This window comes from Anser cygnoides, chromosome 11, assembly GCF_040182565.1.
Source record: "Anser cygnoides isolate HZ-2024a breed goose chromosome 11, Taihu_goose_T2T_genome, whole genome shotgun sequence".
NCBI lineage: Eukaryota > Metazoa > Chordata > Aves > Anseriformes > Anatidae > Anser > Anser cygnoides.
In genome coordinates, this window is record NC_089883.1 from 5649041 (window position 1) to 5793219 (window position 144179).

General features: G+C 39.0%; 2 long non-coding RNA genes across 3 annotated transcripts; both read left to right on the forward strand.

Annotated features, from left to right (window-relative positions):
• Positions 1-45140: 45140 nt before the first annotated feature.
• Positions 45141-77095, forward strand: LOC136786301 (uncharacterized). Of its 2 annotated transcripts, none has more exons than XR_001207365.3 (4): positions 45141-45304; positions 46315-46425; positions 68042-68149; positions 73382-77095. It is a non-coding gene; the product is annotated as an uncharacterized lncRNA (long non-coding RNA). The 2 variants fall into 2 exon arrangements; XR_001207363.3 differs by lacking the exon at positions 73382-77095 and adding an exon at positions 68613-71163 and having other exon boundaries at positions 45144-45304.
• Positions 77096-107382: 30287 nt separating this feature from the next.
• On the forward strand, positions 107383-118112 carry LOC106036517 (uncharacterized). Its single transcript, XR_007168230.2, has 4 exons — positions 107383-108242; positions 111545-111859; positions 113464-113659; positions 114913-118112. It is a non-coding gene; the product is annotated as an uncharacterized lncRNA (long non-coding RNA).
• Positions 118113-144179: the final 26067 nt, after the last annotated feature.

Consider the following 144179-nt stretch of genomic DNA (forward strand, 5'->3'; position numbering starts at 1 on the left):
GCTTTCTCTACTTCCTTAAAAATTCCAAACTGTACAACCAGTTCCCATAAATGACTAATCTTATTTTAAATGAAGCTAATTTTTGGCTAGGTCTTGAGAAGAAAAAATATTGGATCCACAACAAAATCCATATTTTCCCCCTCTCTGTATCTTAAAAATGCATCCAGCTTGTTTCCAGATGATATTGGATGCTCCTTTTAGTTTCCAAAATAGTTTTTTTTTTGAACTTGGTTGCGTGGCTTAGAGATTGGTTATGGGGTTCTAGGTTTTGACCCTCTCTACTTTGCAAGGCTCAGGCTGAGGTGCCCACACAAGCGGCTGGAAAAAAAAAAAAAAAAAAGGAAAAAAAAAGAAGAAAAAAAAAAGAAAAAAAAATGGTTTGCAAAATCTGAACCAGGGATTTTAAAGGGAAGAGCACAGTCCTTCCCCCCTATGGCGGGTGGATTTATTGGGTGTCATGATGACACAATGTGTCTATTCGAAACCAAAGAAAGCCCCCTACTTAACCTTCATCTTTTTGTGTGTGCACGTACCAGAAGGCACCACACTGTTGCTGGAAAGCAAATAATTAGTGACATGTTCTGTAACACCATTGCTATTTAAAGCTAAATCAGTGGGTTAATGCTTCTCGAAATGTGACATCCATGAGAGATTCTCAATCCAGCACTGTTAGTCACTTGGTGGTCTCCAGAGTGACAGAATCAATGCCCAGAGTTTTAAAAGTCTTGGTTGCAACAGGAAACAAGTGATTATTGGTGAAATTAGACGGGGAGAGGGAGAGCATTCATAGAGCCAGATCCTGCAGGGCTCAACTTCTTCTCCCCAAGGAAGCCGGGGGGGGGGATGCAGGCTCCAATCTTTGTTATTGCAAAGGCGTGAGTGGGGGAAGCTTTCTGAAGAGGGATGCAAATACACTGGCAAGGGCACAGGAATGGGTCCCAACCTTCCTCAGCTATGGAGATTTCCCTCTGTGCAAGTCCCTGGGGACCTGCCTGTCCCCAGCCCAGTGCGTGGCTTGCTGCGACCCCCCTCCCTGCAGGCTGGTGAGGTGGGAGAGGCTCCTGAGACCAAATTCTGGGTTGTAAAATCCCAGAACACAGAGCCCAGGGCTCCCTGGGCATCTGTACAGCACTGAGCCCTCTGACAGTCTCTAAAGAATGAATCTTGGGAATTTATAATTACCCTCCCGTGATAGAGAGAGAGACTCTGGAGTTGATTTTTCTCAAAGAACTGAAGCAAGGCCATTCTTCATTAGGGCAAATGGACTGAACAAAACTCTTTGCAAGGGTGTGAATAAAATCCAAAAACATTAAGAAAAGGAAAAAAAAAAAGAAGAAATAAAACAGTCAAATCACATTTTATTTCTTCTTACCCAGGAGATTGACACAGTAGTTTTTTTTTTTTTTTTTTTTCTCTCTCCCATTTTCCATTAAGCTGGTTCCTTAAAACACATCTGAACTTTTCCCATCCTGACGATTCCCACGGACAATTGGCAGAGAATCTAGGACAACTTGCAATACTGGGATTTTTTCCAGGCATGAGTAACTTGTTAAAAAGCCACTATTTCCCTAATACTAACAGTAAACAGAGTTCACATCCACATGAAATCCTCTGTGACCCATCGGGGAAAGTTTTTTGTATATTTATATAGAGAGATATATGAAATCATTTAATTCCTTTATCCATCAAGCACTTGGAACTCAGCATGTCCGTTTATATTTCACTTAAAAAAATAAATATACACATGCATGCCAGGCTGGATTTAAAGGTATCCTTTTCCCCCAGTTGACAGCTCTATGCCTGTAGTTTTATAAGCAAAAGCTTTGGAAAGAACAGTATTTAAAAAAAAGTTACTGAGCCATGTTTTACGTCACTTTGATGAAATATAGGTCCGTCACACCTGCTGCTTCTGCTCCTTTGAGTGGAGGACAACTGTGTTGAGTAGTTACTTCCTGAATTTCTGAGTTTGTAGGAGTCTGTGACATTGGGCAAGCAGAAATTTCAGGCAAGCATCCACTGTGTAGATGTATTACATGTGCAATGATTTCAAAACATCCCCAAATGATCACTGCTTTTTTGGACCTATTGATGACAGCAGTTATCTAACTAAGCTACGTCTATTTCAGAGTAGGAAGGTCAAACAGTGGCAACTTTTAAAGTTGCATCCCACCATACACATGGGTTCTGCTCTAAAAAGTGGACTAGTTTAACAACGGCAGGAAGCCCTTGTAAAGGACAGGGTTGAAAATACACAACAGGGCCAGAAAATTGATGTTTGCCTATAACAGAAGTGTGGGCACAGCAGGAGATGGACCAGATCAATGCTATCAGCTTGAGTGCAGGTGCACAATGGGCCTGATTCCCTTTTCCAGTCAGGCTACCAAAGGCAGTGTAGATGTTTCCAGTAGGACCATGCCCACTGGGGTAACTGGCCCTGTATTTTGGGAGCTGGATAGAAATTGAGAGCCCAGAGCACCACCTGTAATCCTGCAGCTCTCCTGCTGAAATCTGTTCTCCTGCTCTGCCTTAGTTTCTCTACAGAAAAAATAGAGAGAGTAAAATATTTTGGAAAACATTTTGAAATTAATTTTATCCTAACTATAATCATGTGATCCTAAATCATACGGCTGGAGTTAGGTGATGCGCACAGTTTTCCATCTTCCTGACTTTACCCCATGCAAAAAGAGTGTGAAAAGACAAAGCTGTGATTTTTTATTTTTATTTATTTATTTATTTATTTTCAGAAAGGATTTCCAGGAAACATTGGCATTTGGAAGAATCAAAATAAAACACCCTGGCTTGGGACTGCCTCTCTCCTGCAAGGTGTTGTCAATCTCACGCTCCCTGTGAGTGAGATTAGATATGTGCACCCAGTATTTTACACACAGACCTGATCTTAGCTTTTGGGTCTCTCTATAAAACATTCTCATCAAGAAGAGCCACGAACAAGCCTCTTCCATTAGGACAGATTTCCTCAGTGGCTGTTTAGAACCAGCAAGTTGATTACTCCTTTCAAGTTGGAAAGTACCATTAAATTCCTAGCCAGGCTTCCACACAAGAGCAGTCATTAGTGCTCCTTTTGGCTTCGTGCCCCTACCTACTGTCTGGTGAGAAACCTTGAAAAACACATCCAGATTCTTCCTTGGAAAGATGCAAAAGTGTATGAAATCTTCCATGACAATAGTGATTCAGCTGAATAAACCAAATTTGAGAATTGGTTCCATCTCTGAAGGTTTAGGGTGATATATTTGTTAGTGTTTTATTAGTTCTGGCATAATGAAAAATAGTCTGCATTTAGGATAAAAGTATGGTTGTTACAGCAACAGGCTGCATTTTTGTGTTTGGATGAAACGTTTCAGTCTTGCTGGGAATAAGCAGATCGCTTTTCCCAGCTCCTCAAGAAGTCAGTGCCAACCTTGTAAACTCTTTCAAATCTTCTTGAAGTGCAGCTGATGCCAGAACCAGTATTTTTCTATGAAGTTACATTGTTATTCTTTTGTTTCAGAGGCCCGGTGTCGTGCTTTCTCCGTTTAATGGGTATTTCCTTTGACTCAAGAGTTCAGAACCAGGCCCAAAGAATAAAAGACATTTTCCCTAGGAAATCCACCCCCGTGACTGAATCCTGAGAGTGGATTTGAACCGATCCTGTAAGCATTACCAATCTCCTCAGCCCTCCATAATGTCACGTTTGAGCACATCTATGAGAAGGAACAGCAAGATGTTCTTTGGGAGTTCGTGGTATTTCATTCTCATGGAGCTTAAGTCATTTTAAAGGATGAGAAAGTTAGTGTAATGTTTTTCTCTTTATTTGCAGTGCCTTGAATTATTTTTTATGAAGTTATTTGTACACATTTCAGCACTTCCTGTTTGGGAGCAGACTTGAGGGCTGAAATACCATGAGAAAAACTTGTTATCCTGATGGCAATTTAGATCTGGCTAAAAGGAGGATGCACTTAAAATCCTGACATAACTCATATTTTTATCCAAGTTCTCCCCTGATTTACAGACAAAAGATTTGTTATGATTTGTGGGCCAGATATTTTCTGATCTTCAGACCACACAGATATTGAAAGTTTGAATCCTAACTGGACTTTGAGATTTGGAGTTTCACTAGATAATATCTAACACCTAGAATGTCAGAGTGAGATTAAGTGATTTTTGTACCAGGCAGATTTTAGGTTAGACTAATCTGAAAGTAAATCTTACTTTAATTTGTAAAAATAGTATATTCATTTCTATGTCCCACCAACATATTTACAATTTGTATTCTATATGCTGTAGATGCTTTCAAAACCACTTTTTTTTTTTTTTTTTTTTTTTTTTTTACAGCTCTTTCTTATGTCAGAGACCGAAATCAGGTATATATATATATATATATATATATATATTTATATATATATATTTAATTTGCTCTGGGCAAATGAAAGAAAGAAGCATTGCCATCAACAGATGTACCACCAAACAACCCAGTTCTGTCTAACTTGGTTCTTGGCATCTGTGTGCTATTTCTGTCAAACTCAATCAAACTAAGTGTTAATTTTTGAAGCAAAGCCCCTATGATCATTTCACTTGTGATGTAAGCCAGATCTAACCTCAGGACTGTCAAAGGCCAGAAGTCAATGACCCAATTTGGCATGCCATGCAACCCCTTATCAGCAGCAAGTGCTTTTCCCGTGTCTCATTCCTATTTGTGTAGATTATTCATTCTCTGTGAAATTTATTACAGATACCAAATAAAGTATTTATATAAAATCCATCCTGGCTACAACTTCAAGAAGCTTTGGCTATAGCACAGTGTGGCAAATAGATCCCAGAATATATGTCAGGTAAGAATAAAACCTTCCATCCAGATAGGAATCTGACTTTACAATGGCAAATAGTTGCTCTAAGCCTCAGTCCAGCTACTGTTGAGAGCTAAAAGTCCCATATGAAATGCTTTAGTAAAAAACCTGTGCTTGGCTAATGCAATTATGGAGCTTTCTCTAATTGCTCACTCACTTGGAATATAAGATGGAGTACTCTTAGTATGTTAGGACTTTTCTACTCTGATTATACTTGAGCGCTTAGTGGGACAAGATTTTGACCTAGATTTCTGCATTCACCTGAGATGAACTTGGGTTACGATGGTTCATCAGTGTTGGTCTTTGATTTCTTTTTCCCTTTTATGCTCCTGGAGCAAGGAAAGCAAAAGCCTACCAGAGCAAAATTAGCTTCAGTTTTGCCAAACTGGTAGGTAGTAAACCAGGTATATCAGAGAATTTGGACAAGCTGAGTAAGAGACGAGCTAAATTAAAAAAAAAAAAAAGGGGGGGGGTGGGTAGGGCAGAGTGACTTCATTCACTGATAATATTTTCCTACATTTCAACAGGAACGCTGTGTGATGAAGAAGGGGATTGTCTTCTCTCTGGGAATGTGTTTACTCTGGGTTGGTGACTGTCTGAAACCTCTGCATATTTGGTCTCCTGATCTGGCAACCTCTTCTGCTTTTGCGGACTTCATCTTCCCTCATGCATAGATTGTCTTTCTTTGGGGAATTTTTCTCAAGGTATCATCAGCATTTGCTCATGTTTCATCCTTTTTAGGATAGCAGGAGGTTCACAGCAATCTGTGAACACCACCTTGACTCAAAAAGGTGTACGGATGATGCAGTGAGAGAGAACAAAAATAATAGACTTAGTTGTGGGCAGAAGTAATAAAAATAATAATACAAAAATACAACGAGAGAGCTAAGCAAGCTCCCTCTGCTTCCTCTGTGAGACAGTCATTGGTTGAATTCAGTTCAAGTTGGTTAAAGAAAGGCTAGTTAAAAGAATTCCATATTGAAAATATCTCCAAGGTGCAGACCTCTTCCAAAGCACTAAAGGAACCCAAGTATCTTATTAGTGCAGAAACTCTTCAGTAAAGCTGGATGGAAAAATAAGACTAGGAAATAACTAATTTGTCCATGTTTCGGTTCTTTGCCTATACCCTTTTTCTGACATAATTTATTTAAGCAACGTATTTCTGACAGATTTAACTGCAGTTCTGATCCATACATTGTCAGTCCCCTTCACATTTTCCTTTTGTGGTTATTGTGTATCCCAAATCCATATAAATAGAAGATATTTGCCTCAACTGGCTTGCACACACAGCCTACAGTATGTAAAAAGTTAAGAGAAGTCAGGCTGTGCTGGTATCAGTGCTTTCTGGTCTCTGAACACAATTCCAAATGCACAAACCTATTTTTAGAATATGACATTCCTTTTTATTTATTTATTTATTTTTCTTTTTAAACTATCTATAACTTTCATTAAAAAGCCGTGATGTATATTACAGCCACACAGGGTTGAAAAAAAATAAAAATAGTGCATTAGCAGTGAAACAATAATCCTGCTGCCAAATGTACAAATATTCACTAATAACTGTTTCAGTCCTGCAGGCCCTGAGGAGTGCTTCATCTTATTCTTCTGGCCTGGTTTTTGACAGGGGGCTTCCCTTAAATCCATCCACCGCTCAGCTGTTCACAGCTCCCTGATTCATACCAGCCTGCTCTGCCTGCATGAGCACTGTGCTGGTTCCCGTGGCCAAGCTTTTGCAGCTGATGCTCTTCATCTCAGGAGGTCAACTGGGGCACCGGGAGGGAAAGTTATAGACAGATGGGCCCCCATGTCTGCTTTTCCTGAGGTGGTACCAGCTATGGTTTCTGATTACAGTCAAATAAATGCAGTGGATGCTCAGGTATACATGCAAATGCCGGGTGTTCCCCAGGTGAACCCAGCTGCAGCAGGAGACCACCATAAACTGCACTGCTGAGACCTAAAAAGAGCGTTTATGAAATTAATTGGGGCTTTCAAATAAAATGCATTTAATGTAAAACTGATAAATCCATTAAATGTATATTACGGCTGCAGTTGCTTTATTCAGGCAAAAGATTAATTTGTGGAACAGTTTGCTATTGCCTATGTAGTTATCAGTGAATAATGATCTGGTGGTTTCATGCCTGAATTCCAGGTAGATAATAAGAACAAAACAAAGGATTAATGCATTTTATCTACTTCTCTTCTATTTCTACTAGAGCGACCTCTTGGAAGGCTGCAGGAATGCAAATAAGGGCAAATAAACTGTTCTGATACTGCAACTCCTGCCTGGTTGTGTACGCGAAGGGCTGATGTTTGTAAAGCTGTGACTGCTGTGTTGCGTTAAGCACTGAGGAACTTTGCAAACACACCAAGTCCATCAATATGACCTCAAAGCACACATTTCCCAAGGTGCAACCTCCCAAAAAGGAGCCAGGAGTTCTAAAATCAAGTCTCCAGTTGAAACTCCACCATGCACCCCATTGCTCCCAACAGTGTTTTGCCTTTTTTGGGGGGGATCTGCAGTGTTCAGCTCCATTCAAAAGGATGTACTGTCCACGTCGGTGAACCCTCAACACATGCTCTTATTTTATCCATAAGTCAAGGGAGCAGCTGGGAGACATTGTGTTTTTTTTTTTCTTTTCTTTTCTTTTTTTCTTTTTTCTTTTCTTTGTTTGCTGCCCCATCTCTGACTTGGAGGGTCAAATCCATGGCAAGTTCATTTCTGGGCCAACTCTGCCAAATTATATGATGTGAATTAATGTCTACTAGAGCTTAGAACAGCAAACTCTGATTTAAGCTCTTAGGTTGAACTTGTCTACAATTGTTGAGGTGAAAGGCCAGTTCATAGCCATTAATTAACCTAATCCATCTCAATCTACTTTATTTTATACCTTTTAGGGTTTGTAACTCTAAGAAATATATTTAGATAAAGCAATGCAGTTAAAATCCAGGAACATTGCTAAAGAGACTCACCACCCGTCATTGGTTTATACTAGAGATCCCTTCAAGCATATTTTTAATGCAGCAAACTAATTTAATCATATATTTGTTACTTAGTCCCAACACACAGTTCAGTTTTCTATAAAATTGATTCACATAGGCATTCCATTAATGTCAGGGTTATTTTTGATTCTGACTTTTAGTCAGTTTGCAGTAATTTCATGAATAGGCACACATTATTGTCAGACTCCCCCTGTTTTTTCCTTCCACCTCCTCCCTTATTGTGGTTCTAGTGCTAAAGCACATGAAAATGAGGGAGTGAAATTACCTTGTGAAATATGAACCTAAACACGACCCCTAAGTACAGCTTTTGGGGACTGGTGTGTACAGAGCAGCAGGCAAAGAATATTCAGAAAGAGTAGCAAGGTTCAAGCTTTATCTAAAAGCATATGGGAATTTCTTAAGAGGATCTAATCTAAAAATAGGATTAAGACATATTACCAGATGTCTATCCCCCAAATATTCATTTTTAAACTGAAGATATTTAATGACTGAGTAATATTTAATAAGTTATTAGTTGACCGTAGAGGCTTCTGAAATTGAAATTCCTTGGAAATGTCTATCACGATAATAATTAATAAAGGTTTTAAACCAGCATCTTCATTGGAATGGTTTTCTGCCATATTATAGAAGACCATTTTTTAAAAGTATGGGCTGTTTTAGATTTTTTTTTTTAATAATACACAGAAAACAGAAAATCATATGTGCTGTAACACTGAAATGCCTAGGCGTAAGTGGAAATGACCAGAAAGTAATCAAAAATGGTTTGAAATTTTATTTGTAAGAGTGAGATAAGAATCTAGATATTTATCCATTTTTATCTGAATGTTTCTATCCTAGAAAACAGTCCAGAAGTGCAGAGCAACATGTGATGTTTAAGGAAGATGCTGTTAGTGTGTTTTGTATGGCTGTCTTGCAAGTGGCTCTTATGTTACAGGATACAGTCAGACAGCTCATTTAAGGTACAGCAGATCTTATTGATCTCAGCATCTATGAAAACCTGGAGCACATCTGAAAATAAACATTTCTCAAAGATTTAAGTTTTCTACAGACAGATAAATGAGGAGAAGCTGCAATAATGCTAGTAGAGGATTTCCAGTAGAGTCAGAAATGTGGGAGCATGCAGATAAACCCTGATCCACGTTTACTTTTGAATTTCTATCTCAAGTTTTCTTATGTATATCCACATTTGACCCTTGAGTTGTGGTTTATTTTTATTTTTATTTTTATTTTTATTTTTATTTTTATTTTTATTTTTCTGATAAAAGCCTGGATAAACCTGAAGGCTAGTCTCAGATGGAAGTTACCCACTTAGATTCACAATGTAGGCCAAAATCAGAGTTCTCCTGAGACACCTCTTAGCTAACTCTCATATAGACATGGTCTCTTAAGCTAAATCAAAAATACCATCCAAGTATGTTTCTTGTGGTATCTGGACATGTGTTTCACAGAGAAGAATATCTAAAAGATTTAATGACAGAGGTTTTTATTGGATTTCCTCCCCTCTTCCCCATCCTAATGAAAGTTTCTTTAAAAAGTCCCAGGTAGCTATAATTCAAATAAATAAATAAATAAATAAAATTAACCACTTTTAACCACTTTTATAATTCTTAGAATTCCTCCTGAAACAGAAGGCTTTGTGTACCCTCAATAAATTTGAGTTGCACCGTTTCCATCGCCTGGAGAAATTTGATCTCCTTTGGTGGGAAAAGAAATCTGTAGCCAGATAGAGAGGGAAGAGATTCTTGCCAGGGTGACAGAGACAAAAATGTTGGATTTGTGGAAAACCACAGAGCCCCTAATCATTTCCAGGGTGCCATCTATTGCCGTAGCTAAAGGGAAGCTCTGAGAAGAATGGTGATGGGAAGCTGAAGGAGCTGAGTTAGCCTTGTAGCAACACTTGGAAATTGTGCCCCCTCCTTCCTCCCCTTCAGACCTGTTGAAGGCTGGCACATAAAACATGAGGCACAGCAATGCCTAGGGGGGAAATTTAGCTGATTTGCTTTACGGTTGTTGTTTTGAGTCACTGATAAAGCCAAGCACTAGAGAATAGTTTGTTTGAAGTGTGTGCGTGCTCCATTCTGAGCAGGATGGCAATTATCAGCTTATACGCCAATCTGATAATCACAGCAGAGAATGACTGGCAAGTGTTATGTTGATATTTTGGCTGAGGGATAAAGAGGACCGTTTCTGCTTCCCCTTCATGTACCTGAAGTTTTGGCTTCAAGCGAACTTGGGAATCCAATACACATCCAGGTTTTTATTGTGCTTTATTGTGTTCTATTTTATTTTTTGTCCAGCCAGAATAATTAGTTATAGGGTAGAAAATACAGTGGAAACAAACATTCTTGGAGAGATCTTCCCATTCATTTTTTTTCCCTTCATCATCTGCCAGCTGCAGGCAGAATGCTCTCCACTTGGCTTCCCAGGCTGGAAGAGAAATTAAAAGATAAAGGGACAAAAAACTTTGCAGGGGGAAGAGGCAGCACCTCATGCCTGAAATATTGTTGTTTTCATTGGTGAAGGTAGAAGACATCAGCCTGGTACTGGACTGAATACAAACACTGCAAGTATGTTGTGAGGCTCGGTTCCCTAATAACCAGCAATACCATCTCCAAAACAGATTATCTAATAGGAAAAGTGAGCACTAGTCCAGCAATTAACGTGCTAGTCTGAACTTGATAGATGTAAATTTCAAATCCTCATTCTACAAAACCACTGTGCCATAAAGTTAGCTGCTTGAGACCAGATGAACAGTGATGCTTTTATGAACAGTAACAACAGATTCGTGTTGAAATTATAAATAGGAAATTTTGTAGGGATGGAAAATCATGCCTGATTTTCAATGTGGACCTGGCCTCTAGTCTCCTGTTACTTGTCTGAGTTCAAATAGCTGTTTTCCATATCAAAGCAGTGCTTTAGAGATAAATAAATTAAAGATTACACAAGTATTGCAGAGACAGAGACAGAAGTTCAGCATTTCAGAGTGCCAGGTCACATTAGAAAGACTGACTTATTCTCCCATGACCCAAACACTCATACCTATGTATATTTATGAAATATGTAGCAGATTATTTTTCTAGGCTACCTTAGACCACAATCAATGAGCTGAAATGTGGCCATTTGTACAGTATTTCAACTTTTATAGTTACCTGGAGAGTCAGAGAAGTTTTGCAAAGCGTATACTGCACAGTACATGGTTAAATGGCAGCTGCAACAACCACAGCGATATCACCTGCACACTGCAGAAGTTAGGGAAGGAAGAAATGTGATAATAACCTCTCATTCATTCTCAGCAAATTCTTTCTTGAGATGTTTCCCTCACCAGTCCTCATGAAGCTGCTCTGCTCCCCATTGAGCACTGCTCTGTGACAGAAATGGGTCCATTTGCTGTTCTGCAACCACCGATTCCTAATGAATTAGACTTCTTGCGTTACACATGAGTTGGATGGCCCACGCTGGGAAGGGGTGGTGAATTCTGACTGGGTTATTATTTTCTAAAGCAATCCCCTTCTCCAAGGTTAGCATGGGCGTGTACGTGTCTGCCTGTGTGCATGCTCAGAGGGTGATTCTGATCAAAGCTATCACTTCTTGGCCTGTGTCTTCACCCTGATGTAATTTTGTCATGACTAAGATAATGTTCTAGTATGGGTAATAAAAACACAGAATAAAAAAATCTTTATTTGTTCTCCAAATTCCATACGATTTTGCCTTACACATTCTTTACTCTGGCCCTCTTTTTTCCATGAGTTGCCAAACTAAAGTTTTGTACTGGGCCATTAAAGAAAAAGTGAAAACAAAACTTTTATTGACATGAACACTTTTTTTTTCCCCTCTCTGTCTTCACCATTGGGGCCTCAGCTAAAGTGACCTGAGGCTAAATAGGCTCTCAAAGAAAGCTTTCTTGCCAAAGAAATGTCATTGCTGTTAAACAGTACTAATGAATGCATAGATTTAGAACCTTATTTACATTGAAATTTGTTTAGTAAGCCAACTTAGGTCTGAAAATTGGGACAAACTGTTTCCTCAATAATTTAATAACTCCAAAGACCTCGTCCATTTGGTAAAAGCAGTCTCACCATCCACTTACAAATGCAAAGTCACGTTTCCCAAAATTGAATAAAATGCTAATAATACAGCAGATCCACAGATCAGCAAGTAAAGTGGCTTTTAGCTCTGAGTTCAGCTGGAGACAGAGTGAATAACAACAGTCAGCTTACTCTGTCCTAAGGAAAATGGTTTTATTCCATCAATTGCCTGTGTTTCAAGTGTTTTGAAGGGTTCACATTTATTTTCGTAACCTTGCTGGATTTGGCACCCTTGCCAGTAGTGCTGGAACTTTCAAATTGAGAGCTTTTCATTGAAACAGGCCAATTAACTCGCTCGGGTCACATTCCCTATATGAACTGCTTTTAATGGTGATCCGTACCACCCATTTTGTGGCAAACAGAAATCCATAAAGAAAAACAAATTCATTCCTTTCGGTGAGTGCTTCCCTGGGGAAGGCATATACCAGCTGGCTAACTAAATATGGGACACTTGAACAAATAAATAAAACATCCCTCCATTGCACACCTCCCCAAAAGATACTGTATATATTTTGTTGACACCATATACCTTGTATCTACATTTTAGGGATGAGCATTTCTGCAAAATCTGGTTTTGTTATTTTGACTGAGGTTGCCTTAATGCAGAGGCTTGAATCTTTGCCCAGATAGAAACTTGTCTACAGCTTAAAAAGTTTGGAGACTAGATTATAGCCTAGGTCCAAGGTAATTTACAATACAGTTTTCTGCTCTGTCCCATAGGGACAGAATTGATCTTTCTAAAATAAAGACAATAGTTGCCATCTAAGGCATAAGTTGGCAGGAGTACTGATTTGGGAATTTATTCTCAGTTGAAAGTTGAATACGCAACTCAATATATTATGAAATGTGCAGAGCCCTGTGAGACATAAAGCTACCTATGCATACTCTATATTCCACTGTGATAGAGCAGATATAAGAAACACTACCACAGAGAATTTGCGAGGCCAGACTTTGATGTCACAGCGAGCACAGTCCCCCATCATTCTGGAGCTTGTGCTTTTCCCATTGCACTATACTTATGCAGAATTTCAGTCCTGACATTTATTCACAGTCTTCTGCTACCATCACTTAAAATAGAGTTTTAAATGTAAATAAACAAATGCAGCCAGGCCATATGAACTCCTCTGCTGAATCTGGGGTAGTGAGGAAACAAGAGAAACACCAGTAATATCTAAACATTTTAGATATGTCTGAAAAATGATGTGATATTCCCATATAGCAAATATTGTGTTGAACATGGCAGGTCTCAGTCAAACTAAGAGCACCCAAACAAATCCACCTTTCTTCACTACAAACTATAAGGAAATAAATTTTTTTGAAGCTGAGCCTCTATCAGAATATGATATTACATGACACTGTAACCTTTTTCCCTCCAGAAAACCACCCTTTATGAATAAAACATAAGTGACCTTTAAAAACTTAGCAGTTGTACTAGGTGATTGCATATTAACAAGCTTTTTGAGGAACTAGGACAGGCACTGTACGTTTCAGTTAAGGACAGATAATAGAACTATTCAAATAATTTATTATTTTATACAATATAGGGAAATGTAAGAAAACTACCTCAACAAGAGTCTGCTTAAATTTTTGTAAGTATAATTTTATGTGACTCCCCCCATTCATCTAAATTATGCAGTCACTGCTAAATGAAAGACTTCCTTTTAAAGGACAAGCTCGATTCTCCTCTGCTTGAAGTTTCTGAACAGCTTTGGTTTGAGGCCACTTCATGGGATAAGTTGCAGTGATTACTAGGCATTTTTCAAAGGATGTCTAAGCCTTCTGTCCTTCCTTTGCCAAGATAAAGGGTTTGGAGACAAGACCTGAACTGATTTAAATCAGTGGAAATACTGGAACATCAAAGCATATAAAGCAATATATATGGGCAAAGAGGACTGAGTTTTGGCTGACTGTCTTGCTCTAAGAAAGGCTCTTGACTTTATTTGATCATGTCTACTGAAGCCAAGTGAAGAAGAGAGGGAGTAGGTTCACACCTAGGAGACCATTTCCATGAAAATGATCATGACATTTGTAAGTTTGCAAAATTACACTATATCACTTCTTGCATAGGTCTTCCTTCATTCCATCTGCTTTCAGTAATAGTTCTAGAGTCTAGTTATCCATGGTAGAAATGTAGGGTGCTATTCTGGTGTTCTCTACTGGTCCATCATATTGGATTATCTCCTTAATTATGCATTGAGTACATAGAGACCTGACAGACGAAAACAATAAATTGCTCAGCACTTTTTCTCAGCATATTTTTTCTACCTATCCTGTTGCATAGGATTCCTTCTTCTACTAAAGGGCATAATGGTCATATACCTCATACCATATAAGCTGTCAAGTCCCTGGTTTAATAATCATGAAATGATAGTAGTTATGAAGCATTTTAGCCATTGCAGAAATCCAAATGTTTATTTTAAAACACAATATCCATAGGGACACTCCCTCTAAATTTATCAGCAGGATTCCTGGAAAGCTAAATTCAAATGAAAAAGCTGATAAACCATGCCCCATTGTTTGTTTTCTTTGTATCATCTTAGCTATAATTGCCTTAGGGTGATTAGATGTTACTTCAACCTTTTGCTACATAAGCTTCTTCCTCTGAGTATTAAAACTATATCCAGGCACAGGAAAGAAAAAAATCACTGACATTCGTCATTTCAGTATTTAGGTTGTCTGAAAAGTTCCCAGGCAGGAGTCTTGGGTGTGTTGAGTGTGTCTTTCCCTAGTGCAGACAGAGCACATAGTGGTTTGTCCTTTGAGCCAGTAAGAGGAGTGAAAGGGAAAAAATATTCCACAAGGCCAACCTGATAGGTTTTCTCCAATGTGTCATTACTGTGTTTCAGAGCATCTGTGTTGCTGCCATATGAACTGGATAGGAACACAAAGTAATCAATTTCAGTTGAGAGCACTAATTTATCACCTTGCCATCTTTTATTGCAAGGTAGAGAATCTCTCTTTCTCTGTTTCTCTCCTACTTTCTAAATGCAAAATCAGGACAATAAAGAGCATCCCCACTCCCGCCCCCCTCCGGCCCCTCTTTTCTCCAGTTCTTCCCTCTGTCTATTTGTTTATAAGACCTTGCAATTAAAATAAGTATTCTAAGAAGCAGAAACGTACATAATCATACTCCATCTTTGCTTGTTGAAGGGCAAGAACCACACTGGTTCCCATTAGAAAATATACAGGAATACTCCAAACTTTAGCTACTTCTGTATTACTAAGAATCTCCTCTTAGCTGTTCACCTAACCATGCCAGCTAAAGACATCAAGTTCACTTTACTTCTTTCCTGTGAAAATGGAAAAACTTTTGTTTCATTGTCCTTGGCATAAATATGCTCTACTGAAACCAGAAAAAACAAATACCAGTACAACGGATGCGTACTTTGAGTGTCAGAAGCGGACTCCACTTTGCAACCTCCTACACAAGAAACTGAGAGAGGGCATGAAAGAAGGGCAGAACTTCCCCTAAGGGGATGTCTATATGGTCTCTTGCAGGTAGACATGAGCTGACTCTGTGTGACTCTGTATGACTGAAGATTACTTGAGCCATTGGACTGCAACACCACAAAGCCAAACCCGAGTGTGCTGTCAGCCACAGGTCCTTGTCTTCTTGCTTGCAGGTGCTCTAACTGTGGGTTTATCAAGCCCCTATCTGAATGCAAAAGACTCTGTAGGGTTCTGGTTAAGCCCTTGTTTTATGTATTCTTTGCAATCTCCAAAAGCACACAGTATAGTACAGAAAGAAGGAATTTCAAGTCCTTGAGTGTTTTGGGGGGATATGTCTCTCAAACCTGAGCTTCCCAACTCACCACCTATTTCTAATGCTGCTTTCCAATCATGTTTGCAGCACTCCCAAGAGTTTTTCTGGCCTTGAGTGAAGTGGGGTTGTCTCATCAAAACCAAGCAGATTTGGGGCACACAAATGTGCACAGATATTCTTTCATGACTCCTAGACGTATATAGACATATATCTACTATCTGCAGTTGCTGGGGGCAACCGGAAAATAGTGAAACACCTAATATCCCATCCTAGCTATCAAGCCTTTCCCTTACTTCATTTTTACAGTGCCTTTAAACACTATTTACCTAACACCCTATTAGCTAACAAGTTCTTTTTGCATTTACACACTTTTTACTTTCTTTGTTTGCTGTTGTTTCAGTCTTAGAACCTTTACAGTAAATGCTAAAGTCTTTCATCATCATTTTCCTCAGAAAAAAAAAAAAAAACCACCTTAGTTTATCCACACATGTGGTTATAAATGTATATATATATATATTCTAGGAACCTGACATTCCACTGCCATTCCCAATATATCTTTCTGGCCACCAATTTCCTAACCAAAAGCACATTACAGATCTGATGCTTTCCACGGCTTAGTAGCACATCAATAAACTAAAGATTATTGTGCTTTGTCAGGTTTTATTTTGTAACATTATGGGAAATTCTCTGCTGCTTTGGATGAGTGCATAAACTCTTATTGCTTGACAATTAACAGAACTAGTAATAGAAAATGCAATGTAATTTACCTTAGTACAAGGGATTTTGGTTAACAAGAATTAAACTATTGAACTCTCCTCTAGTAGGAGAAGGACATTGTCTCATTATGTGTGCAATTTTTTTGGTAGTTAAATAAATAAAAAAAGCCCATACACAACAGCAAGTGGGTGCTAGGCCTTGGCTGGATTTATTATGAAGGCTATGAGAAATTCTTCTTATGTGCTTGCTTTGGAACTGGACAAAATGATCTCTTTGCAAAATAAGCATGCCATAGCACTTTCTGTGATACAGATAGAGTTCACCCAAATAAATAATGTTGAAGGGGGAGTTCCTTTATATGCTGTGCAATTTCAATGTGCTGGAGAGTGGAGAGTTCTTCTTACTTCTGTTGCTGAATTAGGAAGGTCAGTATTCAATTCTCTCCCTCAGCAACTGCATACTATAAATGTCAAGGGGCTACCCCATTACTCTGAGGACCAGAGTCAATCTTTTCATGTTGATCTCCGAAAAAGTGGTTTGTGGTTTTTTGAGCATTCTGGTCTAGAAAGGTTTTTTTCTTTTTCCTTTTCCATTTTTTTTTTTCCTCCAGGAATAGGAAGGAAACTTTAAATCTAAGAACAATGATTTTAAGGTTGAATTTTTCCCTATCAGCTGGGAATATTCATAGAATCATATAGAATCATAGAATCATAGAATGGCTTGGGTTGAAAGGGACCTTAAGGATCATCTAGTTCCAAGCTCCCTGCCATGGTCAGGGATGCCACCCACTAGATCAGGTAGCCCAGGGCCTTGTCTAACCTGGAACATTTAGACCAGTTCAAAATGAAGAACATATAAATGAAGCCATAAGAGAAACGAGCTGAGGATTTGGATTTCAGGGCTGGCACTGAGGGTTCAAAGCACAGCCTCAGTTTCTGCATTGTTATTGTGAACCTGAACAAATCTATGGAGAATCTGCTTTGCGTAGACTCTGAGGATAGTGAGTTTTGCATTCACTGAGCATATCTAAAGAGGAGCCTCAGTAAGAAAATATACCACAGCACTGCAAGTTTTATCTGTCTCATGAACAAAATTTGATTTTTACATTTTAAAAGGTATACTTTGACCTGTTGTTACTTTCAGGCCAAAGAAATGATCTAATCAAATTTAAGGCCATAATAAGTAATTCTTTACAACCTCCTCATTTTGCATAGCTTCTTTATAGTAGGACTCATATCTGAGTCCTAAATGATTGAGGGGCAAAGGTTAGTGTCTCTCTGTGCCTCTCTGTCTGCCTATCCATCCCTTCGTGTTTCCAGCTTGGAATCGTGGATCATAGTGGATCATGGTACTTATAGTCAATTTTCCCTCATTAGCACTAAGTAAAAACTTGATTCAAATAAGAGGGTTAATTTTGTTCTGTAAGAAAATGAGGAGAAGGATATTTATTTAAGATATTGCATGCCTATTTCTTACCACATTTCAGTGGGTTTTGTATTCTCAATTTTGGAGGTAATTTAGATAATCCCAGACAAAGGTAAGAGTATTGGCCTTTCTTGTAGCCATAAGTGTGCCCATGGGTGAAAAAGTCAGAAAGGTTTCAACAACGGAGCAGCCCTGTTGAACACGTCCTTTTCTGGAGAGTTGGGTGTGTTTGAACAGCGGGCTTTGTAAGCAAAGCAATAATCACCTCACATAAACAGATAATGATGGATGTTATGGAATTGTGAATTGGGGTTTAAAATTGTGCCCTCTTGCCCTCAAACTTCCTTACACATACAAACAAAACAAAGCGGAGTTTGAGATGGAAGCATTAGACCGGGTTGGCTGAAAAGCTTTCCTCTTATTGGAGGGGTAAGCCTGTATCAGATAGTGTTGAAATCTCCTACTTGACCCTTGTCTAACCTTCAATCCAGAACGCACAAAGTAGGACAGAGCTAATCCCAGCAAGTAGGTTTAAGCAAACAGACCAACAATTTACTACCACTCCAAGAACGTCAGTTTCCAAACTTTCTATTCACTCACGGTTTTGAAAATAAGAGCCATATAAAGCAGAGATCTGTTGCAGGGAGTGTATGAAGCTCCACTTCAAACCCAGTGAAAGCCACCTTAGCCAGCACTGCACTAAACATCTGCGTTTCTCATGGTACACGTGGTAGAACATACATAACGCATGACTTCCAGAGTACAATACTGTAATTCTTCAAGTTTCCCTGCTCTTACCACTTACCTCAGGTCTCTGGTCAAGACATTTGCCATGACACATAGCATTTTATATGGCACAAATAAATAAAAAAAAATGCATAAAAACTGTGTGTTGGGGGGAGGGGTTATTGATATTAGTGTAGATTTTGTTTTTAAACAAGTGATTATGGAGTAATATTTTTAGGCTGGAAACCTCTCGGCCCTTCCTACATCACCTTGGAGTACCAAAGATGCAAGAGAAAAATTGAACAGTGACAATTCTTCAAACCTAGCTTGCCAATTGGGAAAGTTTGTTCATTTTCTCAAGGCCAGGCAGTACTGACTCTGGCTGGGTTGATCTGTTCCTGACTTTCCAGTTAGTTGTGACAATTTAAGTGGTCTCACCACATGGGAAAGGCACAAAGCAAATTGGGCAGGAAAGCATTATTCAAATTGGGTAGGAGTACAGGATCATACTCATTATGGAATAGACTCTGACCCTCAAATATTACTTTTGCACATCACACAGTTTCAGACCTTGAGGACTCCTCTTTTTTTTTTTTTTTCCCCCCTGTGGTTCTGAATATAAATTGTAACTTTGTGGCTGAGCTCAACGTTTAGGTTTATGGCTGCCAGACTCAATTCTTTGGGGAGTTTGGATCTGATTCCATTACAGGACATTGTGGCTTGGATTCACTTTTTATGCTTCTGATTTCCACTCAGACATTTTCATGATAGAGATTATGTACAATAAGCATTGACATGAACATGGAAAATTATGATGTCAGGGCTGTTTAAGAGGTGTTTATCTGTTATGAGGCAAACATGTCATTCCCTATATACTTTTTTCCTTGAGATTCTTCATTATAATTTTGCCCTACAAAAATCAACTAGAACTTTGTTAAATGGTTCATCAAGGCCAGAAACAATTCTGGCTAAGAGATTAACTACATTGAAAAGCAAAAGAAGTGCAAAACCAGCTGGCACTGCCATAAATTACTGGGGGAAAAAAATGTAGTTATGCAATTCTTTGTTTGCCTTTTTTTATAGTTTGTTCCAGCATGAGCATCTCTTTTTAAAGAGAGTGCTAGTGAAATACCACCAGCCTGAAGCAGAAACGAGGAGACTGTGAATGTTTCCCACTGAAATATACAGTGAGCTCATTAAAAATACAGTCAATTTTTTTAATAGTAAAATCATTTTAAGTTTGCTTATATGGTGCACATAAATCCGGAAGCCTGAATTATTGAGTGTTATTAAGCCTAATGCCTTGAAGCCTGCACTATTATTCCCTCTGCACTGTCAAAGGCAGTGCTGAGCTGCCCACAGTCACCAGAATGACACTTTCTCTGTCAAATGTGTGTGCTGAAGTCACTGTGCTCCTTTTTGAATCCCTCATCCTTTTCTCAGTCTTTCCCTGAGCTTTTCTGGGTAATGGAAATGAATGCCCAGCATTTGGAGGTGTGAGGTCAGATACTGAAGAAAAGAGGATCCCAGGAAAAAAAAAAAATAAAATAGGGAGTGAGGGTTGGGGATAAAAGCAAGTCTGTAAAAGAATGAGTGGAGTGTGGAGAGCCTGAGAGTTTGGATCTCCTCTTATCTGAATCCTTCTCCCACTCCACTTCATGTTGAATCTGCTCTCTTATCTGTTTCTCATTTTTGGTATGTGATTTTGTTGGCACTAGCAGGGATTTTTTTTCTCCTCTCATTCTGGAAGACATGCCAAAGAGTGCACAGAAAGCTCATATGATAATCTTTTAATGGTATATGTGAAAGCATGAGGAATTTAAAAGGAAGAAGGAACATACTTGCAATTAAAATCACATGCTCCATCCTGTAAATAGACTTTCACTGAAAGAGTCACATCTTGGGCACATGCTGCAGCAGTTCCTGCACATGGCTCTAACTGTCATGAAACTACTTGCTGGTAAAATATTTACACCTCCTCACGTTATATACAGAGGGCAAATCTCTGTGAAGCAATGGCAAGGGAGGGAACTCGGTGAACTAAAGTTCCCCTCTATCATTTAAACTCTTCATAGTACATGAAAGCCAAAATGTTCTTACCATTTGTCAGTTGCTAGATAAACTTAGTAGTGTCATGTCTGAATATGTGATGCAGTTTGTCAGCTCATGGTTGCATGGTGGTTGGTTAGACATTGGAATGGGTTGCCCAGGAAGACGGTGGAGTCACTGTCCCTGGGGGTGTTTAAGGAAAGGTCGGATGTGGTTTGGTTGGAAGTGGTTTAGTGGATAATATTGGTGGCAGGGAGATGGTTGAAACAGGTGATCTTGGAGGTCTTTTCCAACCTTAATGATTCTATTATTCAGTGATCTACCTACACATATGGATGCATCTCTGATTCCATTACCAGTCCTGCTGGTTCTGGCTTCAATCTGTAGCTGGGGACTGGAGCTGGAGTACATGCCCAGTATGCTTTAACAGCACAGCAGTTTTTAGCTGATGTAATAATTTGGAACCATTGTAATCACGTAGTTACAAGTGGTACCAGTACCATGGCCTCTTGTGGATCAGAACTTTCCATTCATTACTTCTATTCCAGACAAAAGACAAAGACATCAGCCCACTGGCATTTGTTGGTTTGAAAGCGATGTATTTATTTCTGTAAAAATGTGAGTTCTTCCTTCATGTAGCATTCACAGTAGTTTATTACCACTGTAGAAGATAGAGCAATAAGCACAAGTGCATTCCTGCAAGCTTCCCCATGTGCAAAAGCCCCCATGGGTTTGTTTCTCTAGGACTTCTCATAGTGACTGAATTGCTTTACAAATTGAGTTTCTTTTAAACATATTTCCATGAGTTTTGCTGTCAAAAGGCCTTCTCCTAGACCTAACACTCTGGAAATGCTTAATTTTGTTTGAAAATTAAAACAGTCATATGTAAACTTCTCATAACTGGGTTGAGTTTGTAAAGACATTATTTTTAAATGGTCATTGAGATTCATTACCAAATCATAGAATGTTATGGTTTATATTTGCCCCCAAACCTGAAGTATTTTGAAGCTTAACATTGTCCATATAACAGATGGTTAAAAGGATATTTTCTCACTCGTTTTATGAAGAATAGTAGGCTAGCTGAAGTAAGGTTTAGCATTATGGCTAAATAAGTTATTCTAACATGTTGTAGAGAGCATCAGGAATAACATCTCATACATCTTTCTTCACAATTAATTCATATCTTCTGTGTATTGGACACTTACGCCAAATTTTTGTGTCTCTGTCCTTCACTGAGATCTTTATCAATTGGAAACGTACACTGGTCTTGAAGCTTTAATGTTAAGCACATTTCCACAAGGAAGTATTGCTTTAACAAGGGTGGAAAATGCTCTCTTTAGAAGAGCAATTATCATTAAAGATTCATTATCAAAAGAATAGTTACCTAAAGCAGAAAAGTATGAACAGACCCACTGATTCATTCTCTTGACAAAGTGTGACAGCAATCCCAAGATGAATATATTTCAAAGACTAGTACAAATCTGGTCTGTCTGTCTATGCATATCTAATATGCCTATTGCTGTATTACCAGGCTGGGCACATCTTCAGCTGATGCCAACAGGCGAATACCTTTAATGATGAAATGACATGTTTTAAACTATGTCGAGACCTGCTTAAATATTTTGAACAACTGGTTGAATTTTCTCTTTGGATTCCTGTTCCAGGTCATCTTCTCAAAAGGGTTAATTATTTCACCAACTTCCTAGAACTGAAAGTGAGCCTGCAACTTCACACCATAAGCCCATGTGCTTTCAAACATTTTGAGATTCAGCCACTGTTAATCTGTAGGCACAAGTGGCACAAACTGTGATTTGCTTATCTCTTTGCCATGAATCATTTACATTCTCCTGCACAATTTAAAGCTCTCAGTCTAGAAATGACCCATGTTCACTTTGTTTATATTATTTTTTCATAGTTCATTCCAAAGCAGATTCAGAAGAGTCTATATATTCAGATTTATAGAGATCTTCAACTGAAGATGAAATGGAGATTCTGTTCTTTTGGAGTATATGTGTCTATACACACTAAACTGGTAATATGCAGACTCATGTGAATCATCTTTACATGATAAAACTGCCTAATTTTAGTAGAAATTGAATTCAGAAGACTGAATATTTATAAGTATTATTACATTAAGACACAATACACTTTTTAACATGAAAATAATAACAAAAAGAAAATCCACTTTGCCAGGAAAAACAATATAATGACAGTAACCAACTGTGTTGGCTTTTTCTCATGTCAGAGTTGGGTAGGAATGCCAGGACATATTATAAACTCCTTCACCAGTCATGAAACTCTCAACAAAATCATTTGTTGTTTGTTTAAATACAGATTTAATTAAATTTTCAGAATCTGGCCAGTTATCGGTAACTTTGGTCAGAATGAGAATCTTACGGAGATAGTTGTGTCTTTCCCATCTCTGCTGTTATATAAATGTTATTTTTGCTAGGATATCTTCCTTCACCCCCACCCCCCAAGCAGTTCAGAGACAATAAAACACCAGGAATCCCTGAAGAGTGGTAAAATGCTGACATGATTTAAGGAGGAAGACTCTGATAAGAAGATAAAAATCTAATAAACAGAGTCTGGAGGACCTTGGCAAGTCTCAGCTGCTTGCCAGTGTAAGCAAAGCCCCTCCCAAGGAAAACAAAGGGAACCTTAATCTCAAGGACATTCCACTCACAAGCCATCTGAAGGAGAAAGTCAAGGCCATGACCTCTGCAGTCTGAAGTTATGAGCATACTGACAAGAAAATATTTGACTTGGTTCAAGAAGCAAAATCAGTCATTGGATTTTTTAATATCTTTTTTCTTCAGTAAGAGACAAAATAATGCAGTGCCGTGTTATGTGTAAATGTGTAGATATACCCACCCCTTCTCACTGTTAAATGGAAGGGAAAATCACATGCACATGATACATGTTTATTTATTATTATTATTATTATTATTATTATTATTATTATTATTATGCAAGGTATATACATTGAATCAAATATCTACTCCCCAAGACTTCCCCAAAATAATTGTACATGACTGCTGTATTTTTGACCAGACAAGACACAATGTCAACAGATTAAAATGTTGCCTTTGTGTCTTATTGCATGTAACTTTAGGCCACTTAAAAGCTTCTAAAAGATAGCTAGGCTATAATTAGTTATAAGGAGTCTAAATTGGTTCAGATAAATCAAATGGAAACACAAAACGACATCTAAAAGCCAAAGTTTTCTCAGGCTGCAAAGATTCATTGTCTTCTTTGGTCACCATCTACTTACCCTTAACACTCACTCTTGTGCCCTTCCGTAGATGCTTCACTTGTTTTTAGCATCGGAAATGGAAACATCAGCAACATTCAGAAAGCAGGGTCCCCAGACTGCCCCACAACACTTTTCTGAAATTTCTGCTCTGATGCGAAAGGTTGGTAGGGTTTAGGCATTGAAGGCACATATAAGATGGTAGGAACTTCTCGGCTTTCTGGCAGGCATTGATTTTGTTCTTGGAAGTCATCATTTCTTGTTCAAGTGCAATTTTACAAAATACAAAATACAAAATATGATGTTTTCTGAAGCTGGCTCTCGAAATCAACATAGCTCCATCAAAACTCTCTTCTTTGCTATCTGTTGACATTTATTCCCAGGAATTTGTGTAAGCTTTCCTTATTTTGGAGGAAATTCTCCCCTAGCACAGAGGATTAGGACTTGGTATGTCACACTGCACTTGTTACAAGAAGATCTCCAGCTAAATATTTCATACAGATTTTTAATGCCCCATTTGTTTCCAGATGCTGGTAACTTTATTAAGGTTAATTGTACTGCCCTGAAACATGGCTATGAAGCATGTAATTCACACACATTGCTGTCACTCATTCACCCTTTTGGTTCCCTTACCAATGCCTAACAATGATTTCATCCCTGGATGGTGTAATCTACTGAGACCTGCTTTGCCAGTGTGGCCCAATGAAAGCATCTTGAAGTGTCAAATCACTAAGTTACTTATATCGTTAGATGTAAGTAACTCTTTGCCTCTTCAGAAAGGTTCCAGACTGACCCCTGCCCTTAGAAAAATAAATAATGCAATCTGTGAATAAGAAGAGTGGTTATTTTACCAGTGTTTCACTGGCAAAATAACAAATTAGGAATTTGAATTTCAAGCTACGGGGGAGTAAGTTGTACAACATAAAGAGAAGCAAGGATGATCTGTTGGAGAGATAAGCTTGACAAGCAGAATTTGGGTTCATTCTGGAACTAGGCTAGCATCCATCAGAAGTCTGAACTAATCTGAACTGAACCCTGCCCCTCCAATAACCTGCCTTGTTGTTGTGGCACCTGATGACATTTTCTGCCGTGTTGTGTAATGACTTAAGGGCTGTAATGGGTTGCATGCTGTTAAATGTCATCAAATGCCATGAATCATAAACAATCCTGGCTTCTAAACCAGAGATTAGGGATATTTATGAAGTTTAGTCTCAGTTTGGGTTTTCCAGACTCTTGAAGTTCAGAGAGTTCCTTTTATTCTCCCTCTCACTCTCTCCCTCTTTTATTTATTTATTTATTTTTATTTTATTGCGCAAACTGCATCCTTCTGCCGCGATTGACCCTGCTGCTAATATACCCAAACTGCAGAGCTTGATGTTAATCCAAAGGAGTTGAACGTCTGAGCTGATTGCCTGCTGAGAGCCACTGTAAAACTCCAAAGCATGACTGCAGATATTGAGATTAGATATTGGAAGATGAAAAAAAAAAAAAAAGAAAAGAAAAAAAAGGATTCAACTGTTTCTTCTCTGCAGAAGCATCAGGAAACAATCCCTATTATCCCACTTGTTAAGTGCAATTTCTGGTTTCCGAAACTTTGCAATGTTACAAAGCTTTTATTGATCCTAAAAGAATGAAATCAGATACAACAGCGAAGCCATAAAGCAGAAAGATAAAAGAGGAATAAAAGGGACAAGGCACTTACTGATGTTTGTTATAGTCTTAAATGGAATTAAGTACAAAAAAAAAGAAAAAAAAAAGAGAGAGAAAAAAAAAAGATAAGCACTAAAAAGTAGTGAGTGGGTGTAAAATCCAGATCAGGCTGTAACTGGCCATATGTATACTGATTCATATTGTCATGCTCATATAGGAAGATGTTCTATGGGACAGATCTCAAGATCATTTTTGTTTCACTTTACATTAATTTTCTGGAGAAAAGACTGAGGATTAAATTTATAATCAGTGCTGTATTGCTGTTCACCTATGGCTTTAGTGGAAGAGACAAGGGAATTACACACACAGACACAGACACAGACACACACACACGTTCTCCACTGCCACTAAATTGGTCATTCTATGTTGTAATATTTGATACTTGCACACGTGCCATAATGCTCCCATTTGGATTTGTTATCCCCATTCTTATTAGTAGTCCTTAGATAAAGATTGTCCATCTGTGAGTGACAGAGTTGTCATGTCTGTCTGGTCATCTGCTGCTGTTCAAGATAGATGCTCACAAGCTTTATCTGAAAGCTCTTTTTAACCAAATGATCAAAACTCTATGAAAACAAATAAACAAACAAAAACTGTTTAAACTGCTCTGTGCAAGATCTGATTTTGCCCAAACCTGATTCTTCACCCAGGGAACGAACCTTCTTATACATTTATTATGGCAAGCAGCACTGACACTGAACAAGTGTAAATATTCATTAATAATGACAAATCGTTCTGAATGCTGCACACAAGCAATAAAGGAAGGAGCTCCTACATAAATAAAAGAGCGGATGTGTCTGAATGTTTAAGACCTGGTATTTCCAAAGCACCTTAAGGAGGTGGATGTTCCAGTTTCAACTCCCTTGGACACTTTTGGAAATCCCATGTTTGGGCAAGTTATGAGCATCTGAAAGCATGTGCTTCATACCCCGGGTTAAAAGCAGACGGTTTGTGTTTATATGCTACTCTGCTGCTGAGCCGAGCTCTTAGAAACATAGGCAACCATCCATCCTTCTCCAACTCTCCCTCCCCAGCACTCCCCAAACTTGTATTAGGAGTTGAGGAAGAAGTCAGAGGTGGTTATTGTGCACAAATCATCTGCTGGCTGAAGTTTTTGGTGGCAGCCAAGAGAGAAGAAGGAAAAAAAATTAGAAAAATTTCAATTTCAGGACCATTATTATTTTCATTAATCATAAGAGGCGCTGTCACCCCTGTCCTTATTCTTTAGAGGGAGATCTATTATACGGTCCATTTAGTCCAAGCCATATTACCTCATATGTTTTCCTGGCTGACCAAATAAGACTTAAGAGATAAAACAATTTACTGTTCATTATGATCCGTGTCACTGGAATCAATCTATTAACCTACATTAACTGGATATGTGACGATAGCTCACATACACGCTTCTCCGATTTAAAAAAAAAAAAAAAAGGAAAGAGAATAAGGGAGGGGCTGCAAGGAGGGGGGTGGAAAGGGAGAGGGAGAGGAAAAGGGGAAAGGAAATCAAGGCCCATAAAGTGCAGCAGACGTATAATTTGCCAAGCGAATACAACTTCATTTTCAAGCGGCCACTGCTGCGCCCTCCACATCTTCACGCAGCCCCTGACCTGTGAAGAATTCTAACAAATTGGCTTCTATTGTGAAGCCAAAAGGTGCCATCAATGAAGGGACGGTTCGCTGGTCCTAAAGTATGATGGGAAATCGCAGGCTGGAATAAAGAGCTGCAGTTTTATGAAGTTAACCCGTTGAGGTTAAATCCAAGCAGGGAGGCTGGAGCCGACTCTTGCCCCTTCCGATGACTTAATCTGGAGAAGGATGATTTATTCTGACGTGTTGCCCATATGCAGGGGAACGTCCCTTGCCGAGCAAGGTAGAATTGTTTCTTTCCAGCATGCAGACGATGCAACTTCTGCTACGCTACAGAACATTCATTCCCTCCCTTTTGCTCTCTATGCTTGATAGATTGTAAGTGTCTAGCGGGAGGAAAGTGAATCAATAGGTGGTCTTCCTGATGCTCGTTTGCACAGCAAAATAACTTTTGAGTAAACAACCAGTGAGTTAAGGTAGTGCCAACTCTACAGAGCTCCATCAGCCTATTTACTCTGGATTTGCAAATGCTTATTAAGGGCCCACATAGGTACAGGTTCCTTCGACATGTGAGGTCCCGCTGGTGGCTGAGGACTAGGAGACTTTTCCTTCATGTTGACTGCCTCCATGCTTTTTGACCCAGCTGTGCCTGCACGCAGAAGCTGTGTGCACCTAGGACCTGGCAGGGACTCTGCCCTCCTGGGCTCCACACCTACAGGGGAGAGATGGGAATGGTGCTGGGACCATTTGCCAAGGGTTTTTAATCTGCTCTTTGCAATTATTAATATGGCAAGTACTAAAGTTCATATTGTTACTACAGCTGCTTTAATCGGGTACTGGAAGTAATTTGGTTGGAAACCAGCAGGTTGAGACATATCTCATTCACACTTGTGCTCTTCCCTTGAATTGGAGATACCTCACTCTTATGCAGGTATCAACCTTGTGTTACTCCACTTGTCCTTTACATATGGCCCTTATGACCTGAGCACTGGATTAGCAATGGAGCTGCTACTGTCCTGAGCTTTGCATGCTATCTCTGTCCTTGTGTAGGACACTAAAGTGTGGGCATGCACAACTGTGTAGATTCTCCAAAGACTTGGCCCAGTTCTAACTCTAGCAGGAATTATATCAAATTCGACTCTTTTTTTTTTTTTTTCCCCTAGAGATAAGGTGGGCTTTAATAGCAGTGACTAGCGGAGTACTATTCTCGTGTGTAACATCTGCCTTAACGATTTCTTCCAGCCCAGCAAATTGCAAATACATAGCTACAAGCCCAGTGCATAGTCCTGAACTTTTTTCCTCATTTTTCTGTAAAAATGGTAATGAAGGGCTGCAATGGCACTCACAGGGAGTGTAATGAATAGTAGAGAAAAATAATATTATGGTTGTGCCTCATAGTTTTTGTTCTATGCAGTAAGCCATCATGCTAGGAACTGGACTAACATTTTGCAGAGACTGTCACTGCCCCACTGTGCCTTCAGGCAAAAAAGAGACTGTAAATTAACAGTCTGAGGGAGAAGAAAGAGAAATAGACTTGCCAGAGGCCGCCCCAGGAACTAAGTGGTAGAGCCAGGGATAGAATCAAAGCCACCTGCTTTGCCCATTTGACCATATTTTCTTTAATCTTTTAAATGATCCATTCATTGCAAAATATATAAAACTAGATCATAACATCAGGGGTTCAGGGGAGGCTGTGAACATGGTCCTTATCCAGGTCTCATATTGGTTCTGTTTACCCATTCATACTGTGTTGGGTCGGACACTGGGCCATGGATCCAGCCTCTCAGTCATGTTCCCTTGTCAGCCATGTGCCTCCAGCACTTCAGATCTTCACTCCTCAGGTTTTCCACCTGCAGCATAAGGCTAAACATACTTTGTCCAAGGCAACAAAACAGTCCGAAGTACTTGGAAAACTGCAAGGTATGAAGTCCACTGGGGTCAAAAAAAAATCAGAATCACTGACACAGGGGCAGTTCCAGACACTTCTAAGAGAAAAGAAAGATTGTAGAGGTTACAGAAGCTATTTCTTTATTCTCATAGATACATTCTTCAGAAAAGTGAAAAAAATGTACTGAAAATCATTATTTATTCTTGACACTTTTGCAAAATCAGTACTAGTCCCTGTGGCGGAACAAACAGGGGAATAAATTTTCCAAGACTGTTAATACAAGACCATAATTCTTCAATTAAAAACAAAACAAAAGAAAACAAAACACCAGCAATATATAACTAAAAACAATAAGGCAAATCAACCTTATGGCTGTTCTATGGTGAGGAATTTTTAAGGGCAGAGCATGTAACACCTAATTAAAGGAACAGAATATTTTTCTCACCATAGGTAAAAATCAGTGATAAGTGAGTTAAACAGACAAGAGGAGTAGTGGAGCCACACATATTTCTCCTTGAGATGCTGGAGGCCTCAAGAAAAGCAAGGAAATTAATGTACTGGAGGTCTAGTCACAGTTGGTGAAGGAAATAAAAGTTGGGAGTGTATTAATGTCATGGTCCCAGACTTTATTCCCTCTCCAGAGCACACACCATTGCGACCTCAAAATCTGAAAATTAAACTGAAAGGAAATGTTTGTTCTTACAAAATAGCAATTCATTACCGAGAATGGAGATATTTAACCAATAAATGATTGCTTAATGGCCCATAGGACCTTTTCTGCAGCTACAAAAACACTGCATGTTGTTAAACAACCAAGAATATCTCTTGAAAATGCCATACTTACAAATAACATGAGGGATTATTTGCTGCCTGATGAATGTCCATAAACAGACACTCCCCAGGTGCCCTGGCATAACAGAGCACTGGGGATCAAGGTGGGGTGGAAGAGAGGAAGGGGGGAGTTCAGTTGGAAGAAAATGTGTCTGTCTCCTGTTACATGCCTCTGCAGTGACTTACAGCTCGCTCAGTCCGCCCATCTCTCTGCTGCCTTTTATCTTACAGTGGGCAACTCAGTGTTGAGTGAAGGGGAACAGAACCTGATACTTTCTCCAGAGTAAAGAAGTCCTTCTGGAAGAGGAATGTTGCCATGAGACTGTATTTTCAGGCCACCGCAGAAATGTTCTGATTGAACTTTTAATGGCTGTTGTAAAGTCTTTTCCTATTTTTTTCATGTGAAGTCCAAGTTTACCAGTAACCACAACAACCTCAGCTTTTCCTGCTGAGCAGAGAAGTGCTGAACATTAATCTGGGGCCTGGCTTTCTGCAAGTACTTCCAAACGGCGGTTGTGACTGAGCAGATGACAAGGTCTGCTGCTCAGTTCAGCATTATAGGATCCAGTACTTCTGCCTGGTCCCAGCCACCTCTGCTTAACCCTAGGCATTTCCAGCATGACAACTGCAGTAGGAATTAAGTTAACCCCTAATGCCATATGAACATGGAGACACAGAGCCTGGAGCAGTGACTGCACGTGTAACTCATCAGAGTCATTAACAGTGATATAAATGACTTGTGGCACTTGAAAATGAAGTCTGTGTGCAAGTGCGTATATACACATGTGTGTGTGCATAAACAAAACATCTGAGTTCAGAGCTTCCAGTGAGATGATTTTCACTTCTTGTTTGTCCCAGGACACTGTTAGAGGCTCCTAATTAGAAACATTTTCCTTCATTAGTATTCTCTTTCCCAGCCAATGCTGCCACAGATGAATATTAGTTTGTCATTAAGGCAACCAATCTTTGTTGCTCTCCCCACTGAAGAATTTAAGATGGGTAAATGTGGCCAAGAAACCAAACTGAAGGGACTGAAGATCCTGGTTTCTTCTTCAGCTGATTGGTAACATGGAGAGGTGGGCAAGGGCCTTGTGTGAACACAGAGGCCTACCCCTGGGAGGGCCTTGTGGGAACACAGAGGCCTACCCCTGGGAATGTCACTCTGTAGAATGACAGTTAAAGGGCTCAGCTTGGTTTTGTAAAGATCCAGTCAATCTAGGGAAATCAGTCGAATTATCTTTAATGCAATCAAAAAAAAAGTCTGTAACAGATAATTCACTAGGTGTACAATAATAACCAGATTTGAATAATACAACCAGATTTGACTACTACCAATTAAGTTAGTAATTATTTGGTTATTATTTCATTATAGGCAAACAGAATTTATGACTCTGATAATACAAGGAAGTTTTGAGTCCATTCTACTGCTCAAATATCCTCCCTTAGGTGGAGGACAGAAGAGCAAACAGCACGAAGTAAATAATAGCCATGCTGATAACTAGAAAGTGTTCAGATACAATGGTGACAAGGACAGTATGGGAACGTATACAGAACAGAAAATGGAATAAAAACTGTGGAGACATTTTTTTCATTGGAAAACACAGTAGTAGAAAAAGACACAAAAAGGTGGCAGTGAAGCTAGAAAAAAAAAAAAAAAGAAGCAGCGGGGTTATCACTGGGACAGGAACACTGTCAGATCAGTTGTACACCTTCAAACCAGGTTATGAAGGTGTATGGTAAAGAATTGGACAAGAATTTTTTCTATTGTAAAACGCACAAACCAACCGTTTGTTCCATGGGCACAGGGAGAAGAGATTAACCCTAAGTTCGGTAACTACACTGCCTCCTTTACTGCCTCATTCGGACCAATACTATAGTACTATAGTACAAAGAAAATGTTCCTTAATGAGCCCTATCTGCAACAACTGATGTGTGGTAACAGTCACCTGCTATAACAGACCTGAACCTTTGTTGCTACACATTTCTTCCCTTTTCCCCCTGCTATACTATTGAATTTCTAGTACAGAAAAAGCATGTAAGGCAAAGAAAAAGCTGTCTACTGTAAACTCTTTAGAGCAACCCCACAGGAGACATTTGAAGCTCCGATGAGGCATCAGATTCTCAATTACTGAGGTACACCTTTTAACATGCCCAGGAACTGACTTGCTGACATGCTCTGAAGAGTATATGACATGCCAAGGTCTTCTGGCATCAAGCCTAAATGTTTCTCCTTTTTGTGCTCAGGTCTTCCATTTGGCATCAGAAGATGTCATGGTGCCAATGTCAGTCCACCTGGATTGCAAACAATGCTTCCATTCAGTTCCCAGCATTTAATCAGTAACTAGTATCACTGTTATTTTCATTCAGGACTGTTTCCTTTAGCTCTAGCTCCAGGTGCCCTGATAACAAGGGAGCAGTCGATTTACTTCTTGCTGTAAGAACATACCATACAATATTCTCAGCAGCAACAGCACAAGGCAGATGGTTTGTAAGGCAGCTCCCATTTGTAGTGCCTGCCAATAACTTGAGCAGGCACTAAAGCGGATGCAACCAATTAGTAGACTTACCCACCTGCTGGCTGGACTTACAGACTATGCATCTTGGTTGCTGTTGCAGAACCTACTGGTCTCCTGGCCTAAAAGTTTTGGATATGAGTTAAAGGGAGTGCCCTGTCTCGTGGACTTTATTCTGGTGGAAAGACCATATTTTCTCTTTGTGCTTAGTTGTACTGCTGTATAGTCAAGCTTAAACTCTTTGCTTCTTTTATAAGGGCAAAGCTCTGATGCATCAACACTCAAGAAGGCTGAATGCTGGGGTATAATTTCAAATTTCCTGGGCTATAACTTCAAATTGGAATCAAAGATGACTTAGCATTTCAAACCTTCTGCAGACTCTTCAGGAAGGTCAGAAGGAAACAAAGAATTAGATATGTCCTTAGCATACTTTTCTGCTTTTAATAGAGCTATGCCAAGGCCTGAAATGTCCATCAGAAAGGAGGGTTAAGTTGTCTCCAGCTAACGAAGATGAAAAGAATAATTTAATGGAGGTGGGAGCCAGAATGCAGTGTAGGGATGAAAGGACGAGCAGTAACTGAGACTGAATTTAAACAACTCTGGAGAATAAAATGATCCTTTAAAAAAAAAAAAAAAAAAAAAAAGATAATTATGTCTTACAACAATTACCCTGGCTATGAAGCAAAATTAGCATAGTCCTTTCTAATTTAAATGTGTTGAAAGTGCCTGAGCATGACAGCAGAAAATTACAAGGTTTACGACACGGGCTTTGGTTAAAGTGATGGCAATCGGATTATTGTAGCTTTTTGTCTGTTGATAGTAATGATTGCAAAGTTACCTATAAATATTAACTGTTTAGTACTGGGAGACTTTTGGTTTAGATGGCTAAGATGTACTTCTAGACACTCCAAGCTGTAAAGTTCTTGCACAGAAAACACTTCCCATTATAAATCATATTTGGTTAATTCTGATTCATCAAGATATTATTCTAATATAATTCCTTGAACAGGAAGATCCTGGATTTTGATTTAAATCTACTTTTGAAATGATTATATCCATTTTATAACTACTTCATGCTTCTTCAGCTTCCTCATGAAGTGTGATAGTTCAAGGATATTTCAAACCTGGATTAAAAATATTTTTATTTATGGATTGAAAGAACCAAGTCTGACCATGTGGAGATGTTTCTTTTTGGTCACCTTGTAGGCAAACTGTGAAATTATTTATTTATTTATTTATTTTGTGGTATGTCTTCAGTTTTCCAGATCAAATCAATTCAGCTGAAGAGTTATTAAAAGAAATAAAAAACAGTGGTATATCATGATTTACTCTTATATAGTAGCATCAGTTTGATAGTGATAAAAAAAAAAAAAGTGAATAAGCTTACCTGGGTTTTGGCCCACACTGATGGTAGAGACATTAATAGTCTGTATTGTCCACATTTTGTCTGCATGAGTTTTACCTTCGCTACACTATTGATCATCGCTTTTTAGATTGGGTTCTCAAAGTAATAAAAGTGTTATAACCACCTTTTTTATACAAGACACCCTTTCTTTCCTCTCATCTATAACAGACAAAGCAATGCTGGGATAGAATCAGAGACTGGCAGGGCCTGCCTGCATGGTATGTCGTCAGCCATCCTCACACCATTCCATGGCATCCATAAGAAGGCATCAGTCATTGAAATGATCCAAACAGTTGACATAGACCAAATTTTGAAACTCTTCCTGTTTGTGCAGCACAAGAGGTGTGTAGGGGATGTGTTCATCTGACCAGGTGAGACTGGAATACTGCAGGATGATTTCCAGCAGCTATAAAACCACTGAGGCAAAAGACACCTTGGCTCAAAATGTCTCAGAACGCATGAAAGATTATAGCGGGGTAAGGTTAGACATGGAGTGAGGTGTAGAACTCTGCTCTGCTTTATCACTCTTCAAGTAGGATATTCTCTTTGGAAATGACTTGTCAGCTAATTGAGTTAGGGTCCTCTGTTAAAGGACTCCAGCCCATGACAGAATTGGGACAGATCCATCTGCAGAATCAGGAACAAGCAACTGCCTCATCCTAGCCCCATATTCGTGTGAGTTAAATCAAGCTGGGCTGATAGGGAACCAAAACTTGAGAGATTACAATTCTGCAAAAATGTTGTCTCACATGCACTGAGTTGGACTAGAAATATATTCTAGGCAAGACAAATGTGCAGCACAGGTTGTGACGCAAGCACACCTACAGCCCAATTGCGCCTTGCACCCTAAAGTTCATTCTACAGTTTCATAAATATTCTGTGGTGGAGTCTGTTCCTGCTGCATGTGAATTCAAACACCATGATTTATATTTGTACTAAGAAGGTCAGTTGCTCAAATACTTTCATTTATTAAATTAGCTCTGCAGTAAATTAAAATGAATTTTGTTAAACTACTTTACAACTTGGGAGGTTTAGAAAACAGAATTGAGATCAGCTGTTTCCTGTGGACTCTTATTTTCATAACCTCGCTGAATCTTCTCTGCTTGACTTGAGATATATCTATATGTTTATATATAGAGAGAAATAAATTTTAGTGTACACAAGACAAAAAACATGTATAGGTTAGAATTTAGTTTCAAGTATGAGTCTACTTGATTCATGCATAAACTGATTTGCTTTTTACATTTTTGGGTCTGACATTCAGATTAACTTGGGTTCCTCAGTTTCCGAGTTTACTAAAAGCTTTATTTTTTTTTTCCTTTTTCCTTTTTTCTTTTTTTTTCTTTTTTATTTTATTTTATTTTTTCTTAGTAGGATTCTGGGAAAGAAATTCCATGCTATTGAAATGTTGGCTTATTAAATTAATGTAATTACATAAAGAAGCTGTGTTATATTTTGAATAGATCTTTGACAAGATGCTTTGCTCTGAATACTAAAAAGAATTCGGTTTTCCTGTATGTCTGATTCAAATGATTATCAAAGGCATTTATTTTTTGTAAGTGACATGTTGTTAAATATGTTAATTTCCTAGAAGCACAGTGTAAGAAGAGCAAGAGCAGCTGTGTAGGACAGTGAGCTTAAAAATAACAAGGCTGAGCTCTTCTTGGGGATTAATGTGGTCCAACGGGTAGGCAAGTAGCCTACGATTCCAGACACCTGGGTTCTGCTCCGAAATCTGCTACTGACCTACTATTTTCTATTGAGCAAATCATTTTACCCTTTGCTTTTCTCTTCCTATCTACAAAACAACCAGGATATTTGCCATAGAAACTGTTCTATATCATTATAGTACAATAGGGTTTGATATGTGGGAATGCCTGAGTAGTGAAAACTTAGTATTATGCAGAGGTTATCAAAGCCTGCTAGAGCCCTTATATGTGAGGAAGAAGTAGGAAGCCCAACTGCATCTTGATTGAGTTGGATGTTAGACCTCAAAGGTTTGACAGATATAGCAATGTTGGACATGTGCTTTATATAAATAAATTGTTTCAGCTTGCATAGTAGTTCCATTTAATGTGTGGTGATGATGGGCAGGACTATTTAATTGGAATTATAATTGATTTTGATATTACACACATAAGTGAAGGATATATGCTGCAAATGTGGATGTTCCTTGGGATTGCAGAAGCAAAAGACTTGATAAATGACTTGCTTCGTCAGTCCCTTTCTCCAATTGTCTGTCAGTGTGTCTTGAAGATCCTTCTCTAATTCCACTGTAAATATCCTAAACATGAAGACTTCTTCAGCTTCCTCTTGGATGCTAACTCATATTTTCATTCATCTTGTGTTCAGAAATGGTTTTACAGTGATCCATTTCCCCATTTCCTCATCTCCAAGCTTCTCATCCCTTTTCACCAGGTTTTGTTCTGTTAATGCCCTGAGCGTGGGTTATCAAGCAGCTGTTCCTTTTTGGTACCCAGAACCTCAGGCAGAACATTGATGCACTCTTTCTAATTTGGACACTGAGTTCTCTCAGTAGTGGAAAGCATTTCTGCCCTTTTAGGAAGTATTCTATTTCTTCCTAGGTTGGGTCACTTTGCTTGAAAAATCAACAGCAAAACATCAGTAGCCATCAGGATGAGGTCCTCACTAAGATAATTCATGTAAAGCCCAATATTCTTTCACATTGAGACCTTTTTACAGAACCCTGAAAATGGAAAGGAAAAAGAATAATCTCTGAAAGGATGTAAATGTGACTATCCCCTCTTTAAAAGTCCCTTTATAATACCAGACTGTTATATACATATCTCTGTGTAAATGACACTCAAGACAGTAAAATTTTCAGATAGTTTTGCTGTTTGAATATCTGCCTGAAAGCTGCACGAGGAATCCAGAAACAAAATTAACAAGAAGAGGAAAAGGGATTTCCCTCTTAGTAAGAATAATTAAAGCATGAAAGAACTTTCTAGGGATCCAAAGCCAAATTACTGGGAAACACATTCTGAGGGTGATTTTTGTTTCAGTTTCTGTTCCTTTTATCACTGAGTTTTATGTTTGCACTTATTTAAGCTGTCTGGGAAAAGAGGCTGTACATAAAAGACGATTAGTTTTTAAAGCACTCCAGGGTTGGTTTCAGGGAGAGTTCTTTGTTTTGTTTTGCTTTAACTTGTTGTTGGTGGGGTTGTTGTTTTTTCCCCCTCTTAGATAGAAGACATAAACTGTAGCTCTTAAATAGATGAATGTTGAGAATAAAATTACCAAAGACTTCTTTTTAGAAGGGAAGGCAAAACAAGAAAAGAACAAGGAAAAACCATCCGTGGCCTATAGCAGTCACTCAATGATGCTGAAATACCAGGCTAAATTCTCAGTGGGTGGAAATCAATACACCTCTGGTGAAGTCCATGAAGCAACATCACTGCACAAACTGAGTGTCTGATAGCTACATATATATTTTATCTATCTGTATGCAGCATTAAAAAAAAAAAAAAAGAAAATATAAAAGCATTCTTGAAAGTGAATGAAGTTGATTCTTAAAAAAAGTGGGTTTTAGATGTTGAATATTTATTATGCTGATAAAAGGACCCTGATTTCCTGCATATAGCTGCCACAAATAAAAAAAGGGGGGGGGAGGAAGAAAAAAAAGGAAAAAAAAAAAGAAAAAGAAAAAAAAGAAAGGCACATCTTAAAAGGGAAGCAATGAGCAGAAACTGACCTTTCTGTGAGCAAGCAGATGAGAGAAGGTATTTGGCTAATCCCAGCTGTCGCTGATTGGTCAGACAGAACCGTGTTGAAAATGTCTCCATCTGGGCTAATCTGCTCTCAGTTGGATGAGCTGAGGCCTTCAGAGTTAACCTGACATTTAACAATAATTACCCTTTTGGATGACCCCAGCCCAATCTCCTGCTCTCTTAGAAATCTCTCTTTTTTGTGCGTGCTCCCAAACCCCTTGGCTCTTGTGTTAGAGATAGCTGAAGAGTGATAATACGATAATCAGATATACTATACACACATGCACACATGCACACATGCATATGCACTTGCAAACATACACACGTGTGCACAGAAACATATTTAAAATGTCGCTCCTCAGCATGTAGTGCTTGATCGCTTCTGCACAGTTTATCGGATTCTTGTGTCATGCAGGATGGGAGATATTTTAAAAATCAAAATAATTAAAAAAAAATAAATAAGAGTAGTCATGCTTACTTGCTAACCTTTGTGTGAAAGCTCTAAGTTTCTTTCTGGCACTTGGATGTCTCTTATCTATGGTGAGGAGAAATGGTGCATGGAAATAGGTTCAGATAGAAAAGAAGAGTTCAGAGGTCACAAAGGCTAACCGTAGATGAAATGTGGCTATTTCTTTTTACCTGAGGCTGGCTTCATCTTTTCTCTGAAAGGTCACTGTGATAAAACAAAAACACATCTCAGGAGAGGAATCATTTATCTCTGGTCAGGTTCTCCTCTCCATTCTGTTACTTTATTTATTTTTCTCATCTTTTGTGGTCAGATTTCTCCAAGTGTCACCTCCTTCCTGACTGAAGTTCAATGCTGGTTTTGGGTGTTGGTAGAAGTTTGGCCTCATTACACATATTGTGTCTGTTTTAGTTGGAAATCACGTCTAGAAACTTGGATGATTCCCCAAATCACATTAATCGGTTGGTGATGAGCTGAAAAGTTTGAGAAAATAGCTGTGCTAATGGAAAAAGAACAAGGACAAGTCTATATGATAGGAAGCTCATTTCCAGTATTTGATTTATTTCATATCTCCGTTGCGACCATACATAAATCTTACCTCTACCTCAGTTTCTTTATTTGTCCAACTAAGATCATAACAGTCATTTCACAAAAGGGCTGTGAGATTAAAGCACCTTGACGTTCTTAAATAGAAGACAATTAAGAAGAACTATATATCTATACATGGTATATCCTCTTACATCTTGGGTGGCTTCCAATAACCAGCCTTAATTACAATAATTATGCCTCTGGTTACTACCAGAAGCTGCGAGTGAAGTGAAAGAAATCAGAAAAAAAAAATGTTTAACCAATGCCCTAAGCAAAAATTCTTTATGAAAGCCTTATTTTCTCAATTTCTAAGCAGTTCTCAGCTGGAAATTCAGGTCCAGGTTTCTGTCTTGTCTTTGGACTACTTCATCAGCAAACAAAATTTGCATTTGGAATTGGGGTTACAGGTGAGGATTTTTTTGTTTGTTTGTTTCAATTATTTACTGATAAGCTCTTCATTTTGTATTCATTTCTTATCCAGAAGAAAGATCCTATGGTGCTTATGGTTAAAGTTCCTTTGACTGTGAAATGGCTGTGAATTATCTGACCTGCAAGTGAAATCCAGTTCTGAATATTTCCATGACCCAAGCAAACAGTCCATTTCACAGAGCATAGTTCAAATAGCCACCACTTGGTGAAGTCTCTGCTTATGCTTTTGCCAACCAAGCAAACTAAGGCTGTTTACCTGCCCCATGCCCTTTGCTGTCTGCAGTGCCATGTGGATAAGCACAAGTTCAGAGACCATCAATCTGAGATTTTAACAGTTTATACATGTGAGGGTTCCAGTAATTTTCTGGAGTCTCCAGATTGATTTGGTTGTGAGATCATCTTTTTTTATACTTCATTGTAGCTTGTTGTCTTTCCATGGGTATTCAAAAGGGTATGTGGTATGGAATTCTTACCTTGTGAGTAACTCATTAGGAATAGCAATTCATATTCTATTTTCCTCTATGTTCCAAAATAAAAACTATGTCATAGACTGTTGCCCCCTGAAATCGGTCATAAGTTTTCCTTTCATATGTGATAAAACAACTCATTTTGTGGAGCTCTGATTGCTCTCTCAGCTCTTCGTATATTGTCTTAGAGCAGGACATGCTTCGCCTCTTGGAGAAAAGAGCAATTTTCCAATCCCCAAAAGAAGAATGAGTCTCTAAAAAGTATTCAAAAATTCCTGTAGTTCTTCTGGATGAAGATGCTGCCTACTATAACAGTCTGTGCTACAAACTTTCTAGAAATCTCTAGGTCCTCTTTAAAAGGACAAAAGCTTAGTTTAGTTTAGTTTAGTTTTTCTTTCATCTTTTATGTTTATTCTTGGCTGCAGCTGCTGCTGTTATGCCCTTTGACATGCTGAGGTCCAACATTTTTTGCGCCCTTGTCCCCTACACTGTTATATCACAGATGAACTTTCTACAGAAGAGATTGTGCTAGATTTGGGAGGTATGAAACAATGTGAAATATGGGCATCCTCTCACCTGTATATTTGATTTGTTCTACAAAGTAGTTTAACATAAAACCCAGTCAATGTTTTCTACCCTTATCCTCAGGACCAAGGTCCAATTAATTTCTGTGGTGGATGAACAGAATGTCAAAATGCTCAGTTCTGGATTAACTGCACAAGCTAGAAGAAGCTTCGTTACTTTGCTGAAGGTGAAGAAACAACTAACCGTTCCAGCAAAATCAAGAGATACAAAATCTTTTCCTCAGTGATGAGAAAGCGTGCAAGTTTAATTTCCACCAGGTACTATTTAACTGACAAGAAGACAAGTCCTCAGTGTTCTTGAGCCATAGTAAATTGTTGTTAAATAGTCTCATCCATATCTGATAAACCAGCTCTTGCCCTTATAAGCAAAGGTAAATATTCTACAATAATTAGGGTTCAGTGGGAATAGTCTAAGAACCAAGAGATCCTATTTAAGGTGTGTCCATTTTGATTCTTACAGTTTATGTACCTGTCCTTTAGGCTGTCTTTGGAAGATGTCATCAATTATTACACAGTAAAGAACACACAGTCAGAGGTGCATGGACACTGAATGCATAAGTAGACTCTCTTCTTTATTCATAGTAGGTAGTGCTTTATGCCTTGAATAAACCAATGAAGGGAATGAGATGAGAAAGTTTTGTTTGACATAAGTAAGAAGATTACAATTTAGCCCTTTGATATAACATCAAGGACAAAACTGGCTGCCTTATTCTCAGTGAATGACAGGGTTTTGACAGTACCTCAGTTTCACAGGGGAAATTTCTAACCCTTGTGAGCAAGGGTGTGGGGGTGGTATCCAGACCAAACATGTATCACTCATTCCTCACAGCAACAGAAGCTCACCATGGCTTTTTTTAGTTAGGTGATGTCAGTGTTGGCTTTTATTAATTCACATGATTGCCACATCTGAAATAGAATGATAATATCAGTGATACGTAGTAGTGGATTGGCTCCTTTAAGTGTTTACCTCTTTGTTGTACAGGAGCTATATCCCTTGACAGTGTAATTGAACCAATGTTTTGCTTCAGCTGATTTCCATCCACAAACTGTTTTGGAGTTCAGAGAAGAGATCACCTTAAACCATTGAATTCTCCACTTTCACAGTCAATTAGTGATGGCTGCCAATATGGAGGAGGGCAAGGGATATGGGCTGCCCTTGAGAAAATGTCATACTATGCTGATGTCATAAAATAATAATACTACATACTAGGCGTCATTACTTTTGCTAGTACATAAAGGCAGCCGAGCACTAGAGCTTCTTGGCTGTACTGTTTACATAGGCTGGGTCAGGTAAAAGTGTGCTGCTAGAAATGCAAGTGGAACAGCCTGTGCCATTTGGACAAACTGAAATCTAATACCACAAGGTTAGAGTTTACAGTGTTAGTCTTCCTATTATCCAGTCCTTATTCTCAGCCTGTGCAAATTGGACCAACTGCTTTGAAATCAATAGAGCGACGTGGATGAATGGTGCTTTCTCATTTTATACCCTGCAAGAATCTGGCCAACCATTCCTCTATACGTCATTCAAACGTAGCTATATAAAACCTACTAATAGTCTATTGAGCTCTGAACCTTATAGAAGCCTGTGTATTCCAAAACCCTTAGGAAAAACTGCCTAACCATCATCATGCAGGCAATAATTAAGCCCAGTAATATTCGGCAGACAGAACCTTAAACACAAAATTCTCCATACAGAATTTTCTAGCTATCCTCCATGTAGGACAAAAAATGTAAACTATTGTCTGACCCTTGCCTCTATGCTATTTTTTTTCTCCAACATGATCAAACTAATTAGCTAGATCATACTCCAACACCTATTTAGCTGCAGAGGGAAAATACGTATTTTAGTAAAGGCAAAGAACTGTCTGTACGCAGACAGACAGTAAACGTATATCGGTTTCCTCACTCCTCTTTATTTTTTTTTTCCTTTTGGTTTAAGTCACCCAGACCTTGTCTCTTCAGTAATGTCATAATCAGCAAGCTGAAGGCAAGGCTGCTGATAATTGTTCTTTATGTTGCTCTTTGTTTAGTATCTGATTCAATACATCTGCGTGGACACCATTCCATCACCTTCTTAGTAACAGAGGTGAAAAAAATCAATGGCAATCAGATTACCTTGTTAACAGAAAGGCTAAAGGGCTAGTGTGTTAAGTTCACAGTGCATCACCTTTCATTTAAAACATCTCACTTGTGGGGCTTGTGTTTTATTTTTTTATTATTTACCCTTTATTATTATTTATAGCACCAAGAGTTCTGTGGTATGCCTTGATATAATTGCATTAGTGTTCCCCTAGGTTAGACTGGACAGCTGTGACATCTTTTTTGAGAGATTCAGTGTTAGTTCTGATAAGGCAACTCTTTCTGCAGGTCCTTGTTTCACACAGGGTTCATACCAAAATTCAGGCAAGTTTGAACATCTTGTATAATTGTGTGGGGGTATTTTTCCTGTTCACTCTCTTGCTTTCCCCTCATTCTCTGAGAACAGTCAGTGTGACTTACAAGATATGCTGGATAGAATGTCCATAGCACAGCACCAGCTTGTACTGAAGAAACCTAGAGATATTTAGCAAAAAGGAGGGGAGATAAAGAAAGCAGGAAACAATCCTAGTAGCCTGTGATTCCCTGAGCATCCTACTATTAGGATTTAGGTATCTGACTGCAATCTGGACTAAAGAATCATTCTGATAATCTATAATACATAAAGTTGCTGTGACCATTTTAAATGACTGAAAAGATTTATTAGAACCATTCTTCTGACTAGACATAGTTTGCATGACCACCTTATGCTTTCCTATATAAATCTGTTATATTCCTCCCTTCACCTCCGAGTCCTTTCTTATCACTGCTGGAAAATACCAGCAAGAGCTATGTCTGAATCAGCCAGGTCTCTGCCATGAACAAAACAATTCCCGTTTATCTGCTGAAGACTTTGGTCAGTTAAATCTCGTGGAATCCTTCCTGAGAGATATAGTGCTGCACAAACTTTATTAATCAGGCTGGGATATCACAATTTGTTATCATAAATATGAATGAGCAGGGAGTGTCTCCTACAAAGAGCTACCATCTTTATAACTGTTATCTATTATATGAGTCATTCTCATCAGCGAAGGGACATTTTAGAGTGGTTTGGAATTAGACTTTTTAATGACACTGACTTTTCCAGAGTTTGAATAACAAAGCCTCCAGTCTTGTATCTGTTATTTCATCTCTCTTCTGCAGCTAAAGTTGTGCTTAGGCAGGTACGTGGTGTACATCAGTGGGCAAGGAATTATGTCCAGCAAAATCCCTGAGGGAAAACAAGAGGCAGGACAAAGGGGAAAAAAAAATGCTGATTAAATTCAACAGGATCTTTATTTTTCATTCCTTGAAAAATGTTGTTCAAGTATCTTTTAGCTCTAACTGAATTCCAGGTCGAATTGCATGTAACTATTAGAGACCTCTTCACCACAGATTCCCACAGCTAAAGTCATTTCAATTAATTAAGTGTTGCAGGGGTTAGTAACGACTTTAAGTTGAGGAATGAAATTACTTTAAGAGGTGGCAAATTCCTTGTGTGTTTTCTCCTCCTTCATTTGGATTATGGCTGTCAAAAGTGGAATTGTGTCAATGGATTAAAAGGAACCACATATGTAACAGGCTCTGGTTGAAACGCAGTCCTTTGTTTCTAAGGAAAGACAAAAATGGAAAGTAATTCAAAACTAGATGAGGTAAAACATTTGTTTCTGCAAGATATGGGAGTGGTATAAGTCTGCAAAACACATAGAATATCATTCAACTAATTACTCATATCAAAAATGGTAAGAGGAAATCCAGACCAATCAGACGTTTGGAAGTGATGAGTGATTTTGGATAGCTAGTACCGGGGAACTTCTCAACAGGATCCCAAACCAGTGGTGTTTATTGAGTCCCAGCTCCAATTTCCCTAGCATTTCTCCATTCATGAGTGTCGAAGACCTGAGATATGGTCCCCACCAAGATGAACATGCTGTTAACCTGGCAAACAGCATACACCCAGACAGCTTCAGTGCACAACTCCTCAAGCAGACAGCAGAGGATTTATGGCCCTGGCCTGCTCCAGCCTCCCAGTAATTACCCCTGCAACCCTACACCCTGACATTTCCTGGTCAGGCAATGAGCTACCCATTGGTTGCAAATAAGGAGGTCTATTTTGTACCCAGAGCTCTCAACTGGAAAAAATTACAACGCTGGTGGGATTTCAAGTTCTGTGGCTGTGCAGAGTGGTAAGAATTTCTTGGTCTGAAGAAGAGCACGGCACAGAGGAGAAGTAGAGATGGGAGGAGGGAGGCAGAAGGAGGGAACACAAATGAAAGCAAGAAAAGCTCTGATCCTGCAAATATGAACCTGCGTGGCTATGAAGAGCTGCCTGTGCTGGTCTCTGTGTAGGGTCAGAATCCCACTTCTGGTGAATGGGAGGAATGGGGATCCTTTGCTGTATAAAGCAGAATAACTCTTCAAGAAATTACTAGCACATTACATGGTACTTCTGCAATTGATATGGAATTTCACACTTGTGATACCCATTATACAATAACCAAAGACAAAAGCAAGGCATTTAGGATAGATCTATAGAGGCAGCAATATCTAAGCTTTACACATTTTCTTAACCTTTTTCATAGAATAAACTTCTTTGTGAAGCACTGAGCATCTTTAGGAGCCTATAGAGAAACACAGAGTGAATAAAAGATGCCCTTACTCTTCCACAAAACAGTCTTTCAAGGACAGAGTTGGTTTCTCTATTAATGAAGCTTTGGAAAGAACTTAGGATTTATAAAGCATCCTGATGAAGAAAGCAGCACTGTCCACAGGACTCTGATTTTCTGGCTCAGGGAACCAGGCCCTCCAGAGGCCCTGAACACCTCCTGCCAAAAACCTAGAACAAAGAGAGAGGTTTCTGTGTGAAATCATTCTCTTCCCCCCACTTCGTACATAACAAGATACAGCCTTGCAATAGAGAAGTGAAAGCTTAAGTATTTTACTAATTAGCACAAACTACATCAACCTGGCAGGTTTGTGTAATGTGGGAGCCTCAGCTCACAGGTGGCTTGTATTTCTGGTTACACTAGATGAGATATATTGAGTGCTGAAGGTGCTAGCTGAATTCTTTCTTTTGTTCTGATAGTGTTATTAGCTAGGGAGCTGGAAGCAAAGCAATAGGGCTTATGGTGAAAGGAAGATGGAAAAGTTGCTGGGATAGAGAAGCCAAAGCTGGATGAGGATTCTCTTAAAAGGTTTGTGTTAGAGTAACTTGTTTAGCTAGGAGACTGAAAATAAGCAGCTCTTGTAGAAGGAGAATGTGGCTGTGGGACTAGGCTCTCTGAACAGCACTGTAGCCTTAGCTATAGCATTACTTTCAATAGGGCAACTCAGCAGGGGAAGGAAGAGGCTTGGTGCTCTCCATTGAGATGCATATACCAACATAATATCAAGAGGAGGTTTATAACTGTTGTTGGATGAGTCTGAACTATGCTTACTTGAGAGATAGTTCTGGTGCTACTGGATGGAGAAGAATGGTGGAGATGAAGACCATAGTATCTTTCTATTTGGTCTTCTGCCCTTCATGTTCGAGGACTGTAAGGGCTGGACAGCCCTAGTCACTGCAACAGCTGCTTCTAGACTTGATGCCCAGCTGAGTCCTGTCCTCACTTACACAACTGCATTTTAGTTTTTTTTGAGATTTAGTTTGTTATTAAGGCCATGTGTTTTTCATAACTATGATTTTTGCTAGAACCCATGAGTATTAGGGACTTTTTGTTGACAATAATGGAAAATTCCTGTTGAGCAAGATTCAACTATGAACTGCTGTTAACTTAACTCCATATATCTTCAAGGGTGTGGAGAAGGAGGCTTTTAAATACTTCTAAATAGTTCATTTAAAAAGCTTTTTTACATTTTTTTCTCATTACAACTTGATATTAAACTAAATAGTTTCATGAAGCCTTTTTTTCTTCAAGTTAGAATTAATCACTTTGATGACAAGGCTGCAAATTTTATATTTTTGGAAATGACAAAAAGTCAAATATATTTACTCGGGGGAAAAAAAAAAACAAAACAAACAAACAAAAAAATAAAGTAAAACCAAACCCATACGTTTAAAACAGAAAAGGGTTGGGGAATGTATATTTGAAACATGATAAAAATTCAATCAACTTATAGGCTAAGGTTTTAATACAATACATCTGATTCAGTCAGGGAGAAAAGAGAAAGCAATCTCTTGACGTTTCTGTGTGTTCTCCAACAGAAGACAGGAGATGGACTTGATGCCAGGAACCAGACTCAATGATCCTTATGGGTCCCTTCCAACTTTGGAATTCCAATTGCTGTGGAATTTCAGTAGTCGGTGATGTGCAAGGTAGGAAAAACTTTCTTTTTTTCAACTTTGTTGCAATAGAAACTTAACTGGAAAAAATCTTGAAGATATATTACAGTCAAGAGGGAGATGGAAGCTGCTCTTAGTCACTTCTCTGACTGCAAGAACATTTCAATAACTTTAAACACTTTCTTCATAGGGTAACCTGGTAATACCCTGTTCCAAACTGGGGTAGTAAGTCACTCTGGATAATGAGACCTCCATAGAGACAATGTGAACCAGGGTCTCGCAAAAGCCTGAAGACACCAGACTTAATGGGAAGAGTTGTTTGGTGAAACAATGAAATCACTTAACCGCAAGTAGTAATATGGAGGCGAGGGTTCTGCCCACAAGTAATTACTTAATGGTGTAAAGCATCACAGAGAAAAGCTAAAGTTATATTTTGTCTATTAGAACAGACAGAAATCAGTTCACTTGATTTCTTGCCTGGTTATTTTATATATTTAAGAGATTAGACTTATAATATTCTAAATGTTATAATTCTAAATTCTATAATATTCTAATTCTGTGTTGTGGCTGGGCTAAGCTTTAAATATGCTATGTCAGGGAAGGTTTGTGTCTTAATGTGGGTTTTAGCTTTCGATGACATAATGGAGATATTCACAAAGTTTGGAAAGCCACAAAACCAGCTCTGGGACTTATTCAGTCTCAAAAATGTGATGTTTCATGGCCTCCTCTTGAGGGCTATAATACACTTGTATTTTCATTATGGTACACTTCAACACATACCATTGCTGCAGATAAAGCGACTCCACGTTATGTAGTGTTGTAAGAACATAATCCTTGAATATTGCACCTCAGCCATGCTTGGCCTGGCATCCTTTCAAACACTAGGTGCCCTTGAAGGATGCGTGCTGTTTTTAGCTAAGAGGATGCTTTCCTTGGGATGGGAGATTATCTGCACACACCTGTCTGACAACGAGCCAAGCACATGTACTTGTCTGACCCATAACCAACAACACCTTTAGGGTAGAGCCACAGCAAACTTTGCAGCCTCTTCCTGATGTTTTCCATGCACTTCTGGTTATCAAATTCTTGCATAAAAGACTCCTCCGCACTTTTGCGATTTCCTGTGTCTGCATACCGACCTGTACCTTTATGCCCCTTCCTTTGACTCATTTCTGAAAAAAGAATCCCTAAAATCATGTTGAAAAGTTATTCTAACAAAGTGTTGTGCTTTGTTGAAAGACCTTATGAAATATGCCTATGTTGACATGTTGAGCTTGATGCCCAATGGTTTGTTTGAGATGTTTTTCAGCATGAACTTCTTTCTGTGGTAGGGGATGGTATGTTTTTACTCAGAGTAGATCTATAAAATAAAAATCCTCTGTATATAAACATAGGTGTCTACTCTTAAAACTTTCTCTTTATGCAGTATCTATGGAAATACTACTACCTAGGAAAAAAATGTTTATTAATGTTTATTACAGCATATAGGCTGTAATCTTCTTCACGTATTGGTGACCCCAAGACAGAGCAGAAGGCTTCAACCGGATGGCAATGATTTAAAAAATCAATGTAAATTATGATGATGAACGTCTAGAGCTTACACAAACGTGCATCCAATGTGGTTTGTCTAGCAGCCAGCGAGGCTCAAGTAAACACCACAACAGTGCCTGCTCCCTTGGCTTAAGTGCTCTCTCAAGGGCTCAGCACCATGCTAAACAGCTCAGCATGTGAGAAAAATGGTATTTTGACTGTAAAAATCCAGCAGTTATATTTTTGTTTGTATTTTGACTCTTTCCCATGCAAGATCCCTAACTACCCGTGTGCGTGCCCATGTCTCTGAAGCTGCCATATTGCACAATGTGTTATCACGGTAGGTCAGATTAGAGTTATATTGCCAATACTATTCCAGTAAGAGAGCTGGCATGAAGAAAAGATGACAGAATTAGTGGCCAACTGGGACATTTTCTGACCTACTCTTTAGGAACCAAGTCCTCTGAACTTTCCCATTATCCTTCGGCTTCATCCTTTTAATAGGGACCAAATCTCCATTAACAATTGAACACTGACAATAAGTGCCATCAGGAAAAGGAAATTCAATTTTAGTGGGGGATGACAGCCTTACCTTTTCGCGCTTAATTGGCCGTATTGTCTCCAAAAGTTAATTGGTTACTTAGTCCAGGTAGTTAGTAAAATGTTTAGCTGCGTCAAAAAGCCCAGGCTCCTACTGTTAATGGGGCATGAAATGGAATGTTTGATACTGCAAATAAAATCAGTGATATTCAAGGATGTTATGGTAGGTAATGCGTTGAAACTGCCATTTAATGGGTCCTGGAAGATTAGGGTAGTGTCAGCTGGAACCGCCCGGTCTCTTTTCTGACATTGTTAGTTGCCTCTTCATTTACTTAACGGCTGTCTGCACTGATTACATAGGCATAAAACTCCCTACAAAAAAACAACAGAGACACGCTCTATTAGCAGTCCAATTAGAACTATTTGCATATTACAGTTCATTTCTGCTTAAGTGAATCCCTAATACAACTTTAGGAAAAAAAATTCTATTGTCATTTAAAAAAAAAGGAAAGAAAAAGGCAAGAAAAGAAAGGAAAAGCCTTAAAGGTGATCTCTTTTCTACTTCTTTCTCTCTGCATAAATTCAGTAAAGGTCCATTAAAAATAAGAGGTGGTGTGGCAGTCTAAAGGTGAGAGATTTCTTTCGATACCTTACATCATGATGACTTTCAATATGCCGGTAAATCCATGACAACTTTTTTATGTGGCTGTTGTGGATTTTTTCTAGATTATTTTCCACTTTTTTATTTTCTTTGAAATATCCTAAAGAAGGTGTTAGACCAACCTTCACCTTGGGTTTCTTGAGCTAAGCAGCTAATATGTCTGGGAATGGGCCTCGGGAGGAAGCACACTTGATGCTGTGCAGTTCACCTACACTATTAGCAAATGATAGTAAACGATTCCACCCCCCTCTGTTCTCACCCCCCTCACACACCCAGAGAGGTTGGAGCTAATAGGGTGGTAATACAGCCTTTCTACTGCTTTGGAAAACAATTCTAGGTAAATTTTAAGCTATAGTCAATTAGAATAGATGTCTTAGTTTGGGACGGGTGAGAGCAAATACATCCAAATTACCAGAATTCCAGAGGAGTCCTGCACACTCAATGTTATTCCCTGTAGAATACAGGGTTGAGCTAGAAGTGGTAGCTGGTGTTGCTAGAGCCTTTATTTTACCCATCTGTAGAATGGGAAGGTGAGCAACCACATGGAAAGGTTTCTATGGGACTTCTAAGTGACAGCAGTGACTGCAGGCGCAGCTGCAATGGCAGCATTTGTGCTCACATAAACAACTGAGCTTGTAGCTTTTGATGCAGTACCCTTCAGGGTTCTTAGGTTGAATGCTTCTTAGAAAAAATAACAATATTACTAGTAATAACAGAAGAAAATCATTTTTAGTCCTCCTTTTAATTTCTGCTTTTCCCAGAGTCTGCTGAGCCTGGTGAATTTGAAGGCTTCTTTTTAAGATGGTAATTACAATTTGTGCACATGCTTGCCCACAAGGTGGACGGGCTGTTTCTCCTGTGAAACAAAAACGCTGATTTTCCCTTCTTCTCTTGGAGCTAGCAATTTTTTTTTTGGGAGGGGGGTTCTGCTCTCACAAAAACCTGGGGACTGGCAACCAGCGAGGAGCTCCTTGCCTGCCTCTTGGTTGGCCAGGATGATATCTCCGAGGGTCTCCCAGCTGGGATGGATGGAAAAGCTGAGTTGCTTGATTGGTACTTGGATTAGAGGCACCTAGAGGAGCCCAGGGGAGATCTTTGATGTTCAAATGCTAATGTAAATACCGACAGAGTTATTTCCAAAGCTCGCACAGCTCAATTCCTTTTTACATGCAGACCTAATTTCACAGGTCAGCCAACCCACCTCTGCTATTATCTGGATTTAGCGATTAATAGAGGATTTCAGTAGTTGACTGTGACAAATAGTGACTAGGGAAGGGAGGGAGTGAAAAACTGTTCTAAAACAAGGAAGGTTTTTAACAGGTCTTTCTCCCCAAATCCATTATTTTTATGCTGACACTTAAACAATTGTAAACAAACCAAGTACCAAGAAAATCTCTCAATGCAAAGAGTGAAATTCTCTCTCTCCCCCCTTCAATTCTTGTTTCGCATGTGAGAGGAGTCTCTCAGTGTGCAATATGTATTGTTTTTATGCCCTGTTGGGTCCTTTGTATCCAGCCTCCTACTTCCTATCTAACACTCATTCACACTTATCCAGAGATGTGGATTGTCAGACCAAACTCTGGCACTAAAGCTCCCACTGCCTTCCTGGGCTGGCCCGCCCCGGAGGATGCAGCGTGGTGGGGGGACACGGCCCTGCGTCCCTGCAAACAGTCTGTGCTCCCTGCCAAGAAAATGGCTTTCTGGAAAAGGGCTGCCTGCTAATGAAACGGACCCAAATCAGTAAGCAGTGATTAAGGATTGGGCAGTGTTTGCTGTTGCTGTTACTTGAATACATGCTTTTCTTGCAGACATTGGAAAAGAAAGAAAGCTCATGGTTATTTTAAGTAGTTTCTTGCAGCTGAGATGAACCAATGGAAAAAGCAGTACTTGGAAAATATTCATTTTCTTTCTAACAACAACAACAAAAAAAAAGGAATGGCAACCAAAATTGCTTTTTTAAATAAAACATCAGCCCAGGAATGCAAACCCTACTCTGTTTATATTCAACATCTAGTCTTTTTTTTTCTCTGGTTCAATGTCATGCCTAGTGGAATAGCAATTCACAGAAAACATGGGATAAATCATTAGTTCTAGTTTATTCTACTTTTTATTTACAGCAAGAAATTCTTTACCACTGAACTGAATTGATTGCTGGCATGGGACTGTTTGATTATTAGTGTGGGACTACTTGTGCACGGCTGTGCTTCGTGAGTGAAGGTGGCTTTTTGGGTGCAGAGTGATTGTGTTTGCCTGATCAGTGGCACGGGGACACCTGATGCCTTCTTAAGGCTATTCTGCAGATAACTTGAGATTCTGGAAAATATTTTACCTGTTAATATATATTTTTTGAAGTAACAGAAACTGGGTCCATTTAAAAAAAAATCTGCTAGATTATTAGTTGCATGCAAACAAACAAAAAAAACCTGCTTGGTTATTTATTGCTTGCAAAAGCAATTTTGGTTTGTTTTCCTTTCAGTAACGGGGGGAATCAGGTTGCCAGTTTCACTTTGCATTTAAGATTAGACTCCCTTTCTGGTCCTCCTGGGATTACCAGCACTGAAACAGGAGGGATTTTTGACTTTTTTTTGACAGTACTGCTTTAAAAATCCAGAAGTTTGTACTCTAAATATTTGCCAGAAATGCGTTAAAAAAAAAGTTACATCTTGTTTCAGCTAGAAATTTGCATCACAACCTCTGATGAATGTTAGCTGTACGCTGACGGCCAGTGTGCCTGTAAGCCATGAAACTTGCCTATTAAAGGGAATATGTGGGCTGAGAAGCTTCAGGGTCAGTTGGAGCCAGAAAGTGCAGCGTCACAAGAAAAAAAGTTTGCACAAGTCCTGCAAATGTAAATGAGCATAATGACATCTCTGGGCCCAAGTAGAAATCTGGAGGTGGGTCATTCTATTTCAGTTTCGTGCCTGTCTTGTCGAGAAAATCCATGCGGTTTCATCATTTTGTTTGTGTAACTGAGAGGCATCTTTCCCCAGTCTTGGTTTGCCAGCATGGGACAGAAAGGAGAGCAACCACGTGTGGAGTTCAGCTCTGAAGCCCTGGCTCTAAAACACCCTTGTCCTGACCTGGCGTTTAGCAGCAGGATCGTGTTACTAATAAGTGCATGTTTGAGCACAAATAAAATAAATACACTTTATAAAACTCAGGCCAGTTTCAAATATTCAGGCAGCTGTCTCTGCCAGTCACCTGCCAGTTTATTGCTTCAAGTCTTTTCCTCTAACTTAAATTCCTTTTATTCAGGAATAAATGACTTTTGTTGTTCTTTTTGTTTTGTTTTGTTTTTTGTTTACTGCTTTGGCTGAACACAGAACCCTTCTTGGAAATCTTTTTTTTTTCCCAAGAATGGTACTTTGGCACGTGAAATAATCTGGCTTTTAAAAAAAAAAATCCCCCACAACATTTCCAGTACTTCTGTCCCAATGGAAGGGAAAAAAAAAAAGGGTAAGGGAAGGCTGGATTCCTCACTTGTTGAGGAACTGGCAGAACAAATCTGTTCATTAAAGAGAAAAAAAATATGGAAAACTTGATAATGATACTGCAGACTTTTTTTCAGTGGATTCATCTTCTTGGTGACATTGGGTATGTCCTTTAGGACTTTTCCTACTACTGTTTGTGGGAGAGGAGGGCAAAAGAATTTTCTTTTCCTTTTGCTGTTTGTTTAGTGACAAATTCCTGTATTGAGGGGACAAGCTTATGTCCAGGCTTCTGACCACAGAATGTTTATTACTTAAAACTTTATTCTCTTCTGTAGTAACTTCAATTTTAAGTTCTACCTAACAAACCATTCTCATATACATATGTGTGTTCACATAAATACGTACGTTTGCTGTTCTTAGTAACTGCATCAGTAGTTTCCAAACTTGTTGAAACACAGGCTCGTTGTTAGCTGCCTGAATTGACTGTGAACAACTGTGTTTTCATGAGCCATCCTAAATCTTTATAATCAAACTGGTAATGGAAACAATGCTTCCATTGACCATGCTGAGTACTCTCTGAACTTTGCAGACCAGATGAGTACATCTTCTAACCATGCTTCTGTTTTTGCCTTTTTAAGTCAGAGCAAATGCCCCCAGTTCTATAACAATTGCCCTGTGCCCTATGATCTCTTTGTTGCTCTTCCCTGAACTCTGTCCAGTGCTTCCATGTGCCCCCACTAACACAGTGTCCAGAACACATCACAGAATTGCAGGTGCATTTATTACAGAGCTTTGGCATACAGAGCCCTTTGAAGCCAACGGCAATTTCATGCATGTGCATTTGAAGGAATATAATTTGACCCCAAGGAAGCCTGCAGTTAGACATGGGTAGCAAGCATTTGATTACCTGCATGCACCTTTAATTATAGCAAGGTGCATGTAATTCAAAATGAAGTGCCTGATTCACTGCTATGTTGCTCTATTTCATGCTGGAATAATTGAAATGAGTGGAGATGTGCCCTGGTGGAAGTGGTGTAAAACTGCAGTGAGCAGGCTGTAAAGGTGTTCTCCAAGTTTTCACAGAGTTGGCAAGTGAAAGATCCACCACACCTTGCAGAGCAGTCGTCTTACTATATATCTAACAGATCTATAGAACGAGCATCCGCACAAACACACTACATTTTCATCATTGATTAACCAGTCTCATGACCTTTTCAGTGAGAGAAATAATTGGCAGTTTTAACTAACAATAAATTGATCCCATTATTCAGTATAGAATATTCCCCTAATTTCAAAAGAGATGCTTATTAAAGAGGCCAGCTACTTTCTATCAGCGTCATGCATATGTAAGTGAGCAGGGCTATTATATGCCATCTATGACAATGGCAGGACAAGTCATAAACACAAACATTCGCACACAGCTAGGTCTCCAAAGCTCCTGTTTGCCAATTACAGTAATGCTGATGACATATCTAGTTTAACGCACACAGCATTAAAATAGTCCCCCCTTTTCTAGGAAAATCTAATTACACCAAGCCCAAGCACTCAATCAAACCTGTTATTCTGTGGCTAAACAGCCCAGTGTTAATGCAATTTGAGGAGATCCAGGCCGTGACTGGGAACGTCATGTATTAACAATATCTAATGGGAGCTCCCGTAGGTAAATGAATATGCTAACAAGCAAGGTCGCTGCTAAATCTAATATCTTTAAGCTGTTTAATTCCAAACAGTCCCTTAATAAATCAATTGACCGGGAGAGCTGATGCCCCTATCAATTATTCAAGAGGGCAAATAAATATTTCAGATGATTTGATAGGAAGGCTAGTGCTGGTCTTATAGAAAGCTTTGCATTTCATTAGCCTCTTGCTAAAAGTTTTATAATGTGCAGAACAGTGGTGGTTCTCCCTTATCCAGAAACCCCAAGCATGGGGAAGAAGAGACTGAGGTATCCTTCAGCCACCTAGTTTGCCAGGGCCTCAATGGCAGCTGACATGGGAAGAGGTGAGCATAGTGTCAGGCTTCCTAGTGACAACTCCTCCAGCCCAACAAATAACGGAAGGAAAATCAGAGCACATTTTCATTTCTGGGGAATCCAAACGAAAAGTAATCTAAAGAAGCTGGGATTAGTGGTTAATACCATGTGCCATGCTGTCTTTTGTAAACGGGGAAGTCATTTGTGTTTGCATTGTATTATTTGTGTGTTTATGTTAACACTGAGCCATGATTCAAGTTTGCCAAACGCAATTCCCTTGAAGGAAAAGCAGAGTTATTAAAAGAGGTGCTGCCTGTAATTGATCTGCATTAAGTAAGTGAAGCTTGCAAAGTGCTTGAAATACTTGGATGGAAGAAGCCAGGAGTGCAAAATATTATTCTATAAAAGCAAAGTATTATCATTGTATCTGAAAAATTGCTGATCATTGAAACATGTGGTTTATTATAAAATCAATAAAGATGAAGTTACAAGAGAAAGGGAGAGAAAATGTACCTGTCGCTGGAGAACAAAGGGAAGAGGGAAGTCCCCGAGGAAGCTTCTTGTTTAAGTGTGTGTAAATTTGCTTGCCTCTGTCCGATCCTTTTATACCACTAATACAGATTAAAAGTCGATGATTACTTATACAAGCATTTCAGTTTATGAAATGAAATCTGTGCCATAAAATGTAATCTATTGTTCTGCAATGCGTCCACTAGATCTGTATATGAATCTGCGTCTCCCTATGATTATAAGTCAGGGTCTACAGTCCTGCCACAACTCTCTCACCCAAAGTGTTTCCTTTGAGAGTCCCCTGTAGGAACTGGGAGAAGAAATATGCCTAGGATGGAAGTGTATTGGCACCAAAGTTATCAACGCTGAGTCTGAAGCCTCCCATGGAGTCTCATATGCATGGACAATATATAAAAAAAAAAAAAAAAAGAGTTTCTTGTGAAAATAGTGAGTAAGGAGGGCTCTGCCTGGCATGGTGCTCAAAAGGCAATGCAAAGTCTCCAGTAGTACCCACCAGCATCCGCCAGAATTACAGGCTGGATGAAATTCTGTGAAGGATGTTTTGCAAAGATTTCCTCCCCACCCATGCCTCCGCATTAAGTAATATTCTGAGGTGTGAGGGAGAGGAGATCTAGCCATAAGAGTCCTGCTGGTTTAAAAATGAAATGCAAGGGAAATTTTAACATCATGCTGGACATGTAAGAAAACATTACACTTTCAGAAGGTGGACGTGAAAAGCATCTGACACTCCAGACTGGGTCCTCAGAAGAAACAGTCTGACTTACGCCTCCTCTAAGGTAGGCTCTTTTTTCTTTTTCTTTTTCTGCTTCTTCTCCTTAAATAGCAAGATCTGTATAAAAATCACTGAATAAGGATCTTCTATGGCAGAAGTTTTACATTGCAAATTACTCAATGAGGTATGAAAGAGACATCTCAGCTGTGTAAAATCATAATTTAAATGTTAGGTTTGGTTTATTTTCAGCCTCATGACTCAATGGAGTAGATGCTCTGTATGGCATTGAAAGTAAAATCTGGTCAAGTTTAAAATCAGATTCAGGGATTTTAACTCGTTAAGTAACTTTCTGTTTTGCCTCAAAAACACCATGTTATCATGTATGCTGAAGCCAAAGTAAATTACATGGCAAAGTGGGAAGAGGAATTAATGTACAGGTTGAAAATATAAAAGCAGTATAGGGTATTGAGAAAGTGGAATTATTAACTAAACATAACGTGGAATAACATGGAATCCTAAAATGCTAAATTTTGTGATTATTGAAGTCTTCAGGTTGCTCTTACATTTTAGACTTCTGTGAAGTATAGGGTCTGTACTAGGGGGGATTGTCCACTGAGGATCTTCTAGCTATGTTTATGATAATGCCGTTCTATCTGCAAAGCTTCTCCTCTTACTGAGTGATTGTGATAATGAGGTACCTCACAGAAGCACATGGATATGCTGTTGACGTCACTTTTGTCCTTTTGTTCCTTCTTTTTTTTCCTTTTTTTCTCTCTTTTAAGAAATATATAGAAAATAATAATGAGAAAGTGTTCATCTAACTCATTCACAAGGTTCTACCTGCCATCCCTTATGCTCAATGAGTATGTGAGGGCACTGTTAGGCATATGTGCATGTAAATTACCTCTAACTGCACATCTCTATTATAGGCAATTACACTAATGTGCTGGAATGATACATTTAGTGTCTTCAGAAGATAGAAGCTGGGTGGAGGGCAGACTGATTTGAAGATCAATCTGGATGAAACAAAGAATGGTATTTATTTGGCAGACCACTGGGGAGAGCTGGCTAAAACTGCAGAATGAGATAACATTAGCCATTTGATACATGAGGCTTGCTATTTAGGAATCTTATTTGCTTTTAATTAAAACAAAAATAAATGTTTGTGGATTTCTAGGCTAAAATTGGGAACTACTATTGTCTCTCTGTATAATAGCTGTCTGAAGCTTTATGAGTTGGCAACCAGAAAATGTGCCAGATATTTGGATTTGAACTATCCAGTCTACGTCTCAATTAATCTGTTAGAATTTGGGTTCACTTGCTCATACATACAAGAAGACCCTCAAAATTACTATCTGTAAGGAAGAAAAGGTGATGTCAACATTGTCTATGTGGTTGCCAGCTAAACTGTGAAGTGTCTCTTTTTGGACATGAATTCGTTGTGCTTGCATCTTTTTGCCTTTATCCCTGTGAGTTTAAACTTCTGAAATACTATTTGCTGGACAACTTCTGTTGACTAAAAACAAAACAACAAAAAATCTGAACTCATAGCAGCAACGCTTTTTGTTGGTGTTCCATCCTAGATGGCTTCGAGCGTTGGGCAAAATTCAGGAGGCTTTATATTGGTGCTTGAGGCTCAAATGCTTTAGCTGGAAGTTACGGGAGTGACGTTCTCTCTGCTACAGCTGCTGTCAACACAAAGCCTTCAGATGTGGAGGAAAAGTTTCTCGATTAAAAGCAACAACTATCCCCATGACTATATCCTTCCAGAATATCACCATGACTATGGGCTTCTGCTGCTGCTTGCTTGTGTTGTGGGCTCATCCTTTAGATAGAAGCATTTGGGAAGAGACAGAAGAAAAATTGCATGAAGTTACCTATGAGGATCAAGCAAGTGACAGGTGTGGTTGTACCACTAGCTGATATCGATAATATCACGAGTTTTCTAGTTTCATAATTGTGGATTTACATGTTGTAAGTCTTACAGCAAGCTTGGGACAGAGGCTTTTCTCATTACTGGTTTCTATTTCAAATACATAGACTTAAGATGGCAGTGACATATTAAAGATCATTATCTGATAATACAATATGTCTTGACCAGATCAACTTGTGCAGGTAATTTGCTCTACTGGAAGCAGAGAGAGACTAAATACAGAAAACAGGCTCATGAACATGCTTAGTGGAATAAAAGAAAAGTAAATAGGAAAAAGTAAGCAATCCAGCTGTCTTCCTTCTATGTTACAATAAAGCATTAGTGCTAGTTTCCATGGCAGCTTAAAGAAATCCTGCACACTATAACTTAACACAGGACGCCCTGCAAGTACCGTGATGGTCAGAAGTGATGATCACCATGATGAGCCATTTTGATAACAAAATGCTTGATAATGCTGCCTGCTTGGGGGTGACAGAATGAGCTACACTTCAGAGGGCCACTGGCCACTGTGATGTGATAGGGACATAGAGCACACAGCACAAGATCAAATAGAAAAACAAGGTTATGTGTATTTGTGGGATGCAGGGAGAAGAGGAAAGGGTGGATGGAAGGAAAAGAAAGATAACACTGCTCCCAGTATGGATAAAAGGTGAGAAGTCTTTAAATGTTTTCTGAAGAGTTTAATACATTTTATTCCAAGGACCTGCTTTTTTTGCTTTGTATCCTATAGGCTGCTTTAAACAGTTTTCACATTTTATTTTTTGGCTGCACCATGAGGGGATTACTTCTGATGTTTAATGAATGCAGGGAAGAAATCCGAAGGGCCATGCATGCGCACACACGCACACATGCATGCAACTTAGATGTCCAGCAGATAAGTGCAGTATTTTGTTTACAAGGAGATATTACACTGGAAATCCTATTAGCAATCAGACAATCTGCTGGCTGGATTTAGTAAACTTCAACCAAAGGAGTTATTTAAGATGGCACATTAACCCCCTAAAGGCTTGGTTTTGCACTGAGGGTGCTCCCCTAACTTCCACCCATGCTGCATAGCCTGGCAGTAGATATTCTGTGTACAAAAGCAGGGTTTCGCCAGCCCAACTGTTTAAAATCAAGACAGAAATACGTGGTACCTCTAGCCTTTTACTGCATCACAGGGATGCTGGTGTATTTTAAATTACGCCTTATCACGAAATCTCACTCTAGCCCTACATTTTAGTGCCATGGTGTTTGGCACTGAGAAGGATGGAAGAACGTATCCCTTTTCTGGAGAACAGGGCTTTGACTTGGAAAGGGATGCAGGCAGACAGACTCTGTCCCCATAGTGTCCACGTGTAAGACTCGCTGCACCATCGTAGCTTAAAAAGACAACAAGCAGATGGAGAGAAGGGAAGTAGGATGCAACATACACAAATTAAAAAGTCGCAGATGTGGTAGACGCATATCCTATTAGTTCTGTCTAGAGTTGCTTGAAAAATGCTGAGGATAAAAATTCAATGCTAGCTGAAAAAAATAGTGTTGCGATATGTAATATTTTAAACCTCATCCTAGCTTTACCTTGAGTTACTTCATTCTTCTTAAGACTGTGGATATACACAGGTGAAACTGAGAGACTGGGGGAGGAAAATGCTGTGATGAGAACTGCAGTGCTGAATGTACAAATCTGTGATGTGTGAGTTTTTTTGAGAAATGCCTGCGGAGCTTACATCCCAAAACCTGTTGAGTATTTGTGCTCTTAGGTACAGTCTTCAAAGATCCTGCAATCTGTAATAATCTTGGAGATTTTTACCTTTTTTATTTTCAATGAGGTGTTAGGTTAATTGAAAATTTGGACTCCAGTCCTGAACAAGAAAATTCAGATCTTAATTTTTCTTTGGTCAAGTGTTTCATTATCACGAGATCAGAAAATCCTAGAATGATGCAATGATTCAGATTTTAAAAAGTCTTTTTTTCTCGTTTTTAAAACTTTTTCAGTCTTTATCTGTCGTGCATTTTGAGCTACTACCACTGCTTACGCTCACAGTTTATGACTTTCTCAGCTTACTTAAACTCAGTCCTCTTCCAGTCTGCATTTCTAACTGTATATCTTTTCCTGAGGATGAATCATTTAGCACCATCACTCTGACTTTCACTCTCTCACTCTCTATGAACTGAGCTTGTTTGACAAATTCTGATCCTTCCTGAAAATATCTGGCTTAGTTTTATAATATTATTTATTTTTATAGCCAAAAGCCCAGCAGGTGAAGAAAAAAATGAAGACAATTTGGTAAATAATGAACACAGGGATGACATATTGTTTTCCTGCAATGAGGAATAAATGCACTTTATTAAGTGACCTTTCCTCTGGTGACTGCCAAGAAATTGGAGATAATAAAGCTCTTACTTGCAGAGGATTTTAGTTGAGAGGAGGTATTGCTTAAAAGAAAGGTCCATTCCTTTATTAAAACCTTGTTGCAGTGACATCAGTATGAATCAAGTGTGTTATTGAGACTATTTGTGTTGTAGTTTTCCCCTTCCCTTTCCACATGGGAGTTTAGTTCCCCACTCTGATAATTTTCTGATTTGGAAATTCTTATCCTGGTATTGCTTTATTTTATTTATTTACTTATTTATTTATTTTTCAGGAGGTGTAATATACTTGCTGTGAGTTTCCCTGGGCTTGTGTGTGAGAGAGTTCCGAGAGTGCCAGCTGCTTGTGTTTATCATTGAATCCATGTATGATCATAAGCAACTTAATCAGCTTTGTATCTGAAGCAGTTACAGTCACTGATGACCAACGGGAATCTTTCCACTGGTTTCAGTGTATTAAAGGTCTAATCCAAAGTAGCAGAATGGCTGGGAGAGGATGAGGTGGTTTGCATATGTATGGGGCTGTGTGTGCAAAGAAATGTTCACTGTATATGAAGGTGGGGGAGATGCTGCGTTTTTGTGGTGCGTTATCTTTAGGAAGGAGTCATACCTCTTGTAGGGTGTGCCCAGAGTAATCGCACAATTCATCCATACCTACGGCCACCATGTGTTTGCATGGTTTAAAAGTTTTATTATGGCAGACAGGAGCTTTAGCTTTAGGACAAGGCTTCTTTGGATATTAACTTGCATGAGAGGACAGAAATTATTTGGCTCAGTGACTCTGTAGATGCTCTTGGGCTTGGCAGGACAGATTCCTGTCATGTGCTTTTTCTCTTTCCCCAACTTAAAATTTAAGAGTATCTTCCAATGGTATTTTCTACCCATGGAACCTACACTTCGGGCTCACAGCTATGAGTCAAATTGGAGCTAGACATCTCACAAGGTGAAACTCGTTCTGGTAATCATCCAGTAACTAACTACTAGGGTAAATCAAAGCCCAAGCAGATCTGGTTGATGAGCCCTGCAGCCTTGGTACCAACATAGAGATTAGAGCAGAGACTAGGGACAAATCATGCATTAGAAGCTCTGGTTTGAGCACAGGCACTAACCACAGGTGTATATATATATATATATATATATATTTAAAAAGAGGTCAGATCTCACCTTAAATATGTATGAATGAAAATGGGGTTGGCTGCTGGTGAGGGAGACTGACAAAGGAATCCGAACTGGAGCCCTCAAATCCTTTTTGAAGGTTTCCACTCTTCCCCACCCCCTTCACCCAAGTTACTAAAAGCATCAAGGAAGAGAAAAAGAAACAGAAATATAAAATGCAAGTCGCACTTTTTAATAGATTTTTCTTCCTTTTCCCCAAAGGGTTCAGCTGCAGAGAAAGAGTGGAACATAATAATCCTTAGCATTTATATAGCACTTTACATTTCCAAAGCTCTGTACAAACATTAACTGATCAATCTTCACGACACCCCTGTGGGTTAGGGATGTATGATTAACCCCATTTTACATTGGGGGAAACCATAACATTTTAGAGCCTGACTTCCCCCCATCCCTCCAGAGGTGTGTGGTTCTTGCAGATCCCGCTGGTTTAAACAGGAGTTATCGTGACACTTTTGAACACTGGGTGCTTTGCAACAGCCTCAGGGCTACATTGCCTGTCTGTGGCTGGTGAGCCAAGGGGTCTGTCTTCCTTTTCTCAGCTCTAACCATTGGACCGCTGAAGAGTTGCACACCTTTGTCTTTCCACGTCCTTTCCCACTCCTTGCTGAAGTGGGACTAGTGACTGGAATTTCAAGAAGCAAAACCACACCTGGTTTATGCACCTACATGAATATTGTAAAATTGTCGTTATTTGAGACCCCTAGGAAAAAGCCTATTATCCCAATGTCCCTTCCCTCCTTCCTTCCCTCTCTTTCTTTCCGAACTCTGGAATGATTCAAAATGAAATATAATCCTGTGTTGAATGAAAGCACACAAATACAACAATATGCCTGTTACTTGATGCCTTGTTTTCCCTTTTTCTTTCAGTCTTTTCTTGATAAGTTTCTGTGTTTTAGAGAAAATGGCAGGTAGAGTAGTAGAGTAATGCAAAAATACTTTTTTTTTTTTTTTAGCATAGAAGTAAATAGATGTCTTTAATATGAAATCTTGGTGTAAATTGTTGAATTGTATTAACTTTTTAATGCTTCCTGAGTTTCCATTCCATGAGCATGGGAATCTCTCTTACAGCAGAGCTCTGCTCCTGCAGGAGATGGAACTGTGAGGCAATGTGGTCATTTTGCTTTGATCCTTGTTTTGTTCCTAGACTTTAGTTTTCTGAGCCACAAGTGCATTCACGTTAATTCACTTTGGGTTCCCATTAGGAGAAAAACAATGCATTCACTCAGAGAGGATGCCCAAGTGTTGCTTAAAGAAATTTTTCTCCAGTGTCATGTCCTACAGTCAGGGATGGCTCCAAATAACATGCAGCAGAATCACCAGGGTGGAAGCAGACTTCAACAGAGGACCTCAGCTTTTCTCTACCAGCTCTTTTAGGCTGACCCTGGCATAGGTCATGAAGACAATGCAAATATAAATAAACACTGTGAAGATAGCCGCTGGTTGCCCCAGTGCACATAGTCTTTCTCCCACCAAGTGCATTTTTCTCCATCAGGAAATGTTGTCAGATAATGCAGAGCTCTGAGACACTTTATGCCACTTGCTCTTCATCATCAATGTTCACCCCTTTGGGCCTCCTAATTAGCTCAAAAAAATATTGAATCTAGTTAGGGTTTCTTGGACTCCTCCATCTTAATTAGGAGGTAGAAAAAGGGTTCTAAACAAGACTGATGGAGAAAAGAGATGGAGGACTGCGCTTCTCAACATGTATATGTTTGTGTGTGGGTTAGATAATTTAAAGAATTTCTTCAAATGTGATTGCTTTGGGCATTTCGTATATTTATTTATTATTTATTTACCTGGAAAATATAGTATTGCTACAGTAACAGGAAAATCACGTCTGGATTCATATTCTGTTTTTGGAAGAAAACTGCTAATTCTACACTGGGGTATGACCTGTGGCCTATTCTTTTTTGTCTGTATTATTGAGTCTTCTGGTTTGGGAGCTGTGCAAAACAGCTTTTCATTCTGAATGCTAATCAAAAGGGTGTGTTAATTAAATATACTTCTAATGAAACTACTTTGAAATGAGACATGCAGGCAAGAGTCTGCCCCTTCTTAAGTTAATGAGAGAAATTGAAGGGATTAGATTTTTTTTTTTTTTAGGTGGGGGAGCTGGAGGCTGATTTAGAGATGAGCATTCTTGTCGTAAAGGCTTATAAAATAAGATCATCCTCTGATCTCTGTTGTACCTGAAGTCAATGGAGTCCCTCCAGATTTGCACTGGTGGAAGAGGGGCTCTGAATTTGGGCCCCAACTACTTAAAAATATGTAGTTGCCCTTTAAAATGTAAATCTATTGAAATCCAACCTTAGACATTGTCAGGGTCACTCTGCTTATTACTTTATGACATTTCCAGATTAAAGGTGCAGTGGGGGCTCACATTAATTTGCTTTATGTTTGACTAGAAATGCTTCCCATCACTATTAGAGCACACTTCAAGCTCTCTTCATTTTAGAACGCTTGTCAGTCATTTGAGAATGATATGCCCTACGTCTGGGATGAATAAGCACATCATATATTAGGCAGAAGCTTTTTTCTCTGGAGAGGCTCAAGAGAACTGACAACTACTTCCAAAGAAGGTGAAAAACACACACAGCCCAGTGGTTGAAAGAGGGAGGAGCGAGGAAATATTCTCTTAAGACATCATCCACTAAATTGATTGAAAGCATCCAGGCAGTTGTCCTGTGATAGTAGTTTTTAAAGATTCAGATCTGTGGGAATGAGAAGAAATGGGGACCAATATTTCCATGTACACCTCTGGTTTGCATTGGGTAGCAAAGAAATCTTTTACAGGGAGCTCATAGATGTCTGTGCTGCCCACTGGGTCCCAGATGATAGAGCACCCTATAGATTTAAATAAGAAAGGGAAAAAGCTGTCCTAAACAGGGACATTTTTTTTTCCTTTTTTTTTTTTTGAGTGAAAAATAAATTAACTTATTCCAGTAATTTCCATCTTGAAATCTTTTCTAGTTTTGATATCTGTTTAGGAGCCGTATGCATGTTAGGCCGTTAGAGGTAAAAAGTTTTGGTTGTGCTATGAGGGTGGGAATAACAGAGTACCCAGTTGTTTATCAGGTGTTAATGTGTTTCTGGGTAGCATCACAGACCCCTCTCATGGGAAGTATTTGTATCTTTTCTACCAACGGGCAAAACTTCTGCCTGGGGTTTTGCTGGTGCTGCTCCACTGAGATAGGCCTTTTTCTGAATGTCACATCACAGGCCCCTCTGTGTCTCTTTAACCAAGTGACCTCCCAGTGGAGATCTACAGGTCCCAAATTCTGAAAAAACTGTATTGGGGAGGAAAGCAAAATAAAAGACATTTTAATATTTTTCTTTTGAACCTTTGGGGCTGTCTGAACTTGAAGCTCAAAGTCAGCTGCTGAAACACCCTCCTCTAGAAACACAAGGCCTTATTCTCTGGGAGATGAGTGAAGGCCACTTTCCTCAAAGCCACCAAAATTTGACAAAACAAAATGGGCCTGAACTTTTACCTTTATGCTGAGGTCAGTGGGACTGCCTGTGAAGTTGAGGTTCAACATATGCTTTTAAATGTCTGGTCTTCCCAGTCAAGTTTTCAGATGATTGTGCCCTCCAGTCCAAAGCAATGAATTTTTAATGCCTTGTTTCCCTTTTTTCACCTTCTTAGAGCAATTCTTTATTTTTTTAAATGTGTATTAGCCTACTTGTTTATTTTTCTATAATCAGCATTTATTCTCTGAATGCAGTCTCTGAGAAGGATGTAATGACAACGTGGCTAAAATGCCATCAAAAATATGACACTCCTGTGGAGGGAAATTAGAACTGTAATGAACAACATAGAGGCTCTCAAATTTTTCATGCACAATTAACTGTGCATTAATATGGCTCCTTGCAAAGTATATCATAAGGACTCTGAATTCCTGACTGATCTGTGTGTCTGTCCATCGCTAGCTGTAATTAACCCACCTATTCCTGCTCAGTCTCCCCCCCAAAAAGGGTATAGAAACCCTCTGCAGCTGCAGGTCTATGTCTACCCAACAGCTTCACCCACTCTCGCTGCTGTAACGGTCTGGAGAATCTGTCTCTATTTCCTGCTCTGTATGATATCCTGAAATACTTTATAGGGCAATGTAAGCTGGTAAATATTTGCATTTTCACCAAATGAGTGTGAAAACTGCAGCAACCAATTGACTTGTGCATACCCACTTTCAGCTCTTAAGTGCTCCATCCTCTCTCACTCCACCTTCAGCTTAATGTCCTAACCTCAGTGATCCGCAGAATTATATAGCTTAATATATAGCCTAATCCATTCCTGAGATTTTATCTTTCCTTATATTAACTTATCCATAGATGATCTTGCAGTGATGGCATATGTTGGAGACAGTCATTTTTAAAGCCATCTGCAGCTGGTTCTTGTGTGAATACTGCACCCTGCAACTCATGATTCCTCTTCACTACTAATTATTTCCTATGGCTTTTAATACTGCTCCGAGTCTTAGAATAGCTCTGAATGATGATAGACATATATTATTATTACAGGTTGTATTAAGCAGTCGTAGCTCAAGTTCTAATTACATTACCCTTCAGCCACGGCAGCAGTAACACTTGGTTTGGTTCTTGAGTTTCTAGGAATAATCTTGCCAGTAGCTCTTAGTTAGACTGCAAGGTCAGGGAGAAAGGAAATTCTTCTGCCCTTCTTTTCTTGTAGAATCTGAGAGGATATATTGCGGAAAGGGACAAAACTGGTCATGAAAAGAGAGGATTAAAATGAGAGGCTCCTTGCGATGCATGCTAACTGCCTATGTCCTCACAGGGGCAGTAGTGGCAGCATGATTTTCTCCAGATAATAGAGGCACCCCATGAAAAGTGAACGCCGGGGATACGCATCTGGTCTAAAAGCAGTTGGGTGCATTTTAGGCTGCTTGAGTTCTGGGGCTTGTCCACAGAGACTCGAGTAGCCTACAACTGACGATTTCTAAATCTATGCAGTAGAAACCATCCAGAATAAAACAACTGGTTCTCTGCAAGAAGGAAATAATGCAACATTCCCAAATCTAGAGATCTTCTTCCATACACCTACGATTTTTACTTGGTTGCATAAAACACTGTATAGTAGGATCAAAGTTGTGTGTACATCCCTTTTTTTTATTTTTATTTTTTTTTTGTCTGGGAAAAGAATTCTTGTCCCTGCGATCAGCAAGGAAAGGCTGGCATTTGAACTTGAGCACCGAAAAGATGTCAAAGGCAGGAGTCGGTTAAAATTATTTGCATTTTATTATTTTTAGTCAGAGGGTGGCCAGGGTCATCATACTTAAAGGGTTGTTAATAACATTTCTGATTTGTGCCTGTAACATATTTATTGGTGTATGGTGGTTGTTTATAAATCTTAAAAGAAATATTTTTATGATTTAAAAATGAAATAGAAATATGACAGACATTTTTCAACAATGTTTTTAAAAATTCTGGTGGTATTGGAACAACATGTTCAGACCATAAGGAAATGATTTTTTTTTTTACGTTTGTTTATCCAAATGCCCAAGTAAATAAACAGCAGAAATAACAAAGGGACTATTTCTTTGTTCTCAAATTCCTTTATCTGATAATCTCAGGCAGTATAAATAACTAAGGAAAGGTTTTATTATGTAATACTGCACAGCAATATAGTATTGCAGGTTCTTTGGGACAGTGAGTCTCTTTCCACAGTCCCCAGAACATTTTGGCTACTACTATAAACTTATTACAACCTATTTCTCTATTGTAGAGTTTTCTTACAGTACCCATAAAAGCCAAGCACCTGATACTAGAATATCTCATTTATATAGCAATTTCCATCCCTCCGTGTATGAATTTGTACGTATATGTCTGTGTGCACCAGATGGTTTACATTTGTCATGTATGTTACCATGAAAATCAATATGCATATTTATTAGCAATTAATGATTTTCAATAAAAATCTAAAAATAGAATCACCATCACTTTTAGGGATAAAAAAAATAAGAATCTGGTTTATCAGTTTGAAAATGAATGAAAAATGTTTCCTTACTGTGTCCATTAATTGCAGTTGACAAAAAGTAGGGTCCTTCACTCCTCCTTTCATGTTGCTAATTCCATCCCTCTCTCCCTCCCTCTCTCTCACTCTCTCCCCTCAATTAAACATATGAGAGTATCCCCTCCCCTTTCAGAAAGAAGCTTTTAGATTAATCATATTATCTTAAGGTTCCAAATCTCAATGCCTGCGTGACCTTTCTTCCGTTAGAATCCATTATCTTAAACTATCACAATAATCCTGGCTTTAGGGAGGGAGAGCGGGAAGCAAGAATCAAACCTAATAGATGGCAAATAAGATTAATCTATGATCTAAGTGCCGATTACACTTGGCCCTGCCCTTGAACACCCAGGTGTAACCTTGAAATTCACATCCGCTAAGACACTGCAATTGGATTGTGGATCCCTGAAGGCCTGGAAGGGGCAGCTGGCCAAACTTTACCCATTATTCCCCAGTGAGACATGAGCTGTCTCAGCCTGCAGCTCTCTTACTTGTGGAATTTGGCAGCAGCACAGCTGAATGTTTGTTTTGGGATGTTTAGCATTTTTTCAGATAAAATAGTTATTTTCAGGTCCTTAATTTTTGTTTGTCAGAAGCAAGCAGCCAGAGAATGGGTGAACTTTTACCTGGACCTCACAAGAGGAGAAAGCTCTCTTTTCAAAATCTGATAACTCTGCAGAAGAAAACAGAGATATTTTCTTTCTTTATAGGCTGACCTATGGACCCTGCCAAAAAAAATGTTCCATGTGAACTTGAGTTTGCAAGGCCCTTTTTTTTTTTTTTCAGCCCTGAATACTCCGCGTTCTGAAAAAGGACATCTGTGATAAGATGGAACTTGGCACCAGTAACTCATGTACTATGGGTGAAGCATGCTCAGAAGAGGCAGACCCAGAGGTAATTTTTCATCAAAGAACTTTTTTAAAGCCATTATTAAAACTAGCATAAATTTCCTCTGCTGCTGGCAGCTTCAACGGACAGGACAGGATTGATTTGGATATGGCAGCTGAACTTTTTTTCCCTATTTATATGTAAGGCCAGACTCCCAGCTGGGGTGAAACAGTGCAAGCTTGCTGACTTGCTTTAACCCTGCCCGAGAGATTTCAGCTGGGGAGGTGGCCGTGAAGTTCAGCTGAAGCCACCTACCCTCCATCTGTTCCATTTGGAGGCAAAAACTAAACTCCACAGCAAAGGTCCATATTTCTCTTTGTACCTCTCCTCACGCAGCAATACCCTGGCGTGGCAGTAATTCAAGAGATAAGGAATTAGAAGGAAAGTACAGTGTAGAAAATGTCAACATGAAGCACATCTGGTGGCTGGCTGACTTTAACATGGTCCTTTGGTAATCTCAAAATTATAGGGGAAGGGAAGAAGAAACAGAACGATAGAGGCAAAATCATGCAGATAGCAGCTACCACTGTGGTAACCTGGCAGCGTCAGAAGTTGTCGAGAGGTGAAATTGCTGCAGCCTCCAATGGTGAACCCTTCAGAGGACTGAGTTCCAATCTGCCAGGTTGCTGCCCACCTCTGAGAATGACATTTTAGGAGACACGAATGATGTGATTCCCTTCAGGGAACTGTCAGGCACAGAGGGCTATTGTTTTGCTGCTTCTTCACTTTCCAGATTGTGTGTTGGCTCTCATGGATGTTTTAAAAGCTTTGCTCAGCTCCTATTGCTGTGGGGACAGTCTATAAACAGCACAGCACAGAGTTTGTTACCAGTTCCCTTACCCAGAAGCTGGCCTGATGGGACTTGTGGGTGCCATGTGGGCATGTAAATAAAACAGGAGTTACCTGACCTGACTTTTATTTAATTCAAAGAGAAATTGGGGGGGGGGAATGTGTGTAACAAAATGGACTGGTGAAGTGGACTTTGATCAAAAAGTAAATCTGCTCATATAAGTATTGATTAGCAACATTGCTTCTATCTCAATTCTCTTTGCAAGTACATGAAATCCTACTGGTGTTAAAGGTGCCTGTGGTCCCTGAACTGTGATATTTCTGAAGTTTTATACTGTCAATTAATGCTGGAATCCTAGGCTAGCAGGCTGAATAATGAAAATAAGTATCTGATATTAGATGTCTTCTAATTCCACAAAGAGACTCCTAAAGACTTAGATTTTAGAGGTATGTCTCTTAAGGATCCTACAGACTCAGCTCCCAGACACAAATTGTGCTTCCCTAAACTTGGAGAAACTGAAGAGCTGGTTACCATCCCATGCCTAGCAGTTGATCTAGTCTGTAAACATCCATGGACCAATAGATGGGATGCTCTGGGATAAGGGGTGCAGAGCAAAACTTGCAGATGAGTATGAGGATGATGGTGGGCAGCCAGGAGGATGCTCAGGCTCTGTGGTGACACCCGAAAACAACCAGAATACACAAACTCTGTGTCTTCTGTCCAGAGAGGGTTAACTTGCACTTGCAGCAGGCAGCCTCATGCCATTAAGTCAGGGAGAGTAATGAAATTTCATTTAATTTGTCAGGAAGAAAGTGCTAATGTTAAAAGGCATTTAATAAAAAGGGGGAGATTCTTTGAAAGGAAGCCTTTAAGTAATTACTTCAAGTGTCTTAGGCCTACTCACCAGAATATTTACATTAGTGTCTCCCAGCGCCAAAGTGTAATTAAATTAGTGCAGCATTTACATTCCATCCTGTGTTTTTTTTCTTTTTAGAAGTGTGATTTTATTAACAATTCTCAAAAAAAAAAAAAAAAAGCAAGCCTTGATCTAATCAATTCAGGTGTTAGTATTTTTTTAATGTTCTCACTGAGAAAACTACTGAGTATGCTGGCTTGGAGAAGGTGGAGTCAGGGGGAAGAAAACTTCATCTCATTTCAAGTTCTACTTGGAGAAATGCCATTTCTTTGATCTGCTCTGGGACTGATGTCCCATGTGGAGAGCCTATAAAGATGGCATCAGATGGAAGAAGGCATAGCTCTGGGGATTGCCTATTACATGGAGGTGAGCAGGGCTCAACACTGGGGCACAGGAAGCTGCAAAATACTGGAAAATATCTGATTTGCATATTTTGCTACTAAAAACTTTTTTTTTTTTTTAAATATATATATGTAATATCTTTCCAGGGAAGCATGACTTTTCCACCTTGACCTAAGTGGAATAAGTTCTGTTTTTCATATCTTCAATACAAATGTGGCATTTTAAAAGCAGATGAGAGAGAGAGAGAGGGAGTAGAAAGTCACTAGATATAAAACACATCTGTGCAAATCATTGTTCTGTGACAAAAATGGCTCAGTTTGTTATACACAGCCACAGAATTACCAGTGCCATTACCAACCAGAAGACACTGGAAGTAGATAGAAAGAAAAAAAAAAAAAGATTTTTTTTTGTAACAAAACAAAAATAATTTTTGAATGTTGAAATGTTTTGATAAACCACACAATTACATTTAAAAGTTACCTCAGGAGTTATTCTACAATTGCAGGTCTCTTTGGTCAAAAGTTTAGCTCTGTGTTCCACCACAGAGTAACTAATATCTTCTGGTTGTTAAACTCATCTGGGAACCCTGTGAGGAAGAAATTCAAGTCTCTGAATTAAATTAAGCAAAATAGAGATTTAAACACAGTTCCATTTCTTCATTGTCTAGAGATATGCTGGTATTTGTTTTATTTTGTGAAACTTCGGTAGTTAGAAATGTATTTTGAATGATGATGACTATGAATAAACAAAGAAACATTTTCCAGAGCTGCATCAAAACAGTACCTATACTTTTATATAAAATCTGAAGCTATCATAACTGCTGTAGAGCTTTCACCTCGTATATAGGATCCTAAGATTCGTGTCTCTGCTTTGTCTATTTATCAGTGGGGACTTCAAACAGGGTCTCTAGCAAAATTATATGCAAGTGTCTAACAAAGTATGTTTTTGTTTCCTTTGCTTGCATTCAGATATTCCTGCATCTTGTAAATGCTTTGGGTGGATCTGAGGAACAGCATCTAATTTGCTAGGTGAAAAGTTGTTTTTGAAAAAAAATATTTTTTTAGTTTTTAAAAATTTAATGGTCACCAATACAGAGAGTTTAAGGGTTCTTCACTAGCAATACATTTACACCACATCTGGTTTGTCTGTAAGTGACTCCGAGAGATGTTCTAGCAAGAATGAGTCTTACTGCACTGAAAAAAATTAATATTCACAGCAATTAAAAGCTTTCTCCACATTGCATTCAAAATCTTTTCTGAAAGAAGGAAGAAGAACTTTGTGGCTGGGAAAAATCCTTTGCTTTTATGGCTACCTCTCTAAGCAGCTTCAGTGGGGGTGGTCAGGTTTTGGTGTTAAATCAAAGGATTTTTCAGGATAACAATAGATGAACTATTGGTAGGGGAAGAGCATGCATGTGTAACTCCATCCTAGATACAATGGTTTCCTCTTCCGTGGTACAGTGGATTCAAAGGGAATCTAAAAACTCAGAGATCCTAGAAAAATATCACAACTAGGGGAAACTGTCCAGCACGTCAGTGAAATGGTGACAGGCTGACACTCTCAGAAGGAAAAGAGGAAAAAACTGTAAAAGCAATGCACTCTGCTTCTTCCTGCCAGGGCTGTGATGCTATTTACAACATTGTAAGTCCTCTTGTATGTATCTGCCTGATTCAAAGTGGCTTTTTTATTTTTTCCGGTGCTCTACAGGCTTCACAGCCTTTGAAGGACAACTGACTAAAAGTTGTGGTTTGAAATTGCTGCTTGAGTCATGACGAACACATTTTAAAGAGACTCTGGTAGGGGCAGAGCCCAGCTAGAACATGGGTGATCCTGACATCGTCAGAGATGGACCTAGATTAGTAGAACTCACTGTTCACTCAGAGTTAAACATATTAAATATGTTGGATGGTGAAGAGGAAATGAAAAGCATTGGTGTAGAAAGATGGCCTGAGCCATGGAGGTGACTGATCCCTCAAGATGCTTCTCATGTCCCATTGGGCCTTTTTCAGTCACAGATGCCCACTAATCCACATCTTCAACATCCCTATCATAATGTCTTTTATTCTATTTTTGATAGCTGTGGTATTAGGTTATTGAGTGCAAAGGTTTATTTGTGGACCAACAAGCAAAACACACAGTAAAACATGCCAGCATTGACGCCACCTAGCCATGGTGTGTCTGCACTGTTCATCAGACCTGACATTATCAACAGTTTCAGAGCCAGAGACTGCTGAATCTAGTGTCTATTGCCAGAGACTGCTGAAGCTAGTGTCTATTTACATGTGGTTCAAAATAAGCCCCTTACTGTTTTAAGAAGGTAAGACATGTTTGATGCCACAGCCCTTTTGATCACGTCTGTGAGGGGGGCGAGGCTTCACAGGCCTCTGGGTGAGGCTTCACAGGGCTCAGGCCAAGGCCTCACAGGCTTCAGGCCCAAGCAGCACAGCGTTCCTGATTAGGGCAAGAATAAATCAATCCTGGCTGCAAAAGGGTTACACGATCTGGAGAAAGCGGAACTTGCTGAATGTTGAGAACTTCTGAAAAGCTGCACTTTTCCTATAGATGCCTGAGCAGGAGCTAATATCTTTCAGAGATCTGGTCCTCTCTCTTAAAAACACATTTTTTTATGGTAGAACAGCTGTTGTTGCTTCTGTTGTGATGATCTGGGTGAAAAGTTTGGTAACAGAGAGGGAGGCTTTAAAAAAAGAAAAAGGGAAAAAAAATCATCATCAAAAAAAAAAAAATCCAAAAAAATTCCTCCTCAAACCCACCCACTGAAAAAAACCTTCTGCTCTGGCCTTCCAGAGGCATAAAACTTCTAGTGTTTCTTAATGCAATTAAAACAAATGCTGACGTTATTTATAACTAAATTACTGGCAGGAAAAACAACTAATGACCAAAACCCACATTTGTACCATTTAAAAAAAAAAAAAAATCCTAAAGGGAATGATTTGTAAGGATGTGGTTAAACCTATTTATACCCTGGGTTCTATTTGTTTTACAGCCAGCGGTGCACGAACAACATGAAAGGTTATCTTTGACAAGGTTTTAGCTATTATTTTCTTCCAGTGAAATGGTATTTCTTGAGAAAAAAAGGTCTTCAGAACAAAATAACAATAAATCCTGATTTAGATACATAAAGCTGCCATCGATATCACATAATATCAGTGTTCTTTCTCACTCGATACAGGCGTTTTTAAGATAAATGGTAAAACTGAACTGGAAATCCATCTGGCCAGCTGCCTGATCTAATGAATAACCCCACTTTGGCTCCTGCAATGTAAGCAGAAAGAGTTCTCTCCCGGCCGCTTTCGTCTGTCATGAATCTACAAGACAGCCGACATAATATCTGGGCGACAACAGCGTGCTAACAGTGCAGTGACTTCCATTTTCTTTGCTTTCTATTGATTTTCACTTAATAACTGGCGAAATACTAAACGTCCGCCCTGAGTACCTAATAAATCCTGCCTGAGCTTTTTATTGAGGAGAATTTAATAAAAACAACCATTGCGGCTGAGGGATTTTTCTTCTGGACAGAACACGGTGAGGGGTGGGTGGTGTGTGGGGGTATGAGGGGAGAGACATTTGAATTTTCTAATTTTTTTTTGTTGAGATTTTTCTCCCCCCATTCTTGTCACTGCCCTCTTGAGGACTCAGCATAATTTGTTTCATAGGGACCTGGTTTCTTTGCTTTGCATATATTTTCTCATTGTCCAGAGATGGCCACTGCATGCACACATGTATTGCCACAAGACAGAGAAGAAGAAGGGTGTTTACAGAAGGAAGTCACTTCCACCACGTCCATCCTACCCACCCACACTTGTTTCTTCAATGTGATTTCAATTTTGTTAATTGTTATGAAGGCTCTCTAATTGCCAAGTGCAGGGGCTGTCAGAATCCTACAGTAACACGCTTTTTATTGTCCCATTTTACAGCTATTTTATGTTTGACACTTGACACGCAGGCGTGAAGATCCCCTGTCGGATTGGTTGGCTACTGTAACAAAATGGCATTTTTAAGTTATACGAAGTGTTAAATCTGCATCCAGTTAGAAACAAAACAAAACAAAGCCCGGTGGTTTATAAGTTGACAATTAATCCTAATTGTTAGCTTGGGAGGAAAAAAAAAAAAGGCTGGAAAAACAAAAGTAAAAGGCCAACCCCCTCTTTCTCTAGCTGTCCAGCAAGCCTGCATGTGTATGTTGATATATATGCTACCATTTTCTTTTCTGAAGATGAATCGGAGAGACCAGTACAACATTCCTAAGTACAACGTATTATTTTCCTCTGCATAACCTCCCGGAATGGCTCTCTTTGCCAATAAACTCAACAGAGTTCCTATTATACAAAGCTGCTCTTTTAAAGCATTTGACAGTTTTTATTTTAATTGACACAGAGGCAGTTTCAAAGTCATTGGGTTTAATGAACAATCATCTTAGCATTTGCCTGCTCAAATCCTCTTATTCCCAGCAGTTCACAGTAAAGTTTATTCTAACGGTTGAAATTAAAAAAGGAGAGAGAGGCAAGTAGAAACGTTGAGGAGCTTATATAAAAATCTGTGAATCTCAAGTTTTGTGCAGTGCTGTTATGAAAACTACTCAGCCATGCAAAGCAATAAGAGGTTTAATTACTCATTGGTAGTCCCTCTGCTGCTCCTGATGTGGTGTGTGGTGTTGCAGAGGCCTGGGAGAGATAATTGAGGCATATGGGTGGAGTACAGCACTGTTTTGGCAGCTCATCTATTTTTTCCTTTTTTTGTGTGTGTGTGTTTGTGTGTGTGTGCTGCTGTCTCATGAGGGGTAGAAGGAGCAACAGTTTGTGGTAGAAAAGTATCAGTAGACGACCCTGATCCAAACTGTGTAAGGATCTTGAAACCGTGGGATGGGGTTTCAGTTCCAGAGAGGATGGATGCTTTCATGAGATTTTGCATGGCTTGTTCCAGCAGCTGGGACAGTATCACGGAGGGAGCAGGATATCTCATAGTATTCTGTCAAATCCATGCTATCTCAAACTAGTAGCTGCAAGAGGCAACATGCGAATGAACCCTCTGAACATCCAAAAAGATCTATTTTCAGGTTTGGTTTAATCTGTCTAATCTAGGCACTACTGGGCTCATGTGGTCAAGACTTTAATGGTTCTTAATAGGCATAGCACTGGTGACAGCTATAGCCTTTCTGTTCTGCGGGGTATTAAGGGGTGAAGAGAAGGACGTGATTATTGAACTTACAAAGCCTGGGCCCTTAAAATCATGTGGAGGGAATATTAAAATCCAGGAATTATTATTTCTGGTTTGATATCCATTTTAAGGTGCACTAATTCATGAAGCAGCTCCTTCATTACGTATCTTTGTGTGGCAAAATAAGAAAGTACTAAAAGTTTCTGCTTCAGTTTATTGCTGTACGTTAATGACATTCAGCAGCTGGAAATAAAGGACACTCCAACAGGGTGTGATCAAATTACTCTCCACAGCTAACCATCAGTCTTTTGGGTACTACTACTACCTGTCGTTAAAGCTTGGAAACGTCTTTCCTAAACTATTTTTGCAGTTTTTACCAAATGGATAAAACAAGAAGAAATTTTATCACTATCTAAATGGAGTAATAGAGTGACAGGACATATTTGCATTCTGAATAGATTAGCTGGTCTTTTAAATATTTATTTGTGTCTATTTTCAAAGTCCTTGATCCTCTGAAATTTTCCAAACACTTCTGATTTGACAGACTGGGAAATCTGTCTGCAACTCCAATTATACTTGAAAAGATACATATAAATGATTTGACAAGTTAAAAATTAGCAGCAAGTTCTATACCTAGCAAGATTTTGTAAGCAGCAGTTCGTAATTCATGATACTTCACTCTAAAGTTCATGTAAATTCTGTATGTGTGGGGTCCTTTAATTGGTAAGCATAAAGGTGTATTGCTATTCACCTAATGTATTCTATTGCTCAACAAAAGGTTGTTGTAGTGAGCTCTGATTGTGACAAATGATTTACTATTAGGAACATTCTGTAATTATTGTTCGGTGGTACCACAGACCGATACATCATTAACATGATAGACGACCTTTTATATCAGCAAAAATAACTAAATTAATAAAAATGGCTTCATTCCAAACCCTGTCAGAAAGCCAATGCTCGAAACAATCAAGTATCAGTGATACCTGAAAAGACCAGAGTTATATTTTTGTTAAGCAAATCTTATTGTTTGTGTAATAACATTGACATGTGCTGTAGAACAGAGGACCGGATTTTCAGCTGCTGTGAATCAATGATCTAATTAATTCTATTTATGTAGAGACACACCACTCCACATCTGTCAGGGGTATGATATGTAGGATTTTATTCTACTGCTAAAAGCAAGACGGCAAATGAAGTATCAGAAAACTTTTTTTTTTTTCTCTTCAAGAGTTTTGGGAACTGATGCATGTGGGTTTAGACACACTGTTTCTTCAGACAGATTCTGTTCCCAATCCAGAGTGAGTCTACTAAAAGAAATACTTTCTCCAAATTTACATCAATGTCATTTGAGTTTGGGGAGGCCAGACTCCAAACTTGGTCAGACTCCAGATTTGGAATTTAGTAAAGCACCTGAAGACTAGATTTTTATATTTTTTATTTTTTTCCTACCAAAGAATCTAAGTTAGGGATCATGAAATCTTTGTGATCCACTATTCCATATTCACTTTATTATTATAAATATCAAGCCACTAGTTCTGGAGACTGTGTGGCTTTGCAGAATACAAATAACTTGGAGGTGATGCCATTTGCTGTCTCCATTTAAATTCCTACCAATTGCAGATAATTTCTGTGAGGAAATAACTGTCTTTTGGGAAATGGTGTGAGTGCCCTAGGTTGTCTTCCTGGGCCTACGAAAGAGCTGGCAAGGAGTAACCCTCTGCCCCCCCCAACCCCCCCCCCCCCTTTTTTTTTTCTAAAAAAGAAAAAAACCACAACATTTTGACTGATGTGGGAGCATACTTGAAGAAAATCATGACCACAGCTCAATAGACCACTCAACAATTCCTCTGTTATTGTTGTGGTGGTGGTGGTTTTTAATTATTATTCAGAATCCTCCTATATCCATCCTGTCATTCCATCTCTTTTTCCTCCTCTTGTCATTCCACTGAGCTGTTCATTACCAAGGTAACCCCCCCCCAAAAAAAGAAAAAAAAAAAGGTAAACTAAACTCAGTTGGACACTTGTCACATCTCAGTGTCACATTTATCTCTACCTTGTCTTTCTTGGTCTCGTTCAAGTGTAAGTTGCTTTGGCAGAAACTGTGTTGTGGATAGGTGTTACACACCTGGCTTTCTCAATTTTCATGTAGACACTACAAGGATAAATATGGCAAATAAATATTAGGTGACTGGATCACAAAACGCTGCATAATACCTGACTTGGTTTACTTCCCTGCAATAAATTCTCAGGGTGTTTTTCCAGGGACACATGCTGAAAGAAGAGCAAAAAACAAAAACAAAAACAATTAATGTGCAGGTCATTGTGTTCTAATAGGCAAAGAACAAGTTTTTGGGACTTCATTCCTTCCGCAGCTGTTACTAACTCACTGTGTAACCTTCAGCAAATCCCTTTATTGCGTCTCTGTAAAATATCGGTAATGAATTTACGTTTTGTAAAGTGCTGGGGGATCCACAGATGAAAAGCACTATATAAGCTAAGTGTTATTAATGTGATTCACTCAGTGAAATGAAATCTCTGTTGAGCAAAATACTGTTCTGTAAAATTTATATTTAAAGTTACATATTTTACAGCACCAAGAGAATGAAGGTTGTGTCACTGTTTCCAACATATAAACTATATTTAGCAATTTATTCCTTGGCTTCTCTCTAAGTAAAAGAAAACAGCTTGATGTTTAAAAATAACATTTTGTAGGCTTGACGTCCATAATTTGGACTGGAATATTTTTTAAACAATTATTTAAAAAGAATGAAAAATCTCTTTCTGCTCATATAGAATAAATTTTAATTCTAGCAAGAGCCATATGTATGAAGATTAGCCATTTATCTTGAATAGTTATTTCAATTTCATATGAACATTGCTATAGAAAAATGTTTCTGATGTCAACCATTTCTGTATTTTCTTTTAATGCATAGCTTGCCTTTTCTGGCATCCTGTGAAACACTGGAGTAGAGTTTGAATACTGGGTAGTAATTCAGTTTTGTAGTAAAACCTCTCTATTTCTGCTGCTGAGATGAGCTAAGTTGCAAGAGGTTATACAAACTGCATAAATGTAGGGAAGTATATTAGACTGTTAATAATCTTTTGATTTTATTAATTGACAATACCTGTAACATCTACAAGGAAATTGAATTGGTTCAAGCATCTGAGTTTTAACCCAACATTCTTCCTTCCTTTTTTTTTAATTTTTTTTTTTTTTCTCAAAGAAAGCACTATCATCACCGATGTTCTCTCATAATCCATTTGCAAACATCTTTTTATATTGAAATCTCCTGGTTCACAGTGGCTTCTGCCAGGAATACAGCCCAGCTTTTTTTTTTTTTTTCTTGTCTTGAATCAATTCATCAATTACCACTATTACTTGAGTCTAGGGAAGGAAGAAAAAGCTTTTAGAGAAACTTACCAGAGGTTATAGCTACTGAAGAAGAGAAGAATCTGGATTCCATCTTAGGACAAATGTTGGTGTGATTCTGATGATAACCAAAATGTTTGTCTAAGGACTAGGTTTGTCTCTCTGGCTCCTACTTGATAACACCATTACCAAGAGACCCCAGAGTAACCTTAGCCATATAAGCCTAATGTAAGCCCTTGCCTCATATAAGGAGGTCAGACTAAATTGACACTTTTTTTTTTTTCTAGTTTTGGCATCTGAATTGCAGCTCTAAGCACCTACCACATGAGCTTTTTTTAAAGTTCATCCCATTAGATATGAATTATTTTCTATAGAAATCTGTTTGACCCACTACAATATTCAAAACCCCTTTGAGGAACTTGAAGAAACACTGAAGCACTTACCCAGTTATTTTCCTCACTTATTATACAAGACCCAGGTCCTGATGGATATGATGACCTAACTTATTGTGAATGTCTGGCCACTAGACATTAGCTTCACAAAAAATCTGGAGGCTATAGTTAACCTGGAAAAGCATAGCTCTGAACTGTAAATAGAGAGTACCTACAGCAAAATGTAAATGTGAACCCATCTGAGTAAGGAGGTGAAGAAATGTTTTGTAAAGAAAAGCTCACAACAGCCCCTGGGGCCATGGCCTTGTTTATTAAGGTACTAGCATGAACTTTCTTTGTGGAAAGGTCTATAGCTGCTTTTTATTTCAATATAATATAATAAATATAACATCACATAATATAATGAAATTAAGCAGGTATCAAGACTATTACTAATCTCCAGCAACCACAAGAAAAGATAAGCCATTTTGTTTATACATTTCCTTGGAACTCTACATGGAGATATTAAGTAAATCTTGCAACCAATTTTCATATATATATATATATATATTTATTTATTTTGAATAGGCCGTTATTTTCCAGATTTTAAACTCAAAGAGATATTCTTTGTCCATTCTTGTAGATCAAGGCTAGGCTTCTTCCTAGCAGTAAGCAGTCATTCTTTGAAATTGTTTTCAAAGCCAAATGTTGGCTGAAACTATTTTAGGCCTTGCCTTTGCTAGCTTGGCCCTATCTGAAAGGAAGAAGTTTGCCCTTGAAAGAGAGTTAAACTGCTATGATTCACTGACTTGGAAGAATTGCAGGATGCTGACTGCCTGAAGTGGTGCCTCCCACTGGACTAGTGCAAGTTTCCTTCCTTCTTGTCTGACCAGGCCATTCAGAAGTTAGTCAATTCCCTGGTGGTTATTTCCAAGGAATCTCCAAAAAGGAAATACCCAGCCCTGGAAAGGTAATTTACCTAGACAGGATTTGAAATGCGAGGTTCTCCGCTGAGGGAGAAAGTTCTATATCCCATCTGGCTGTGGGAATACATCTTCGCAAGCTTTTTATCCCTTGAGCTAACAACTGCAGACGTTCTACTGGGAGGTGTCCTATAAAATCCGAAGTACTTGTAGATCCATATATTATCGCATCCGGCCTGTTCAAGCCAGAACTGTGGCATATCAGTGTTCTCCGAGAAACATTCTTGGGCAGAGCAGCATCCTCAGTTTGAGAATGGTTTAAATCCTCATCTGTGTGCGATGTCTCCTGAACAGAAGCTATTTTTGACTTGGTGGAGGCACAAGTGGGAGGAAATGCCAGCTATCTGCCTTTAGGGACTAGCTGTAATTTGTTTCCTTTGTTCTTAAGGAGCAGATCCCCAGCTGGTGTGAAATGGCATTTCAGAAGAGCTACTCTTGTGAGAAACCAGTCCTAAAGCCTGCTGCACTGGTGGAGCCTATTGCTCAGAAACCGGTCTCCAGGCCAAAGTATGTTTTACTTTACCCAAACACAGTGATGCTGTTTGAAATCTAGGAGACTTTTAGGTTGACAAATCCCTTTGCACAATATGTAATTTTTAGGGTCTGAAATACACTTCTCAGAACCTCCAGCTAGATAAAATCTTTACCACAGAATTTCATTTTACTTCGTTCTACTTTTTTAAAGCCCAGTTTACTCCTGAAGGAAATTCACTGGAAAGTAACTTATAAGGGGCTGGAATGACTGCACACAAATTCTTAATTCTTATGTCAACAGGTAGCAGTCTGTGCCAAGCTCTGGAAAAGCTCATGGTAAATGGAAAAATCCTCACCCTTGTGCTGGGCTATCTGGGCTTTTTTTTTTTTTTTTTAAATATTGGCTACATTGTTGTCTGTGATTCTGTGATTTTCCTCCATTTTCTATGAGGAAGATATCGCACCTGGAGAAATAGGCTGGTCTGAGAGCACCAACCCCTTATATAAATTAAAAAAGCTTTTGGTAAATAACAAATGAACACAGTTTTCATCCTCAAACACGTTGGCTTTGACTCATTTTAAACTGTAGCTTAAAATATGCCTCTTCCCACCACTTCTCTCCTTTCTCCTTCCCCCCTTCAGCAACAAAGCAACACAGTTCAACAGCACAGGCAAAAATGCTTAAGATATCTTCATAAAAACAAACAAAATGAAACAAACAAAAAAAACAACAACAACAAAAAAAAAAAAACACAGGAAAAAACGCCCCACTCCAAAAAGTGTCTCCAACGTATCGGTATATTGAAAAACCTTGACAACTGTGTGAACATATTTTCAACACCTGTTCAATACTTAACCAGCTGCCTCTTCATTTCAAGGTTTGTGAATATTTACCTGCTTGTTCAATACACTGGGCTTAAAACATGCAAAAAGATGCAATAGGAGGAGTTTGTGACAGTTCCTTATCACAATCCCTATTATGAATTCAGAAAGTGAAACTTTGTGGATCAGGTGGACAAATTGCTTTCCTTTTCTTGTGCATCTCTCTTCGTCTCTATGCCTTAATTTCCCCTTCTATAGAAAGTGCTTGAACTTCACTGTGATCTACTGATGAAATCTGGTTCTACAAATGATGGGTTTTCTTACTATGAAAAATAATATCCCTCTTTATTTTATTTTTTATTATTTTATTTTATTTTATTTTATTTTATTTTATTTTATTTTATTTTATTTTATTTTATTTTATTTTATTTTATTTTATTTTTTTATTATTTTATTTTATTTTATTTTATTTTATTTTATTTATTTTTTAAGTGACTTGTAGTGCTGCATCAAGGGAACTCAAGGTTTTCAAGTAAGCATCTATGTTTTGGGCGATTTCTGGAAACTTCCAGACACTATAATGGATTCATTTTTTACTTCTGGGGAAACATAAGCCACAACACATATCACATGTGCTGAAAGGCAAAACCTGGAATATATTTTTGTTCCAGCTCCAAGTAAAGAACTGCCCTTCTCCATGATGGCCAAATTGGATAATAACTGCGGTGTAGATTTGACTACTCGGCTGGGGAGAAAGGACAACTTCCTTGGTCTGGTCGTTGAGATTTCATCCTTTACACCGTTGTTATGGCTCAGGGCTATTTGCCAAATAAGGGTTTAAAAGGACTGTTCCTTCCTTGGATGCAACTCTGATATGGATACATAAATGCATCAGAATTTTTTTATGCTAGAAACACACTTTTCTCACAACTTTAATTTTTGATGTTAAAGATAGAGCTGTCTCTCGCAACACAACAGGCCTCAGACTTTCACAGCTCCAAGACATAGATGTCTGATTACTTAAGCTCTATTTGAAATTAAATTCCAGCCTCAGGGGCATTTTGATAATAAATTCATTTAGGGAAGAAGTTTATTTCATAGACACAAACATCCTCTGCAGCTATGCTCTTTGCCAGTATATCTGCACAGAAAATTTTAGGGTACTTTCCCCACATTTCTCCTTCCTGTATTCTTTTCTATGGTTTGCTTACCTGATTCATCACTTCTTTTGGCAGGTGGTACGCTCCTGCACTTGACTTAGCTTTATTGCACTTCCAAGTTTTCCTCAAGCTAAACATGTCTACATCATTACTTAGCTCTGCCTTGGAGGATGCCACAAGCCTGCCAATACAACTGAACTTTCTTTCCACCTCTTAATCCTGCCTTGTATTCATAGCAGAGTTCAGTGCTACCCATAAAATCACCTTCATGGCTATTTGTTTCTTCTCCCAGCATCCCTCTAATTTGGGGGATATATAGAGAGGAATTAGAAAGCAGGCTGGAAGTGAGGCACACAGACTTGTCTCTGGCTGAACCCAGGTGCTCAGAAGCCATCGGCCAAGCGAGCACTGGGTATGCTGAGCACCCATGGGTGGGGAGCTGGGAGGGTGCAGGAGACCTCATGGGCAGGTGGTGAGTTTGGGCTGAACCGTGATCCCGAGCTGATACTGGTTATGTGTGGAAGGAGAGGAAATTTCAAAAGAAATAGTGTTTTTGCCTTCTTCACAGGGAAAGAGGAGAAGTAAATAGAATTTTAAAAATGAGGCTGAGAGAAGTGAATAGCTTTCTGCTGGCTTTTGTGTCCCCCAGGAATCATTTCTGATTCTGTATTTTTGTTTCTAACAAATTTAGACCATATTTTCCCGTTGCTGTATTTCAGCCTTCTTTTGATACCAGACTACAGTGGCTTATAACAGTGATCAAAATGAATGTTGAATTCCCAAGGACTTTACTGAGGTTGCCATATCCAACACTTAGAAAAGCATTTTGAAAAGGGGACCAAGGATTATTATTCCCATTTTATGGACACAGTGTCATATTATTGCAGACATCAAGAGGAAGGATTGCCTAGCATGTATTTCTTGTCCATAGGAAACCAAGCAGAGAGGTAGAAATCTCAAGATAAAGAATATTCCAGCAAATTTGTAGACCGCTTCCAGCAAAAAGATAAGTGCTCCATCTTCTGTAGTTTGCCTCAACTTGATTTCTACTTTTTTTTTTTTTTTTTTTTTTTTCTCACTTTAACCTCAGCCAGGAAGAGGGGAAAGGGAGAGAACATTGATGAAGGACTTGCAGGAGTTTTCCTTGTAGCTAAATTCTGCTATCAACCACTTCTTGGGAAATCTTGCTTACAGGGACTGGAGTTTAGCACTGCATTTGCATTCAATGATAATGATTTTCTTTTAGTCCAGCTGGGATAACTGCAAAGATAGTGCCCAACTGCAACTCTGTTGAAGGGAGAGTGCAAAATAGATTACACTCCTATGACGACTGGAGCAGTGGGAAGGCAAAATGATCAAGAAAAATCCTCGCTGTTAGAGCCATAACAAGGACTCTTGATTATGCAGGTTAAAATAACTTTGTGGCTGTGCCTTCTATCCATTTTTATTATCACTTCCAACTGAGGCACTTTTTTTTTTTTTTTTAAACAGGTAAAGCTTTAAAAAAATACCCTGGATCTTTAGATAGAATTGAATGTTCTGTGACTTTAAATGAAAGCTCTACTGTTGTTGGGCAAATAAATTTAAACCACTTAACATGGCAGAGAAGGTCAGGCAAGCTTATTATAGTGATCATAGCGTTACAGCTATTGCGATTGACCGCTGCTCTTTGGAATCACCAATAATCAGAGGCCGCAAGCTGTGTTTGCAGAGAAAGGTCATCATTCATTTTTTTCGAAGCATTAATATCTTTTGTTTGTTTGGCTCAACATGAAACAGGAATCGATAGAGGTAATTCACAGAGCAATTAGCCCCTCATCTGTCAAACGGTGTCTGGGTGTATTTAACAAAAAGACCTTTGGAAAGGTTTAAAAAGGAGGAAAGTGCCTGTACAATCAACAATTTATATTTTCTACATGACACATTGTGTATGTATCTGTGAAGAGAAGGGACCTTGGGACTAAAAAAATATACATAAAACATGCTGTAAATCTGTACTCAGACTTTGAAAACCCACAGCGAGACAAACTGTTAACTGACTTGGAAAAGTTTTCCATGCTGTTCTTAGCAAAGATAAAAAATTTCTACCCGAGGCTCAGGGAACAAGTTAGACAGTTGTTCAAAAACTTGTCGGATTAACTACATGAAAGGGAATGAAGCTGCATATAAAACATAGGAAGGCAGAGACAGAGGCAATAGGTCCCTTGCAGCCCCGATCCTACAGTTTAAGGTTTTTTGAGCCACCCCCCCCCCTTTTTTTTTTTTAATTTCCCAGAGTTTTTTTTATTTTATTTCCCAGGGGTTTTTCTTTACCGGGACACTTAGAAGAGTTAAGGAAAACTGAGAAAAAGTGCAGAAATCAGAACATAAGTTATTGCTCTGTTACACTTATGCAATCTTTATATAAGCACTATTGAACTCTCAAATTTGAGACACTAAACTGGCCTGGGAGGATAAAGCTACAGTAGATCAAGGGCACTTTATTTCTGAATGTGAGTGTCTACCAGGGGATTTCATATACTTAAAGAACTGGCTGCATTGTATCTGTGTTTGGAGGACTGGCAAAGAGCATACAGACTGTTAAAAAGAAGGGTGTATTTTAGAGGTATCATAAAAAGTTTGGAGGTTGTCCCAGAAGTTCAGATGCTTACTCCAGATAAAATTTGGCTATCTCAGCCTCTAAAGAATAAGTCTCTGGACTTTATTAGTTGGGTAATTGTAGGGTAAGCTTTCCTCATTTTTTGTCTAAATGCTGAAATTCTATATAGCATCAGAACATTTGGAGTTGTTGAAAACTAAAACCTATTCTGAAGTCCAGAACTTCGAATGAAATTTTAAAGTCCCACCAGAAAATTTAGAATTTTTCTCCATTAGCATCTTTGTTCTCTCACTGATTTGACACCTTTCCTGCAGCACTAATGTTTTAATTTTAAATTTTAAATTCTTTTTCTTTCTTTTCTTCAGGATACAGAAGGTGCCGGGGAGTACACCCATTGATAATAGGGGAAATTTTGCTTAATTGAAGCCTTAAGTTGGATCTTTGGTGCTATAGACTTATGTTGATGCTCATTGTAATCAGTCAATACATTTAAATATGTTTCTATCATTAGGGTCCACATCAAGGTCTTCAGATATGGAAAGAAGGTGTGCTAAGACATGCTTCCTTCTATGTCATTCTCTCTTTAGGGCCTTAACCCTGTCTCATTATCAAAGGTACCAATGGCAAGTGATGGAAAAGCAAGAAAAAATTAGTTCTACAGCATTGTTGATACTTTAAAGTAGATTTTAGATTCTAGCTATTTTCCTAGATCTTCCTCCAACTCATTTTCAGCCACGATTTCTGTGATTTTTTTTTTGGGCCTTTTTTAAATGGAAATGCTCACTGAAATTATTCAATACTTACTTTATAGTTGTTCATTTTAAATTCCAATAAAATAAGGAGATCTTCCTCATGACATCAAAAAGTCCATCAGTGATTAGTGAAACTTTTGTCATGTATTGTGATAATAACACACAAAAAAATCAAATGTTAATATTCTAGAAAAAACAGTTCTATTTCATTCTGAAGAAAATATAGAGTAAAATATTCCAGCCATCTTTCCATTTGCAAGGTCTTAGTTTCTTTATCTTCAAAATTCAGTTTTTACAGTGAATCATAAGTGAATTGAATTATCCTGTCTCAATCAGATTCCTAATAGGCTGATCACCATGTCAGATCTCTATTACTGGAGCATTAGCTGACAACTGTTTCATTAGTTTCTCTGTTCCTTTGTTTTCTTTTCCTTTTAGATATTGTCATATGCTCCCAACACCACTTCTGGGATTCCGCTGAGATCAAATGTACGAAAAACTTTTCCCTAGTCCATACATGCTTTTAAATTGAAGGAGTCCAAAACATTACAAGCTAAATAGTTGATGAATTTTCACTAATATTTCACTAATTCTTGGCATTTTATTTATTTATTTTTTATTTACAGAGCTGCTCAGATAGTTTGAGAAAGTTCAGAAAAAAAAATTCAAATTCTCATTTGAGGGCAATCAGTGGTCTATAAGATAGATCAGATGGCCTTCAAAGTCCTGTAATCTTTGTGGTTGAAGTTCTATTATTTTTTGGTGTTTTTTCAATTAAAAGTTTGATTAAGTATGCTTGGTGGTTCTTGATGAATTTGGAGTGCTGACAATGCACTGTTTGCCCCCAAAGTGTGAGAACCCATGCTCTAGAAGAGGGTTATATTGCTTTCTCTTTTAATAATGGTGAGTTAAATTCTTGCAGGCTCTTCTGTGATTTTTCTCTGATTTTATGAATCTATTCTTAGATTTAGTAAGATGGATAGGCTGCTGGGGACTGTGCTACTCTGTTATTGTCACTGAGGTAGGATAGTCCATCAGCAAAACACCTCTTAAATATCAGTCCTGGCTACCATCCAGAGAAAACCAAGACATGCTATTGAACAACACTTAGGACCAAATCTTTCTTCCTCCTCTGCCACCACTAAGCAAATTCGTTAAAGGTCTTGGCCTGTATTTAAAATAACATGAGCTTAAAGAACTTGCTAGTGTTTCATCTTAGAAGACATTAAGTGTTAGAGGAAAGGCCAAAAAATTGTTGGCAGACTCTTCATCCAAGAAGTTCAAAGATGGTGTTGATACCTAAATGTCCAATCCATCCTTGCACATCTGTTTGCCAGGCAACTTGTCTAAAGAGTTGGGCAGGGTTTTCAAAGAAGCAAATGACAGTGAGATGCCTGACTACCATTTATGCCTTTGAAAAATCTACCTTCTTGTCTACAGTGACGTTTCCCCCAAAATTTACCATCAGTGGTAAGAATAAATGGTTTTGACAGTCACTCAACAACTGCAAGCAATTAGAACCATCTAGATCTGCAACGACTCTACATGCCACAGCATTTAAAATACCAGCAGTCAGTTTGTTAGCACTCCAACTGGTGAGCACAATCTCTGTCTCTATCTGTGAAACATTTCCAGGTAAGGCAGTTATGAATAATTGCCGTGGCAAACAAAGTTAAAAAAAGAGGTGGAGACCTTTGTGCCTCAGAAGATAAAGAGAAAACAAAGCGTTTAAAGTAGTGAAAGCCAAAGAACTTCAAGAGAGAAAGACAAAGCTTATTTGGTGGATTTGCAGTAGTATTTTTACACATTGCAGCAAGTCAGAACTGGAAATGAATGAGTTTAAGATATGCTGTCATTCAAAAAAGAAACAAAGCACTAATTGCTATTTGGCATCACATATTTGTTTATATTTATGACTGGCTTTCTTAAAAGCCTGACTTCCTATTCATGTGCAGGTTTCCTTAAACAGTTTTAAACTAAACAATTAAACTTTCATTCATGGATATAATCTAATAGGAAGGAATTCTTCTGTCACATTGTTTTATGCTCTTGATGAAGAAAATATTTCAAATTAGCTTCATAAATGTTTTAGGAAAATAAAACCCTGTAGGACAGCAGCTCTCAAAAATAACTCACAATATGTTCTTGCATGGTAGAAGATAGCAAATACTTTTTTTTTTTTTTTTTTGTGGCAACTTCAGCAGCTGCATTTTCTTAGCTGTGAGCAACATTTCTTGTGAATTAGAGAGGGGATATTTATCTCTGTTCACAAAGGCCCAGAGTACACCTGCTCTTTATCTCAAGGACCTGTCCAAGGGTAATTTCAAGACCAGCCTAGTTTTCTAGACTGTTGGCAAATCTTCAAGTTTACCCTCAGGAAGAGTCAAGGGTGTCCTCCAGAAGGTCTGTGCCCTGTTGTACTGAGCAAGCACAGCAGCTGGACGTGAGTTTTCAGCCATGTGCTGGACCATGGAGCATCCTGAGCTTACAAGTGCTTTCTTCAATGACTCATAAAATAACAGAAGCTTAAGAAATTTGAATGGTTCATCTCTGAGGACGGTAAATTTTAAAGGAAAGAGCAGACAAAGTGTAGAGATGGTAAAGGAGTTTGGCACAGATGACAGAGAAAACATATATCAGAGGCAGAAAGTGAACCAAATTCCAAGGCAAGGACAGTTGCTGTGGTCCACTTAGGAGTCCCGTAAACAAAGTCTGCATTGAAGCAAAAATATTTTCACAAATCATTTTGGCTTTAAAGTATATTTTACTATGAAGTTTTCAGTTAGTGGTGTTGTTAACATCAGGCCAAGTCCTGAAATCCTGTATTCAAGTAAAAATTGTGACAGAAGTATAGAATAGCTTCTATGGTGAATTCAATAGGTATGAGATGGAGAAATGCACCCAGAAGAAACCTCAGGCCTAGATTAGGACAAAGCCATACTTGCTTTCTACTGGAGCCTTATCGTGTCCTTCTGTACAGCTGTAAGTGTGGAAATACTTATGCAGATTGCTTTCAGAACCTCCATAAAGCTTTACAGAGGTTAGGTCTGTTATTTATCAAGATCCCGGCAACTAGGGGTTTCATATTGCTAAATTTTTTAGGGCCTTTATGTAATGAGTTTTAGGCCACAGTCACATCTGTGCAATAGAAAGGGCACTTCTAGAAAGAGTCCAGTCTTTGGACTGGATTTTCAAAAGCACCTAAGTGAGCTATACTTTTTCAGAGACTTGCAAGTACCTTTAAAAATCACATCCCATGAGATCTGGATTTCAGAAAACATTCAGGATGACGTGAAGGATAAAGTGCTTCTAATAGTAATTGCAGCATGAAGGCTCTGCCCAGGCTTCTTTCCCTTTTACTGAATTGCCAGAATGTTCCCTCAAACCAGGATAGCACCCAGTGGGCCTGGCTTTTAATTTTACCACCTCTAGCTGACTGTAAGGATAGCATGTTTTGTTCTGATTTGATTTGGGTTTTGGTTTTGCTTTTTAAATTTTATTTTTAAAATAAAGATCTATTAGGAGAAAACTGTTAATTCACCTACAGTTAGCAGTCTTGTGCTTGAGAATCTGTCACTCTGCTGTCGCGTCTCATCTTTATTGTTAACCACTCGTAGCTGATATATAGTCCCTGTTAATGTTGTTTCAGTTAATAAGTCTTCTCATGTACCCTCAGAGTTCTAGCACTCCGATTTACTGAAGAATGGCCTGAATGTCCAATATGTAAGCAGAACTGGATTTTCAGTTCCTTTCTTCCAAAACAGTAATGAAATGTTTTTCTTTTGTGTTGGCTCCGTCTCAATCTCTGTCAGACTACTGTTTTTATGTGGACTTGTTTATGACTGTTATGAAACCTTAATAGAGATGTCTTCTGACACCTCTCTATGTACAAGGTCTTGATACCTTCCTGAAGCCCCCTCCCTCTCCTGCAGATGTATCATAGCTACTTAGATATTTGATCCCTGTGCTCCCAGTCAGAATCTTGTGACAAATTGCTCTTTTGCATCATTGCCAAACATACTGAAGTGAAAACATGCCTTGGGTGGGAAAGGAAACCTAGTTATACGTTAAACGAAAGCAAAATTAGGGTCCTGCTAATAAAATTAGATTTTCTTGACACTTTTAGTCAATGCAAAAATAATTGTGGGAATATAAAAGGTTTTTTATGGTCAATTATTCTTGTCTTAGTAAGTATCTATAATCATAACCGCCTCTGAATAGGTAATAATCCTCAGTAGGGAGAAGAGAAACTTCCCTGCAGGACCATAAGGAAGGTAAAACGTTATCACATGCATGCATAAAATATATTAATATTGAGATGGTGCCAGTGCTAAGGTCAGATGGTTAGACATCTTTTCTTCCCCAGAAAATATACTATTCCACCTTATTGGACTGCTGACATCCAATTGATCTGCATTATTGCTCTTTGGCAAGTATATGTGCACCTAAATGTTTCAGATAATAGGTATTACAGTATTAGGTAAAAGCTTCCTTGAAGTCTCGAGCAATATCAAAAAAGTATAAATTGTAGAATAGGAAAGGTGAAGATGACACTGGAAAGCTTTGAATAAGATGTCATTTTGCATTTAGAAAGATAACTAGAAAAGTTAAGACAAAAAGAGGGGAAAAATGCTATCCCCTTATGTTTTCAGCAGATGCTCTTAAAGGCTTACAAATGACCTCTTAGCAGAAATGAGTTCCTCTATGGGTTTCAGGCACTGTTTATTATCTCAGAAAGAGACCAAGAGGAAAAACTGACATAAAAGTCTGACAAATTATGCTTATTTGAAGGTAAAATGCTTCTCATCAGCAGGGCAGTGAGAACGTACTGTATGTGTCAGCTGGACGTTGAAATGTTAGTGTTCTTCACAAGGTCCTTAACCAAGCGGGAAGTATAAGGAAACTTTCTGGGGAAAATCCTCCTGGAATCTGAATCGAGTGACATCATTATCCCACACATCATGCCTGGGAAATCTAGATTACTCCTGGTAATGAAAGGGGAAAGGGAAGCATGTTCTGTAAATAGGGAGCTTGAACCCAGATTCTTTGGCTGCCACCCAGATGTCTCTCAGTACAAATGGGCTCATCTGATCTCTACAGTCAATTTTATTCTGGAAAGTAGCCAGTGGGCCTAGTTCATGACCCAGTGATGTCATAATAATTCATTTTCGCTCACCACCAAGCCTTCTGAACTTTCCATTTTACAATGGGTCTTTTTAATAAAGAAGGCAGTCATGAATAGAATTCATAAGCACTCCTAATGATTTATAATCTTTTTTTTTTTTTTTTTATCTTTAAAATGGACAATCCTGCCTTCACTATCAAAACTGCTTAGGGAGGTTTATTCCTTCTGTCATAAAACGTAATATAGATTTTAGAGGTAAAACGAATGCCGTTGCCACCTATGTAAAAAGGGGAGCTCTTGTGAATGTAAAAAGTCCTCTTCTGGTTCAGCAGAAGACATTTACTGCAGGAAAGAGGGGGTTACTCTATCAGTGGTCAAAGGTGTGGAGGCTTTTATTGGAATGACTGGAGCACTTTCCTGTCACTTCTGGGGAGGTATTGCGGCTCACATGGCACAGTACAAGCATGCCGGAGGAGACCCAAACAGCTGTGGCATGTATAACCTGTAGCCTGTACCTGCACAAACACGACATTGCTGAACTTGGCTCCAGCGCCCTCCTGAAGCCTTGCCTCATTGAACTTGTTTAACCCCTCCCAGCTAAAATAAACTTTCCTGAGATTACTTCACTTATCCTCGGCATGGATCTTTTCACCCCTGGGTTGTAGGAGCTGAGTGGATGATCAATGCATTTGCAGCCTGCACTGTAATTTAACTTGCTGTGTCTGACAGGAGATGTGGAATTGCTAAAGAGAGGCTTTACTTGTAATCTTCTTATCATCTTATCCTGGAGTGTTTGTGAAGGGGGAGGCCTTTCCAGCAGGGACTCAGAGTTGAGGGTTAATGCTGAGAAAGAGAAATTGCCCTATAGTGCGCCTGACTCGGTGACCTGATAAAACATGCTCTGGACAGCTCATGAACTCTAGCCCCTAACTACACACTGTGCTCAGGCTTCCTGCGCTAACATCACTTGCCTTCCTTTCAGAAGCTCATTAAGAAAAGTCACTGGCTGTAAATATGATGGGGGGAAAAAAGCAAATCTTTTCTCCCTTCCTCTCTCTTTTTTTTTTTCCTCTCTTTCATTTCTGATGCTATTTCAGATCTTCCCGGCTGAACAATAATTAGCACAAGTCTAGTGTGATTAATGAACATGAGATGAATGGCCCAGTAGTACTAAAAGCTGGAAGGAGACGAGAGGGAAAAGGTGCAGGAAGTCAGGAACTAAGGGATCCTGGAAAGAGGACTTAAGTAACTGAAGGAATGGAAATAGGGACTGAAGAGAGTACAAGGACTGAAAAGAGAGGCTGGAACTGAGAGGTGTTGGGGGGTGATGAAAGTGAAGAAATATCCATTGGAAACTGAAAAATGGGAGGAAACTCAAACATCTGTGTTAGAACAAAGAATTGCTGGCTTCTAACTGGAGCTGTGCAAGAGATTTGTTGCACAGCCTTAGCTAAATGGCTTCTTTGAGGAGTAAGCAGGAGGGAGAGCATGATCCTGCCAAGCTCCCAGTGCCATCTGTGGAAGTCCTTCTATTTCCTTCACTAAGATCTGGAAAAAGCTCTAGGAGAAAAGGAAGCGGGGCCAATAGGACAAACTGCAGAGACAGCTAGTTGAAGTGGAAAGGGAAGGAGAAGTGGGATTTTAGGATTAATCAAGAAGCTAATGGGGAGCGGTGACAAGCCATGAAAACCAGTTTTTGTAACATAACATCCTGCAGACATAAGTGAAATGTCTTAAAGCTTTCACATGCAGTCGTACTGTAAAGTTGATAATCCTACAGAAGCACATGGAATTAATTAAAACTCCTTTAAAGGGCTATTAAGGGGAATTCCAACTTCTTTACTGTCTGAGTGCTGTTTCACACAGTTGTTATTGATTAGACTTGAGTTGTAAAGTGGTTTGTAAGAATTAGGGAAGGGCAAACGGTTTAGAAATAGACACGGTGGGTGTTCAGACTGGAGCAGACCAAACTCGAATAGTTATGGCTACTGTATTTTTTAATATTCCTCTCATTTGAGAGGGGAAGAGGAAAAACAACTCCATCGGGTGAACCTCAAAGAAGTTTTCCAATAAGTCTTTTCCCACATCTGAAGTCATTTTTTTTTATTTTTTTATTTTTTTGGTAGGAAGGGGTAGTCAGATCTGAAGTCTGCTGAGCTTTGCTGGCTGTGAGCTACATGCAATGTATGTGGCCCATCAAACCATAGGTGCCTGTGATAGGAAATGTACTCCTAGGTGAGTCTGCTTCTGATCCTAGACTTAGTCCAGTTTTATTAGTACCAGATTTGGTGCAAAATTCACTCACAGTCCTCAATGCGATGAGCTCTTTGGGAAGGTGGTTAGCTGCCAGTGAAGAGGGAAGGATCCAAGATCAATACAAATTTTTAGCTGCTTTTACTTGCATGTTTATATATATATAAAATAAAATGCTAGTAAGCATAAGACTTTTGAAGTATACAGTCCTCAACTTGCCTTGTACAGATTTAGCCATTTTCTTCCTCATGCCTGTGACTTCAAGCTGAACTGCTGAAATGCCTTCCTTAAGTCCAAAGAAACTAGTTGTAACAAGTGTCATCAGTTAAATTACCTCTCCTTTGCTAACTTAAGTAAAGTAACCTTTTGTACTAGATGCTTATATTCTCTCTTTTTTACACAAGGAATATGTGTCTGTACAAGGGGTGCTTTGGGTCACATACATCTCACAACCACTAGAGACAACTTTGTTCTATAATAATAAAATTCATGGATTAATTAATTAATTAATTTAATTTTTAGCTGATTTGGTAGTTTGCTCCTCTACTCCCTAATTAGAAACTGATCCAAGAACCTGTCTTTTCTAATGAGTAGAAACTTTCATCTAATTTTCAGCCTAAGGGCACACCAGGCCAGTCAAAAAGCTTTTTTTTTTTCTTTCTTTTTTTTTCTTTCTTTTTTTTTTTTTGGTGTCACTGTTATGTGTTTGGATATAAAAGTCTTTGGTTTCTTTCTAATGTATTAATAGAGTGACTATATACGTTCTCAGGCAGTGTTTTGCTATATGAAGGAAGCCATTTCCCCTTTGTCATCTTGTAAGACTGTTTCTCCAGCAGGATTTGAGGTAAATAGGAAGAGATGTCCTTAAGTCCCTAAGTCCTTTATAGTGGGTGTAAATATGCAGTTGTGGAGAATCAACTTTCCTTCTTTTCCATCCATGAAAATACAGAATAGATGCACAGGTGGTCTTCTGGGAATAGATTTTGTGTCCAAGCTTGCAACCCAGCTTTGAACTTTGACTCTAGTATAACAAGTTATACACAAATGTACAATCTAAGGCAGAGGAATGGAGGAGTTGACCTGTTTATGACTTCAAGGAAGAAATAAATTGGGAGTAGCGGGAAATACTGTGATCTGTCAGTCTGATTACTAGCTCACACTTCTCTATACATTTCAGCCATCACTACCAGCAGCAATCCATCTTATACCATGACCCTAACCCTGTTATCTTTCAAGGTCTTGAGGCTTGGGGTACTCAGAGAACTTTTCTCTTTCTGGCTTCCCATGACAAGAACTGGTCTTTTCATCCTCCTCATCCATCATATTTCACAGAAGATCCTTAAATACATCTAGAGTTTGCAAAGCTACCAGTTTTTTGCTTTACAAGTATTTATGTTGCAAACAAAAAAACCTGATGCTAAAATCTCACCATTCCTGTTGGCGAAAACTGAAATAATTGCTCAGTGGAAGAAACTGTGAATTTTCACAGTTTTATTCTGGGACTGAATTTTGGCCATTTTTGCAGTGTATGTGTTTTTTATGTGTATGCCTGCTTTCAAAAGGCCTGGAGGAAACACACCTCTTATTTAGCTGAAAGTCATGAAAAAGTTTCGGGCAAAATGACCAAAACCACTTTCATTTTCATAAATATGATTGTTTTGACCTTTGCTGTCAGGGGTGGAAAAGGAAGAAACTCAAATTAGAAGCTAGGCTTTATGGACTCTGGCTGTTGGAGTTGTTGGTGTCTGACCACTGCCTTTGACATCACCAGCAACAAAGATCACGCGGTTCCAGTTCTCTGTTTGTCAAAGTAGATCATTGCTATCTACTTCCTTGTAATAGTTATCTGTTACTAACTACACTGCTCTTGGTGAAGTGCTTTGATAGCCTTGAGAGAAAGACACTGAGTGAACAGAATTATCAGAAGTTAATTTTCTGCCAAGCCACCTGCCTGCTTTATGGTGGTCTCATGCCAGTCAGATGAGAGGGTTTTATCATGCGCTTCAGTAAGCAAATAAAGTGGATCCTACAGCGGATCAAGCAGTTCCGACTTCTTCATGACAAATGTTTTAATCTTCTGTTTTAAAACACAAATAAACAGGCTTTTTTTTTTTTTTTTTTTTAACTTTACTGCTGGGACTATGAAAGTGACTTATTTTAAAGAAAAGTTAGAGTTAAAAAAGTCACCATTTTCCACAGCAATTTTGGTTTCTCCTCAATTAAGAGGAAAACAGAAACTCCCTCCATCAAGAAGAGCAGTCTGGTGGCATTGTCAGAGCACAGTAGCATTCTGAAGACAAAATCAACCAAAGAAGGGACCACAAAATTAATCTAAGCTGGTGCATTAGAGAGCACTTGCTTGACATTTGCTGCTCCTGTCAGGCCTAATAGAGAGATTTTTACCTGTATTTGCCTATTCAACATATCAGCCCCTCAGCCAATTTTGGAAATTATTTCTGATTTATGGCTCTCATTCTGGCGAGTGTCACCTCAACCTGTCAATTATCCCTCAAAGCAAATGCTAAGTGAATGCTAGCTGGGTAAAATTAATAAAGGAAACCTTTACTTTAAAAAACCGAAGACACAGGCTTATGAAAGGGATAATTCAGCCAAGCTTTAACTCAATTGCTGCTGATATTTTCTGGTGGCATAGAGAAGATGCTAGAAAAAAATAAAATACAAAGGGCAAAGAGTCTGCTGGGGGGAACATAGTTTTTTAGCTCCTCCTCTGTAGAGCTCCTCAAGGTACCTTCTGCCCCCTTATCTTGAGTTTTCATTGGCTCTGTATAACACCTTTATGTCACCTGGAAAGGCATAAAAGCTTTTCTTTGCCATCTGCCCCATCCAAAACACACTCAGTGCAGAGCAAAGAGCTGTGATGGGTTTTCGTGCTGTGCTTCATGTCGCACTTCCACCCCACAGAAATACGTGCAATCAAGCCAGACAGGAATACTATCAGTTCCTTTTGTGTCTGTTTATGTTGGGAAGATGATAATGATTTATGGGAAACCATAAGGATCAGGCAGTGTATCATGTGTCAGGAGAAGCTGTGGCAAATTCCTGAATCTATATCATTAATACATGGTTGCACCAAGTACAAAAAAGTGCAAAAGCTTTTGTAAAAGTCTGCCGTACTGCACATGGGAGCAGTATGGATCCTTCAGTTGATGTCCATCTCCTGCCTGCATAATGCTTAGCTTGCCAACTGAATTCTAGGTGTTCTCAGTCTTGACTTTCAGTTGGGTTAAAGATCCTTTCAGATAATTTTGCCCAACATGGTATACAATATTTATATTGTAAAAAAATATATATGAAATATTACCACATTTAATATTTATAAAAATTACCACATATGCATACTGAAACAATCTATGACTGACTCTTCGTCTTTCTGTGAGGGTGGCATGGTCCTTTATGTTATGGATCTGACTACAAGAAGAATCAAACAGCTAATATTTTTTTTAAGGTTATTTGAAACAGATTTTTTTTTGTGAAAATTATGTCTGAGAAGGTCGATGTTCTACCGCATATAATTTCATAAACTTCATTGCAAATGTAAAGTCGGTGAAATGACGTTTTTTATCATGGAATAGTACTGAGGTATTAACTTTGGAAGGCATGTTATTTCTGCATTTCTCTCAAAAACAGGTCTCTTGCATAAAAATAAATAAATAAAAAGAGAGAGAACAGATATATACATATATGTATATATATATGTGTTCCCTACATTTTCACTTCAGAGTTACATGAAGTTCTTGATTATAAAGTCTTTGTCAATTGCCACGTGAAAGAGATTTCTGAAGGCATCAGTCTCTGGATCAGGCAGACTCCAGTGATCTTCCTGATTTTTCAAGGCTGGGCCTGACTTCATGACATCAAGACTTGCATGCGAGATTTACACTATCAGGTGGTTTTTTTTGACCTTTGGGAAGCCTGGATCACAGATGTGAAAGGACCCAGATGGCCTGAACTCCAGAGGTGTTGAACACCAGAAATACAAATTGAATTTTAATAGGACTTGGGACAGTTCAACACTTCTCATTATCAGATTGAAGATTTCCTTGATCTATGTAAAGCTGGATTGTATTTCTCTTTTTTTCATTTGAACTCTTCATCAGGTCAAATTACCTTTGCATAATCAAGGAGATTTTAGTTCCTTCACTTTAGTGTAAGAAATACATCACTTTCAAATATGACTGGGTAAGAATTCACAGGAACAGGGAAAAAGAAAAAAAAAAGAAAAAGAAAAACCTGCTCTAGTTTCATTTCTCACCAGGGAAAGCACTGACTATTCAACTGGTCCATCTGCCTGGGAGAAGCCTCCATGTGGTTCTTCCTGCATGACAGAATCCTTATGTTACTCCGTTTGGATCAATAATTTCTCATTTGGGGGCCAGCAAAGCCCTGTGAAAGTGTGGTTCAAATCAACCGGGTCCTGCCGCAATCCTAAACCAAGGCTCTCTGCATCTGAATGTTTATACTGTGTCCATCTGGGTTAGGAATTTCTTATTTGGGGCCTGGCTATGTCACAATTGCGTCATCTCCCTTAAAGGGAGGAGGAAAAAAAGAGAAGTCTGGTTGGGTGTCAGAAACCTATATAATTAAAAGGCAAGAGTTCAGTGTTCAATGACACAATGGTGAAATGCCCTGTTTTTCTGCAGCCTCAGGCTATTGAACCACAAATAAATCCCATTTTAATGAAAGAAATCTTATTTTGTCTACAAAAATCTGAAAGTCCAGGAACATAATGAGTGTATAGAGAAACCTCACATCATCCTGGCTGTGCAGGGGTTTGCCTGCACACCCTCATATAATTATATACAGACCGCATATGTACCTTTATCACAGGCAGCTGGAGAGAAACGAGCAACAGTTCTACAGTCAAAGAGAGTCAAGAACCACAGGCTGTACATTTTTATGTGACTGTTACTCTGAACAACCTCCTTTAATTTTCCATTCTTTCATTTTAACAAAAGCTTGAACACTTCTCCATTGATTTGCCTATTCCACAGAGAGACAGACAGAGAGAGGGAGGGAGTAAGTGAGGGGTGGGGGTTGATTTCCAATATTATGTAAAACATTTGGTTTCATGAAGCAAGCTGGAAAAGAGGATGAAAAAAAAACCCTTTAGGAAAATAGTTTTCCATTGAAATCAGTGTATAAAGTAGGTCCCACTGGGAATATGTTTTCTCAAAGCTAAATTTTTAAACTCTTTCTACACTTCCCATGCCACTTGTCAGCAGAGAAATGAAAGGGAAAAAAATAACCCTTGGGGTTTCACAGCTTTGCACATTGAAGAAATGAGGGATCACTCAATGGTTATCAGAATTCAGCATTTCTTGTAGTGGAAGACTCTGCCATCCCTCAGACTGTATCACACTTGTGGACATAAGATTAATTTATTGTGGCATTCCTTCTTCAGTTTTGGAGGACTTTTGGTTTGTTTCCTACTTCATTATTAGACACCACTAAAGGGTTTCCTCTACATGCCATCTTGTGTGTGCATATTTTGCACGTATCACAGTCTTAGAGTTAATTATCCTCAGTGTAGTGGAAGCTACCCAACTTACATCACTTTGGAGGACTCGGGCCACTAAGACAACTGTAACAATATGAAACCATTAACTCAGACTACTAGATTGGCACAGGCCAACCACTCCAAAAGTACTGAATTTGGGTCTGAGTTGCAGTAAAATAAAGAAACAGCTCTAGGGGAGATGGCAAACAATGCAAGCAATTCTGCTAGAACATCCCACATCTCCTCAGAAGGATAAGTTTACAGTTCTCATTGTTAAACTTGACAGGCCTCTTCCCTAAAGCCAATGATTTAATACGATGCTAATAGTTCCTAAGCAGAAAGCTCCTCCCTTGTTATAGGAATACCCTGGTGTTTTTACTGTCACCTTTGCAAATACGTGCAAGAATAGTTTCACAAAATCATAGTCATGCTGTGCAGAAGTAGTTCTTCCTGTTAGCAAATCTTGATATGTCAAAGAGAGAGCAGGTGAGCACTCACAGCACCTATGAGAACATTTTGCTTTGTATGAAGCTGTGAGGCACGCTTTTGAATCAGGGTTTTCAGTTTTGATCAAATCTTCCAGCTCTTAGGCAAAACGACGTTTTGCACAATTTCCCCTCAAAGCCATAAATTAGGCAAAGCTCTCTCACAACACAGCCCAGATTTGTGGACATGCTTGCACAATGTGTTTTGTGAATTCTTCTCCCAAATATGTGTGTACTTGGAATGAATTGCATACCTGATAAATGTGACCAGATACAATCATTGATAGTTATGCTAAGAAATTGGTATTATTTGAATCCTAAGAATATTGTGTTGAAACCACCAACCTTCCAGGTTATTTCTTTTCTGGTATTTATCTATCTATCTATCTATCTATCTAATCTATTTATTTATTCTTTCAAGGGTGTTTGCTTATATATATTTGAGTGTATGGATAGAAAAATCAAAAAGTAAACATTAAAATTTTAAAAGCAATAGCATTTACCTCTGGGACTGAATTCTATCCTTTTATTTATTTATTTATTTATTTATTTATTTATTTTTATATGTCAATTATTTATCAATCATTATGTTAGCACCCATTCCTCTCTGTCTCTCTCTATTTTTTTTTTTTTAGGACTTTGCCATTTCTGGATACTTCTAGGGTATGCTGCAGGAGACATGATAGATAATTAGATATTAGTGACACATCATCATATCATAGAAATACATGTGCCAGGAGTGAAAGAAAAACTGACAGTATTGTTGATTAATCTTAATTGTTGCCCCAGAAATGTGGCAGCCATGTGGCTGAAACATAGTGAAAAGAATCCATCCTGTTCCCTATTACAGACCCCCTTGGATAGGTAGTCAGTAAAGCAGTGTTTTATGTTGTCCTATTTCACAGGAAGTTTTAGAGAAGGTGCTGGGCAAAACCAGTATATTTGGGGCCACCACATGTTTACTGGCACCTGCTACTTCTCTGCTGATCTGCATCATGTTATTTTAGCATCATGGTAGTGACTGGCAGTGCCTCACTGTCTGTCTTTGGAAATGCTGCTTTATAAATTAATGGGTAAGTCAGACTGGATACACATTTTATATGTCTAATCATACATATTCCTTGGGTCTCTTGCCTGTGTAGCTGGGGCAAATCTCAAAACTCAACCTTGCGATTCTTGCATACAATTCCTAGGAGGATAGGCATAGTTGTGTCCCTGAAAAATTTTGGCTTATAATATGCATCATTGAATTCTGTAAGCTCCACTTAGAGTGAAAGAACATGAGCAGACCATGTTTCAACTTGAAACGGTGTGAAAACAGTGATTCCTTTTACGTGGGATGTCTGCCTTGACTGACACTCATTGGTTATGGGCCATACTGTACGGAAATTTTGCTCTCCAACACCAAAGTTAGTTGAGGAACATTTTCTTGCTTTTCCCTCCAAAATATATGCGAAAGAATTGGAGGTTTCCTGCTCGCTATACGCCAAAAAGAATCGAGAGCAGGTATTTATTCACATGTTACTCAGCTGCTCGTTTGCGAATAGGGGGGCCATGTTTTCATAGACCATGTTTCATAGGCAGCATGTGTTCAATAAAACGTTTGTACACTTGCCAAAAATCGGGCTGCCAGAGTGATTTTCATGGATTGTGTCAGCAAATGTTATTAGCAAATTGTATAGTTAACCTGGTGTAAGACTTTTATTACTGCTGGGTATACTTACATATCAAAAAGCTTCTGATCCCCGCCCACTCTAAGCCTTCGGCAAAGAGAATCTGTAGTTTTTTTAAGAGACCGTGTTTACAGCTAACTAGTATTGTTCTTAATCCTGTAAAGTCTATGTGGGAGAGAACCCCATCAGTTTCAGTCTTAATTAGTTTTGGCAATTAGTTCTCCTGGAAAGGACCATGAACAAGGTCCAGGCGGCTTCTCAGCGCATTATTTCTCTTCAGAAATGAGCCTTCCTCTGGCTGTGTGAACCTTTGCAGGCATGAAAAAAAAAAAAAAAAAAAAAAAAAGCAGTGTAAGTCACTACAGATATTGCCAGTCTGACAGAACAAGAAGTTGGGCTGCAGGACGGCATAGTGAGAAAGCTGTTAGGGTACAAAGGGGCAATCTGTGGCTATTTTATCTACACAAAATTAGAACAAAAAAAGCTGTGTGCTACATCAAAGGGTCCACGAGAGGAGACTAAATCTTTTCTTATTTAGCATTATGTTAGTAATTACTGATTTAGGGGAAAAGAGAAGGGAAAATGTATAGAATATTGTCTCAGGAGATATCATTACATCATCATTTGTACTTCAGATTCTGTTAAATGATCAGATTTTATAGAATTTGATTAATTAAAAAGAAAGGTTTGTTCTCCTACTGCGCTGTAAATTATTTAAATCCCAAAGTAGCTTAAATTTCCCAGTTATGTATTAGACAGTCATCTTGGCCAGGGAAGACAAGAGGACAGATGACTTTTCCTGAATTAGAAATGTAGGTACTGAACTCAGGACCTCAGCTTCTAGCGCATCCTTTGCAGAAACAGCTTGGCTTTTGCTCTGCCATCTCTCCTTCTCTGGTAAATGAAGTTAGTCATGGGGCTTTCCTGTCTTCCCTTCATTAACTGACAAGAGCTGTGTGAAGAGGCATGTCCTAATATAACGGCAATCACAGTACATCTCTGCATATGGCTAAGATCTCTTAGAAATACACAAAATAAATGGTGAAGTCTGCCCTGGGTTTGGAACAAGTGCAAACACATGATGTGGGGGCTGTTAAAAGGAGCTGAAATTATTTCTTTTTGTCTTAGGGCTGAGCTCTGAATTCAACAACATTATGAATGCCATTATGCACCTTGAAATATTTTGTTCTGAAGCACTGGATATACTTTATTCCAGCTTGTCCAGTATAAATACATAGATAAATCCTCCTGGGATTTTTTTTTTTTGTGTGTGTGTGTGTGTGTTTGTTTTAACCAACCTACAGAATTTAGGGGGAAATGAAGCAATATGACTCTGTTCAGATATTCTGCCTCTTGAGCTTGGTTGGTTTTCTTCCTTGGTGTCCTGATTCGAAGGTGCTTTAGTATAGAAAGAAGAATCTGTTATAGTATCTGATATGCACATGATGAAGTATATGTCTTTCTAAACTGCTGTCTTCATAAAAGTCCTGCTGCTGGGAGGTTTGTATAATTTATTTGAGGTAATATTGGGAAGCTATGCTATTAAATTCTCACCAAATTCCCTTGAAATCAAGCTGGACTGCAGTGGATCTCTGTGCAGAAGTCACTGGCTCCAATACATCAGGCACCTATGCAAATTCTTAAGCTCAAGTGTACGAGCAAACAGCCTATAATCTGCCTGATTTCCATGGGATTCCTTCAGAGTTTTTCACAGTATAAACATTTCTTAAAGTTTTCAGGTGTTTTTAGCACTTCACAAGGGATTCACATTCAAGTCACTCATAAACCATGTCATGAAATAAAAATCTTAGTTTAGGGGTTAAAATTAATTCAATCATTTTAGCCTTGAAACAGGTCAGACAGGAATTATTGCAGGGCCTAGCTATGGCAGACACGATAACTTTCTGAATATGGAAGGAATACTTCAATCCTGTGCAGCAAGGGGAGAGGAGTTCCTGACATGTGGTGCTGGTTGGACTGAGGCTTGTGTCAAGATCCTTACTTTGATGGCTGTCCTTCAAAATAGGTGGTAGAAAAAAAAACCAAAAACATAGAAACATAGAATATCTGAGTTGGAAGGGACCCACGAGGATCATTGAGTCCAACTCCTGGATCCGCAAAGGACCTCTCAAAAAAAAAAAAAAATCAGATCAGATCCATCATGATTTCCATGCACAGATCAAGCAATGACCAAGAAGCTGCATGCAAAATAGAAAGGAGAGGTGAGAAGGGGATATTTGGAAATTATTCCCAGTCCTTCTCTCTATGGTGTTGCCCCAGGGTGTTTCCCAGGGGGAGAACACTTTGGATTTTCCAGCGGGCTTGAATAGGAAATGGTTAATGCCATCATCACCAAGAACTGCAGTGTGTGTGGAATAAAAGCTAGGCACTCTGCCGATCAGCCACCAAAAACATGCTCTGTGTTAGACATTTAATCATATTACTGCTCCCAAAGCTATCGGAGCCAATTTAATCAAATTGTATCATGGACATGGTGTTATTGTTTTTAATGCCTATTAGGAAAATAAAAGTTAGCACTTATTAAATGAGGATCCTCTTGCACGTTGATTGCTTTGCTAATTTCTTGCTGATAATCCCTTGTTTTGTCTTCAGATAGAAGGGTGGATTTTTGTCAAGTTTCTCAGCAAAGGTCGGCGTGCTGCAGGGTCTCTGACATCAGCTGCACGTAGGAAATGAAAAATAAAAATAGAACCTTGTTCTTCTCTTGCTTGTACCAATACCAAGTCAGAACAAGTACAATAAAGTCAATGGAGTTATTTCTGTGTAAAATGAATGGATGTCAGTGTGACTGAGAGAGGAAGAGGGATGTCCATCCATTTTTTTCTGGCAATAACTATATTATCACCCTGTTGCAAGAAGGTGTGCAGAGCATAACAGAGAGACAGACAAACAAACAAAATGTGATGGAGTTGAATTTCAAAGGTGGAGCATTTATCTGCTAAAAATCACCCAGTGGCTTTCAGGAGAAAAAATGGGTTTTGACAGGATGGTAATGGGAGGGAGTGGGTACTATATATCTCAAGAAATTGGGGACTAATCTGATCTGAGGAAAAAAAAAAGAAAAAAAATGTTGCATTTTGTTTGAGGCATAGGTGACTGGGATCAATTCCTGTTATTCGTCTGCATCAAGGTGTGATGGATCTCTGAAGGTTTATTAAATATATGAGCTGAAATCATGAAGTTTATGTGCTGGGCATCCCAAGACACTCATGGGAAAATTATCATACTTCTTCAGTCATGCTTAACGACAAAAGAAAGAAAGATGATCCAAATATTAATTAATCATCACAGGAGATCAAGATGAAGTACTTTCCTTCCCAGTATCAATTGGCTAAATGAATGAGGCAGATCCCATGCTTTTCTGGAAGCATCAGTTAAAGGCCACTGTTGAGACAGGGAACCTGTTCTGATGAGCCATTGCTTTCCTTCATTAAGGCAGATTGTCCATAGTTAAATAAAATGCTTTGGAAACAGCATGAACAAAATATACTGCACTTTCAGTGTTTACCATTACAGGAGTAGCAACAGCAGTGATATTTGAAGGCATAGTATTTTCTTCCTTTCTTCCTGAATCTAATTTAAAGTTGAAAGAAGGTTTCTGGAATAGTAACAGAGCAACAGTAACTGCTGGTTCTATTCAGCTTACACCCAAATAAAATGGTTCATTTCAGCTAAGTACAATATCATGCAATGCTGGTTAGTTTAAATGCTTTGTTTAGAGGGTTGTTTTTTGCTTAAAAAAATTATACAGATACTGCTGAATGAGCAGTTAGGAAACACATGTTTCCGAACTGCAGTTACAAGTATTATAAAATATGATTGATACCATATGCTTTCATTCTTTTCTTTTCTTTTCTTTTTTTCTTTTTTTTTAAATGCAAATTAAATTTTGAAAAAGGTTTTATGCCATTTTTATATTTTAAAATTAGTAATAATAATTAAAAAATGGTCTGAGCCATGTGGTACCAGAGGTTATTGCTCTGCTCTGCCACTAAATAGACCCAGGTTGTATTTGGGGTGGAACATTTGACTCCCTGGGGCTGGAGGCTGCTGTATCAGCCAGCTGGTGGCCAAGTATTTGAGCCAACTCAACCAATTAGTTGAGTCCTCCCATCCGGTGGCTGGACTTGTTCAGTGTATGTCTTGCACATTTTTTTTTGCAGCTGAGATGTGAATCGGGACGATTCTAATTTATATGTGGCAGTTCTGCCAGAGGACCTATGCAAGGCATGGTTTACTAGGAAAACACTCTGCAAACATACTGTGGAGGCACAAAATAGTTGTGTGGTTGGTCCCCTTGATAAGAGGAAGTAACAGAGATGGTCAAGTTACAAAAAAGTCAAATGGAGTTTTAAAGGGGTTATAAACTAGAGATAGGCAGACAAATGAAAGTTGGTTTTTGAAGAAACTGGTTGAATGTTTTTGAAGAAACAACTGATAGAACTAGTGAGAACATTGAATCCAGGACAAATGTGGTCAATATTTTTAATGCTTTGCTATTCAAGCTCTTTGGGTACGTCTTCAGAGACAGCTTCATCTAGTTGTAAGAAATTCTTGCATTCACCTCCATGAGCTCCAAGTCTCACCTAAGAGCTGTGCTGACACTGAACCAAACACAGGGAAGATGTGGAACTCACAGCACCACTGTAAACAAAGGGCACAGCTTCATCTCAGTTATACAGAAAATCCTGCACTAGGGTCCCTAGTTCCAAGTGAAAACCTCTATGGCTACGTAATACAAAATACTGCTCGTATATACATTTTTTCCCCGCTGACTTGAGTTTGTTAAAAAAAAGATGTCACAGCTTAACTCTGTCCTGCCAGGCTTTTTGCCAGTGCAGATATTGTCTGTTCATGCCACTCTTTCTTTAAGCCAGATCAGATATTGTCTGTCTAGACACAGCCAGTGTAAATCTGGCATAAACTCCACGTTGCATGTCCTGGTTAGTTTGACAGAGATCGGGCTGTGTGTATCTGCCCAATCTGAATTAAGCTGTTACTGCTGAATGATCAGTTAACTCAGAAACATGCTACTAATGACAGGAGGATGACGGTCAGCCTTTGAAATGAGCAGAAACTTGGCCTCCCTTTCCCCTGTCAAAATCTAATATTAATAGGGGAAACTCTCTTAAAAGCCAATGGTATAAGTACAAATGCAAATCTTATCTTTGCCTTGTTATTTTAATATTTCATTTCCTTCTTTCCATATGAATTCAGCAACTCTATTATTGCCAACTGTCAGAATCATGTGGGAAAGAGGAGGTGGTGGGAATAAAATAGTTATATTTATTAGATCAGCAGGAACCGGCATGGAAATGGACCCCTTTCTTCAGCATCGCCAGAATACCACTGCATCCTGCTGTGTTACCTTTGGTCCATTCATGTCAGCCAGGCAATCCCATGTTAAGGAACACACACACACAAAAAAAGGTGATATACAGAAGGTTGGGAATTAAAAGCGTTTCACATCTATTTTACTTCACCTATAATTCTCTATCATTATTACCATTATTTTCTGCTTCATAAGAAATGCTGTGAATAAACATAATCCTTTTGAAAAGTTTCTCCCTCTTAAATGTTTTTTTACCACAACATTGAAATAAGTTACCTTATGCTAAATGTTACTTATATGCTATTTAGTTTGAATATCTTTGTTGCTGGCTATGGGCTGCTCTCACTGTTAGCCCGTGGTCTTTTCTCCATGTGATGTTGCAGTGTCATCTTGTTCTGAGAGTGTCTAATATTGCCAGAGCAATAAAACACAAACCAAATGTGTGATGTTGGGAAAAATACCTGGGAGCATCCCAGGGATGCTGTCTTCCAGCAGCATTTTTCTGTTACAGAGGGGGAGATGTGGACGGGGTCCACACACGAGGCTGTGCAAGAGGAATGTTCCCGTTCTTGTGGGCAGCGAAAGGAAGAGCTGTGTCTCGCTGGAAACCTCGCCTCATCCTCCCTCCACCCCATTCCTCCACCCCCTCGTTTCTCTCCGTGAGCTCCTTGCCTCTGTTTATGTTTTAGGTGACAAGACACAAACCAGAAATGGGAACGGGAGTGAACAAGGCTGTGTGCGGGGCTGTGCTGGAAGCGGCGGGCTGTGATTCCAGCACATGCATTTGGCATTTGGCAATATACCGCCTCTTCAGCCTATGCTCCGTGCAGATTCCAAGGGGATGATTCATCCTGACAAGGGAGCCCATGGCTCCTTTAATGCCAAGCATTTACTCTGCAAAACGTGAGAGACAAGAGGAAAGATCTATTTCTTTCTGATTTTCGTGAAGAACTCCCTCCTCCTTCGCACCCCCCACCCCATCCTGCATAGTTGAGACAGAGACTTTCCTATGAGAAACTTTGTGTTCATGACATAATTCCATGGTTTTCAACCCAACTTCTTCTGCATTTTCCCCTCTCCCTCTCTTCTCACAATTCACAAGCCGTGTGAGATTACCAGTACAATTAAAGCCACGGGAAGAGGAAAAAAATGGGTATTAGACTTTGATAACCCTGTCAGGGTCATTTGCCAATAGGGAATGGGGGTCAGCCACAAATTCCAATTTTAGTGTCCGTGACAAGCAGTAATAATCAAAGGAACACAGGAAAGCAGATACGTGATCTGAAATCATCTATAACCAGAAGTGTTTATCTAGAAATGCTACGCTCTGGCCAGATGTCTATCTCCTCCTTTTTGCATATATTTCTCTTTTGGAGAATGGTCCTTATCTAACATCTAGCTTCTTTTACAGTCCTAGTTTGGAAAGGTCTCACTGGTCACACGTACCTTTGGCTAGAAAGGAAGGCTGCTGATTACATATTTTTCTTAACTGGCGAGCGGCTCTTGGAGAACAATGCACGATATAATTATAGAGTTGCTTTCAAAGATGAAGATAAATGAAGCTGTTGCAGCCATGGGGGTAAATATTGAAAGGTTCATTGCCCACTGAGTGGAGAAAGATATCATTTTGTGATCAAAAGGAAAACCAACAGAAAGATGATAGGGATGAACCTTATGCATACTTGCTCATTGGGTTTTAGAAGAGTTGGATCAAATGCACCTCTGCTTTTGATAAAAATCCTACCTTGAAAGTGGAGATGAGGATATGAAATCAGATTCTGGGAGATATGGGAGCTAGCATGAATATGTGGTTCAGGTCTACTTTTTTTTTTTTTCTAAATGCAGTTTTATTTTTAGAGGCAATCAAAACTCTTCTGAGAAATCCTTCGCATTCAAGAATTCAGGCCAGAACTGCAAGTTGATTCAAGCTCCCTATAGGTAAGAGGGATTTCTCTGCTGATGACACCTCAACACATAATATTTCTGGATCTCTTTTCTGGCCAGAAGTAACACCAGACTGAGACAGCAGCTGAGAAAAAAAGCTCTGAGGTTTGGCTCATAGGAACATATGGGGGCTGTTAACTTTTAGCAAAGGCTTCTTTGGATTTACCACAAGTAGGGTTAGTCCTGAGCTTTGTGGCTCTACAGTACAGATCTACAGCTCCCAGGTTGTTTTATAACCTGGGGTTTCCATTCCGGTCTATGTCTATATATGATAAGGAGTTGAAAACCTGAAGACAGAGATCTGAAAGACCTCTAGGTCATTCTTTCGAATAATTTGTGCTGCAAATATATTGAAATTAATTGTATTTTCTTCCCCTGCCTGTGTGGAATTTCCCCTTACTGTCACTGGCCATTATTAGGAAGTGCACATTCAAGCAATAATTTATAACCAACAGCTAAACAAAAATAGGCTTAGGAAAAAAGAAAACAACACTTTTTCTTGTTCTTTTTCTTCTCCTTCTTCTCCTTCTTCTCCTTCTTCTTCTTCTTCTTCTTCTTTTTCTTTTTCTTTTTCTTTAAAATTTTTCCTAGAGATTTGGTCTTTCCCTCTAACCCATCCACTGTGCTTAATTTAGAACAGTTTTCAACATAGGGTAAGTCCTAAGTTTAGGGCTAACTATTTACTACTATTTACTTACTTTTCCTTACTCTCCCCATCATTAAAAAAACAGTGATAGATGCTGATGGACGAGGTGCAGTGATATACCAAATAAAGATCTAGTGCTGCACACTGAGAAGAATCCTTTAGGTAAAAACAGGAAGGAGACAGATTTCTTTTTAAGGTCTTGTTTACTTCTGGTCAGATGAGTGAAAAGAAATTAGGATATACACACTCAGCTCATCATTGGCTTGAGAATATATGGTAGCACTGGGCAAAGGCGCTGGGCTGCAGCAAAATAAAAAATCAGAATTGCAAAGTCTTGGGCCTGAGCAGCCTGCTTGGCCGAATCATCTGTGTCTGCCTGTAGGTGGAGAGCAGTGCCATTATATCACTTGGACTTTTATTATATTCTGTATTTCCAGTGATGGGTAAGCTCACCCTTTCCCTACAGGTTAATGATGCTGTAAGCAAGAATAGCAGAGGAGTGGCCAACATAGCAAAAGTCAAAATGCTGGTCCAAGTGAACCGCTCTATATAGTCTGAAACTGTGAGTTAAATCACAGGCCCACCACAGCACTCTGTGAAGGGGATTTACATATAAAAATAATGCATACAGCTCATGAGGAGGAAGAGAGAAACTTTGATCAGGTGAGGCCAAATGCAGAATCCAGCCACCTCCTCCTGGTGTGTGACCACAGGTAAAATTCAGGCATCTGAGGGAAGACTAGTAGATATTTGGGCAACAAAGGAAAAACAGTAAGTCGAAGTCCTTGCCATAGGACATTTGGGCCATTCTGATGGCTATGATGTTGGATTCATAAAAAAATACCATGGGACTTTCCAAAGTTGCTAAGAACTTAGTAAAACCCAGATGGAAAGATTTTTCTTTTTTTTTTTAACCTCTATTTGTCAGCACTCTGTGGGAGCGTGCAAAGTTATATGACCCTTAGCTTTACCTCACACAGTCCCACCATAACTCATTTTTGTGGGGCTCTGACCTATGATGGCATGCTGGCCTTGAAGCCACAGTGTGAAGAAGTGTGCCCAGGCTTGGAAGTCTATCAAAGTATATCCAGCCCTCCACGGTCTGAGCACAGGTCTGCAGTTCTCACAGATGACAGTGTTTATCACTCTGCCTTTGGCACCTGGAAAAGCAGCACAGCAGGTACCATTACGGTTTGCTTATAAGCTGATGGCTCTACCATGTATTTTAAACAGCAACCATATTTTTATTATATCCAAGGTCCATTAATAGCAACATACTTTATGAAACCATTTCCATCGTAATATAACATTTATGTTTTCTGTTTCATGGAAAGCAATATATTTATTGCATGCATTTGTGGTTTTTCACAGTGTTTTGGCCAAGGTCTCAGCTGGAAATGATTGGCATTGTTTCATGGACTTCAGCAGAGCTTTGATGACTTACAGAAAATCTGGCCTCTTATATGTTGATTCAACATTAGTCTGTTTAATAAATGCCCACTCACATATTTATTTATCCCCAGAACAAGAAAGACAACAGTCAGCAGATGAGCAAGTTTCTTTATCATCAGTATTTTTCAGGAGAATTCTGTATTTCTGGATACAAATATGTCCCACCATGACTGAATGTAGCTGGATGGGAGCCATTCTGGTCAGAAAAGCAGACACAGATCCCAAGGGATCAACCGAAAGGCCCAGGGCGTAAGCTGAAGCACGGCACCGCACGTGTGCCATTTTGAAAAGTCATGACAGATTCATGCTGAGGTTAATGTGCCATTCATTATAATTAAAGAATTCCTATTTATGCTTCTTACTTTGATGCTGGCTTTTAGTCATTAACGCTGTGGGTGACAGAAGTTTGCTGCAGTCTCAGTGCCTTCAGCTGGTAAATCTCCATTGAAAGAGAAGCTGAAGAGCTGTTTGGATGGGGCCTAGTACGATTCAGTAATGCTGAGGACAATCTGACATTGCTTTTGTAGGATATGTTGAAACAGTCCAGAACAGCAAAGCTCAGGACCGAGCCTGGTTAGGTAAATCCATATTCCATCTTTCTCTATATTTACAGGCTCTGGAAAATACCCAGACAGCTTGAACTATAGGCAAAATAAATAAATAAATAAATAAAATTGTGTGCGCTCAGTTATAAATAATGAATGAAAGAAATTCAGCCACACACTTCTTTTGAATTCTTGCCTTTCCAGCAAAGAATAAATAAATAAATAAATGAATAAATAAATAATATGTCAGCTATACTGTGAAAGATGCCCCTTAGGCTGACACTGTGCCCAGACAGCAAAGGCCTGTTTTTAGAGCTGCTGAGCACCTACCAGCGATACCTGTAGCTTGAGATGCTTGGGTTGATCTTTATCCAAGAAATGAGAGCTGCTTTTTTATCTGGATCCTTGGGACATTCTGTCCATGCTTCATCTGCAACTTACTGATGAAGTGGGAGAAAAAAGGAGTTGCAAGGCTATGTCCTACTGAGTCAGTAAGAAAATCGTCACAACAGGGAAAACATCACCTGTAAGCTCATACACAGAGTCTGTCTGAATATAGGATTTGAACGTGCAGACTAGGCCCTAACAAACCTTATATGTTTTTTCTTTGAAGTGTGCTTCCAGACCAATTTCTAACTGCTGCTTTTTTTCAGCTGTTGCCCAGCAAGTCCCTGCCCAGCTACTGTATGGCTTTATTTGAGGAGTTCGTGTCTGTGTTGAGGGATCTCCTTGGAAATCACCAGGATGCTAAAGATAGTCAATAGCATGTAAATCAAGCCTAAAGCAAATGTGCTTCTTCTTGCTGGTGAGGAAATGATCCAGTGAGGAGACAGATCACCCAGCCCTGTATTTGTCTCTGAATTCAGAGACTACAGAAGCCATTTGTCCACCAGAAGGATGAAGATGGCAGGCTGCAGACCGACAGTGCTTAAAGACGGCAGTTTCACTGTTTGACGTGTTTGGCCAAGGTAAGATTTATATCCTCAGTCAGTGGGAATCTGAATCAAGTGCAGCTGCATCCTTCTTGCTGCTTTTCTTTTCCAGGAAAGCATGAGGGGTGGGAGGAGTGAGAGGGAGCTAATGGACACAGGTTTCCAGTGAAAATAGACGATTAGGACCGTACCAGTAACAAATTCCTCAGAAGCAAGATGTGACCAATGCGACTGAAAAGCTGTTGCTGTGTTGCAGAAGGCCTAGTTTCACTAAGCAGCTGAGGAGCAGAGACAGATATGAAGTCTCAGAGGAATACGCTAAAACACATAAGTAATTCTGGTTACCTTTCAACCTCAGGGCAGCTGCTGCCCTGACCTGACTCTCGTGCTGGGACTGTGACTGAATTGCCTGACACAAAAATGCGTGCAGTAAGTGATATTTATGTGGATGTGAAGGTCCCCTCATGTGCACGCCTGTTCTCACTTTTAAGCAGCCACTTGATCAGATCATTAAGGAAAGACAGAGGTGAAAAAGAGAGGCCTTATCAGCTTCAGTTTGGTCCGTGTGCAAGTGGATTTGCTTCCTTTATCCAGGGCCAAACTAAAGCAACACAGAATACAAAGTACAGGGCTTATGTGGATGCTGGTTTTTCCCCAGCATAGCATGAAATGGGAACACTGCCATTATAAAGACCAATGGACTGCTTGAAGTCTGAAGCCTTACTACTAAGTAACTCACATTTGTGGTGTGGTGTGGTTATGTACAGATGGTGAGAGAGAACTCAGACTTGCTCTACCGCAGCTTCTCCTTACATAGACACTAGAGAGTAAACCTTTTCTACCTTCTTTTGTTGCTTTGAGACCTTTGGACAAAAAGGAATAAACTAAAATGAACAGCTTTTGGTAATCAACACACAGCTGAGCTGAGGGTTTTCTTACTAGCAGATGTTGTGGAAGTTTTCACAGGTCCAAGGAAGACTGATCAAAGGCATGGAAGGACTCTACTAAATATTTACAAATCATGAAGTGCAGTGGACAGTGCGATATGCTTGGCCTAGTTTTATACTTTTGCCTAAGCAACTGCTCTTGCTACAATTCAAGGCAGGATCCTCGTCTAGACTGACGTTTGGTTTGCTTCATTGTGGCCATCCTTATAATAATGCTGTTCCTGTCTGTCATTAAAAAACATGCACATATGCTCTTTGCTAAGTGCTACTCGGGGGCAAGTGATTCCTTTCTATTCACGCAAGGCGGTGAGCTTGTTCTTGTTCCAGCTCCTAGCACATAAGGAAGGGCAAGCCCTTCCCTACCCATCCCTCGCTCCCACAGCTGCTTCTGTGGGTGGGAGAGGCAAACCACAGCTCCCTCTGGAAAACAGCCCTGGAAACTCCCTGAATTGAAACTTTGCTTCCCTTCCCTGGCAACAAATTACTCATGTACAGCCAAATCCCACACTTACCATTATAAGGATTCGGTATTTCATAAGGGAAAAAAAAAAAAAAAAGGAGATTTCAAACACTGCATCAGGACGACCTCTAGGTGTGATTTTGATAGTTTTGGTAATGTTTATAAAATGGTAATAATACAAGGATAAGAAGAGGAATTTCCTAATTTTCTCTTGTTTTTAATCCTAAACACAGCTCCAAACAATCTACACTGTGATGTCATTGTGGTAGGTACCCCAGCAAATGTCTGTGATGTCTCATGGCATGGAGGTTTCAGGCCTCAGGTAAGGGAATTTGTAAGCAAGATCACTCATGCCATCTGGGTGCAGAATCCCATCTTCCCTTAAAAAATCTTTAGTGTGACACCAAAACAAAGAGAGGCATAGCAAAGGTAGGTGTGCAAATTAATTATTTCTCTAGGGATTTTTCTTTTTAAAGACTTTTTGTCACCAGATTTTAAAAGTTCTTTCAGAGGTGTTCAGGAGAGAAAACTTGAAGCTCCAAGAGCTTCAAGGGGCTCTGAGGTACTTGTTTACAGAATGATTTGGAGCAATGCACAGGCATGTAAAATCAGTGAAATACTGGATGTTGCACCATTATTTCATTTGCTTTTGGGTGCACAGTAATAAGGACTTCAGACACAAATACAGTCATTTCAATGAAAATAGAAAGAGCATGAGAAATCAAAGAGCATTTTAAAGTGTAAATATGTAGCCATGGAATCGTTAAAGGGATACAAATGTGGAAAAAAGAGAGAAGTTTATGAACTCCATGTTTAATGGAAGTGGGCTGGGAAAGATTTTAGCTGTCCTTCTAGAAAACAAAAATTAATTTGCTTTGGCCAAATTAAAATTAATTAAAATTATGCAATGTTGCCCTTGTGTTAATTTTAACGGTGAGGTTGTTGTGATTTAAGGCTACAATTAGTTCTAGTGTTTGAAAGAGAAGCACTGTAATCGAGACAGGACATTTTAATAATCCCGGTTATAAACATTTAATACATCATCTTTAGGGACTCACAAACACATTGTAATTAACTTTTACAACTGAAATAAATCAGATTGCATTAGCATATTGCAAAGGAAAAAATCATTTGCATGATTGAAAACAGCTTCGGAAAATTATGTATAACAGGCTTCATGTAAACATCAATGCAAGCTAGTCTCAAACTTTTGCAAAGATTTTTTTTTTTTTTAAGGTTATTTTTAGAACAGTTACAAAAGCACTCCCATTTCTTTTCCTCCTGTTAAACCTCTCCCTGTACCAGGAATGTCACTCATTCTACCTTGTACTTTTTCATACCAGTAATAAATGTGTACATGACCAAGGTCAACGAATAGCATAAAACACAAGATTAAGGTCCTGATCCTGCAAGTACTTAAGACATGTGAGTAACTTTGCTCATGTAAAAGCTCCATTGACTGCACCACGTCTGCTTATATGAATAAAGTTATGCCTAAGTGTCTTCAGGATTATGGTCCTAATCATTTGTCTCCACTCTCAACCAAAAAAGTCACAAACAAAATATACTGAAAAGCCATAAACAGGATTTGAACTGCAAAATCACCAAAAGAAATGGAGAAAATATGAAAACAACCAAAGGCCAAGTAGGAAACTGGTTTCAGTTTATTTCATTTATTGCAGTCAAAAAGGAAACGGCTGACCTTTTGACCAGACATCCAGATCCACCTGCTTCCAGGGAGCTTTGATTCAGATTTGGGCTGTCATCATGTGAAAGTTTGTGCTTATAGTCATTATTCTAACCCTGAGAGTTAATGTGGACAAAACCTGCATTCTTATTAGCTTAGAAATTCCAATAACACCATTAAAAGTTTGGGGAAGTTCTGTATGGGATTTCCTAGACTGAGATCTCTGTTGATAATATGGAATCAAAGTACCTTATTAAAAAGAAAAAAAAAAAAAGAGAAATGGAAAAATATCATATTTTACATACATCTATAAAGTTGGACTCCCATTGGATGAATTTTAATTTTTTTTAAGAGTAGTCTGATATTTGATCTAAGCCTTTGGTGAGTAGTTAAGATACACAAATGCTAGTCAACTCTGAGCTATCCAGCTCAAGGGATATTGGTGTAAAAATGGGTGTTGGTCATTCTAACACATACCCACAAAGGAAGACTAGAGGGAGAGAAAAGAAGAGATGGGGAATGGACAAATTCAGTGGAAAAAGAAGATTCCAATTAGACTGAAAAAGAAGAGGCCATAGATGAGGGAAGTTTCAGATGAGACAGAAGGGTAAAAAGGATCCTGTGAGAAAAGTTTCTGATTAAGCACTAAAAAAATAAAGAGCTATAAGGAAAGATTAAAAAAATTGGACAAGGGAAGAGAGGAGTCTCAGGTTCTGAAGTATATAGAAAGGTTTGCACAGACAACTTCTGTGGGATTGTCTGCTGATAATCTCTGCACCATTTGGAGTTCTGTACAGGATAAAAATTAGGTTTTTCTTTCATCAAGCAAGGTCTAAATTTCATTCTCATTGGCTGAAGTGCTTGATCATCTCTTAACACTTTGCTCACTCTGCTTTTCTTTTTTTTGTTGTTGTTTTGTTTTTTTCCACATGGAGCTATGCATTTGTGGAGCTACTTGGAGAATGAAGACAGGAAAAGAGATGAACCAAACTTTTTTTTTTTTCTTTTTTTTTTTTTCTTTTTGCCCCAAAGACCAGGGGGAGAGAGCTTTTTCTCCTGAGGACACAGTGTATTGATTCAAAGGAGCAGTAAGTTAATTAACACGAGTAGTGAAGCCTCCTGCATAATTAACAAGACATTTACCTAAAATCAATAATCTAATTGCCACACCTACCGTACATGGGGGACAGTGTTTATCCTATTGAGAAAGACTCATTTATATCTGTGTGTTAACATGGTGATTCGTGGTTTGTTTAAGAGCCTAACCTGATCTGTAAAGTGATAATTTATTGAACGATCAATTAAACTTTTTAACCTTGCAAATATAAACAGGTAATGAATAGCCAAAAACCTATTTCCATATGAAAGTTCACACATTGCAGGGATTTTCATGTAGTTCAGATTATTTTTCATCAGTCCACTCTGGGACTTAGCAGAGAAGAATGAGGAATTATTTCTCTTTGAGAGGCATTCAGCAGCCTTCCTGGATTTTGGTCCTGCATTTATATTCCTTAATTTCAGGCTAGCATTGAAGTGCTCTGCCAGCCCCCTTCTCCCTGACAGTTGAAAAGCAGGGCCTGGTGATTATTTTTTCCATTTTTTGTTTTCTGGGGATAACAAATTGTGTCAGAAAGGAAACGTGACCTCCAAACCATCTGAAGACCTGAAGCTGGGCAGAAATATGATGACCCAAAGCAACCACAGTATTGCTCTAATTTCGCTGAAAGAAGAGCCCATCAGACCAGAACACTGTAGCTGCACCATCGTCATTTTTTTTTGTCTCACCACCCTGTGATAAGGAGAAGGAAGAGAGGAAAGTGAGAGTAAGAGGATGAGGTTTATGCTATCAGAACATTGCTTTGCTTTGAGAATGACAGCTGGCATCCCTATCAGAAAGGTTGGGTCCACTGAAAGCTGCTAAAATCTGGAGCCTGAAATTGTTTAGACTCCTTTAAAAAGTCCTGTCTTTCATCTTACAAGTGTAAAATTGGACTTGAAGATATCCCAAGAACTAATTTTCTCCTGAGTTTTCAAGTATATGTCCCAGCTTGTGCTAAAATGGCATGGGGCCCAGCACGGAGGTGTCAGATTGTTTTAAATGATATCTTTCATTTTGGCATGTTGATGTTTTCTAGTCTCACCCAGAATTTTGATGGTGTGGAGAAACAGAAGACGAAATAAAAAATGAATGCAATGGTTTTCAAATCTTGTCTCCAGAAAGCTGGGACTCACAGCAATCCCGTTTTTTCCAGAGAGGGGTTCTGGATTTGTTTTTAGGCAATGGGATTTTGACACTGTCTTGCAAGAGCCGAAAGAACTCTTTTGTCTACACTAGGAAGTCACTGGGATAATTCAAGCCACTAGTAAAATAAGCGATTGAAAATCCATAGCACCTAATAACATTTGCTAAAGAGTGTCTGAGAGTATATAAATTGAACAATAAATATATCTTTGAGTTCTTGGAGCCTTCTGGCTTTAATAGGCACTGTGGTGGAAGGGAGATTTTAAGCTGTCAGTCACCCTGAGCTTTCTGATCCTTAGGTGCACCTTAAAGCCATAGACCATGGCTTAGGAGAAGTCTTAGAGGAACCAACTTTCAAAATCCAAGGTCATGTGTGAAAGAAAGAATGAATAGATCTAACTAAACTAAAATGCCTTAACTTCTCTGCTGGTAGCCAGGATTTGGTTATGAAATTTTTTATTTAATGCATTTCAATAAAATTAGGACTATCAGAGTCAATGAAATTTGTCACAGGAGTGAGGAGAGCAACTTACCTACACATGCAGCAGACAGAAACAAAACTACTGTATCCACTGTACTCAGCATCCCATTGTATCTGTTCACATTTTATTAAATGTTCAGACTTTCTCAAGAATCATTAAAAAATGACTATAGCCCCTATAATTCCTATGGCAGTGTTTGGAGTATTATGCAAGCTGATGTCCTGCTATCTTCGGTGAAAAAGTCCTATGCACTTCTTTACCTCCCTATCACAATTTTATAGATCTTTGTCTGTAAAATAAAAGTGCAGGGAGAGAAATTTGCTTCCCCTTCTGGTCCCGTCATCATTGGTATGTGCTAGTTAAGTAAATGAGGAAAAACTTGACCCACCCCAAGTTCTTCCCAGCTGCCTGCAGACTGTCCCAGGCACTGCTGTGCCATGCAAACTGATCCTGCCTCAGATTTCATCCTTCATATATGGATGGCACTTAAAGCTGGGACTATAAAACAAGCTTTTACACATCTGCTCCAATATCTAGCTTTTAACCCTTCACCCAATCCTCTCCATCATCTTCCAACCCTCATTCAATTTTGCTGGCAGTTTTGACTTTTCAGTCCGGCAATGCCCAACCACTAACATCTTACCTGGACTTTAATAACTTGTTTGTTAATAAAAATAATTTTGGGATTAGGTGAGAAAAAACAATGAGGGTTGGATGATTTAGATACACATATTTCTGTATTATTAGGCTTGATATTTAAACTTCAATAACAATGAAATGTGAAATATAATGTTCTTAAAACTGATATTTTTTTTTTTTCCAGTTAGACGGTGTCTGTCTTAAAAAGTCCCCACATTTTTTGGAGAAATTCTTTAGTGCTTTTTACATATTTCATTCCTTCTTCTACCTCTCTTTCAAATCCATGAAACTTCAGTTGTATGAGTTTAGGAATTTAAACATTTGGAATATCTTTTTATTTATTTATTTATTTTTAAAGGACATTAACTTTTTTTTTCTTTTTCACTGATTTTTCTAGTGTGACTACTTTAACTTACTGCTGTCAGTGGGTTTGTTTTTTGCCTGTTTTTAATGCTGTACACTAAACAGAAAGTTCCTATGATCTGTGGCCCATCTGTTCACTCAGTTGGCTTGCAGCTGAGCGAGTGTCTTTGGTAAAAAGTGACACCTTGGAATATCAGTAGAAATAAATGATACAGGTAGCAATGATACAGCAATAGAAGAATAGTCATGGTGAATGGCCAAAGCATAAGACCACAGTTCAGGGTATTTTTTCTGATAGTTGAGCCTCAGAGGCTGTGTGATTCCAGACTTTTTTTCAGCCACATTTTCTGCAGTATTCAAGGATTTTTAATCCTTCAGTTTGATGGAGTCCCAAAAAAGTATTTGGTGGAAACAAGTAACTGAACAAACAAACATCTGAATGCATTATAAAGCTTGTTATTCTTTTCCTTAATCTTGAATTATCTCCATTTCCTCATACATATTTTTGGAGATAGCAGTACTATTCATGTTTTGGGGTTATATTGGGTGCCATCAAGAAGAAGTAGGGAATTTTTAGTAGTATAGTGATTAACCATCTTGTCCAGCCTTGATTTCTGTGAATTGCATCAGGGCTGAGATCCACCCTTGTTTTCGGTGTGAGGTTTGCCCAAGTTTGGTAAATTCACATCATAAAGTATGTGGCACTGAAAAGCCCTGAAAAGGTCTTGATATTGCCATGATTTCAATGTTCCTGCATGAACCCTGCAAGAGAACCCTGCAAGGAAAATCTCTGGATTTTCTTATCTGGGGGGCTCAGAGGGGCTCCTGCATAAGTGTCATGTAATTATGTGTAATTATATCCCCCCTTGTATTATCAGTGATATATGCTCTTAATGATCTACACATTAGTGTTTCCTCTTAGCCCCCTCATATGTTTATGACATGTTTTATCTTTAACCCCTTATGGATTCCTTTCCCCCTCCCACCCTGCTGCCTTTGGCCTGCTGACCCCATGACAAGAGTGGTACTGGGTTAGTTGGACTTTGTACATACACCAAAAAATAAAAAATAAATAAAATAAAAATTCCCAGCTAATGTTTTCAAATTAGCACAGCTCCAACTCTGGAGATTCTCATTAGTTGTTGGCTGAGATTTATCAGTTCTCATTTGCCTAATATGGAGCCTAACTTTAGGCGCCTGGCCCCTTCGGTGGGGGGTAAGAGAGAATAGGAAGGGGTCTTTTGTCATTGCCATGTGGGCTCACTAATTTGCTCTGCCTAATAAAATTACAAATGAACACAGCTTTGCTCATGTTGCCTTTATAGGTTATAATAACCTTGGTACCCCATAACCTCCCGCTAGCTGAATTAATCAGATCATATTAATATTTCTTCTTACTTTCTTTTAACTGGTTCTTCTCTTAATTAAAGGGGCCAAAGATGTAAACAGGGTAGGTGACTAGAAACATGGCGTCAGGTTATAAACAAGGCTCATTAAAAAGATGGATGTGCCAGCAGACTGCGAAAATTGCTTACTCCGCAAGTGTACATTTTGTAATTTCCTGACGACTAAAAGGACTAATACCAGATCCTGCTTTGCTTCCCTAGCCCCCACCCTTTTCTTTTTAAAGCATGTATAAAAGATGATAATTTTTGTAAGCTGGGGGAACACAGAGGAGTTCATTCATCAGCTGGGATAAAGACCATTTGTATTATAAGCCTTTTTGCCCCTTCGAAAGATCAGGATGCAAAATGGGATGTTATTACAACAACAATAAGTGAAAGAAATCAATCAGAAAACTGAAGATTTTGGAAGGGATGGGGAAAAATAGCAACAAAACAGGTTTATTATTAAGTCTATTTTTTATTATAATTGATATTAAAACTTTATTCAGTAGTAGTGAATTTCCAGAGCTGAAATCAGAAGTGTTTCTGTGCACAGCTTGGAGTCAGCAGGATCTGCGCTAATAGAGACAAGTGGTGTGTGCTGTCCATGCTTTCGGCACCCTCCCTAAATACACACATGCTTCTGCTGTCATCCAGACAGAAACTTATCTATCGTACCTGTTAGGTTTGGTGGGAGAGTCTACCAACTGATTTTTGTAAAGTTATGTGTGAACTTCATATGAAAAGACTAGCTAGTTATCTTACATAAATAATTTATGTTTTCACTCATTAGTAACTTCAGTCCCTTTAATATTGAAACTTGGCCTTGTAATATGTGATATTAAATTCAGCTGCAGTACAATAACCACTGAATAAAACAGTGCACAGTTTTCTTTCTTCCAGTGATTATTAGTAGGAAAGCCCAAACCCCTGATTTTTCTATCTCCCTTTATCCCTTCTCGAGAAGAAGGAAAGTCATTCTGACAGGATGATGCACAGCATGACCAGGAAAGACCTCTCTCCTTCATGAATAAATTAGAGATGAAAGTTTCACTGATCCCCTTGCATTTTTATGGAGGGACCTCATCCTAATTTACCTAAATGCTTTGAACAAAACGAAAGAAAAATGTAAGCGGCGAAGGTGAAAAGGTTAAAATCTGTGTTTAAATGGAACGGCATTTTAACAAGAGGCTATGTGGGCTACCTGCATGTGGTTGGGGTATCTTATCTTATTTTTAAATTTAAGCATTTAAGTGACTAAATCACAACACTGTGATTATTATTATTATTTTTAACCCAGTAGTAATCAGTTTTTGCATTATAAAGCCTTTGTAAGTAAGTGTGTTCAATCTGCACCTATGAGTGCCTAATCTGAATTTGATTGATATCAGTGAATTTTTATAGTGTTAAGTATAATATAAAAATAATAATAGATAATAAAACCTGAAAGTTTTGTAATTCATTAAGTTTATTTGAAATATAGAACAATGGATTTTAGCCTTTAGGGTGTTTTCTGGGTTCTTTAAAATTCCTATAGATTTTGGAGAGAGAAATTACCTTTTTTGCAGGTAATTTTGAACAGTACAAAATAGCATACATGATTTTAGTGAAAGGGGAGAATTTTACAAGTTACTTAAGCCATATCTTTAGCAAAACATTCATTCCCTGAAGTTGTTCAGGTGTATTTCTAGGGGAGTGCTTTAAAATCCTGTGAAAGTTAACAGTTTAATCCCTATTATATTCTCCAGCAATTTCCTTATAAGCTAATATATTTTTAAGAATATCACTTAGGAACAATTAAAAAAAAAAAAAAAAGGAGAGAGAGACTCTCATTTTCACATCAGTTATTATAGTCTCACTCAGAAGTTTAATAGCTTTGGAAGATGTTCTTCCAAGCCCAGGTGTACTTTTCTCAGTTTAGTGTCTTCTTTGCCAGCAGAGTTTTAAAGCTGGGTCCAAATTCCACAGGGAACAGCAAGTTGGGCATTTGTCTGGGAATGACAGGTTTTGTTTGCTCTGTTGTTGTTCAAAGTCTCCTGGATGCTTATAAAAAAAATATAAAATAGCCACTTTGTATTTTGTAAGGACTCCAAACCTATTTTGTCTGTTGTGAGTGTGAGAAAACCACTTGCATGCACATAGATGTAGGGCACTAGTCAAAAACATGATCTCCAAAATTCTCCAGGATTTAAGAAAGAGGAATGACATTGACTCACTTGTTGAGAACATCAAATCTGTCTATTGAAATGGCTCTATTTACAAGTTCAACTTGGTGTTTTCTCACCTTAAGAACAAAAAGTACTTAATAGTGCAGGCAAAAGTTCTAAATAATGTAGGCAAAATTACATTTAGCAGTGACCGCAATGATAGCTCCTGGCATGGTGGAAAAGGTCACGGTCACACCCAGGTAGATGTGGGGAGTTTGGAGTGTTCATGGCCGTTGAAGAGTAGAAGATGGAAAAAGTCTCTTCCAGGGATGATCACGAGGGCTGCAGCTTGGGCAAGGCTTTGCTTCCATGTTTTTCTGCAAGGCCACTTTCCTCCCTATCAATGCTTTTGGCGATGGCCTTATGTCATGGTCCCCCTCACTCCCAGGATCCTGGCGCAAAGGCCTCTGACTCCACAGGGGCTGGATTCTGCTACAGACAAAATGGGAAGGGCAGAGAACTGAAGGTATCTTGCGAACAAGCGTGTGGCCTCTGGCTAAAGTGAACCTCAGATTTGCTGCAAAGTAATGCTTCGGTTTTGGACTGAGCATGAATTAGGTGACTGGGTCTTCATCTTGTCCAACTGAAGCTACCTTTAGTTATCTAACCTAGGAAGCCATCTGGCTCGTGTGCCCAGCATAGGTTTTAATTGAGAAAGATCTTCTCTTTCTTCACTGGCATGACTAAATGAGTTATCCAGTTGTCCTGGTTGTCCCAACTCATAGCATTTAGACAGCTACAGCTGGGTCACAGGAGTTCTGATCTATGAGCCAGATGCTGTAATTTATCCTGCCATAAAATCCAGCCCAGGATAAAGCCTGATGTTTTCAAGGTCCGTGTGTGTAGCTAAATCATAATTTCAAAAACACCTTAATGTGCTGAGTAGGCTCAGCTGCAGATTTCTAAGCTACTCTGTGTTTTTAGAAAAGGGATGCTGCTTTTCAGATCATCTAAAAACACTGTTAAGTTCCCTCAAAATCTATGGAAGATTTATGCCCAATCTAAACTTCACAGTTTGAACCAAACTGATGGGCATTATAACAAAAGCAAAACAAATCATGATGTGTCTCTAAACATTTTGGAAAGAAAAGATAAGATTTGATGCAAAGTCACAGTTACATCTGCATATGTGACAATGCACTGTGAATTGGGATGCAATCTCCCTCTCCTTTTTCCCTTCTGACACCAAATGTGACACCAAATGCATCCAAGACCACTGAAACTCCATTAACCCTTTGTGTGCCTTAGTTTCCCCTACATGCAGAATCATGAAAAGACTTATTATTTGTCTTGTATTACATTTGGGCATCTCTTTGTGGGAAAAAAAAAAACATCAACAACAACAGAAAAAACCAACACTTATTTATATGTCATGAGGGACGCTTGCCTATTCTTTGCTTCCTCAGCTTTCCTCAGAGAAACTCAACTGTTTTGATGCTGACTGCTTCAAACAAAATATTGCAAAAATAATGGGGAGGGGAGAGAGTGGGAAAAGCTTTTTTGAAAAAAAAAAAAAAAAAAAAAAGGATTGAACAATCCCAAATGCTTCAGCCCTTCAAGTGTCTTTTCTCACTGGGGTCACTATTGATACAATGAGGCAGAAAACACATTCTGGTAAATATGGCATGACAGACGTTATCTATACAAGCATCAAATAGACATCTATAATTGACGTGCATTTTCCCAGTTTTTGGCAAAATCTTGCTGGGCATAGAGGTGAAGGTTATGAATGACTGTGTTCACATTTCTGTGAAAGATGAATGCCCCCTTCCCAAGGACAGTGGCTTGCCCACGTGCATGTGCATGTGTGTATGTTTTTGAAGGCTGACAAGGCACCTCCACCATTTCCTCATTTTGAGGCCTACCCCCAGACCACCACACAGGCTCCCCTCTCTGAAATGTTATTATTCTGTCATGAGCCCTTCTTCGGTCAGGATGTTACTTCATTTCCACCTTTTGTCTCAGGTTGAATGTGAATGATGCTCTTTCAGCAATATACGGTCGCTCGAGCTCCCTGCTGCAGCCTTACATAAATATACAACACCCGTCTCGGCCTATAACTCACTTCAGGCCTGGAAAAATAGTGACTTCCTTTATTGGCCAGATTCTTTCGCAATTCCCAACAGCTGTATGTTTTCACCTCCGAGGATCCTTATCTTCAAGTTTCCATTTGTCTCAGCACTATTCCAGTGGATTGCCAATAAAAATGATTCCCATTTTTATAACCCCTGAGAATGCAGGGAGCAGGCTTTCCAGAAAAAACTATTTTTTAGCACACACACACACAAAAAAAAAAAGAAAAAAAAAGGCTCCCCACAACTTACCAGAAGGCAAGATTTAGCCTTCACAGAAATATTTGAAAGTGTGAAACTTCCCGAGCAATCATCGCGACTCTGCAGAGATGGGAATGGAGACTTCCAGCAATCTCTAACGCCGTTCAATCAAGGACTCTTAATTTTCCATTTGAGCAAGAGGAACGGCTGCAAATGGAACATTTATTAACACATGCACCTCACATGCACAAAGAGAGCTATATTTACAAAGAATTAAACTTGAGAGCATGAAATAGCCTTGTAACCATATGACAAAGATACACTTAAAGAGATGTAAACACTAGGTGCAGGGAAATTTGCCAGGTTAGAGTCAGCTGTATCACTCTGTTTTATTACTATACAACTGTTTACTGAGAAAAGACAGATGATTGCTGATATACTCTGTGTGTTATCATAAGGGCTTGCTTGGGAGCTTTTTGTGACTGACAATTGCTACAGCCCTATGCAAAAACCTGGCCTGGGGAGTTGTTTTTCTTTTAATTCTTCTCTGTCCATCATTCCAAAGCATTAACAATTCTTTTAGAAAAGTAAACTGGCAAAGCATCCTGAGTGGTTTGTATCACTCCCGTGAGACAGTCACTAAAGAAGTTTAAATCATTCTTTCTTTTTGTTACAGGGTTATTGGTTTTGTTTTTTTCCAAGGATAAATTTTTTAAAGCCTCTCCCCTGTCTGGGCAATGTAAGTCCCAGGCTGAAGCAACCCTTCCCTGCTCAATTCTTGGAGAAAACACTGTGAAATATCTTTATAGTGGTTTCCAGCTCCAATTCTGCTGCTAGCAGGTCCTAGCAGTGGCTCCTGAGGGAAGGTGTTGTTCCTGTGTCTCCCTGGAGAGGTGAAAAGCAGACATCAGGTTGCTCTAAAATGGGTTTGAAGGGACCCAAAAGAGGAGTCAGAGCACCATGTGTGCCTCTCTCATCTGCTTCATGTCCAAGATAGCCCATGGGTTGCAAAGACTAAGAAATGGAGTGCCAGGTGTCTGAAAGAGCAGTTTTAAAGTGTGTTGTGCTTTATTTATCCTTAGTGGGGTCACAGTACCAGGGCTGCATTTTGAGACAGCCTTCAGCAGTGCTCTTTGCTCTTTCCAGGAGCAGGTCGCTGCACTGGGGCAAGAGGTGAGGAGGGAAGGGCATCCCAGGCAGGTGGAACCATCCCTCCATCTCCACCACTGCGGATATCTGCACAGCAGGGAATTCAAGCCCCAGTTCATCCCACCTCACTGCAGATAAACAAAGCACTTAAGTTATGAACTAAATCACTCCAGACTTCCTCTGTGGTCAACGGAAAGAATGAGAGGGATAGTCAGAAATCATCCCTCAGGGTTTCATTCAGCTGGGATGAACCAAGGTCCTGCTGCCTGCTACCACTGAATCAGAAACCTGCCGTCACCTCCCCATCTTTACCATCTCTTTTCACTGGCTTGTGGAAAAAAAATTTGGCCTGTACTTAGGTTCAAGTATCTCACCCAGGGAAAGGAGGGGAAGGGTTCTTTCCTTATGGGTTCCTGATCTAAATGAATTATTGTGAAGCATTTTTTTTAAGGCCTCGGAAAGGGGATTTGAAGCTATTGTATTTATCTGACCGTTATGAGCACTGTAAAACATGCTGTTTCACATTGTAACATAAGCTCTTTTTTAAAGTATGCCCAGAGTATTTGTAATTGTTATCAGGCCCAGATGTATCCGAGTGTCAGCATGAAGCACTGAGAGTTGGCTCAGATGTACAGAATGTAATTAGCTCAAAGCCCTGTGCGCTTGGTTTGTAGTGGAAGCACAGACTGATAATAAAACCAAAAAAAATGAAAGTGGCAAAGGTTAAAATCTATTGTTCACAGTGCTAAAGCTGTTCTGGGGGAAGCCGGTGCCAGCTGCTGCAGTGCTGGAGTGCTCAGACTCCAAACGAGATCAGAAGTGAGCCAGTGACAAAGGTTAGTTCAAAATAGGTGATGATAGACTAACATTAAATTGACGTTATTCTCACAATAGTGGCCCAGACATTTGGTCTATCTAGTCTGGTATCCTGCCTCTGACTTGCGCCAATCCCTCATGTGTCTGGAGAAAGAATAGCATATGACCCACACACCCACTTCCCACTGAGCTTCCAGCGACTTGTGAAATCCCAGATGTGGTGGGAGCGCCGTGATGGTACAACTGGTTCCTGTAGTTGCATGGGAACCATCTCTTCACTCATGTACTCATATATATACTTGCCAGTTTGCTTTTTTTTTTTCTTTTTTTTTTTTTTTTTCCCCATATCCCGGAAAAATCAGATTTTTTGATAGACACTTACTGAGAGCACACGAACATCCCTCATCTCCACCTACTGCTGCCCTCTACTGAGTGGGAGCAGAAACACTTGTCTGGGTTTCTGGAGCCCTGTGCTGCCTAAATTAAGAGAGTCACCTCTTGCTTAAGTGACTTTGCAGCAGGTGAGTTTGATCTCTATCCCTACAGCCACTATGACATTTCCAAAGGCTGTTGTGCAAAATATGGTGACAAGCATGACTTTCTGAGGTGGCTAACAGCTTGTTAAAATACAGATACTTTCTGGGCTGATTGTTGTTAAGGAGACAAATCTTAACACTTGCAAAAAAGCTCAGACAGTTACTGTGTTCTCCACCAATATAATACTTAGAAATGTGGGTGTACTTAAATGTAGATGAGTGCACTCACATCACATTCACAAATGCAATAAACAATATCTAATAACATTAATAAGGCACAGGCACATACCAATGCACAACAGGAAATTCAAATCTGAGGGTGACACGCTGATCTCAGCCCCCTCTGTTTAGGAAAAATAAGTCAGAACAGCTTGAGTGAAGGACAGAGTGTCACAGCCTTAACTTGTACATTTCCTGGCTTTTGTTGGTTTGTTTCACAGCCTTCACATTCCTTAAACATAGGTTTGTTTGATTTTAATTTCCTTTTCTTGGTTAAAAGAATGAAGAAACATGTTTGAGGGGAGCTCTGAGCATGATTTCTTTTCATAGCCACAGCTGAAATTTCCTATGTTTGTTTTTTCTTTCACGATGTTTAGTGGTAAAGACAAACTTCTGGTGAGGTGATGCAGCTAGTGATAGAGAATGTGTTTTGAGGCAAGAAGGATTGTCCCAGGGCTATGCTGGTCATCTAGCACATGGTGAACTTCACTTCTAACTCTTCGTCCTCCATGGACCTTACCAAGGGGTCTTAGTCAATACATCGTGTGTCAGACATCACACTGGGATTGTGGTTTGCAGTGTCTAATTTTGAAGTATTTATTCTGCAGGTGGTTAAAAACAAACAAACAAACAAACAAAAAAAAACAATCTTGGTAAAATCCATCTGCTTGGGACGCATGAAAAAGGATTAGCTTGACTTGGTCAGCCTGAAAACAAGTCCAGTTACCTGCATTTCTTTTGCAGCTTTCACAGTGGTGTGCACAAGAGCTACTGTCTTAAATCCTATCCTCTTCAGAGCCTGACAACCTTATTCCCTGCTTCTTAGTGCAGGTCTACCATCCACATCCCTTTCCCAGTTTCATATCATATGATAATGTCATACGAGCAGAAAGTTCTGTTAAGTGAGATCCTTCTTTTCATTTTCAAATTGTTGTTATCACTCCACTGTATCCCTCCAACTCACTCATATTCTCTACAAGGATTCTTATAGAGGTATAAGAGGCTTGGCCATTGCCCTCTTCTTATTTTTCCCACAGAAAACTACTTCTTGCAACTGTATTTCAAGAATTCACCTTACCTCCATGATAGCTATTTTTGTTGTGACTCTTCTAATCCAATTACAGAGGAATCATTCATGTCCTTTCCATTTCTCTGGATTATTAAAAGAGACCTGGAAAGCTATGAAAGGATTTCAGGGGCATCAAGAAATGGGCATTATATAAAGGAGGGAGAGAAGTGAAGGGAGATTTCCAGTGGCATTCACTCCTTTCATTGGTGCTCATGAGGGGAATAGTTTCTGAAAGACTCAGTCCAGGGCCTGGATGCAAAGCCCAGTGAAGGTTATAAAATCACATTAGTGGGTGCAGTAAAATAGGTCTACAGGATGCTCCAAATGGGTTATATATAACAGTGAAATAGCACAAGGGCAGAGATGAGGGGAAAATGGCAGCTTTGAAATGACTTCAAGAGCTTCTTAGAAAGGGAATTCTCCCCACCCACTCTGTTCCCTCTCTCCTAGGATTTTGCAAGCTCTCACACCTCCAATTACTCGTTAATTTTTTTCCTTCTAGTCTCAGTTCTGCAAAGTCAACATGGCTTATGAAAATCAAGTTGTATTCTGTATACTTAATACATCATCTCTAAGAATAATCATTCTGGAATCTGAACTTGTTTCTGTTATCTGGCTCAGCTTGACAATGATTTATGAAGCAGAAAACAAGACAGCTTCATTTTCATAAGGCAGCCTGAACCTTCTGGACAAGGAAGAGCTCTGAAAGTTGTTTTGACTAGTAAACTGAAACAAACATGACACAAAAGTCAATACAACTGCAACATCAGCCTCTCATTTTACAGAGTAACTTTCCTCTGCTAGAGCAATCTGACAGTCAAAATGTTGTGATATTCGATAACATTCTGCATCTTCACTAATTACAACTGCAGGGTACTTGTCGTGATGGACATTTTAGATGCAAACGAAATACATGGCAGCCATTCACAAAGCATGTCTGCCTAGCAGTTAAAAGGACACTGTCATCGCATTTGGCTTACATTTCTTTCCTGTAGATAGAGATATTACACATTACATTTGAACATTAATCTGGATTTATATTAGCTCTCTGAAAATATAAACTGAGTTATGTGAATCTGTACATGTTTATTTGGCGATGTACGTGTTGAAATACATGTGATTGATTCTCTGGAATTTCATTCTATATTCACTGCCATTATGCAACACTGAGAAACTCCAAGATGAAATTCCCATGAAAACTTTAGAAAAGCCCTTACAATTTTAGTTCAAGTAGACTCTCCACCCATCACTAGTAATATAAAACATACGGCATATCACAGACAATGCGGATATATAGATATCCTCTGCTCCACTTATTGCATCTTCTTTTAATATGTAATAAGCAATATAGATAGTACAAGTTTTTCCATATTATCTTAATTTATTTTGAGCTTTTCCTTAATGACTTATAAAGCAAGCCAACAAAGTGAGAATGGTAGAAAAGATTACAAAATGAGGAAAAAAATCTGTAAATTTCTGAGTTATTTAAAGTGTTAATAGAAAAGATTTATTTTATATTATATCTAAATGGACTCTCAGAAAATTAAGTTGGTTTATTCATTGATGCTATGCAGACTTCCTTGAAATATTTTGAAGGATATTTTGGGGTGCCTTTTTTTTTTTTTTATTTAAATTAAAGCTAACAGTCTAGAATGTTATTATTGCTACAGGTAATGCTTTAGATAAATATATTATTGGTTTTTTTTTGACAGTATTATTTCAAAGCTTACTTTTCAGCTAGGCTAAATTGACACTAAATTGACCCCAATTTTGAAATGGTACATTTATAAAACAAACTACAATTTCTGAGGAAAATCTATTAAAGAATATGATCAGTCAACTGTACGCAAAAAGTGTCTGTTCCAACATTGCTTGAAATCAAATGTCAGTGGACTCCTAAACAGAGCCTAGAAGATACTGTGGCATATTGCAGCCCTTGAGAAAGAAAGCAACAGCAAGTAGTTGCTTATTTATTCATTTACTTGCTTCATCAAGAGAAGGGCTTCCAAGGAAGCAGGGCTGGGCTGTGCAAGGCCTTTTCTCTGTTCTCACTGGAGCAATCAGGATTAGCTCCACGTTAAATCCATATGCCTGCACGGTCAGAAACACGTCCAGAATTGGTCTCTTTGCCCTACCCATCTGCCTCCCTAGAGCACATCTTATTCATATTCTCTGGCTGTGAGATCACATGTACCTCTGCTATCTGATTTTTACAATGTGTGGTTCATGGTATAATCTCACTTATGGGGGCCAGTGTAGCCACTAGTGCTGCGGGCTGGCTGAGGACATGTGCGTAACTCCAGCGAGCCAGCAGGGAGTTGTCTCTGTGGTGTTCTTGGGGTATAATATGTCTTCCCTTCCTCCCATCCAAATGTGATTTTTCCTGCCCCTTTTTTCTTCAAATCGCTAAAACCAAAAGCACAGGACACTTGGAGAATATTTGATTTTTGATGCTTTACAGTTTAATCAGTCAAATGTGGGCTAAAAAACACTGATGTTTTAGTCCCAGCGTCAGTACGGAAGTAGATTGTGTACTTGACTCGAACAATCCTCCAAGATATAAAGCCATTTGACTGAGGTCATACTTAAGATAATAAAATTCTCTTTGATGAGGTTCATTTACATATTTGTTTTCCTTGCCTGAGCCTTTTTTTTTTTTTTTTTTTTTGTGTATAGATTTAGTGCAGTTGTTTACAATGCTGGAATTTTTATGATTAAGGTCATACATGAGAATATTTACAGCATCAGGAATAAACACGACTCCTATTTAAGAAGCATATCCTGTTCACAAATGAGATCCAAGCCCTGCTTATAATGTCATGCATTTGCAGAGCACTTAATAAATGTTTATTTTCAAATACAATTATAAACAATTCTTGCATTGTTGCTGTAGGATGTGGGCTTTACATCTCCCATTGACATTAGCACAGTAGTTATCCATTAAGCAATATATGCCTCTTTTAGAGGTAGTTTGACCTCCAACCTTGTCTGAAGGGGGCAACCCCTTGCTTTGTGACACCCTGGCTTGCAAATGATGCTTTAACTGATTCCTCAAAGGGTCCAAGGAAATGCTCTAAATAAATAAATACATGCTTACACGTCTCGGACATTTAAAAGAAATAAAAGTTAGCATCCCAGCTTCAGGACACCACTACCTGCCCAGAGTGATGTGAATGTGGTCAGTCTGAACAGCAGTGGTATCGTGAATATTTTCAGAAAGGTGACCAAAGGCTTGGATTTTTTTGTTTGTTTTGCTTTGCTTTCTGGTCCATGGCCCCTTCCCCTTTGTATGAGATCCACAGACATTCTGGCAACAGACCTCTCTTGTTGGAGGGGCAGAGAAGAAAAAAAAAAAGAATCACCAGAAAAACAATGGGGAGATATAACACGTGCACTGTAATTAGATGAGGAAGCCATTAATTATGTTGTTTCCAATATCCTCTAAAAGGGTTGCCCACCCCTAACTACGTATTTATACATATTTACTTGTTAATCAATAAAGGAAAATGGCTACATTATTTTGATTAAAATATCAACCAAATGTGTGGCAATAAAATCAAATTTCAGGGGGAAGGTAAAAAAAGAAAGAAAGAGAGAGAGAATGAGAGAGATAGCTATGTATGCCTTCCTCCAGACCATGATATATGATATTTTCAGGCTGCTAGGAGAGCAGACACATTAAGAAAATAGTGCTAATGATATTAAAGTACTTTACAAGGCTTGTTACTAAGCGCTGACAAACCTGTCAAGTGTATAATGTAGGAGGCTATTGTAGCGTTCTCAGAAAACCATACCTCTGCCCCATTTCAGTGCAATCTCCTAATAATGGAGCTGCTATAAATTCTAGCCTGCAATGGGACAGACTCCTGGCTTCTCACCCCAATGTGAAGACATGATAAATATAAAAGAAAATGGCTGTCAGTTTTGGCGCCCGAACCTTATTACAAAGTCTTAATCTTACTGGCCTCAGCACCTTTTATCACCGCCTTGTTATGAGCTGATGGCTTTTTTATTTGCTGGGAGATGGAGGATGTGTCATTTGATGTCCTTTTATGTAGCCACTGCTCTGTCCTCTCATGGAAAAAAATCTTTTTTTATATGTTTATTACAGTAACCGATTAAATGCAAGGCTCATGCTGTGTTTGGTGCAAGCATCTTCCTGGTTGATTTTCGCAGAGGCTCGGATTAGATAGCCATATGCAGCTATTAAGAACATGGGCACAATGGAGTGTTACGTTTATTTTCCGGCTCCTGGAGCGTTGGCATTGCTGTTGGTGTTATTATTTATTATTATTTATTGTTTTGTTTTCCGTATGGATTTTTCCCTCTTGCCAAGGTCAGAAAGAAACCGTAAGTCCTGGCTCATTCTCTTTCGCTCTTCCTCCCCACCCCCCCACTCCCTCGCCCCCCCCTTTGCAAGTGTCAGCCACAGAGATGATGGGCCTGTAAACAAAGTTTGACTCAAAACTCAGCTCAGGTTCAATCAGTTTGAACTTTAAGATGAGATATCTCACAATTATCTAAATATTATTCCTAAACCTCACAGCTGACTTCCTGTCTTCTTCGTTTATGGCAAACAAAAGACTGAACTCCACTTGAAACAATGACCCTGTCAGAGCCCTTATCCCCCCAAGAACTGCAGCAAAGTGCCAGCATCAGGTACTTAACTCAAGATGACATTGATGGGTTGCTTTCAAGCTGTGGCCGGAGACTCCATCACTTGTTCTTATCCTCAATTTGAAGACGGGGCGGCCTACTTTGTTGCTGCAGAGGAGTCCCCTCCTCTGATTTTGTCTGCCAGATGGTGACCAGGCACTACGTGGGGCTGGACCCATTAGCCGAGCTCCCCATCTAGTGGCTGCCAGCAAGAGGGGGCTGGGGGGCTGGCAAGAGGGAGTCGAGGCAGGACCTGTCACCTTCCAAAGGCCAAAGCTAAACCAAGGAAGGGGGCAAAAAGAAGGAAAAAAAATTAGTTTTTTCCAACCAAGTATGAATGAAAAGTTTATCTCCTCTGAGAGCCAGTCAGGTATTCTCTGTATGTTGGCTTTCCCAAGACCCCAACACCTGCTGTAGGTACTCACAGAACATGAGGATAGAGGGTGCATGTATGACGTCCCTTTTTTTGTGACCCTTTTTTGTGGCACACACATGTTCAAGAGAAATGTTCACCTTCTCCTGTGCCTGCTTCTGTTTGCTAGATGCTCTGATAATCAATGGCCAAATTTGACTAAACAACATGCAGGTGCATTGTCAAGGAAGTTCCCTGCAAAATGTAATTTGGAGCCCAAACGTATTTAGGAGACAATGCAGTGAGAACAAGAAATATAAAGATGTTTAAAGATGTTTCTAACTTGCCTCAGCAGAATAGTGGCAAAGCTAGGAATGAAACAGTTTTGACTCTGCAACTCACCTGAGACAAACTGGCTGTTCTCCTTTTACATATATTAGAAGAATAGTGATGCAGATACTGGTATGTGTGATGTGAGGTTTATTTTTAGCCTACAATTCACAAGCAATTAGGTTCCTGTAAGTTGCATGGAGCTAGGCAGTTGGGTAAAGGATGGAGACCATAAGAATCATGATTATGAGAAAAGCCTGAGCCTGAGATCTCACATTATCAGACATCAGAAAATACACAGGGCATCAAGTGCCTCTCACCCTCCCTTTTGTTCACTACTGCCTGGTCTCTGTGGGGAATTTGAATATGAGCTTTCACCATCCTGGAGATCCCACTCAATTGGCCATAAGGAGTTTGGTTAGTTCTGCTGCATGATGAGCTGGTGTATAGCCCAGGGCTGAGCACAGCTGGGAGGCTGAGGGGCAGAGCCTACAGTGAAATGATCCTTCTCTCCTTTACCAGTTGCTAGACATGTGCTGTATTGGTGTTGCTAATGAGGAAAGGTGGGAGAACAGCAGCTTCTTAAGCTTGTTTCCATGAAGATGTATATGGTGATGGACATATTAGACTAAGGACTGATGAAAAGGAATTAATGGGTAGACCAGAGAACAGGGTTTTGCACAAAGATTCCTACAATTACATCTATTACACATAATGCCATTCTGCATCTCCTCATACGTCAGGGAAAATATGTTTCAATATCCCTTATTCTGGGTTATCATCCTGTTGCTTATAAGCGGCTAAAGTAAAACAAAACAGTCCTTAATACATCCTGGGGTATTATCTTGTTACATATCTTTGGAAGTGTGTTTGCACTCTAAAAGCAACCTTCAGAGTGGGAGAGCTCAGAACAGTGTGATAGTTACTGTAATAAGGCACTTGTGGTTTGCTAGAGCACAAGGGGAAAAAAAAACAATTGATGAAAAACTCAATAGGATGGGAAAGGCAAATTGCTTGGCTGGAGATTTAATTAAAAAGGAAACAGCCCTCCCCATTTAAAGGTCGGTTTGCACCCCTTAAATTACAAAAAGAACTCGGGGCTGAAATCAACACATGATGCATGTTAATAAAAGAGAGCAGCAGGCTGCAGGACTGATCCAGCTCTTCTCAAGCTGGTCTAGCAGGCTCCAAGACATGAGCAGTGCATGCCAAATATCACAGGGACCTGACTCCTCATGAAGGTTATAACCTGTCTGCAACAGAAGCTGCCTATAGAAGACATGATGCCTGCCTGGGTCATGCAAAATAAGCAGAATAAAATATAATGTAGCTCAAGTACATTTGCTATTTTTCTCTTCCTATCTCCCACCCCTCTCCACAGCTCTTTATATATTACTGTTGGCTTTGTACAGCACTTTCACTGCCATGAATGCCTCTCTCCCATGGGGGAACTTGGTGAAGGTTATCCATTGTCACCCAGTGTTATACTGGGATGTCAGGACATCCTGAATAAACGGTTTACATGAGATGCTGCCTCTAAGTGCATCCTCAGAAAAACTGCCATTGCCCTTTGCTGAGAAAGTTAACATCATAAAGTGAAGGCTGCCTCCGACCAAATGGGAATGACATTGCAGATTAAGGGCTCTTTAAATTATGCATTTAGTTCAGACTCCCAGGGAGACAGTATATGAGATAAAGCTAGCAGACTTACTCTGCAGTGTGGCTCTGGAACCAAAGACATTTTTAAAACATTTTTCCTCTGCAGAAACTTCTGTAGAGGTAAAAATAAAACAAAAAAATCAACAACAACAAAAACCACCTGACAACAACAAACCCAAACCCACAATAAAATTTGATCATATCTTTAAGTGTAAACATTATTCAAATAAGGAAAAAAGAAGAGAAGGAAAAGGGAAAGAAAATTTCTCAGGACTATTGCAGGATGGTGACTATCCCTGTTTTAAAGATGGGAATTTGATTTATGTTGAAATCCATGCTATCTGAACCAAAATTACATTTTCCAAACATTTATTAGATTGAAAATGGTCTTATTTGTTTTCCAGGCTGATCAACCCAATGTTCCTAGCAACACTGAAGTATGCAGGGCAAGCTCATGGTTTGTACCTGCTGAGACAGATTTGAGTGAAAAAACTCTTGGTTCCCCTGTTTGCATGCAGCTCTGTAACCTGTAACTTCCTGCCTTCATTTAGCAGAGTTTAAATTGCAAATTCATGTTTCTTAAAAATGCTGTAACGTCATAAGTGGGACAGTTTTATGACAGCTCTGAATTACCAGACAATACTGACACATGCCGCATGCACTTACTTTGCCTACCAGTTATGGCTGTATTTATCTGCCCATATGTCACTCTGTGTCTAACGCATCTATTTACCACTTTGAGATGGATATTCCACAATTGAGGGCTCTTAGTGCATCCTTTAGAATTTAAAAAAAAATCTCGTTCCTCAGATAGTTTATTTTATAGGTAGTGGTTCTGCCTTTTTCAGGGATTTTACTTTATATCTTTCTGCAGTTCCTTTATTTGTAGAAAACTCTGGTTTGGAACTCTTCCCTGCCAGGCAAAATGGGCAGGGTCTTCATTTTATTGATGGTAAAGCACAGCTACAGCACTCGCAGGCATCTGTAGGTGAATCTGGGTTGGCTTATTAAGAAGTTATGCTCCCTTAGCTGGTAAATCAACATAAGAATTCAAAATGAACCTTCTCTGAAGATTTGTCACTCTTCCTCACCTCTTTCCCCACTCCACAGCCTCACACTCACAACCTGGAATGTTATGAGCCTCCCCTACTCTGCTTTCTTGCAGACCGCTGGCAGCAACCAGCCACATTTCTGGGGAGCCAGGGGAGAAGTCCCCAGCACAAGGTCTCTGGTGGCCCAGAGGGACAGGAGCTGGGAAGGGGAAGACTTGCAAAAAGCAGTTCCACATGGCCAGATTTGCAAAGTGCTGAAGTTCCTCCTGGATATTTTGACCAAACAGGAAAAGTGGCAGTCGGTCAGTAGCTCTCCTCTTCTTGAGGTGAAAAAACCTGGGTGCAATGAGGCACTTTTGTCTTTCATTTTATGCTAGGAATTCATTGTGTTTTTCTAGATCTAGCTGTATTTCTAAAGAGCAGACAGTAAGAGATCCAAAAAACTTATAAGATTGTCAAATTTGCAAAAGATAAATATATATATATGCATGCATACATACATGGAGAAAGATAAAGAAAAAAAAGGAGAAGCAGAGAGAGATGTGTATATTTAGATACATGTATATGATGCATGTATATAAATATTATTTATTTTGCAGAACCTTTGCCCAGGTGCATGATATGCTTTGACCAAGACTTACCCCATATTTCCCATTTTACTCTTAATTGTTTTAAGCCAGAATTAAGGTGATCTTCATTCATCCTAAAGAAAGCAAAATGTTCTCTCCAAGTGCACTAACAGATGCAATGCCTTGTGATTCAAATCCTGCATGAGTTTTGCCTGATCTCAAGTTGTTATGCTTCAAAAGAATAATTTCTGCCATCACAAATGTGTCGCCATTTCATGGTTAAACACAACACCTGGATGATAGAACACAGAAACACTTCACAGTGAATCAGCTCCAGGTCTGAAATGTGGTATGTCCTACAGAGATCACCAGGGAGAATTTTGGTCAGTGGACTATTTAGACTTAGTCTGAAGTTTATCCTCCAAATCTTTATCTTGCAAAAAGTTCCACAGGTCATTGGAACCCACAAGCTGTTTTACCTCCTGGTCAAAAATTATCTTCTTCTGCCACACAAAGCTATTAAAATTGCTCTTTGGGTGCAATTCAGTGATGCCGAGGACTGTCACTCTTTCGATCTGCTACCTTTTGCTTGCAGCATTTGAGGCTTGAACATCTGCATCCTGTTGCAAGCCAGGTATTGACCAGATTTGACTGCTCATGAAAGCTCAAAGAAAGATGAGACAACCTCCTTCTTCCACAGATAAGGAGAAGTCTGGCTTTTTTCCCTCCACTTACTAGACAGACAGGAAAATTACTCCTTCAAGGTAGAGCAAGAGCAATTGCACTATCCCCTTAATCAGTACTTGCAGCATATCAAGCTCATCATCTTGATGGTAATAGCTGTTTGACAAGTCAGGATAAAAGTGATAGTCCTCTGAAAATGAGATAACAATCCGGTTTAAAAAGGAACCAAAAGAAAAAAAAAAAAAAAAAAGAGAGAGAGAGAGAGATGTGACCCTGTGTAAGGTGTCTTTTAATTTAATTTCATCCAAGGATAACAGTTTGCCCAAAAATGTCTTCTGCGAGTCACGTATGGTATTTCAATCTGTCATCTTGTATTGACCTGGCTAACATGGAAATATACTGTGCTAAGCTTTTGTCAAGCTTACCAGCTTGGTCTAAAATTTGCTGATTTCTTTTTTAGACCATAACTTTGCTGAGCTATCTGCTTCCACTTTCTTCTCTCACACACAGGGAGCTCAAAATGGCAAATTTATCCAAATGTAAAAAGAAACAGCATGATCTGGCTCACAGCTCCTCAGAAGTACAGACAAAATTGAATTTTACTGTTTTCCTAAAAGTGAAGGCCTAGAGTCAGCCAATTGTACCAGGAAAAAGGGAAAGGGAAACTGCTGGAGTAGAAGAGGACTGAGAAAAGTCAGGCAGAGTAGTGACAGGGAAATATGCCATTCCTGCTGTTACAACAATTATAACAGTTTTATTTTGGCAACAATTATTTTTAAAAAGTTATTTACAAAGTTTCACAGGAATCAACTGCAACAATTTGTTGCATGTGCTAATGGATTGCAATGTAATTATTTCACATTATTTTGTAATTATTTTGCAGTAGTAGAAGTCAATTCAGTCTTGACTTTGTTAATTCTGAGAAAAGGTACCAGCTGGACACATCACGGGTCTTTAACTTCAGAACTATCTCTTCCAATTCAAATATTTATAACATCAGAATTAGTTTTCCAGGAATCTTCTCTCCTGTTTTCTTTAAGGTAACTAAAATAAATAAATAAAAATACCCACAGTGGTCTATGAGCATTCCTGCCAGTGAACTTGTTTCCTGGAAGCAGAAGGGGAGAAAATACAATCAAAGCAAATGTATTTAAAACTAAATAAATCTTCATACAGCTTCATTTGAAGATTTTGCTCTCTTCTGGCATTTGCTCTGCTTTTGTTGTTGCTTCCTAGGCTTCAATGATCAATCTCTCTCTTGTTAAAACCGTGCCACCACAACACCCTCCTAGAACTCAGAAAATTCTGAAAAATTTAGTGTTGGTGTATTCTAGTGGTGGGATCAGTGATTTCTTATTTGGAACAAAACAAAACTACAAACAGGCGACAAAAAGCAACCCAGAACAATGTTCTGTTTTTAAGCTGGAAAAGGGCTATTTCATGGAAGCTGTGCTATACAATCTGCAGTTGTAGATGTGCCAAGTGGAATGGAACATGGCGTACGAGTAGCCGTGTGTTCTTACAGCACGTCCAGCGCATTAAAGCCTTACCTGAGATTTATCAGAAGAGCAATCCTAAAGAAGTGGAAGCTGTGATTTTCACAGACATGACTTTCCTTGAAAGATTTCCTGCATTTTCAAAATCTATGAGAAATTGAATCCTTTTAAGCCTCTTCTTGTAATTTGCAGTGTCACAAGCGTAGTTTATATCTTTTACTTTCCCCACACACCACCTAGGTCTAGGAATCCCTTTATTTTTATCTCTTTGCACTAGTAGGACCTGCAGACCTAGCCAAAGTCCTACAGACACATAGGACTACATTTGCTGCTGAGAAGACCTTACAATCTAAACAGATCAGGCAAAATAGGAAGAGGAATGGAATCACATTAGGGGATAATGATTTGTCCATGCTCTTAAAGAACTCCTTGGCATCAAAGTATGCCCAGATCTCTGCCTACGGCCTTACTGTCAGCTAGCCAAACAGATCTGGAAAGTCTAATAAAAATCAGTCAATATTTAGATGGTGCCATGGCATCTTATTATTTAATGAAACTGAGTAGGAAAGTAGAAAAGTAGATGCAATGCATCTAAAGATCTGTATTTCAGCAGAATCCTTCTTCACAAAGATAAAGAGAGAGGCTCCAGAGCAAGGAACATATTTTTCACCGTCTGACAACACTTAAGCCTAAGTGTTTTGAACAACACTAATTGCCCCTCAGATTTCTACACTGCTTTATGACAGAGCAAATATTGCCACAGATATTTCATTTCTTCCTGGAAGAACATTTTACAACAACCACCTGTTGATCCCCCATTTCTATTTTATTTTTCCGTCCTCTGGTTCATTTCTGTTTTCAGCAGTATGTTGCAAGTTCTGATCAATAGTCCTGGGGTAGTGAAGTGGGACTTTTTGCCAGCATGCCAGCCTGTCTCTCCAATATCAGAGCAGACCCTTAGCAGGATCTCTGCTCAGAATAGAGGGGTTATCTCTGAATACAGGTAACAGGCTGCTGAAAGCCATTTAGCAGTTTTTGGAGAAGAGGTGGTCACAGGCAGGCGAGGTCTCTAACCCATGTTCCACCCCGCTAACATGAGCAACTCTGTAACTTATATCATTCTGAGTAATGTTCTCCATCACACGCAATTCACCTGCCTTTTTTTTTCCTTCTTTTTTTTACCCCTTTTTTTTCAGCTGGCTTTGTTGTTTGTGTGGTGTCAGTAGGAATGTGCTTGGAGCAGAGTTATATGGCATCATTTGGAGAAACATTGCGTTAATAACCAGAGTTCAAGGGCAAAGGATATAAACGGAGCAAATTACAAGTCTGAACAGATATATGGCTTTTGCTAAAAGGGACACAGGCTGCTACTTTTATTTACTGGGTGCTGGAGCGCTTGTAAAAAGGTGCAAGAAAACATGAATTCATTTTTAAAATGTTACATCGTAGTTTAGAAAAGCAATGCAAATTTTCAAACTAGAGTCTGTTCAAGAGGGAAAAAAAAAAAAACAGAAAAAAGAAAAAGAAAAAAAAAAAGAAAGAAAGAAGAAGCCCACCCTTGCAGTGACTTTGTATTTTTTTTTAAGTCAACAATACTCAAGCACTAGCATCATTCAGATGTTAGTGACCCAACTCTGCCCTGACTGAAATTTGGAGGTATTAAAGCAGACATTAACAATAAAACAACAGCGGGTTCAGGACAACCATTCGTCTAACCTCAGCTGTAATTAAGTTCCTGCCTCCAATGGCTCAATCCACACCCTTGATCCTCTGGGTTCCGCCACCACCTCTCCGTTATCTCCGGATTAGGTGGCGACCCTCCTGCCTCTGTGACTCAGCATAAACCCCAACCCTATTCCCTGGAAGGAACAAAGTCTGCTGAAAGGCCAGGGAGTTTCAGGCAAATTCTGCCAGCTTGTCACAGGGTGGGATTATTTCATTTCACAGCCTGTAATACAATTCCATGTACTGCTATTGAGTGTGGCAATAACTAACTAGAACATTTTGTTTATCTGATTTTCTGAGGCTGCAGATTCATCACTAGTTTTATTTCATTTTTCTTAAGTGTTTCATAATTTATTAATTTTTTTCTAAAATGTAAGATACCACTGAAATCCATTTTTCTACTCTTCTTGGACATACATTACTGCTGATTACCAGGCAAGATATATAATGAAACCAATAAATAATAATCTCCTTTTGTGAAAGGATATCCAAACTAAAATCTTTCCTATTTCAAAGTCTTTGAATCTGTTTTTTAAAAAGCAGCTCATTCTTTAAGCATTGTTTTTACAGCTTGTTCTACAAGTGTGCAAAGAGAAAAAAAAATACCCCAAACCAAACAGTTTAAAAAATGAATTTTCTGAAAACATCTGGTCTCTCTACTTTGTCACTGTGCCACTGAAAACATTTCATCTAGGCAATTGCAGGTGATTTTTAAACACACAGAAGTTGGGGAAATATTAAGGAGGGCTTATTCCCATCTAATACTTTTTTATGATGTAAAAATGGATGCAAAAATACATATGTATAGCATAAAAAAAAAAAAAAAAAAGAACAACAAAAAACACAGGGAAAACCTTAATCTTTGTGGGGAAAAAGAAAGCTAAAGGAATGTTTTCTTTCACAATATTCACTGAAAATACCAAACTTTTCCTTTGTGCTGCTTACAGTTTACGGGATGCTTCCTTGCTTTTTGAGTTCTGAACTTACATTTTAACACAAAACGAAGCATTACAATTTTAATGTAATACAATATAACAGCAGATGTACACATTTGAATCAGATACAAATGAGAAAAGCAGAAAATGACTATTTAAGTGTGTGACTGAATTCCAAAAGGTTTTTATTTTGTATGCTGTGCACTGATCGCAGCACAGACCACACAATTTTGCTCGGGGATCTGCAGAGTTATATTTTATAATGGGTGTGAGCACCTGGGTTTTTGGGGGTCTGTGGGCTGATTCCAGCGGCAGCACAAGCTGAGCAGCGCTGGGGACGTGGACTCTCGTGCTTGTGTGCCACATGAAGCCTATCCAGTTTCCCATACGACATATTTCTTTCTCCCACTGGGACATAATAGAAACTAATCTTCGCCATCTAAACATTCAGCGCCGAGTCCTTTTGTTAAGCCATTTTATTCATTTCATTTGGTGCCAGCGCAGCGCTGAGCCCACGTGTATTTACATACACGGAGAACCCCGCTGCTCCGAACTCTCTGCTCGGAAGACAGGGCAATTAATCATCCCCAAATCCTCCCGCCGCGAGCGCCGCGGCTCCGACAGCAAGCATAACCAATCAGCCAGGGCAGGTGGGACGCGGACCGGCAGGAAAGCCTTGCACCCTGACCCAGCACCAGTGTGCCCTCTTCCTTTCCCCTCTCGTTATTGAGTAAGAATAACACCGTTAACGGTGTCCTTGTAATCAGCTAAATATACTGAAGTTGGGAGTGGGCAGGTATTTCTTTTGTGGTTTTGGGGAGGTGGTGGGTTCTCTTTCTGTCAGTTGTGGGATAGGAGTGTGGGGCACAGGCTGAAATTCAGCCCACGATGTAGAAAAACTAGGGGGTTTTGTGCTTGTTTTCCACTTGTGAATGGAATTTGCCTCGGTGGCTATGTGCCTGCATTGCCTTTTGTACACCAAACCCCTAGAGAGACAGTGAGATGATTTGGTGACAAAATAATTCCCTAGGAATGCCTTGGCTAACCGTACACACCAGATAAAATTGGAAGATTGGGGTGACTGTGGCAGCTACAGCAAGAGGTGTAGTACACCATAGGCAGTACTCACACAGACATCAAACCCTTCCTTCTGTTCCCTTGCTTTTCTTGCTGCTACTTTATATTTCCCTCCGTACGGATCTTCCTTGCTGTATCTTCCTATTTTTACCATCCATTTTCCTCAATCTCTGGACTTAAATTCCTGTCTTATTTAAAAGATACCATTTAGTTTTACTGTCTCGCTGTCCATTTAGCACACATATGGCAGGACACCATCGCTGACAGTGTTTCCCTGTAACAGACACACCTGCAGTCAGTGAGAAAGTAAAGGCAATGGAAAGACACCCATCGACACAACTGAGCTCAGGGTTAAGCCCATAAATTTGCTACCAAAGTTGTCTCATTCCTCTTTGTAAATTATAGGGACCATTGAAAATAGCTCAATAAAAGAAGCAAAAGTCAATTGTTAATGATATCCAGAATATTAATTCTCCATAAGTGGAACTTGTTGGTGAGGCTTGCCTGGATAGTCTTATCTTTTCCTTCTAGACCTGTCAGATATTCCTTTTTAATTTTTATGAGATTTTTTAAAGTTTCTGTTTACAGCTCCTGATGACCTTGCCCTTCAGCTGCATCATACTAAAAACATCTGAGGTTTTGCCATAAAATGTTCTGCAGATTATGATGTGCCAGGACAGGACGTAGTTGAATTTGGAGCTGAATTAAACTTCTGAACAATCTCAGTTGCTTTTAATTAATACAATGGAAAATGAGCCATTTTGTGCATATGCAAATTGAAAATGACTTCTTCATTTTTTAAAATTAATTATGTTACTAGAGGTCTATTTGGTACAAGGAATATTGCAATTCTTTATGGCATTTTGAGGGAAAAAAATAGATTGAGATATATGCTGCCAATTGACTCGTAATTAGTTTCCCAATGAAACCTCAGAAATATGTACCTTTCCTATTCATCTGCTGAAAAGGTTAATAGTTTGCAAAACTCTCCAAGTCTCTGGGAGAAAGAACACACACACCATGACGTGTAACTGAGATTTCTAGTTCCACTGCTATTGTATTCCGTGGGACAAAAATACTCTGAAACCAAGAAAACATCTCAGAGATAGGAGAAAAGTACGTCTTGTGTACAGATAAACCACATTGTTCTGCACCTTCCTTTCCAGGAAAGACAGCTGAATATCTTCCTTATCTCTAATCATACCCAAGACATGGCTGTTCTCTTAGGCACAAATTAGCCAGTGTACAGAAAACCTGACAAAACCACATTTGGAAAAGGATGAGGAGAGGGAAAAGAGGAAAAGCTCAGAGAGTTCCCTGTCTTCATGAAATGATGAAACTTGTGTC